Consider the following 121,896-nt stretch of genomic DNA (forward strand, 5'->3'; position numbering starts at 1 on the left):
CAAGCATATTACAGAAAATTGCTAGATCTGTCACAGCCACTACTTGCATTCAGTAAGATATCTGTCACTAATAGAATTATAGATCATCTGACCGCACATGCCAGAACTGTAGAAAATCTTATTGCAGTGGCAAATAAGTGACAATTAGCATGCTGGTCTAGATGTACAGTTATCTGGCCTGGTAGTCATCCATCATCCAACTGTTGGCATAAGGAAAGAAAAACAGAGTGCATATGTTACAATTATGGATCGTTTGAGAGAATGAGAAGAAAGGGGAAACTATAGTGTATAATTTCATGACAAAGGGCAGAAAAACGTTCTGTCACCTGAAAACATTTACGGGAATTATTTAAAAAATAAATCATTTAAAATGTTATTAGTAAAATCTCTGTGCTGACATTTTGATTTTTTTCTTTCTTTCTTTCGGAAAAGGTCTCCTTGTATAAACAGTGAAACTGGCCTATTATTATTCCAGACTCAAAGATACTTGTGTGTTTGAACAATGGTAAGCAGCACATGTGATTTACCTCAGAACTGACAGCTATTTTTGTCAACGTGTCAACAGCAAATATTATTGTTTGATCTTCTGAGAACCTTTGGGACATGCAGAGAGAACAGAGAAAAGCTAGTGGATATGAAAAGTTGGTTGTAACTCCAGCATGAGCATTTGGTGCACTAGCATTGGTCTCATTGAAAAGGACTTTATACAGGCAGATCCTGACTATTAAAGTAGTAGGGCCAATTTATATCAGTAGAGTTAGTTCCAATGGTGTAAATCAGGAGATGGCCGTGGCTCTAAAGTAAATAAAACATATATATGCATAAATGTCTCAACCAGTAATTAGAAAAACATTCTCATAAAGCATGTGTGATGGGCCTCACAGAAATATATTAAAACTAACTTCTGATTAAGTACAATTCAGGTAATTGAAATCTGACAAAGAAATTCCTAGATCCAAGCATGCCTAACACATGATAATAGGAAAAAATCACTTTCTTCCAATGCTAAACAAAGGACTTTATCAGTACACAATTGTATCCCTAAAGCTGCTCCAAATGTCTCTGTCTGCTTCACTGAGGAACTTCTGCCTCCCTTGTGCCATCCAGGGTTTCTGCAAGAAAATTAAAGAAACTATACTCACATCCTCATTCTCTCCAGTCTTGGAGGTAAATTCTAAACCGATGAGAACTCTTCAGTTGAAGCTTTTTTTCCCCCCTGTGGAAAAAATACTATGTTGCAATTAACTAGTGCAATATTTATTTGAATCAGCTGCTTTGTGGATGATGTAACCAGAATCTCAGCAAGGGAAAAAAAACCAAATATGGCAACGTTTTAGTGAAAATATGTCCTAAAATGGGTTTTTGAATTGTGATTAATGAGGGCGATAGATACGACAATGGTGAGAATGCAAAAACCCTTACACTTATTAACTATATTAAATTTCTAACAAAACCAAACTAGAATTTGGAAAGAAAAAAAAATAGCTTTATTCAGGGATGTTTTCTCCTCAAAAATGAGCTGTGTCAGTAGGTCAGTATGTGAAGAATTTCAGGGCTAAATGTATGGATAGATCAATGCACTAGAGAGTTTCTTCTATGGAGATATTGTTTTCCGCAGAGGCTCTTTGATATATTTTTAGTTATCCTACTTGCAGTAATGAATTTGCTCCAGCAGATAGAAGGAAAATGATTTAAAAGGGGGGGAGCAGGAGAAGCAAAAACATGTGGAGTCATATTTATGGGGAGGGAAGAATGGGGGAAATGAAATTTCTTTTCATCAGACCCAGACGGAGCCAGTCCTTGCTCACCCAATGTCTACCAGAGAAAGGGACATGAATAAACATCATCAGGATTTAAGATGAGTCTGGATTAGATGGTGATGATGCTGATTGGTTCAGGGAAACATTTTGAGTAACTAGTCACAACCTCGTTTGAACACATCTGTCTGTCATCAAAGGGAGTCATAATCTGCATGCTTTACTACACTCATCCCCTTTCATGGGTTCCCAGATTGCAACAGTTGCCAAAACCACACTCTCTTCAGCTTCTGGTGGATGCCCAAGTGTGTTCTTTTATCTCAAATGCAGACCTTGCCATAGCTGACCATGCTTTTATTATCTTTCCCAGGCTACATCTAGACTACAATGATCTATCAGAAAGAAGAACATAAAATGCGCTCCACAATTTGTGTACCTTTTTCCGATAGTTTTGTCAGAAAAGGCTCTCTTCCTCTTTTGGAAGCACCCTTCTTCCTTGTGGAAGGAGGAAGACAAGACTTCTGAAAGAGCGCGTCTTTTCAGCCAAAAAAAAAAAAAAAAAAAGCGGAAGAGCAGATGTGTTCTCTGGATGCAGCAGAGGTTTTAAGGTATCCTGGGAAAACCCCATAGTCTAGACATAGCCCCACTCACTTATTGTCAAGCAAGCTCTCCAGCTAGAGCTGAATGTGTGCCTTTTCTGTGCTAAGAAGGTGCATATGACAAGAGCAGTTTGAACCCAGGCTGTGTATTGGCTGTCAGTCATCAACCTGGGAAATTTTCAATAATGTTTTACAAGGGCCGATCTTCCCAGCTATGCAGAGACTCCATTTATCTCTTTCTGTCTCCAACCATGCTTCATTCAAACATATGAAGGTAGAGAGTAAAGAGGAGAGCATTCCAATATCACCCCCTTGGTACTGGAATTCACTCCCTATACACATTTTGCCCACATTGTTCACCAACTGCAAGCTCTGGTACTCCTCCATGGGATTTCCCTCTCTGTGTTCTGCCGAATTGGACTATTGGAGGTTGTGTGTCACAGTGAAGGTGGTGGTGGTGATGGTTGTTTTTCCTGTTGTAGGGGAATGTTGTTGCTTTTTAACTGAACTTGAATGAAGTGTGCCAGAACCTAGTCCATCGGGTGGGATATAAATATTGGAATATATACATTAAGTTGTATATTTCAAACACCCTGCTACTTCACTATTCACAAACTTTCCCAGGCCATCACTAGTACTAGTATGAACCCGATTCCTAGTCTCTCCAATTTTACAGAACCATTTGTTAACCTTTGCTGATGTTGAAGATCAGCCAGTTAGTCCTACTCTTCTTACTGTCTCTGTCACAGTTTCTAACCCACAATAAAACATCATCTCTCTCTCTCCAGGACTGTTCCATTTCCTCAAAAGTATCTCATAAAGGACACTGTCAGGGGCTTTTTGAAAGACAATGTACTTCAACACTATTAAAAAATAGTGGAAAAAGCTGCATAAGTATTATATATTTTAATAGACTATGCTCCATTTTTGCTTTCCAGAAACTACACTGGCCTATCCCTATGATGTTTACCTGGGAGAAGATTAAAAAAACAAAACATGATCACGTGGGTCAGCATCTCCCCACATCAGTCCTAAAGGATGGCACAGCAACAGGTTTAAAACAAACAAAAGGAAGTTTTTCTTCCTGCAACATGCACTCAACCAGTGGAACTCCTTGCCAAAGGATGATGTGAAGACCAGGACTTCTACAGAGTTAAAAAAAGAACTAGATAAATTCATAGAGGATAGGTCCATCTATACTCAGAGGCTAGAGACCCCATTCCTACCCATCCTAGCTACTGTTTGTCTGAGGCTGGAAATGTATGACAGGAGAGAGATCACTTGATGATTACCTGTTCTGTTCCCTCCCTCTAGGGCATCTGGCATTGGCCGCTGTTGGAAGACAGGATAATGGGCTAGCTGGACCTTTCCTCTGACTCAGTATGACCTTTCTTATATTAACCCAGAGGTACTAGCCATCCATGATTCATAACTCCTCTACAATTTCTCCTGAAGGGTTAGCTGCTACCTGCTTGGAGGACAGCTAAGTATTACAGGCTAACTCTATGGTACAGCTTTGCCTAAAAGTGTGTGTGTTTGTCTGTGTGTGAATTTTTAAGCACAGTAAATGTACTATACTAACAGAGAGAGCCCCACACAGTATGCACTCTGCAACAGTCTAAGACACAAACAAGGTAATTATATTCTGGGAGAAATATTACCTGCATAATCACCTATGTGACAAAATGAAACAGATCTAACCTGTCTGGAAATCTCAGCCTCTAAGAAGTATTTCCTTGGGCTTTCAACAACATTTTGCTGAAAGAGCTGAGACACACAAATGGGAGAGCCGACAACAGAAGTCTAAGCAAAATAATCTAAGAGAATTTACATTCTTCCTGTCTCTTTCAGTTTTGCACTGTTCTTTCACCAAGAGCTGAAGGATATTCAATGAGTAAATATGATAAATTAGTTGCTGTGGCTGATCTTTCAATGAACTCCTAGTTAGGAGGCATTTTATTAAAAGACTACACTTTTTTATATATATAAAACTGCAGATACCCAAGGGGGAAATCAATAGCCTACAGAATATATGTTTTTCAGTACTTCCAAAATTAAAAGTTTTATTAATGGACTTGCAGGGCAGAGCTTGCTTCTTTCATTGTAAACAACATAAAAATAGAATAATCATTAAATTACATGCTGGAGTGACTGAGACATAAGCTTTTATTAACATTTAATGAAACTCTACAATTCAGGCAGAGCTACAATCTGAAATTTAAATTGTTTTTTTAAATAGAGGGTTTTTAAAACTTGAAAAGATTTCAGCTCTATTATTGTGCAGACAAATAAAGCCATTTGTGCCCTAATTTAATGGCCCTGTGATTTTTCATTTTCACTCAACTCCTGCTATTATATATCATGTTTTACTATCCAAGGGAAATTGACCAGGAGTATTACACCAGGGCCAGGATCACCTCAGCTGGTGTGATCAAGCATAACTCTATTAAAGTCCATGAATAAGTGGTTCCTATTACATCAGTGTCTTAAAAATATTTCAGTTTCCATTATTTTATCCCTAAGAAGTGGTAAGTAAACAGGCTAAATATAAAGAAAACAGATTCTTTCACTTTGGATATCCTGGACAGAAGACAACTAAAAATGCCTGGCTTGGAGAAGGGGAATATTTTATGTCCAACTTGGTGCATAAAAGTTGGGTTTTAAGGAGATGCTTCCTATAATCTGCTCATCTGACTGAAAGGTTACTTTGTCTTAACAGTGATAGAAATGTAGCCGTGTTAGTCTGGGATAGCTGAAGCAAAATGTCTTAACAAGATGCCTTGCTCTGCTGTTACAGACAGCATTATTAATATGTGTTGATGTGATGCCATCTATGGGCACAGCATGGAACAACAACAAAGGGAATGTGCAGGTCATTGTCCTACAGCATTGATATTCTAAAGCCGTGGTCACCAACCAGTAGATCGCAATCTACCGGTAGATCTCAGGGGCTCTTGAGCCCTCTCTGACCTGCATGCCTGCGCAGTACATTTACATTAGATTTCCTCATTTGAGGAGCAGGTACTCACTGAGCAATAACACAGGTGAGTAGCTGCGAAGAATGGTGGGAGCTGAGAGGTCAGGAGGGCTGAAACACCCCAGCAAGCTGACTGTGGCTTTTAGCTGAACGTGGCTGCCCTGTGCTCCAGCTGATCTACGGCTTCTCCTCTGCGCCTGCTCACGTGGAGCTTGTGCACCCTGGCTGAGCGCCATGGCCAGCTGGCCGGGCAGCCACTTCTCTTCCCTCCAGCCCGGCTGCCCTGCGCTCAGCCCAGGGAGGCTGCATCGAGCTCCAGCTGTGCTGGAACAAGCTTCCCAGGCTGAGCGCAGGATCACAGATGCCCATCTGATGGACTATATACGACTAGCAATCTCAGACTACAATCCAGACTTCAAGACACTGGCAGATACTGTTCAGTCACAGGTGTCACACTGAGACTTTGTTATTGGAAGAAAAATATATAATTATCAATACTTGATTTTAGATTTACAAAATAGCAGAGAACAAAATGTATAATTGTAAATGCTTCATTTGACATTTAAATAGCATGAATTAAAAACAGACCATTTATTTCATAACTATAAATGTGATTTTAATTTTATATATTGCATAATTTTAAAAAACTGTTTAACAGTGTATAAGGGCTGGGGATAGCAAGTGATGGACAGGAGAATAGAGAGGGCGGGGCTTCAAGGAAGGGGCGGAGCGGTAGATCTTTGCCTGTTCTGAGACTTAAAAAGTGATCTTGGGTGTAAAAAGTTTGGAGACCACTGTTCTAAAGCCACACTAGATGTACTAAGGTGACAGGTCTAATTCATGAAGAAATGTGCATACCAGATGAAAGCTTGTTCTCACTCACTGATTTGGCTAGGTGGGCACAATACATTTTTAAGGTGGGGTGATTGCTTGCAAACTGACAGATTATAAAATCTGCAAAGCAAAATAAAGAACTAATTAGGAGAACACACATACGTTGGTTGTAGACCAAGAGCAGTTGTAAGCTCACATCAAATGAAGTTTTGTACAGTAAATTTCCTGTAATCAGACAGTTTTACAGGCTTCTTTGGGAAGTTGGCAGGCTTCTTTGGGAAGAAGCTTTTTTCGGAAGAGATCTTCTGAAAAAACGTCTTCCCAAAGAGAGCATCCACACACACGAGCGCATTGAAAAAGCGATCTGCTTTTTCGAAAGAGAACGTCCAGACCGATTGGACATTCTCTCGCATAAAAGGCATCCCAGAACCACTCCATCCAGGGCGTTAGGTCACCGGTTGCTTCTGAGTGCTGGTGCTGGAGCCTTGCAGAAACACGCACTTAAAGGGACCCTCCTGGACAGCCGTTTCTTTGCTTCTGCTGCGTGCTTGCTACCTCTCCGAGGGACAGCAAAGCTCTCGCACTGCCTGCTGTGGTTACCCTCTTCTTTTTTGGATGCCACAGCTTTGTTCTTTGTGTCATGGAGCCAGAGCTGCCCCATGGCATGCGATGGCCCCACATGGCCATGCTGCAGTTTTGGCAGCACTTTGTGCCAGTTGCTTTCCTGGTCCTGCATGACCTGGACCCCAAGCTCATTCTGGGGATCGTCTCTGTGGCTGCGGCTGCTCCACTCTGGCAACTGCACCCCACAATGGAGAGGCATTTCTGGAGGCTCGACACCAGTTCAGACTGGTGTGACCGGCTGGTCATGGAGGTGTGGGACAACCAGCAGTGGCTCCAAAACTTCCGCATGCGGATGGCCACCTTTTTGGAGCTGTGTGCCTGGCTCGCCCCTGCCCCTCAGAGACACGACACCCGCCTGCGACCCGCCATACCCCTGGAGAAGCGGGTCACAATAACTCTCTGGAAGTTCACCTCCCCTGACAGCTACTGGTCGGTGGGCAATCAGTTTGGTGTGGGGAAGTCCACCGTTGGGGCCCTCTTCATGGAGATAAGGCATTCTTGGGCTGCAGTCCCTGCAAGGGAGGGGGGCAGGGGAAGAATCCTGGATAAGGGGGACCCTTGGGAAAGGGGGTTTGGGAGCTGTGGGGGGGTGGAATGGCGGTGGGGAGAAGCACCCAGGGGGTTATGCCATTCCGCCCTCATGCAGCCCTGCTGCCGGGAGGGGGCAGTCTCATAGGGAGTGGCTCCTGGGGTGGGGGGAGGAGATAATAGGAGGACAGATACTTCAAGGGCTCAGGCCCTCCCTCTCTCATTCTCTTTTCTGTGTGTTTCTTTGTCTCCTTTTGCAGGTTGTTAGGGCCATCAACTCCATCCTGTTGTGGAGGGTCATCTGCCTGGGAGACCTGGACTCGATCATGGCCAGATTTGCTGCCCTGGGGCTCCCAAACTGTGGCAGAGTGATTGATGGGACCCACATCCTGATCCACGCATCCGACTATCGAGCGGGCCAGTGCATTGATCGGAAGAGCTAATTTTCTATGGTGCTGCAGGCCCTGGTCGACCACCATGGACACTTCACAGACATTTCTGTTGGGTGGTCGGGCAGGGCACGTAAATGCCAAGTCTTTAGAAACTCCAGCCTATACCACAAGCGGGCACATTTTCCCCCCACCAGGACTTTGCAGTTGGGGATGTGCAGATGCCACTGTGCATCATGGGGGGCCACAATGCCGTGGCTGATGAAGCCCCCTCATACTGCAGCCGATGAAGCCATATACCAGCCACCTGAACCCCATCAGGGACCTATTTAATACCTGCCTGAACCGGGCCAGGAGTCAGGTGGAGTTTGCCTTTGGCTGCCTCAAGGCCCAGTTCCGGTGCCTGCTGACCTGCCTCGACGTTGGAGAGCACAACATGCGAGGTGGTCGCGACATGTAGTGTCCTCCACAACATTGTGAAGAGGAAGGGGGAGGCCTTCCTCCTGGGGTGGGAGGGAGACACTGGTGGCAAGAGGTGGGCATTTGAGCAGCCAAGGACAGCTGCCATCTGCCAGGCCCATCAGGTGCACATCAGGGAGGCCCTGAGGGAGAGGTACTCTGAAGGACCCCAGTAACTCTCACCAGGACCTCCCCAACAGGGGCCTCTGGCTTGTGGCCTTATTCCTTCCCCACCACACACACACACCCTTTGCCCTTTCTCTAACCTCTCACTAAACACATCTGTTTGATTTTGAAAAAAACAAAGTCTGTATTTATCTAACATTAAGAAAAGATGGGCAGGGGAAGGAGGGACTCATAACTTGGAGGGGAGGGGGTCTCAGGGCTGGGAGGGGAATGGGGGCAGATAGATGTCTCACTTCAAGTGTGGGGACCTCATCAGAGTTGGGGTCGGGTGGGTCCAGGGACCACAGAAGAGTGGGTAGGAAGGGGCCCTGGAGCAGGAGCAGAGATGGTGGGGGGGCAGGAAGAGGGGGCATGGGCATCACCTGAGGGGGAGCAGAGGCATCGCATGGGGAGTAGGTCGAAGGGGTATGGCATAGCAGGAGGGTGGAAGCCAGGAGCAGCAGCATCAGGCGACTGTGCCATCATGCACAACATGATGGCAAACATTGTCACACCGCTGCATGAGCAGGTCCCATGCATGATTCCACCACTCAGCGTCATTGTGGATCTTCTATGCCAGGGTCTGACATGCTGCCGCATGAGGTCTTCCTGGACCCTGGCATGCCTTTGGGTCCCCCAGGTTCTGGCAGCTGGCTGCAGTGGTGTGGCTCACCCCTCAGCCCCAGCTGATCCGGCTGTGAAGAACACACTGAGGGAGAGGCAGTCCATTGAGACACTATCCTTGAGGCTGTGCCCTTTTCCGTGAGCAGAGACCAACAGTCCTTGGCCCAGAGAAGAGGGATGTCTCAGGAGCAGGGCCGTGTGTTGCCTGCACACCAGGCCATGCCTCTCAGGTGCCCAGAGGTTCCCAGGGGACCGTGCTGCCTGCTTCCCATCCACCCCCAGCCCAAAGACAAGTAGGAAAGGGACATGTCCAGCCACAGTGGGATCCCCTCATGGGCAGCAGAGGAGCCAAGCCGGGAGCAGCCTGTCCCTCCCTGGGGGCCACACACACACCTGCAGCTTTCAGCACTGCCCGCGGGAGATGGTGCTGCCTCACACGTGCAGCCATGCCCGTGTGCAGCACTCCTCGGCCTGTGTGGGGTCATGCCTGTGCCCTTGTGGCTAGCCTGCTTCCAGCTGTGTGGCCTTCCCTGAGGTGGAAGCAGGATACCACCCATGTTCAGGGGCTGCCTGCTGGATCCACGGGCCGCACACTAATGCTGCACGTCGTTCCATGAGCACAGACCAAATCATGATGTCCAGCCTGAACAGTCCAAGTGACCCTAGCACTCTGCCCCCTGTGCACCCGCCTCCCCCAGCCTGTGTGTGAGAAAGTGAGACCACTCACCTGACAATCCCTCCCAGGCTTCCAAGGAGGCCTGGAGACCTCCTGGCTCACAAGCACATGCTCAAGGGACTGGGTGATAGTCTCTGTCTCCTCCTACTGCTCCCGCTGGCCTTGGTCCTCCTCCTCCTCCTCCTCCTTCAAGACCTCTGGCCGGGTGATGACAGGGGTCTCCAGGCCAGAGTCCATGAGGACAGGTAAAGAAGACATTTCCCCAGCCCCCAGGATCTAGTGGAGCTCCTGGTAATAGGGGCAGGTGGGGGTTCTGCTCCTGAGTGCGAGTTGCACTCTCTGGCCTGGACATGTCCCTAGCATGTGCCTTAAGCTTACTCCAGACCTGTTCCAAGGTCCATGGTGGGTGTCCGTGCTCCACCATGGGCTCGGCCATGTGCTCATATATGTCGGCATTGCAGCACTTGGCCCGGAGATCCTTCAAGGTGTCATCCTAGCCCCACAGCTCGATGAGGGACAGGATTTCCGGTCCGGACTAGGAGGGTGTGCACCTCTTGGTCCCCTTGGGTGGGTCCTGGGACCCCTCCCTGTGAAGGTCAGGGAGGTCATGGGGGACTTGTGGCTCAGATATAGTTCCAAATTCTGTGGCAGGGAGAGCCGTGAAGTCAGGGTGCTGTTCCAAGGCCTGCTTCCTGCCACAAGGCTTGTCCAGGGTGCCTGAAGCTTTAAGAGAGGCCAGGAGACAGGAACTATAGAGTTGTGATTACTTTGGACAGATTGTCCACCAGGGCACCTGTGTTACTTCCTGGAGGCCTCTTCTTCTGAAAGAAAACCCTCCTTCCCATCTACACACGCCTTTTTCCAAAAGAGCTCTTTTGGAATAAGTCTTCTTCCTCATAAAAAAGGAGTACTAACATCGGAAAAAGCCCTCTGTTCTTTCGATTTACTTTTGAAAGAATGCAATTGCAGTGTGGACGTTCCACAAGTTTTGGCAAAAAACAGCCATTTTTCTGACAAAACTCTGTAGTGTAGACGTATCCTAAGTTACAGATACAGGAATATCTATATGACTAGGTCACTTCATCCATCTCCCTTCACCATTCCCTAAAGCACATTTTCTAGTGCTTTGCCCAGTCATGTTTTATATATATCCAGCTACGTCTACACTGGCATGATTTTCCGAAAATGCTTTTAAAGGAAAACTTTTCCATTAAAAGCATTTTCGGAAAAGCACATCTAGAGTGGCAGGATGCTTTTCCGTAAAAGCACTTTTCCTTTAAAAGCATTTTCGGAAAATCATGCCAGTGTAGACGTAGCCGGGATACGTGTACACTTAGAAATAACCCCCTTAGGCCAAATTTAACAGGGAAACGTCCATACTACCAAGCCCATTATTTCAAAATAACAGACTGCTTATTTCAAAATCTGTACTCATGTCTGCCTCGGGGGAATAACGCTAATCTTGAAATAGTTCAATTTACTCTGCGGAGTAGTTATTTTGGAATAGCGGCATCTGAGTGTCCACACTAATGCTATTTCAAAATAACTAATTACTCCCCACTGCTTCCTGAGGCTCTAAGTCAATTAACGGAGTCTGCCTTGGACTAATACCGAGGCTTCCCCGTGATGGGGACACACATTTCAATTTTGTGAAATCAGGAGTTAAGTTGAATTTAGTTATTTTGAAATAAGTTCCTAGTGGAGACATGCCTTGAAATAAGTGGGAGAGTTCTCACCAGCCAAATAGGAAAGGAGCTATTGGGTAGTACCAATAACCCAAAGGACTCTGGTGAGGGGCAGTTCCTCTCTGCTTTTAAGAGAGAAGGGGGAGTTGTGGTCTAGACTGCTTTCCCACTCTCCATTATCTCTTGATTCTAGACTGTTTTTTTGCTCTCCCTGCATCAGTGCAACTGAGGGGAAAATTAGGCCCTATGTAGCTATTGGATTTCAGCACAATGACATTCAGAGCTCTGGCTCTGGATGAAACAAGCTTTCATGGCTTGCTGAAGGAAGTGGTGCAGAAAAAGAGCTGGTAATCCAATTAGTTTACACTCAAATGTGGCTAGTGTATGGTCCAATTTAAGAAGACGTGTTTTACCAAGACCGATCAAAACTACACACCTGTCTCCTATAATGCAGAAGGCCAAGCAGTCCCACAAATCCACTGGTAGTGGCCCCGTCTTCAATGAAACCGTCTGATATAACGTGAAATAGGGATGAGGACATTTGAATACTACAGTGTGAGGCAACCGCAGTGCCCAGGGGCACCACAGTGGCAGTAGGGTCAAAAGAGGATATCATTTACATGACACTGTGACGGGAACAAGAGTTTCCCTCAGACTTTTAGAGAGCTGCATATAAGCCCATTTGTAAAGGGTCCCCAGTCAGCAGGTGGAGCACCACTGACTTCCTAGAGTGCCCCCAAATCCGTGAGGCGTGCCTCGGCCTAGCCATTGGCCAAGTAACAGTTTATGAGGCCCAGCCCTGGGTCAGGGTGACAAGAGTCTATAACCAGTTGTTCAGCAGTTTAAAGCTCTGGCTAGGTCCCAGCTGGGTCACCTCACTCCAGGAAAGCCGACAAGTGCAGGGGGGTTTTGCCCACAGGGGGAACCTGCCATCCAAAGGTAGGAGTGGCGAGGGGGATGTAGGCCCAGCCACTCCACTGCGTCCTGGCCCAGGGCCCTGATAGTGGCAGCCTTGCAGCCAATAGATTGGCAGGGATCCAAGCCGTTACACGCCAACAAGGTCGAGGGTCAGTGGGGGTCCAGGCCACAGTGCGCTGCCCACCCAACCTCCATGTTCTCAGCCGCCCCGAGGTTGGCTATCCCTGGGCCGCTTTCCAACCCCCATTACGGGCCTACCCAATTTTGGTGATGCTCCAGTGGGTCCTCGGGCAATAGAGGGGCTGACAGGGTGTCCATGGGCTCCAGTTCAGGCAGGTCTCCAGGTGGGCCAGCCAAGTCATCAGTGCCTGGCAAAGGTCCCGGTGGGGTTGGTGTGGGTTCAGGCCAAGGCTCCAGGGCTGGCAGGGGTCCAGGCAGCTCAACCCAGTCCTCTGGCTGGGGGCAGCACAGCTGCAGCCTTCACTACAAGGGCCAGGGATCTGCTCAGCTTGGCTGTCTGGCTGTGACTGAGCCCGTGGCTCTTATAGTCCTAGACCCGCCCTCTTGGCTTCCTGTGGGTGGGGCTAGGTGTGGCTGGACCCGCCCACCAAGGGATCATAGAGGATGCTTCCTCTTCCAGGTCAGCCATGTTGCTGTTCCAGGCTCACTACACCATTCCATGAATATTTTGTTGGCCCTTCTCATCCAGACCTAGAACCTTCTGATCCTCCAAGCTTTCTAAATGCTTACCGTCTAGTCTAAGAGAGATGAGGGACAGTGTAATGCAGTGGTAGGGCACTTAGCTTGTTGGAACATTGGTACAATGACCATCCATGAGCTTTTCCAAGCGATTGTGAAAGCAATCCTAAATGAACAAAACATTGTAAGGGGAAAAACCAGATGTTCAATCCTGCCCCTGAAAAATCAGTTTATATTATAGTATCATGTTGTACTCCTTTCAAACTGCAGGCTGCGTGTCAGCTGCCGCTGTATATATTATGGCTCATCTGCTTCATTTCCTCTTGGGACAAAGGAAACAAGCTTGCTTTCAAGTTGGATGTATTTTGTTCTAGCCTAAACAGTCCAATCAGATTATTAACACTATTCCAGTTAACACGTTAAATGTGTATGCTGCTCTATGTCTCCAGCAGTGCTGCCATAACATTAAACTCCAACAACTGCAGATAAGCCTTGCTATCTAAAGCAGCATGAGTCAATGCTTCCTTGAAATGGCTAAACATGATGGCATAACTTCCATACCACTTGTTGTTTTAGACCAAGTCTTTCCAGCTTAGAGAGCTGTAATTGTGCAACATCTGGGATCTTTTCTTTCTTTTTTCTTTTAACAATTTATTGTCTGTATGTGCACCAAAAAACATCACAACTTCAGAAGATATACCATAAACCAATTAATTATTCTTTGCACCTTTGTGAATGTTTATTTTCTTTTTTTTAACCTTTTCAAAATAGCTGGTCCTCTAATATGCTTCACAGAATGCATGCAAGGCAATTAAAGGAGGAAGCGTATTGTTGTCCCTTTGTAAAAAACACAGTAACCAAAACGAGGGCTTCTATACATAGTAATATTATATAGGGTCTATTTTATAAGGGATTTCAGCCCTGTCCCATATGTATGTGTGCACAATTTTTCTCCCCATAGCTTTTTCCCTGCAATCCATGTGTAACAGAAGTGGTGCCATTCAGATATTGCAAAATTGGTCCACTTGCTTCATGTGCAAATGTTAAAAATGGTGGCAAAGAGAAGGAGAGGAGCTTTGCTGAAACACTGATCACTGCTGCGCAGGGATATCTTGGATCAATTAAACTGTATTCTTGATGGCTTAATGATAGGGATGGGGCTATGTCTGGGCTGTACCAGAAGGGAAAAGTTGGCCACAAAGGATAGAGGTTATGGAAGGTCTCTGACTCTGAAGAAATCATAGTGACATGGGACCTGCATGCAAGGGGCATTAAAAACAGTGGTTTTGAAAATTACACAGTGAGAGGGGTAGGATGCAACATGTGCTAGTGCCGACAGAAGTGTGTTTGATATAATTGTTAGGCTGCAAGACACCCTGAAGATTAGAAGCAAAACAGGAAACATTCATTCTATTGCAACAATCCTATGCTGGCAGAAAGCTAGACTAGGTGACATAATGGATCTGTCCCATCTTCTATTTCTATGAGTCTATGGCTTAATAAAAAAAGAGATCTTCAGCTGTATTCCACCTGGGAGCAAGTGACTATTTATGATTCCATTTATGAGTAAAAATGAGTTTGCTCTGACCTGGTGACATTTCTTTTCATTCTTGTAAATTTCCTCCCAATGCAATTTACATGTTGCTAGGCAGAACTCTTGGATCTTTGGTTTCTATGCAGGTACATTTTATGCTGCCAAAACTCTATGCAAAGATTCTATAGAGATAGAATGTGGGAGGGAAAACATTAAGTAACTTGTTTATCTTCATTTAAACACTCAGGCTGACTCTGGCAACAATGTAAATAATTTCTCAAGGAACAAGTGACTTCTGAATAGCACTAAACTTTTCTCATGTTTATGTTGTTTAACATCTAAAACTTTAATAGGTCAATGGTTGTGTTTCCAGTTGGCTTAGCTCTCAACCTGGAACTTAAGGTTAAGCAATTTTGAATGTGGAATTGGCATTCGTTCTAGCTTGTGAACCGTTCTGTTAGATTTTCTATATGTGGTACATGGGTTAAATACAGCATGCTAGAAGTCTCTGAGGGTACGTCTAGACTACAGGCTTTTGTTGACAGAGGCTTTGTCGAAAAAGAGCGTCTAGATTGCATTACACGGATCGAAAAAGCGATCTATTTTGTCGACAAACAGCGTCCAGACTGCCGGACCGCTCTGTCAACAAAAGAAGGCACCCGGAAGTGCTTCTGGTAGGTAACAGGGGCAGCCTTAAAGTCCAGGAACTGCTGCCTGCTCTTTGCAGAGACACGTGCTTAAAGAGATCCTCCTGGACAGCTGTTGCTCTGCTCCTGCTTCTGGCTTGCCTACCTTCTAGAGGGAAAGCAAAGCTGCTACAGTTTTCGTTCTGATTTCCCTGCTTCCTCAGACACCACAGCAGTTTATTTTCAGGTTTGGTTTTGTGCTTTGCACTGTGTTTTTGGCCATGGAGCCTGAGCTGCCCCTGGGCAGGCGATGGCCCCACACTGTGATGATGGAAATTCTGCTGCATCTTCATGAGACCGTCATGACATTTGCAGAAGAGCTGGATTCAGAGCCCAGCTTTGAGCCCCTCACTCAGGCTGCAGCCCTACTGCCCTTGCCCCCGAACTTATTCCTGGAGAGGCAAGTTTAGAGGCTGGTCACCAGTTCTGACTGGTGGGATCGGCTTGTTATGCAGCAGTGGGATGACAACCAGTGGCTCTGAAACTTCCAGATGCGGAAAACCACTTTCCAGGAGCTCTGAGCCTGGCTTGCCCCTGCCCTGCAATGCCAGGACACCCGCTTGTGGGCCACCATCCCCCTGGAGAAGTGGGTCGCTATTGCTCTGTGGAAGCTGGCCGCCCCCGACAGCTACTGCTCTGTGGGACATCAGTTTGGCGTGGGGAAGTCTACTATCGGGGACATTGACTATGAGGAGGCCTCAATTGAAGGATTTGGACAATGAGGTTTTATGTAGCACTGGTTGCGAATTTTCCATCAGAATGACGTTCCAATGGAAAATATGGTTTCTGCTAACCTAAAAATTTCCATAAGGAAATTTCCGTTGTTCCAGAATATTTCATTTTGTTGGACTGGCCTGAAATGATTCATTTCAAATCAGTTCAACCAAATTTTAAATTGAATTTCCTTATCAACACATTGCCTCATGAGCCTTGCAATTTCAGCTTACATTCTCTCCTGTGGGTGAGGATCCTTGGTAGACTAGCTGTCCCTTAATGCAACTCAAATTCCCCACTCACCAAGCTGTGTGGTGCATCCTGGAAGTCACATGACTCTGGATGCGTTAAGGGCCATGTCACCCTGTGGGAACACAATGTTTGCTTCTGAGAATTTCATAAGGGTGAGTCTCCATACTGTCCTCCTGTTAAAGCTTGCTCAGTGGGTTCACACTCCACAAATTCTATGCATGGGACAAAACACAAGATGGAGCACAGGATGACTCCTCTTATGCTGCAGTAGCTGCCTGCAGGCTGACTACTAGGGCACAGATGCCCTTAAGCACTTGCCTGAGCTAAGGAGCTCTTTCCTGGTTTGTGAGTATTAGTATTCTCAACTAGAGGGAACTGAACTCGCTTTTAGTGTATTAATAATGGAATTTAAAATAATTGATAGCTCTGGTACTGCTATAGTTCTTTGTACATTGTAAATGAACACAAGATTTGGCTTGATGTATTTCAGACAAGACCTACCACTGGGATAGAATGTGTATCAGAGCTACTGAGTGCGAAAGACATGAGATAGGGAGGGGAATAAGTTGCTTCAAACTGTGCTTTTTAAAGGCATCTGTGAAGTGGGAGAAGAAACTTAGAGGGCGCTTCAAAACCAGCCCTTTGAAATTCTCTTCCTTCCTTCCTTGGAAAAGCAGTTTGTTTTATTTTACGTTATCATATCTGATGCCAGGGAAGTGAAGAGAGCAACTGTGGTGAGGCAAACAAAAGTCAAGTCTTATTTTTAAGTGTATTCTTCTTAGCAGCTATTCAGTAATTTTTATGCATGTGACGGTATCAAAGCCTTGCCACAAATATGAGGGTTTCACAATCTAATTCCAAGTGCTGTAGCTCAGACCAATAAAAAAGACCACCCAAAGCAATATGGATTTAAGCCACAATGCCACAATCTATGAGTACATCTACACTGAACAGCTATTTCGGGATACTGGAGGTATCCCAAAATAGCTACCCCGCATCTTAACAAGTTGCCTGTTATTTTGAAATATTTTTTGAAATAACAACTGCACTATTTTGCCATCCTGATAAATCTTGTAGCACAAGGGTTATGGGATGGCTCGAAATAGCACATTATTTTGAAATTTGGCACTGTGTAGACACACCAAATTTCAAAATAAGCTATTTTGAAAGATATTTGAAATAAGATGTGCAATTTGCATAGCACAAATTGCATATCTTATTTTGAGTTTAGGGTGCTGTGTAGACGCACCCATATATGGCTGTGTCTAGACTGGCAAGTTTTTCCGCAAAATCATCTGATTTTCCGGGAAAACTTGCCAGCTGTCTACACTGGCCGCTTGAATTTCCGGAAAAGCACTGACGATCTCCTGTAAAATCATCAGTCCTTTTCCGGAAATACTATTTTTTCCGAAAGACTTTTGCGCGAAAGGGCCAGTGTAGACAGCATAGTATTGTTTTCCGCAAAAAAGCCCCAATTGCGAAAATGGCGATCGGGGATTTTTTGCAGAAAACCGCGTCTAGATTGGCCACGGACGCTTTTCCGCAAAAAGTGCTTTTGCGAAAAAGCATCCTGCCAATCTAGACGTTCTTTTCTGAAAATGCTTTTAACGGAAAAGTTTTCCGTTAAAAGCATTTTCGGAAATTCATGCCAGTGTAGACATAACCTATGTGACTAAGTGCAGCATACTCAGTCTAAGAGACTAATAATTTGACTTAAAATCAAGTACAAGAGCTAAATTCCACTAAGTAAAAGTGTTAGCAGAAGTCCTGGAAACTACAGTTTGTAATCTGTGCAAGGAAAGTTGATGAATAATGGTCTGCCATATAAAACTACATTTCTGTTTGCATTTGCCTCCCTCTGGTGGGCAAAACTGCTAAGGTGTGTATCTCTCCCAGCTCTCATCCTCAGCCTGTTACAGTAGATTACCAATGGGAATGCTTCTTGCTCTCTTAGAAGTAATATTAGACAGCCCTCCTCTACAACTAATTCTTCTACTGTAACATTACTTCAAAGGCAGTGGATTCTGCTAAATGTAGAGCTCTGAAAATAATTTTGGAAAATGGTCTGTCAACCCAAATATTCATCAGGGGATTTTTTAATTTTATTTTTTAATATAACAGGATTCAAGCTATGCATCATGCCTAATCTGTTTCCACCTGACATTGTGATGTCGAAAGGTGTGCAAACTGAAGGCATCAAGGACTGATTTTTCCCCGCCTTTCTCCTTGTGTGGTCATTTACCTTACACAATATAAAAAGCTACTATGCTTACTAAATGGGTTATTTACACCTACATTGCAGAACTGTAAATAAGCATGCCAGGCACAGGGCAAGGAAGAATCAGACCCAGTTTATGGATCATAACTTACAAAACCCACAAACATTTCTACACTGCACTTGATGAATTACCTGTCTAAACCAGACGCAGAAGGAGCACTGAAGAATAATCAGAGGCACAAACTACATTGCTCCATACTTGGGTCTATCTGTTATTGCCACCCAGCAATGTACTCCATACTGCCAATCCCAACTATGTGAAAACCATGAGTGGGCTCCAAAATTATGAGATTGCCTTAAAACTCACCAGAGAGAACTTGTTACCTGGGCCAATGTCTGTTGGTGAAATAAAACTTAAAAAACAACAGATAGTCCTGTTGGTGAAAGACAATCTTGTGAGCTACATAGCTCTTCTCCAACTCTGCAGAAGGCATTGAGTGTCACAGCTAAATACAAGATGGAACACGTTATGTTGAGCATAAGCAGTTAACATATATTCTAAGTGATCATTCAAGGGGAAGTGGCTGGTTAACATCTCTGCAGATATAGGACAAAAAGAGTGGGTGACAGATTGGTGTAAGAAGCCATAAATCCTAGGCTTATGTTTTGAAGGTGTTGTGCAGGTTTGCTTGGAGGATGAGGACTGACAGGTCACTTATGGAATGATTGTTTTGTGCTGGCCCGTGGGTGACACGGTGTTTTTCTTTTTATCATGTTTCTGTGAGAGTTCATTCGTCAATGTAGAGCTTGTCTGGGTTCACGCACATGAGATTTCTTTAAATAAAAATGTGGGCTTCTTTTTATTGGCTTTCTGGTTTCTGAGCCTTTAGAACAGGCGTGGGCAATCATTTTTTATGGGGGGGCCACGCCAAAAATTTGGAAAGTGGTCAAGGGCTGGGTTTTCCATATTAATGGAGGAGGTACAGGATCTGGGATGGAGGTTGGATACAGAGGGGAACTTGCAGTAAGGGATTGTGGTGCAGGAGAAGGTATGGGGGTCTAGGAGGGAGTTTGGGTGAAGGAGGCAGTTGCGACCTGGGTTATGGGACTAGGGTGCAGGGGTTTGCATTGTGACTTTGGGCAAGAGGGCATTGTGACCTGGGGATGGAGACTAGGTTGCAGGAGGAGGGGTTTGTGCTGTGCCATGGGCAGGTTATGCCTTGGGGCAGAGAATTGGGATGCAGGAGGGGGTGCAGGGGTTTGGAATTGTGACCTGGGGCAGAGGATTGGGGTGCAGAATCTGGGAGGGTGCAGAAGGGGACAGAGGGTTTGGGTTCTGTGGGGCAGGAAGGCAAAGGATTGGGATGCCAGAGGCAGGCTCTGGCTGGGAGACTTAGCTGCTTGACTCTGGCTAACAGCCTTCTCAAGCAGACTCCCTGCCTGTCCTGCCCCCCCTCACTGGCTACAAAGTCCATGTGGTTTTTGAATAGCTACGAGCTCGAGGGGATGGGAGAAGGTTAACAGGCAGCTCCCATTGTCCGGAAACTGGCCAATGGGATTGTGCCGGGGGTGGAAGCAGTGTTTGAATCCTCTCCTCCCTCCCTCAGGCTCACAGCTGTTTAAACAGAGTCCTGCAATGGCCACTTTTCTTAGCAGAATGTCGGGGGCAGGCAGGGAGTCTTTCTAAGGCTCCCCACTGTGTCCATGGGCTGGATCTGACAGCTTTGCGGGATCACAGAGGGCATTTTGCCCAGCCCTGCTTTAGAGGGTGCTCACTTCACCATTTAAACTTTGCCACCATTACAGCTAAAATAAAGGTTTTTATGAGAATTAGGATTCTCAGGTGGCCTCTTGCAATAGCTGGGACTAAAACCAAACACTGCAAGATTGGTGATAAGACACTAAGAGCTGACAATACTGCAGGAGTGATCCAGCGCACACTGAGGTTAGTGACAAGATTCCCATTTAGCTTCAGTATGTCCTGGATTAGGTCCCAGCACTTCCTAGATGAAGTATTGTCAGCCAGAGGGCAGCAAGCACTGTCTTGGAACCAGACAATGGCAACAATAAATTACAGTTCTTCACTTCTAGCATTACAGCAACATTTTCACATGGCTTGTTGAAGTATTCCACCTTCGCCTCAATACAGGCAGCATGAGGGCTACTTAAGTTCAGGATACACAAAACTGTAAGGATCCTTTTAAAAAAAATTGACCATCCTGCATAGTCTTCCGCACTTTTCCAAGGCTCCAGGACCTTCCTCAATATGATCCTCTTTAGCTCAGCTTGACAGACTCCTCAGTCTTTGTCTGTCAGCACTTCTGACTTCCCATAGATACAGAGCTCCAGTGAACACCCATCCTAGAAAACTTGAATCTGAAAGTCCAGTGTTAAGGAGGGAGTGGGGAATCAACCAAAACCGCGGTGAAGTTGGTGAAGGTGACTCCTCATTCTAAACCCTCACATGAGTACAGAAACTGCATCACGATTTGAGTAACATGTTTTTTCTGCTACTTATGGGAGCATGTGCTTCGCCCTATAAATACACACAATTAACTAAACATTCCACTTTGACCTGCCCATGAGTCCTGTGTTCTTCATCCCCTCTCCAGCTGCCAAGAAAATCACACACATTGTACAGGAAGCCTGAAAAATGCTATTTATTCTTATCTGATACCTTCCATATAAGTATTGCCATGTATCAGGCAAACTCTACTTGGTATTTTAGATTTAATAATTTAATAGATATAGAAAAATGTTATCTGTTTCTATGGGTTATATGTAGTAGCTCAGGGAATCCTAAGAAAGGAAAAGTGAAGAGAATGCAACTATTGTAATAGGATAACTTTGAATGTTAAAAAAAAAGCTTAAAAATGGAACATATGGTAAATCATTACAGTAAAAAACAAACAAAAAACCCAAAACATACTCTGGTGGAAATACTTTTCTGACGGCCTGATCTATTGCCCATTGAAATCAATGGGAGTCTTTCCATTAGCTCTAATGAGGATGAATCAGGCTGTCGTGTGTGCGTGCATGCGTGCGTGCGTATGTGCATAGAGGGGGAGGGGTTCTTTCTTTCACTGGGTTCATCTACACTGACAGTTTTAGGGTCCATGCATTTCCATGTGCGGTAACACTTCAGAGTAAAAACCATACAGAAGCTCTGTCTTCCAACTGCACCCTGAGTGGAGCCAGATGATACTCAGCTTCTCCCATGAAGCTTCTTCCTCCGGTGCTGACCCCGCTGGTGATGCATCCACGGGAAATTAAAGATTTTCGTATTGCCATTGTCAGGGCAGCCATTGCTTGTTCTCACTGCAGGACTTTGGAAGCCATCATATGATAGTGCAGCCACAGCAGTACCTCTCTGGGTAGTCCAGTGCATACACCCTGTTCTCCAGTCCATAGACGTAGTACAGGTATGTCTTCCCTGCATACTGATAATGAACTTCTGTGATGGGGATCAGCTCAATAGTCTGACGCTGGGAAAAGAAGAAAAAAAAGCAAGTGAAAAGCTTTAATTATGTAGGGCTGACTCCTCACCTTTTGCCTCATCTTGAGAGGAAGAAAGAAAAGCCTGACAATAGAGAGAAGTGCCTTCAGCTGCTATATATCAGTTGTCACTCACTCTCCGCCTTCTTCAACAAACTATCTTGTGTGCTTGGTGGGTTCGGCATTGTGCACACTAGAAGTGAGTTTATAACCACTTTGTGACATGCTTATTTGTTCCCAAACAAGGCATGGTTACTACTCAGTAAGCCTAATAGCACAGGGCGCTAACTGTGTGCCTAGGCCAGGCCAGCATGTAGTTACCTTCCTATAATCATGTCACATCCGTGTTCTTTTGCTGTGTAACTGTGACCCTTTCACTGTATATTGTCACTGCTCTGAGTGTGGTAGCACAGCCCAGAAAACATTGCCTCATATATGGCTGGTACATGTTCTGTAGATACAGTTCTCCCTCCCTGCCCCCAGGAGGCACTATGGGCTAGCTACATGGTACAACAGCTTTGTGGGAGTAGCTGTGTGAACAATGGGCATATGGTTTTGTGGTTAAAAAACACGAATGTGGGTCTGAGTCATCAATACTTGCTGTAACCAGGGCAGATAAGCAGGCCAATCATGACCTTGTTACAAAAATATATGAGTACTTGTAGATGGACGAGACCTTAAAGCAGTGTTCCCCAATCTTTAGGGGCTGCCGGGCGCCTGGGGATGGGGCCGCTCACGTGCCACGCGTCCAGGGGTGGGGCCGCACATGGCTGGGCGTCCGGGGCGGGGCCGCTCATGTGCTGGGCACCCGGGGGCGGGACCACGCATGTGCCACGCATGTGGGGCCGCACATGGCTGGGCGTCCGGGGCGGGGCCGCCCATGTGCCACGCACCCAGGGCCAGCACCGCCCCAGATCATGTGGCGGGCGCACATAAATGCCCCGGTGGGTGCCATGGTGCCCACAGGCACCGCGTTGGGGACCACTGTCTGAAAGTAAACTAAAAACACATGTATTGCTTCAGAAACTACATCTGTATGAATGTCAACAGTCACAGAGTTAGTGACTATGGGAGTCCCACACCTTGAGTACCTTGAAGGGTACTGACAAAGATAATTAGAATTCTTCATTGGTCAATCAGGGCCCAGGTATGAGTCCCTTATTAACCTATCAATCAGATCTATCTATATTTTTTTAGAAATGTGCATCTGTCTGTCTGTCTAAGAACTTCTCCTAAATTATAAGAGCTCAGACCACCAAATTTGGTATGCACTTCCTCTTAACTTAAAGCAAGGTCAGGGTTTGGTTGTCCCAGGACAATGGGATGCGCCTGGAATTAAATTGTTTCCCATAAAATGGAAAGGGAGGGGTGCGGTAAGAGAGAGTTATACTGTGGAATGACCACGGGGGGACAGCAAGCCCTTCCCCCAAGGGCTTGTGGGCAGCCTCCGTTGACCCACCCCACCCCCAGGCTGGCCCTGGGGCGAAGTTTACTGCCTTTTCTGCTGGCACTATCACTCTCCCCTTCACACCCCAGTAGGGGTGAAAAAGCAGGCACAGAACCACCACTGGCAGATGTGCCACTCTGGTCACTGCTGACTTGTCACTGCTGATCCCAGCGAGCCACATGGCCTTGGGCAGTTCACTTAACAAGTGTGTGCATCCGTTCACACAGCTGTGAAACGGGAATAGCAAGCCCACCCCGCTCACAGCGTGTAAAACATTTTGCTGAAAGCTGCAAGCGGGGGGGGGGGGGGGGGGGAGGAGAGGCAATAGGATTGCCAGGCCCATGGGCAAGATGGAGGGGAGCAGCTTCATGCTCCCAGAAGGGACGGGCCCTCAAGCAGAATGGGTGGGGCTGAGGAAGCAGCCAGCCCTCAGTGCGATCCAGAGCACGCTGCACTTAGACCTCCTGCCCCAGGAAGTCTTCAGTGCCACCCGGCACTCTGGCCTTCATTTAAAAGATCTGGGGCAAGGTTTCCTCTGAGGGTTCATCTAAACTACACTAGAGTGTCAAAAGCAGAGCTTTCGGAAGTGAAAGTAGTTTAGATATGGCTTTTTCAGCAAACCCCTCCCCCCTTGTCAAAAAGCCGCTCTTCCTCAAAAAATGAGGTTTACGTGGCTTTTCGACAAAGGGGGGTTTGCACATACACACACACACACACACACACACACTCCTGCTTGCAGCTTTCAGCAAAATGTTTTACACGCTGTGAGCAGGGTAGGCTTGCTATTCCCATTTCACAGCTGTGTGAACGGACACCCAAGGCCATGCAGCTTTCGAAAGTGAGATCGGAAAAGATATGCACATTCCCGTGGAATCTGCATATCCTCTTTCGACACTCTAGCGTTGTCTAGATGAGCCCAGAGCTGCAGCAGCACAGCCACACAGCTGCTTAATGAGGCCCACTCAGCTAAGGAATCAGGTCTATGCACATGGAGCTGCCTGGTTGGGACAGAGGCACATCTCCCAACAGCAGCTCCCTGCTGAGGGCAGAGCAGTGACTTTTAGGGTTGCCGGGTGTTCAGTTTTGAACCGGACAGTCCAGTATCTGAGCTTTCTGTTCGGGAAACAAAGTGAGAAAATACAAATGTCCGGTATTTTCTAACTAAGATGTAATGTAGATTGTGATGTAATGTCAAGTGTGTCCGGTATTTTTGTTGAAACCATCTGGCAACCCTAGTGAGTTTCCCCCAGCTCGGAGAGACACGTCCTCTTCCTACTGGCTGGGAGAGACTCGCTGTTCTACCCTCAGCAGGGAGCTTCTGCTGTCGCTGAGGGAAATGTGCCCCTCCCCCAGCCAAGCAGCTCCATGCATGAGCCCTGAGTCCCTGGCTGGGCAGCGCTCATTAAGCAGCTGCGGGATCATGCTACCACCCAACTTAGGGAGAACCTTGGTCTGGGACTCTGACCACTGCCACTGCTGAAGTAGTGGTGTTGGCAGCTGGGAGCCCCGGGCCCTTTTGAGTCACTGGGCCCAAGAGCAATTACCTTCTTTCCTCCTCCCCCATTGGCAGGCCTGGCTGCAAATAAATTACACATGCCAATTAGGAAGTTATCTAGGACAAATCTTCTGGGGAGACATTTTAGCAAATGTTTCAACAGCTAGAAATAACTGTTCAAGTCCAAATATTTCAATGAGGGGCCATGCCAGAAAAAAGTCTGCACAGGAAGCTAACACCTCTGGTTAAATGCCTGTTCACTCCTTCTGAAGTGTGTTGAAAGCGCGCATAAGTCAAACCATTTGATTACAGACTTCTCTTTCTTTAGTTCCATTCAGCCATGCAACAGTGTACAGCTCCACTAGTAGCATTTGTTATGAGAAGACACTGCCATCCAGTGCTGAAGCAAAGCTAATGCAATTGTAAACTAAAAAAAGCAGAGAAGAACGCAATAGCCCTGGTAGATTATTAAGTAAAAATCTCCTTCTCTCATTAAGTAATGATCCTCAGTTGTCCGCCCTGATATGTTACAATTACACCCAAAGTCAGTATTCTAAACATAGCTAAATGAAGCAAGCAAAAGCTGCCAGACTGTAGTCAAGCTGAGCCCTTGGAATGTTTATGGGCACAATATTTACCCTCATCAGATGGACAACTTTATAAAAAAGCTGGAATGCCAGCAGCCAAGCAAATAAGCAGTAAGAGGTGTTTCTCCTCTTCTCATCCAAAAGACGTTGATTATTAAGTGGTAGAACTTCAGCCAAGAGCAAGTGGAGGGTGCAAAGAATTAAGTAGTGAGGAAAAAGCCAGCAGGAAGCTGCCCAGACCTAAGCAAACAACACATGGTCTGGGAGATTTGGCACTCGAAGAGCTTCTTAACACCTGCTTTCCCATGCAGCCAAGAGGAGGCATTTGGATGGTATGTCCCAATCTAGTGAACAAACTGCTTTTGATAGGGAGAAGTGGAGATTATCGGCTGGAATTAATTTGGAAAGCACAAGCATGCCAAAGAGCAGATTTTAGATTGATAGACCATATGGAAAATCGAACCAGTGCTTCTTTGGCTTTTTTTTCTTAATTTACTTTTCTTTTTTAAGGTGGTGCTTTTTCTCTTTCCTGAGGGAAAAGGCAGTATGTACCAGCCATAATTCAGCATTTGCAACCTAATGAAAGCAAGAGATGTGATTTGATAGAACATAGTGGTCATGCAAAATTAGTTGCCAGGGTATTAATGAAGGTGAATAAAGAATCCATTTGCAGGGACTTTGTTTGGAAAGGGGAATAGAATTTCTCTTATCTTTAGAACTATGGCTATGTCTAGACTGCAAGCCTCTTTCGAAAAAGAGCGTCTAGACTGCAAGCGGAACTTTCGAAAAAGCAAGCCGCTTTTTCGAAAGAAAGCAGCGAGTGAGTCTGGATGCTCTCTTTCTAAAAAGCCCTGTTGGCATTCAAGAACACCTTTTTTTGAAAGAGCACTTTCAAAAAAAGGCGTTCTTCCTCGTGAAATGAGGTTTACTGCCGTCGAAAGAAAAGCCGCGTTCTTTCGATTTAATTTCGAAAGAACGTGGCTGCAGTCTAGACGCAGGTGAAGTTTTTTCGAAAAAAGGCTACTTTTTTCGAAAAAAAAAACCCTGAGTCTGGACACAGCCTAAGAGCCATTATTTCCCTTGGGATTTAATTCCCATTTTTAAGGATGTTGTCATGCTTTACAACTGTTCAAAAATAATATTGCTCTTAAATGACTAATCTAGTAATTAACATCTAAGGGCCTCTTCCAGCATCACTGTATTTAGTCAATTCCACTAATAAACCTAATGAAATAAACAGAATCCAAAATGATCAAGTGTGACCAGTGGTTTTGGCTACCCAATTTATGATGCCTTTTAAGTCTAGGTTGACCCTGATTCTAACTCTGAGTGGGGAGGGACATAAAAATCCTTTCCCCGTCTTCCACTCAGGGGCTGAGAGTAATTGTGCAGCCCCTGGCCTCAGGAGAGAACAGGGCCTTCTCCCCCTACGTAGACCCTGCAGTTTAAATTGCTGCAAATAGGACAGAAACTTGGCATCACCTATTCTGTCTCCCTTCTTTTTCCACCTTCCCATCCATCCATCCATGCACTCAAAGGTCTGTAGATCTAGCTGGCCACAAAGAGTGAAGACAGGAGATGGTGCAGTGCGCCCCTCCCTTTTGCTGCCAGGAACTCAGGACAAGGACTATATCTTAGCAGCCTACCTAGAATAGCCTTTTTTCTGCCACCTGGCAATACATTTAAGATATTTTAAGGCTAGTAGATACCATTATGATCATCTAGTCAGATCATCTTGCATAACACAGGTCCTAGTCCCTCACCCATCAAACCCATAGCTTGTCTGGCTATCACATGTCTCTTCGAAAGAGCTCCAGTCTTGATTTAAAGGCTTCAGGTGCTGGAGACTTCACCCCTAGGTAAATTGCTCCATTGTTTATTTTTTTTCTAGATAGTAAAGATGCAATGGTCAAGTAGCCTCATGAAATTTTATCGGTTAGTCTATAGTCCCCTGGGGCAGGGCCAGCAGCCACTGCACCAGAGGCAGCAGCGCGGGGTGCCAGGTGGGAGCTGGTCCGCGAGGGGAGCCAGTTTAAAAACTGGCCTGTCACCCTGTGCTGTCACCCTGTGCTGTTGCTTCTGAGAAAGAGGCAGCAGTGCGAGGTGGCAGCAGTCCCTGTCTAGGGCAGGTCTGAGCTCATGGACCCAGCACGAGCCAGAACTGAGCTTGGGTGCCTGCCCACCTGGCTTTTAATACCCGAGAAATGCAGAACTGAAACAGGGATAGGTCCTGGACCCAGCGTGAGCCAGGACTGGGCCAGGCGAACTAGCGGGGTAGTGTAGACATACCCTAAGATCCTGATCCTTTCACTCCCTGTGCAGTCAATGCATGTTGGATCACACATTAAATTCCAAATCTTGCCTCACATGAGTAAGAATCAGATGTTCATATGTTTAACCTTGATCCTACTGTCTGGCTTCCCTGCTTACCTGCTGCAGAATGCGGGATGACGTGGTGAATGCAGCATTATGCTCTGTGATAGCTCTCTGTGAAGCTAGGGAGATCTCTGATTCAGGGAAGTCAATGATAGGGTAGACCTGGAATTTTAAATAAAAAAGGAATAAAAACCCAACTTGCAAGGCACAAACTATCTGGTTTGCCATTCTGTCGACACATGCAATGAGTCAACCACTACACAATGAAAACGTAGTGTATGCCCTTAAATAGTGAAATCATGCCATAGAAAGGGTGCCCATTGTGGAATTCACTCCTGTCTTGTTCCAATAAGTGTCCCACTGGTTTTGTGGATTTTGAAGGCTTTTTGCAAAACCTCTTTCTCTCACCCAGGCTTTGTCTCAGTGTGTCGATGATTTATGGAAGAAATACTGGTTCCGTGCCTGGGGCAGGACCATGGACCTGATCAATGGACCAAATGAAAATATGACCAGTTTTTTTCCCAGAATGATTTGTCCATGTCTCCCCTTACAGAGACACACTTTTAAAAATCAATATAAAAAAATCATGAAAATAACTGTCCCCGAACGTCTGTCAGTGATATGCACTTAGGACTTCAGAGGCAACACAGCTCTGGGATAGTGAACTGGATTCTATTCTACCACATACCTGAAGGAACTGTCAACTAAATTCTGACTGCAGGATCCTTACTACTGACATGATAGAGATATTTAAACTATAAGTATTTGGGGGCAGGCACTCTCTTCTGTTATGAGTTTCCACTGCGCCTTAGCCAAATGGGGACCGGGGCATGGCTGACAACACAAAGAAATAAACATAGAAGCACAGAATACTAGAACTGGAAGGAACCTTGAGAGGCCATCAAGTCCAGTCCTCTGCACTCATGGCAGGACCAAGCATCATCGAGATAATCCCCAATAAATGTTTATCCAACCTGCTTTTAAATATCTCCAATTAAGAAGATTCCACAGCCTCTCTAGGTAATTTATTCCAGTGTTTAAAACACTCTGACAGTCAGGAAGTTTTTCCTTATGTCCAACCTAAACCTCCCTTGCTACAATTTAAGGCTTTTGCTCTTGTCCTATCATCAGAGGTTAAGGAGAACAATTTTTCTCCCTCCTTGTAACATCCTGTTAGGACATGATACTTGAAGGTATCATGTCCCCTCACAGTCTTCTCTTTTCCAAACTAAACAAACCCATTTATTTCAGTCTTCCCTCATAGGTCACGTTTTCTAGACCTTTAATCATGCTCTTCTCTGGAGCCTCTCCAGTTTTTCCACATTTTTCTTGAAATGTGGTATCCAGAACTGGACACAATACACAATACTTGAGGCTTAATTAGTGCAAAGAACTCAGCCAATTCACAGCTGGTTAGTGGTTTGCAGGAGTGGTAGTTATTTAAACTCAAGTCCACTGTGCACTAGAGCTGACTTGTGGTAAAGTGGAGGAAAGTCCAGAAATGGATGTGAGAGAGGAAAAATCATTAATTTCCTCCAGCCCCAAGTTTTACTCACCAGCACATTTTCATCTTTAAATACATTCTCTCCATTGACTTTAGTAAGCAGCTCTCCTGGAAAGTTCAGCTGGTGCTCAGAAACAAATTCAAACACTTTGTTCTTCCTGAGATAGAAATAACATCAAAAGTTATTTATAGTACACTGAACTATTTTAAATGCTTCAGGAAGGATCTTATGCTTGTCTTATGAGGACAATATTTGCTCTTCTGCAACAGTCGCTTTTCTTAAGAAGCTCAAACGCTTTTATGGCATGGGTAGCTCCTATTAAAAGATCCTGAAACTAGACATTCATGGTTAACAGCTACCTTACAATCTTCAGGATAACTTATAAATCTATTATTTTACTATTGCAGGTTCAGCCAAATATCCTCTTTCAAAAGTCATGGTTTCTATTATAGTTAATTTTACCCTATGGTTACTAAAGAAGGATGACTTAAAAAAGAAGTGGTCAGATAAACTGTGTTTGGATCTCTCAATAGTTGAAGCTAGGGATGTAATTTTCTGCTTGCATAGACCTACTTGTGCTCACTGTCATCAAACTAGCACATGAAAAATAGTCTAATAGCACCTTAAAGACTAACAAAACATGTAGATATTATCATGAGCTTTCGTGATACCATCTACATGTTTTGTTAGTCTTTAAGATGCTATAAGACTATTTGTTCTTTAAGTTTTTCCTGCTACAGACTAACTCGGCTACCCCTCTGAAGCTTTTAAACATGAAAAATAGTGTAGCTAAGTAGCACAGGCAACAGAAAACAGCCAAACAGGCTAGCTGTGCTGAGTACAAACCTACCCTGAACCCCTTGGGTATATGAACACAGTCAGCACAAGCTGCCACTCGCTGTTGCCCACGCTACCCTCAGGTACACTATTATTTTTGGCTCATTAGCTCAGGTAAATATGATTTGCAGCTCAGATATACGTACATATATCTCATGTGTATGTAATACTGTAATATGCCCGACTGTCACTCAATTGTCTGACAGACTACATGTGTGGAGGATTTAGTAATGGGAAAATAGAACTTCCCATCTCAGGGTGGCTGCCCAGAATAGTAGTGTGATCCTAATTTGGTTCCATCTGTTGGTTTTGCTGCATCCTGGGCCAAACAAATGAGTGGTGCCAGTCCATTTCCTTAGCAGTTGGGTGTAAAAGTTGGTCGAAGGATGAACTCTGTAAAGTAAAGTTCTTAAAACAGTGTAGTTTGGGCATCCATAAGCACAAGTGCTGGAACTACCGGTACAGGAGTGCTGCAGCACACGCCAGCTTGAAGTGGTTTCCATTATATACAGGGTTTATAGTTTGGCTCAGTGGCTCTCAGCATCCCCGCTGTAAATGTTCCAGCACCCCTGTCCATTAGAAAGTACTTTGGGATGTGGATCAACAGGCAACGAGTGGCTTTCAACCAAAGCTCACAACCTGAGATGCTGTTAGACCCTTCTGTTACCTCTGGCTCCACAACTCCCAAATTAGAAGTGTTAATATTATCGCCACAACAGAAGGAAACAGGCTTTTTCTGGTACGCAGAGTTGAGCTGAGAGTCAGATGTCACAACTGGCACTGAATTACTCAAATAGCAAGCATTAATACCAGAGCACTAATGTCATCCGCTCTGGCTGCCAACCTAACATTAACTCAGACTCGATAATTTATTTCAGTCCCTGCACAAAAGAGATGCTGTGAGATGTCTCTGATTACAGGCAGGGAAGCTGGTCTGTTGTTTCAGCTGCCGGACTGGAACTCCAGAGACCCGGGTTTCATGCCTGACTCAGCTACAGACTTCCTTTGTGATCTTGGGTAAGTCACTTATCTTTCCAGATCCATCCCACCTCCCACAAACATCAATGCAAAGGTTCCCACTGACTTCAACTGGAGTTGCATCTCCACCTCTGCACCTCAGCTCCTTATCTATAAAATGGTCATAAATACATCTTTTTATCTGTGTCTATCTCTTATTACCTACCTTGTAGAATGGGGTCCTAGTCTTATATGTAGCACAGCAATGCATTGCGGTTCCAACTAATAACTACAAAGTTCTACCCACGTTACTTACCAGGTTATTATCAGCTGTATGAAATGCAAGAGCTTTTTCTCTCCCTGGCACGTCATACAGATTTTATTACCCCGCCCAGAACAGGTGCTGCACCTTTTGAGGCAAAAATAAAGGTGTCAGTAGCAGTTTCATTGTTCAAGTTAAAGAGTTGTGGGACTGGCAGGTCAGCCCCTACAATGCTTCCAGTGTTGTTTAGTTTGTTTCTTTTTTTTTAGCCCATCTCTGTAAGTCATTATAGAGGTTAACATGACTATATGTAGTGGGTGTACTGCTTTCATTACTCTGGAATGCAAGGGATGCCACATATTTCTTGGATAAACTGAATGACTAATACTGCCACACAGACTGTTTGTAAATGTGGAATTACTCAAACAAATTGTTTGTGCACCTAAATAAACATAATAATGGCTTCCCTACACAACCGTGGAAGCTGAGTGTCCCTTTCCAGACACTGATATTTCTGCCTCTAATGATGCAAGAGGCATATGTTTATGCATGGTGCATTTTGATTGCCTCAACACAACTCAGATTAACAGCAGTTAAGTGATTCATTGAAGCTCTTCAAACCATCGTTAGCCTCAGCGGATTCCTGCTTGACAATTATCGCCATGATTAGTCACAATACCATGTATGTTATTTTAAATCTAATTGAGCCAAACAAGCAAAACAGTTTACAACAGCGGCTCTTTCTGTGTGTCAATTTGGTGCTTATGTAATCCACACACCTAGGCTGTGTCTACATTGGCACCCCTTTCCGGAAAAGGGATGCTAATGTAGACTTTGGAATAGGCAAATCCGCGGGGGATTTAAATATCCCCCGCGGCATTTGCATTAACATGGCTGCCGCTTTTGTCCGGCTTGGGGATAAGCCGGAGAAAAGCACCAGTCTAGACGTTATTCTCCGGAAAATAAAGCCTTTTCCAGAGGATTTCTTATTCCTACTTTTCCGGAAGGGATGCCAGTGTAGACAAAGCCCTAGTGTGTGCGGTTCATTGTCCCATGTGGTGGCACTTAGGCCACTTACAGAGAGCAAGAATGCGTTTCCTATACGGCAGGGATGGGCAAAAGGACCTCCTCGGGCCAGATACGGCCCACCAAGTGGGTGGATCCAGTCCACGGAGGTCCTGCCACTCCTCTGCTGCCAGGCTAATTAGTGCCTGAGGGAAGGGGAGCATGTGAAGCTTCCTCCCACTCTGCCAGGAGCACGTGGAGCTTTTAAGTGCCGTGCGCTGCTTGCAGGCTGGGGACAGAGTGGAGGAGACTTTGCATGCTCCCATGCTCCCAGGCCTCAATTGGCCTGGGGACAGGGGAGCGTGGGAAGCCTCCTCCCTCGTCAGGGACATGGGCACCTAGGAGGGACATGTAGGGGGCAAAGGCGCTCCCTCATCTCCAGACCAATCATTTCTGATGGTAGGGAACCTGGAAGTATCTTGGCTTCCGTCCCTTCTCCTTGATGCTCCACCCCTTCCAGTGTGGCCCAGGGCCACTTCAAAAATTTCCGAAGTGGCCCCCGACAAAGGCTCATGATATTTGGTGTCTCCTTGTCCTGGAGTGAGAATTTTAGCTTTCTTCTTTCTGGTTTGTTTTATTTTTTTAAAGTAACTTTCTTTGCAGAGAAAAGCTGGAAAATATGACACCGTGTAAACTAAAGACTCAAAAATCTGAAGATGACAAAAAAGCCCAGGAAACTCATGATTTTTGAGTCAGCTTTATGATTTGTGGGGTGTGACTCCTGATCTCTGAACATTTGAGGTTGGCAGTGTTGTATAGGTATAAATGTACAGGCAGTCCCCGTACAAGATAGGGACTGTAGGTTTGTTCTTAAGTTGAATTTGTATGTAAGTCGGAACTGGTACATATTGTAGGGGAAACTCTAGCCAAACATTTCTCCAGCGCTCAGTTTTATTCTCCCACACCTCACTTCCCTCAGTCCTTTATTCTCAAGCTGAGGTGTCTGCTGAGAAAAGCTGTTCTGGTCTGTTCTCCCTCGTCTGCTGGCGGGGGCGCTAACTTCGCGTCTCCCTGGTCTGCTGGGGGGAAGCAGCTAGTGCGGGGTTGCCTCACCCCATTTGTAAGTAGGGATCTGATGTAAGTCGGATCCATGTAACCCGGGGACTGCCTGTATTGTCATAAATCATCGTCTTAAAATTGAGGGGAGGGCAAAAAGGGTTTTCTAACAAATTTTAAAAGGAAAAAAAAATCAGTTTACATTGTATTTAGTATTTTATAAAGTGACTGTCATGATGGTGAAATAGAAGACTGTCAAGCATGGAAAATGAAATCATTTAGACACTGATCCTACACTGAGATGTGCACATGGAGTTCTACTGGCTTCAGTGAAACTGGTCATGCAGATTACTGTGTGGGACTGAACCTCACATAAGTTTCCTGACTTTGCCCCTCTAATGTACCTCAACCATAATCAAAAATATCCTGAACTGGTTCCTCAGCTGGCGAAAATTATCTCAGCTAAGGCTCTGCCTGCTTGTGAACAAGGAATATATTTTTTTTCTTCATAATCAAAGCAGAACTGTGGAGAAGCAGGGCTCAGTGGACCAGAAGAGGATGGTGCTGCAGGGCAGAGCAAGCTGCCCGGCTGCTCTAGCTCCCGCTGCCCACTGCATGAGTGGGGGGGGGGGGGGGGTGCAATCCCTGCTGCCACTGACCCAAGCCCCCATAGTCAGGGGAGGGGTCAAGGAAATGGGGATGGCACGGGGCAGAGTTAAGGGGCAGGGGTGGGGTGAGGAGGAGCCTGGGTGGGGGGGATGTCCCTGCACCCTCCTCAGCACAGCCCCGAATCAAAGTATTCTAGAAAATAATCCAAATGGAGCCATGGGGGCAAAAGGCTGATGATCTCATCTTACCTTCTTCGTCCAGTACCTGAGCACATTTGGCACCGCTTTTGCTGCTTTGCCCTGCGTCTGGCTCCGCTGCACGTAACACATCTCATCTGTAAATACACCAGAGAAATTAAATATACCCTCTCATACTGGAAACAGCAACATTTCCTATTTGTCAAAGCCAGATTTGTTTTGCATGCAATCATGATGCTTTCTAACCACAACCCTGCTCATGCAGGTGTTAGCAAAAGAGGTCATGTTAGGCATGTGCTTTGCACAATAATGTGGAAAATAGAGGGTGGATTAAAACTTAGTAACTATGAAAGCTGGCTAACTAGGTGTCTATTGGTCCAATTTACCACTGGTATAAGTGGGCGCAGTTGCAATGAAATGAAATATACTGTATATTATATACACATTTTTGCACCTATCTTTGTTTATGTAATTACTAGCAAACTGCTTAGCAGACACATTTATGTTTCCTCAGACTAGATTTAACTAAATGATAATGTTTTCAGTGCTGTACAACAAGGATACACTTTTTGTTGCTGGGAACTTTTATGCAGGAGGAGCACATCAAAAAGAGAAGGCCAAATGCATAGGCTTGTAAGAACTCAGTGAGATTCCTCTTGCACTTAAAGTTAAGCTTATGGTTTGCTGGGTCAGGAGCTCCCACTGAGAAATTTCAAAACTATCATTAGAGCAGGTTAGAAATGTGTTGACTGATTTGCTGTATTGTATCTTTAGGAGTCACGCTTACGTGCAGGGTCAAATCTACTCTCAGTGCAATCCATAGACTATATAGGGGTAACAAATTATAACTACTGACATTGTCTATCTCCTGGGTGGATTTCCACATAGGATTCTTTTCATCCATAAAGTTCACAATCCAAATCCTGTATATGTGGCTCCCTTGGTGTCAATAGGAATTTTGGGTGTATAAAAATGCAGGATCAGATCAGGCCTTTACTAGGCAAAGTTTAGAAGTAAACAAAACAACCCTGCCCACTTATCACCCCTATACTCTTCCTGAAACCTCTCCATTTATAAGTATAGTAGCACTGTATTATGTGCCACATATCTGTGAATGAAGCACCCAAATGAAAAGTAGAGAATTGGGGACTATCTTAAAGATATCGTAACTGCTACTCACCCTGCCTGCACCATGGCAAGCACTGCATTTATACCGGCCACGACCCTGGCATTTGTGGCATTCCTGAAATCAGAAATGTTGCTCATGTATAAATCTATCAAGATATTGCAGGAGTATTCACATAGAATTACACAATCATTTTACATAAAAAATATATTATTTTGGTATCTTAGTCCTACTTAGACAGCATCACATAAAGTAAAATCTGTTTTAAAAGATTATGAAAGGAACTATCAATAGCCTACTATTGAACAGAGGAGAGTTTCTAATTAGACCTACCAGGAAATCTGAAAAAATATTCTGTGCACGCTTTTGCTGAGTTTTTTTAATTTTAATTAAAAAATTAAACTAATCAAAAAAGAGGAGAGATTTTGTGAATAAAAATATTGAAAACTTTCTCCCAAGTTTTTTCAATATAAAAAAGAGGAAAAAAGTCACCCCACACCACCTCTTAGAAAGGCTAGAGCAAAATTTGTACTCAAGCTGCTAAAGAAAAAAGAGCAATTACAGTAAATTACACCTGTTTGCCCAAATATTATATAGATTTTGTGTGTGTGTGCACTCGTGCAAACACTATTTTCGTATTATGATCCATAAGATAATGTTACAAAACTAAAATGTATTGAGAACTTTGCACTCCACAACTATAAATAATTTATGAGCTCTTTTGGAAGATTTGGCTAAACAAACGTGTCCTAATTAATAACACACTTCGTCCTTGATTTTAACTGATCCATAGACTGAATTACCTTGACTAATGAAGAGTGAGGGACTCGGAACTTCTTTATGTCATCCTGAAACATTGGCGGAGCCTGGACCTTAATATCCCATAGCTGGGGAGAAGTGCCATTTTGTGGTCCATCTACCAAATTATCTGCAACAGCAAGAAAACCTTGTATAAATCTTGGTCTGACTTTGTCCTGCTGCATATGTTATTGGAAATGAGTCTAGTGTTCTCCAGTCACTTCCCAATGGAGCACCAACAACCCCCACAAATGGCGGTGCATTATATGGTGCTCTTGCTGGCATTCCCAGTGAAAGATAAAGTCTGAACTGCCTGATCTTTCTCTGGTGTAGACTTTCTTATTGACTTCCTCAAGCATCTCTCTCAGATCCCCAAGGCCCATCTTAGTCAGGGTTCAGTGACATTGTTCAGGAGTGTAAGGGAGTGATATCTCTGCTGTACCTTTCTTCTGGATAAATAAAAGAACTCCACTCTCAAGGGCTGTCAATCTGAAACCTTTCATAAGCACTAAGGTATCTCACATTTTGCAGGAAGTTATTACTATAGAGGCAATCTGCTTTTTCTAATGGAAATAATGTCATCTGCCTCCAAGACCCTTCACAAAAACCTCACAAAATGGGAATAAAATGAACCTAGGTCTGTAAAGGAAAGTCTTCCATCCACAATACTCTCTTCAAAGTCCCTCGGCTGCTTCATATAATAGGTCGTGCCAATCACTTCAGCCAGAGTGTATTACTTCTCTTAGAAACGATCACTCCTCACCTTTGCAATATAGCCCTCATTGTGTCCTTGACTTCTCACAAGCAGGTCTCTTTTTAATCATTTTTTTTTTAATCACACATGCTGTAATCTGAGAAAAACACTTTAAGGTAGTCAAGTAAAACTGACTTTCTTGGTTTAAAGTCCCTAGTCTTAAAGGACTGTAGACAGGTGATTAAGAGAACACATGCAAATAATGAATTAAATCTGCCTTTAAATTGAAATAAAATAGTTTAAAATGTTAAAATTAATGTAATGATATAAGCAATAAAAAGGAGAGCTTAGACAACTTCTTTTCCTCCTGCTATAATATTCAGGCATTGCCTCAGGTCTTTGAACAGAGCAATTTTCACTGTGTACAATAGGTGCCCTATTATAAATGGGTGCAAAACAAAACCCCAGATCTGATTCTCTTTCCCTAAACCTAAAGATCAGATCCATTTCCTCATCCAAATTTTTCATCTTAAATCCTTATCTTGTACGTACTAGTAGAGGATGATCCTGTTCAAATTGGTCTAATGCAAGAGGAAAAAATGTTTCAGTCATCAGGGCACCATAAACTTTATCTGTGAAAGCTGGGAAATGCACCTCTAGCTCCAAGTATACACGCAGCCTCAGTAATTCAAGCATTTCCTGTTTGTGTCATTCTAAATTGGTTATGTGGCCGTTACTCACTAGTGAAAGGTTGAAAAGTCCATTCACTTAGCCTCGATTCATGAAAGGACTCCAGTCGATACTAGAAAAGAGAAAGAATCATGCAGTAAATTACCATTAAGAGAAGTTGTATTAAGCCCCCATAATGGAGAACTTTTCTGTTTCAAGTTCTCACAACAAATTGATAGAAAAAAGTCAGCTGAATCATTTGACTTTAAGATAGAGCTTCATCAACTCTTTTATTTATTTTTTAAAGAATTGGACTGGGAAATACAAACAAAGTCTGGGTTTCTTTCATTCGTGGGATTCTGTTGCTTGTTTTCTCATGGAAAGTTCAGATAAGTGTGTGTGAATCCTGAAAGTTGAACAACCTAGTATAAATGTTTTAGAGGTGTAGCTGAATTAGTCTGAAACAGGTTCATCCCTGTGTATATGCATTAGAAAGTTGAGTGATCCAGTTTGCTGTTCTGAAACTCATTAATGCTAAGTTCTAAGGCAAACTGGCATTTGTGTAGCAAACACAAAGTATTTTTAAAAAAACACAAACAAACATATACAAAATAACTTTGCTACATAATGGAGGAAGCAGAGAAGGAGTTGTTCTTGAGCCCACTTTAATACATTTTTGATGGTGGTGATATAAAGAATCTAGATCAGTCAGGTTTCAGCTGAATTATCTATCACAGTGAATAACTTTGGGAGAGCACATTCAGGATTACAATGTTCTCCCTCTGTTTGTCTGGGTAAACCAGGTACTGGTTTAAAGCATATACCTCCAGTTTTGACTGGGAAAGCAGCAATTTGAAGGATCTCATGCCAGAGACAAATTCCAGGGTTTAGAAGGGAGGTGATAATCCTTTGGATATTTTTTAGCATTTAGGTGTTGCAGAGGCCATGTACTAAAGAGAAGAATGGACGTTTTACTTATAGAAGATTGAAATTAGTGAAATGTTGATTTTCCTTGGAAAATATTTATTTGAGCACTAGAATTCCATTGTTAGACAAATTAAATTAACTAATTAATTAATTGATTGATGAATCTTCATGAACTAGTGTCACTGGAAAATTATCAAAACAACTTGGCCAAACATGGCCCATGATGCACAGGTTTTTCCCATTTTAGATCAGGATATACTCACTCTATATACAGTCACCTGTCTCAAATCCTGAATGACAAGTTCTCCAGCGGCTTTATTTCCATAGCAGCATTTGGAACTGACGAAGCTGAGGAGGGCATTCCTGGCCAGGTCTTCTGTCATTGTGGGAATCCTGGGGATTAGCATTAAAATGATAAACTCAATTTTTTACCTTGTAAAGAAACAGCCATATTTGTGTAACATGTTTCACTCATTGCAGGAGAGAAGCCCAGACTTCGACACTAATCACTGCTGGCCTTTGCATCTTTTTAATTATAAAATAAAAGGCAGATGTATTTTTAAAATTATCTAACAGCCTTATGCAAAACTAAAAGCATCTCACTTTGGTCATTGTTAGAAAAATGGTTGTAAAGCAAAAGTTTGAACCACCACCTTGAACTCTAGTGACTGAGGGTATGTCTGCACTAGCCCCCTAGTTCGATCTAGGGAGGCTAATGAGGGTGACCGAAATTGCAAATGAAGCACGGGATTTAAATATCCCACGCTTCATTAGCATGTTCCCGGCCAGTCGCCATTTTAGAAATTGACTAGCCCGAAGTAACTGCCCGTGTCTACACGCGGCAGTGAAACGGGATTCTGAATTAAAGCCCTAAATTGAATTAGCTGTTAAACCTCATTCCAGGAAGAATTACAGCTAATTTGATTTAGGGCTTTAATTCAGAATCCCGTTTCACTGCCACATGTAGATGCGGGCAGTTACTACGGGCTAGTCAATTTCTAAAAATAGCAACCGGCTGGGAATATGCTAATGAAGCGTGGGATATTTAAATCCCGCACTTCATTTGCAATTTCAGTCACCCTCATTAGCCTCCCTAGATCGAATTAGGGGGCTAGTGTAGACATGACCTGAGATAAGAAAGATGCTGGATCTAAAACACCACTATGGCTTTTGCAAAATCAAAACCCAACCTGTGATTGCTCTAAACCCTGACCAAAATAAAAACATTGTTCCTGACCACACATAGAACCTATATATTTCTTTGCACAACCTTATTTTGAGTATGGATAATTTTTTTTTATTTTAAGTTAAGAGAAATAGCAACAACAAAAAGACTAAAGTGCACATGAAGGCGAACAGCAATTTGCATACCTTTTTCCGCTTTTTTTTCAGAAAAGGCTTTTCCGTCATTTGGCCCATCCACACGGGGCCAAATGTGGGAAAAACCTCCTCTTTCGGAAGAGTCCTTATTCCTCAAATGAGGAATACAGGGCTTCCAAAAGAACGTGCCTGCTTTTTCGAAAACTGTTCCAAAAAAGCGGACACGTTCCCTGGACGTGGCAGAGTTTTTCCAGGATACCTCCAGTACCCTGGAAAAACTCTCTAGTGTAGACATAGCTGAAGAGAGCAAGTATGTGTCCTCTGAAACATGTTGCAATAGCTTTGCTAAAAGTGGCGACTGCCTCTGAAGACAGCAGCCTCCTAATAATGTAAGGCTGCAGTATACATTAGAGTCAACATGCCTACAGACACAACTGAATATGAATGATATGCTAATAGCCTCAATAGTAATAACTGATCCTTAAAAACTGGCTCCTACTGCTTTGGAAGGGAATGGTAAACTCTTACGGTCAAAAGGTGCCCATTTAATATTGGGCATTCTCCTTTTGTATTTTTGGTAAATTTCTCTAATGTAAAAATGCTCTTGCAAAGTTGTATTGAAATATTCTAGAGTGGATTGCTGTTTGAGGGGGATCATCTCAGGGCTTGCTGTTTGGGGAATACTTAAGTAAGCAACTCCTTTCTTGAGGTAATCATGACGGAATCCTTCCTGGTAAAGTAAGCTTTGCTAAGGATTTGTTATGACTCTAGACAATATCCTTTAAGAATCTTTGCTGTCAGTTTTGTGACAGCTTCAATTAAGAAGCCCCTTTTCAATAAAAAGGAAGAGCTAATATCACAAATCCCACAAATAATATGATGCTACCGGCAGTTATTAGAGAGCGCAAATGACCATTTTGTGGGCTATTAGCCAGATATTTCTTGACAGGATAAATCACCCCTGCAGGTTTTCTGATCAATAACATGGATGTCTGAAATGTCCATGACACGCTGATGAGATATTGGGGAGTAATAAATCAACCCTGGGCTCATGCTATCCTGAGGAAATGTAAAACACATCTGCTCTTAGCCAATATTCCTGAGCTTTGACTCAGATGTTTGATTTAATGAGATGTTAGCAGATAACTATCAACTCGGTGCTCCTATTTTTCTTTATTACCATTTCTGTCATTTCCAGTTTGTGTTTTAAAAGGCTTCCCTGCAGGTCCTAATGCCCTTCCCTCTCAAAAAGGCTGAGAAACTTAGTTCCACTCTACACCCCATCTCAATCTTTTTTGAGGCTCCCTCCAATCGTTACACTGAACTACACTTCATTAAAATGCCACTTTATCGTGCGTGCTTTGCTTTTCTGTGTCAGTGACAAACTGAAGGTTGTTTTGAAAGGGTGAGGGCAAAGCAGGCCCACTGATGGGGAGGGCAAAAGAGGCAACTGCCCCAAGGCCCGGCGATCCGCTGCTGCTACTACAGCAATTGCAGTGCCCAGAGCCCTGATCCCTTTTATACAGGGCTATTCAACATGCAGCCCATGGGCCGCATGCGGCCCACAGGCCGTTTGTTTGCAGCCCACAGTGCGGTTTGGGTTTACGCAGGGCTCAACACGCGGCCCGTAGGTGGGATCCTTTGAACATGGCCTCCACTGGGAACACGCTCTACAATGGTGAGTCAATATAATAGTCTTCTGTTGATAAGCATTTTAGTAGTTAAATTCCTGGGCTGTCATTGCTCCTTAAAAGTGCTGTCATATGGGTGGAAATCGGGTAAATATAGCATTTTATTAGTGTCAACAGAACTGATTTAAATGGGGCCCGCACAACACTGTTGTGTAGTCTTGCCTTAATCTTTGTATTCATGTCCGTCAGTGTGAAAGACTCTATTTGCATATATTTGCATATATATTTGCATGTATATGCAACCACTCTTAAGTTTCAGCTCTCGGCATATGCAGTGAGTATCATTGTGCTTCCAAAGTTGCGTAGCCCTGCTTTAAACACTGACGGAGCCCCACACAGCACACTCTGGGTGTATCTTAGGGCTGGGGGTGGGGCATGCCATGGTCGGGTGGCACTGAGAGCTGGCTGCTTCTGGCCTCACCCATTCTGCCTGAGTCCCAGGCCCTTCCAGGACCATGGAGCTGCCTGGAAGTTGCCCAGAGGCCCCATGAGGCTGTCAGCTCCCCTAGGGCAGAGCCCAAGATGGAAGATGCTACAGTCAGTACCTTTGGCTGTGCATGAAAGGTGAAATTCACCTCAAAGCAGAAGGTTAGTAGATGGCCCATTGCACCATTTAAGAAGCACAGCAAATGTGCATTCCCCACTCACCTGAATTGGTCCATTCACACAAGTAGTCCCAATTAAGTTAATACACCTAGGCTGCGTCTAGACTGGCATGATTTTGCGCAAATATGTTTAACAGAAAAGTTTTTCCGTTAAAAGTATTTGCACAAGAGAGCGTCTATACTGGCATGTGCCTTTGTGCAAAAGATTTGCTTTTGCGCAAAAGCATCCGTGCCAGTGTAGATGCTCTCTTGTGCAAGAAAGCTCCAATGGCCATTTTAGCCATCGGGCTTTCTTGAACAAGAAATTAACTTGGCTGTCTACACTGGCCCTCTTGCGCAAGAATACTTGCGCAAGAGGGCTTATCCCTGAGTGGGAGCGTCGGAGTGTTTGCACAAGAACCACTGATTTTGTACAGTACAAAGTCAGTGTTCTTGCGCAAATACTCGCAGCCAGTGTAGAAAGGCGGCAAGATTTTGCGCAAAAGCTACTGCTTTTGCACAAAATCTTACCAATCTAGACGCACCCCTACTAAACAGGAAGGATGGCCTTGTATCTCAAGCACTGGTGGGGATTCAAGTCACTGTTGGGCTCTGTTACAGACTTCCTGTCTGACTTAGGCAAATCATTTCATTTTTCTGTACAATGAGAAGAATTCTTCCTTCTTTCTCCCACCCTTTGTCTGACTTATCTAGGGATAGAGACTGTCTCTCACTATCTCTTTGTACACCTCCTAACACTGAGGGGCCTTGATATTGGTTGGCTCTGATAATCAACAAAATCATAGTCCTCGGGAGCAGGCTTTAAGTCATATTAAGCAAATGTGGCTGGAAAGGCAAGGTTCTCACCTGTGGTCTAGAAGCATGGGCCTGTTTCTCTGTTCAGAGAGCATTCTCTGTAGGTCAGCAGGTGCTGGCAGGGTTTTTCCTCCTAAGTGAAACAAACAGAATATGGAATTAATCTAAAATTTTCAGTAAAATCTTTTACTTTATTGAAGTTGCCTGTTGCTATGAATTAGCAATGGTGGAACCACCAAAAAGAGAGGAAATTAGATAAGCCCTCAGGAGTCTGGGGGCTTATCCAAGTCTGCAAAGTAGGGTCGATGGACTATATCCTCAGATGATATCAATCATCAAAGCTATGGTGATTTCTATGGAATGACACTAACTTATACCAACTCAGGATCTGGCCCAGAATCTCTTGAATATACTTTCTCATGAAGTTTCTAATCCTTTCTATTTTCAGGACGGCCAGAATTTGGGAGAGCAGGGCATTTTCTTTCAGAGCTTCAGAAATTCTGGTTTTGGACTTGGCCAAAACCCAGCAGGGTAGAGGAATCAAAAATGAAAATAACTGAGGAGAATGAGGGACACTGACCACTTAAACTCAAACTCGAAACTTTTTTATCTTTTTATCTGTGACTTTTGAGAGTTAGCCCACAAATTCCCTTCAATCCAGTGGAATGCCAGTAACCTAATAATACAGAAATATTAGATATATTGTAATAGCTTCACTAGTTCATTAATAGGCATTGTTAGCCCCATTTCAACATCCCGCAGAGGGCTCCATAACCTAGGAAACCAGGAGCAAGATGGAAGCTGTGTGTCAGTAGTAGCAGCAGCAACAGGCCAAAGAGAACTGGCAGCGTATGGAGGCAGCCTGGGAGGTGGAACTAGAGGGCCTGATCACTGGCCAGAGAGATGCATTTTGTTGTAGACACAGGACCAGCAAGTGGCTACAGAGCCGTTGCTTGCAGGGAAGGCAGAGTACAAGGTTTTGTGGGGTCCTTATTACCTTTTACCTACCTGGGCTGGACTGCCTCCAAGGGTGGGAACGGCTGGGGTTTTTCTCTTTGTTGTAATAGTGAAAGCCATTGTGCCTAGGGTGTTTGCACCTCTTTCTGCTGATAGGTCTAGTAAATCAATCTTCTGTAACTCAAAGTATTCAAGTATGCTGAGGAACCCACTCAGCCATAAGCACCTAACCTCTGAAGCCTTGGAGATCTCAGCTTGGCACACCCGTTATGCTATCAAATGTCTGCGGGACTGGTGCTTCCCTCACAGCAACATCTTGCAATGGAACCAGTTACAATATTTAACCACAATCCAGAAATACCTAGCACTGTGGCATAGACAAGCTGCAAAGAGTGTTCTTGCACCTTTCTCTAGAGATTTCCAATCCTCATTAGGCCCTAAGTGAGCATTAGTGCCCTGATCTCATCCAAGTTCCACTCAAATACTCGGCAAACCTATGTCACATAGGAGCATGATCCGCTGCCTCTCCTCAAGAGTGGCCTGGGACCACAGTAGCGAGAGCTTCACTCCAGGACACAGACTTATAGGTGAGAGTCACATGGAAGTTTGCATGGCTCTTGCTTGGGTGAAGAGGGGTGCAATTAACCCTTCACTTTCACAGAACCAAATTCACACACAGATTGTAATAAAGCGAAACTGTCAGTGCTGCAGATATACCTCCATCTTGCAAAGTCCATTCATATCAATCCAGTTGTTCCAAGAGATCTGCAGGGGGAGCTATTGGACTTTCAGCCTCAGATTCCAAATCCAGAATAGCTATTGCAGAAAGAAGGAACACCAAGTGACAAATGAAATGGATAATCACTTAGGCTATGTCTACACTGTAGCTTTTTTGTGGAAAAGCATATGCAAATGAAGCTTGGCGTGGAAAAAATGAAGAACGGCTCTTGCGCAAGAGGGGGTTTTTGCACAAAAAGGAGCCATCTACACTGCTCGTTTTTGCACAAAAGCCTCTTGTGCAAAAGCGGCTGCTCTTTACTTATGCAAATGAAGCACGGCGATATTCCACACTGCCCTTCATTTGCATATGCTTTTCCACAAGAAGCCTACAGTATAGATGTAGACTTTCTATGCTACAGTTTTATGGGTGTCTGTACAGCAACAATTGGGGGAACAGGAGAGATAGGGCTTGCTGTGATTTCTCCCTTTTTCCTTTCATTATCTTCCTTTCCCTGACTTCTGAGAGTTCAGCCTCCAGGCTGGGGATGGAACAGCTCTCATTACACATCAGCAATCTGTTACTGATGTTGCCAAATCATTAGAGCTGGGGCTGACATCCTGGGTTTTATTCCTGTCTGTTCCAATGAATCTTTGGACCTTAATTCCCTCACTTGTAAATGGGGTACAACAATACTTGCCTTCTCAGGATTGTAGGTATCTTAGGGTATGTCTACACTACCCCCCTAGTTCGAACTAGGGGGGTAATGTATGCATACCGAACTTGCTAATGAAGCCCAGGATTTGAATTTCCCGGGCTTCATTAGCATAAAGCCGGCGCCGCCATTTTTAAAAGCCGGCTAGTGCGAACCCCGTGCCGTGCGCCTACACGCGGCACGGGCTAGATAGTTCGGACTACGTAGCCATCCCGATCTATCTGTACACCTCGTTCCACGAGGCGTACAGATAGTTCGGAATAACTACGTAGTTCGAACTATCTAGCCCGTGCCGCGTGTAGGCGCACGGCACGGGGTTCGCACTAGCCGGCTTTTAAAAATGGCGGCGCCGGCTTTATGCTAATGAAGCCCGGGAAATTCAAATCCTGGGCTTCATTAGCAAGTTCGGTATGCATACATTACCCCCCTAGTTCGAACTAGGGGGGTAGTGTAGACATACCCTTAGAGTGCATCTACACTGCACAATAAGATATGCCATTTGAGCTAGGGAAATTGCATAACTTATTTTGATTCTATTTCAAAATAACAATTTGTTATTTGGTACTGTCTAAACAACACCAAATTTTGAAATAAAGCACTATCCTAAAACGTCCCTTACTCCTCATAGAATGAGGTTTACAGGCATGTCAGAATAGCTAAGCCTAAAATAATGGGCTTACTGTAAAGACACAGAATAGCTATTTCGGGATATTCTGGTATCCCGAAGTAGTGTTGCAGTACAGACACACCCTTAAGTTTTTAAGTGCTTTTAGAACCTCAGTGGAAGGATGTTGCCTACAAGCAAAATCATTTCTACTCATAAAGTATTTGTCATGTTGGTTATAATTAAAAAAGATGGCTATAGTACTAATGTGATTTAATAATAGTAATTGATGTAATTTAAACACTTCACAAACTAAAGAGCCATGAGGATAAAGGGGCTTGCCAGAATAGCGCTTTATTTCAAAATTAGATCAAAATAAGATATGCAATTTCCATAGGTCAAATTGCATATCTTATTTTGACCTATGGATGCAGTGTAGATGCACTCTTATGGTGTGTCTACACAGCAAAATTATTTCTGAAATAATTATGTGAGCATCTACACAGCAATTCTGTTATTTTAAAATAATTTCAAAATAACGGACAGCCTATTCTGACTTCTGTAAACCTCATTCTACGAAGAATAATGCCTATTCCAAAATAGCTTTTTTGAAATAAGGCATGTGTAGACTCTACTTCAGCTACTTTGAAATAGCCCCCCACCTGGGCCATTCTAAGTTATTCCTCCTGGGGCTCTAAATTGAGATAGCACGACTATATTAGGGAAGCCTGACTCAGGCTAAATTTGAGGCTTCCTTGCAGTGTAGACATGCAGAATAGCTTATTCTGAAATAACTGGGCAGCATAAACATAGCCATTGGCTGTGTCTACACTGGGCCACTTATTCCGGAAAATCAGCCGCTTTTCTGGAATAAGCTGCGAGCTGTCTACACTGGCCCTTGAATTTCCAGAAAAGCAATGATGCTCTACTGTACAAAATCAGCCGCTATTCTGGAAAAACTATTCTGCTCCCGTTCGGGCATAAGTCCTTATTCTGGAACACTGTTCCAGAAAAGGGCCAGTGTAGACAGCCCAGTAGTCTTTTCCGGAAAAGCGCGTCTACATTGGCCACAGACGCTTTTCCGGAAAAAGGGCTTTTCTGGAAAAGCAGCCTGCCAATGTAGACGCTCCTTTTCCGGAAAAACTGAAAACGGAATAGTATTCCGTTTTAAGCAGTTCCGGAAATTCATGCCAGTGTAGACACAGCCTTTCAGTCTAACATGGCTACCCCCTCTGAAACTGTACATATTTATTGCTAATGGGGTAAAGTAAAAAAAAAAAATAGCTCAGCAATTTTAAGTAAATTATTCACAACAAACTTATTCTTATTGTTAGGTAATATACAAACACAGTTAGTGCTCTACTTTAGAATAAAAATGAGGCTTAGATTCATTTTGAGCAGAGCTAGGAAATTGAAAGCGTAGACTGTTACTCATTGTTTGTGCATTGATATTTCAGTTTACAGCATGTTCTTGTATTGTATGTCAGTGATCCAATCCTGCAGTCATTGGAGTCAGTGACAAAATGCCCATGGGCTTCAGTAATGCATGGAAGCACTTGGTGAAACCAGTTTGGAATCACTCATACCCCAGAATCCCATCCACAGATCACATGTGTGAATGCACGAACATACAGAATGCAGAGCTCACCTTGGGGTAGATTCTTTCCAATGTGGCCATCCCAAATTAAAAAACAAATTAATCTTACCTGTCATCTCAATGGAAACACCATATTTTGTGATAAAACAAAGGCTACAAGAGTGTGATTTTTTTCCAGCAAACTCTAATATGGAAGGTTCAGATGGGTTTGTGTTTCTGGCTTATATTATTGCATTCTTGCACTTTCTGTGATATCTTGTCATTTGTTTTTCAGACTTTGTGAGTCTATAACAAGACTGAAAAACCAACACCCCTTCCCTTCTGCAATATGGAACTTCAGAATGATTGGGACTGCCTGGTTGAGAATCCACAATGTAGACTGATCCAATGGAAGCACTCCCATTGTTTTGAATGACTTTGGCTATATTTTTTGAAAGGGTTAATTCAATCTCACTCATTAGCAAACTATAGTATTCAAATATAATTATTTCTCACACCTCTTGGGAAATGCATCATTTAATCTCAGTTCACTCTGGATCATAACTCTTTGGCTGTTAGATCAACCTGGAGCTCAGTGCTTTAAATAGAGACAAATATCTCCTTTTTTCTCTTGATTTAACAATATTTCATGTGGCATCATTATTTCTCCATATAATAATCCTGACTTTCATCATTCATGAATTAAACATCAGAACTCAGTGACATCTCGGGAGTATACCATTGGGATCCTTTGTGAGGGGTGTCTCTTCTGACATAGTATTAAAAGCTCAGGAAAAAAAAGGTGCAGACAAAGGCAAGGCTTAAGACCAAAAATCCTTATCATGGATGTCTTAAGTACAGAGCATTATATTTGAACATATAAATGTCCCTGTTTAATTACTGCTGTGCACCTTAGTTGTAGAATTCAAAAGCCCTCAGTTTATTAAACACTAAACTGTGACGTAAAACTACCATGGAATTCAAGTTGCGAAAGATGATTTTAAGGGCCTGATCCACTGAAGGTAATCTGAGTTTTTCACTGATTTCAGTGAATTTTGGATTGGCACAAAAAACTAAATTTGCACAGAACACTTTCAGCTGTATTTAAATAATGCATTGCAGTGTCCACATTTTCACAGACAATGAGAGGAAGCACGCATGTATTTCAGTGCGGAACACATACTTTTTTTTCTTTCAGGCCACCCACTGAACAACAGTATAACTATTGTATAAAACAGTATAACTATTTTTAAGCATGCATTATAACTAACTAGGAAATCAAACTATTAGCAAAATGGTCGTCTCTACATGGCGCTTGACTATGTTTCCTTTAATTTTACTTACTGTCATCTTCATTCTGTTCATGGTCCATTTTCAAGAGTCAGGAGGCAAAGAGCATTTTCTAATCCCAATTTTTACCATGGAATGCATTGTTTTTGGAACATTCTGTGTTTGTGGTGGCTATAGCCCATCCCCTTCAGCCACTCCCACCTTACAAACAATTCAAAGGTCAGAATTGAAGTCAAAGCTGTTGCAAAAATGAGCGATGAAAACAAAAGCCAAACAAACTCATGGTCCTATGTTCCCTTCCCGGAACAAAACCCATAAGAGACGGCAGAGTGCTTATAAGAACGAAAACATAGGGTCAGATTACTCAAAGGCTCCTTCAGGCCAGCTAGCTTGACATAAAGGGGCTGTAGAGTAGGTGTTAAGACCCGCCTGCATATCATATTCACATGTCTCTCTTCTCCATCAAGTAAAGCCTTGTCTATATGTAATGGGCTCCACTCCCATGAGCGCCCCCATCTGGCAGAGTGCATGTGCCTACACTTCCTTTGTCAGAAGCCTTTTCAGCAACTCGGCCCTTGCCAAGTCATACCCTGAGTGAGTGTAGCCAGACACCCTGGCTACGTCTACACTGGCCCCTTTTCCGGAAGGGGCATGTAAATTTCACTAGTCGTCGTAGGGAAATCCGCGGGGGATTTAAATATCCCCCGCGGCATTTAAATAAAAATGTCCGCCGCTTTTTTCCGGCTTTTAAAAAAGCCGGAAAAGAGCGTCTAGACTGGCCCCGATCCTCCAGAAAAAGTGCCCTTTTCCGGAGGCTCTTATTCCTACTTCAAAGCATACTTCAAAGTAGGAATAAGAGCCTCCGGAAAAGGGCACTTTTTCCGGAGGATCGGGGCCAGTCTAGACGCTCTTTTCCGGCTTTTTTAAAAGCCGGAAAAAAGCGGCGGACATTTTTATTTAAATGCCGCGGGGGATATTTAAATCCCCCGCGGATTTCCCTACGACGACTGGTGAAATTTACATGCCCCTTCCGGAAAAGGGGCCAGTGTAGACGTAGCCCCTGACTCTACCATAAACAGAAACCAGACAGTAAATGGGCTAGCTGACGACCCGGGGCCTCCCGTCTCCCTGATGGCTAGTACCAGTAATTGACACGCCTGCACTGTCCCAGGAGAGGAATCTTCGCCCATCACATACCAGAGGTGCCCATTGTCTGCATTTTCCCAGGTGTGAATTATGCTTTGCACCCTTCGTGGGAAACTTGGCATTCAAAGCCATTTTTCCTAATTGGCCACTTGAAACCAGGAAGAAGCCTACATGACCCAAGGGATATAAAGAGGGGTTTAGTAGCCCACCCCATTTGAGCTCCAATCATCTACACCTGCTGGCAGGTATTGATTGTCTCCCGAGGTCTGTGGGACGCCCAACCTCGTCCTACTTCTTCCCGGGGGATTGAGAGAAAGACGCTGGCCACGTCAAGTCTGGAACGCAGGGGTGAGAATATATACCTGCTATGTGTCTATTTGCATGCATTTAATAAGAGCTCAGAGAACCAAAGGGGTTTCATGGTACCTATAAGTGACTTATTAGTGTAATTTCTGTCCTGTCCTTTGTAGTGGCTGTGTTATCTGTAACACAGCAGTAGCATTTAACAACTAAGTTTAGCCTGTAACAATAAAATAGTAACTGTTTAAGCTTTAACCTGACTCCTTCAGTTGCTGTAACAGAACCAAGCACAATTTAAAAGAACTTCAGCCGGTCATAAGGGACTCACTGCCCTGACCGTCGGCTGACAGTGAGTCAATCAACACAAACCCTTTCTGGGGAAATACCTTAACAGGCACCCATCTTGATTCCCTCTTGTCTAGTGTCTCTCATTCTGTTTCCCCACTTGGAGAGAATGGTGCCTCCATAGCTTTCCTTCCCTGAGACAACTTCCTTGTCCCTAGCTCAGGCTTTTATCACAGTTCATCTGTCTCAAACTCACCACATGGAGGTGGTTTTATCTCAGTTTGTTCCCCACTCAGAGAAGGTGGTGCCTCCAGGGTTTCTCTCCCTGGAGACAGCTTCCTCAGCCAGTCTCATGGTCAGCACTGTTTGAGTTCTGACATGCACCACTGAACTGTCTCTGGTCCTGCAGCTCCTTTTATAGGCCTTGCTGACCCCTAACTGGCTGCTTCCTCTGCTGCCACTCTTGCCAACTGAAAGGACTTCTCTATGGTTTCTCTGGGGCTGGGTGTGGTGGGATCACAATGTCTCCAGTAGGGGGCCTCAGGGCCTGGTCCACCCCTTCACACTACACTACAGAGTTTTGTCAACAAAAGTCACATTGACACCCAAAAAATAAAAATCAGTTTTGCATTTCACACTTTTTTCCTCTGCCGGCAGATTATATCTACACTGGGGGGCACTATTGTTGAGAATGTGAGCAATGTACTGTGGGAACCCATCCCACAGTCCAGCTTGACATCTTCTGCCTCTAGGTCTTATAGGAAGGCTGAGCAGATTGTGGCACATCTTGGGACCAGGCGTGGGATGATGAGCAGTGGCTACCGTATTTTTGCATGAAAAAAGCCACCATCCTGGAACTGTGTGAAGAGCTTGCCCCGGCATTACATTGCAAGGATACCAGAAGGAGAGTGTTGAGACTATGTCAATAGAGAAGTGCATGACAATCACTTTGTGGTGACGCCAGACTACTACTGGTCAGTCACTTTGAAATTGGAGAGGCATCCATTGGGGATGAGTTAATGCAGTTGTGCAGGACAATTATGGTGGATAGCTTTGTAGAAGTGGAGGGATGATAGATGGCACACATATTCCAATTTTGGCACCAGACCACCTTGCGACAGAGTACATCAACAGAAAGGGATACTTCTCCATGATGTTGCAGGTGCTTATGGACCACCACGAGCATGTCACTGATATCAAAACGGGGTGATCTGAGAAGGTGTATGACACACATCTTCAGGAACAGTGGTCTGTATAGAAAGCTACAAGTGGGAAGTTTCTTTCCAGACCTGACGATTACAATGGGGGATGTTGAAAAGCCCAAAGTGATCCTGAGAGACCTGGAGTTCCCCTTACAGCCATGGCTCATGAAACCTTACACAAGAAACCTGGACAGCAGGAAGGAGCAGTTCAGCAACAGGCTGCATGAGTGCTGGATGACAGTAGAATGTGCCTTTGTCAGATTAAAGGTGTACTGACGATGCCTTTATAGCAGGTAAGACCTCAATGAGGATAATATTTCCATGGCCATAGCCACATATTCTACGTTGCGTAATTTTTGTGAAGCAAAGGGTGAAAGGTTTGCTCAGAGGTGAAGTGTTCAGGCAGACCATTTAGCTGCTCCAATCCCACAGTCAGAGACAGGACACCTACAGGATCTCTCTCAGGCATTCTCAAAACTTAAATACCCAGCCGGAGAAGTGAAAAAACAGATTGACAGAGCCAGACAAGTACCCAGGCATCACCTTCACCTACAGCCCCCAACTTAAACCCCTCCAGCGCATTATTAACAATCTACAACCTATCCTAGAAAATGACCCCTCATTCTCACAGGCCTTAGGGGACAGGCCAATCCTTGCCTACAGACAACCCCTAACCTGAAACAAATTCTTCCCAGCAGCCCTACAGCACACCTCCATCATACTCATCCAGGAGCCCACCCCCTGCAATCAACCCCGGTACCATCTCTGTCCACACAAGCGACATCACCACAGGACCTAACCACATCAGCCACCACATCAGAGGCTCATATAACTGCACATCCACTAATGTGATCTACACTGTCAAGTGCCAGCCATGGATATTGGCCAAACTGGACAGTCTCTACGACAAAGGATTAATAGACACAAATCAGATATTTGAAATGGTGACACACTGCTGGGGGACATTTCAACTTGCCTGGACACTCACTAATGGATAAAGATGTCTGTATTATTTCAAAGCAATTTCAAAAGTCCCCTGGAAAGAGAAACTACAGAACTGGATTTCATTTACAAGTTTGACACCTTGAATAGAGGTTTAAATAAAGATCTGACCTGGATATAACACTACTTTCCACAGCCTAATGACATAAAATGCTAAGCACTAGGTACTTAGGATACTTATAGCCTACTCTATTAGTCTCATTTAGCATGGACACTCTAATTGACAACATTTTTTTCTCCATTTTTCCCTTCTCTTTCCCTCCCCATCCCCTCTCTTTTTCTGCTATTTATTTGCAACCTGGACTCCTTTACTCCATTCGTCTGAAGAAGTGGGTTGTGCCCACAAAAGCTCATGATACCATCTACATTTTTGTTAGTCTCTAAGGTGATGCGGGACCATTTCTGTTTTTTAAGTTTTTTCACTTGGCTGTTGATTTTCAGCAGCCAAAAACTAGGATTATCAGAGGGTCCCTGGGGGAATAATGGGAAATTTGAATCAGGGAAGCTTTGAGATTGAGAATCAGTAATGTGTATCTCTGTGTTTGGTGCTGCAATGTTACATTACATGTAGTTTTCTTCCTTTCCTGGAGGTGAAATTTGAGGCATTATGTTCCAGTACGCAAATGATTAAACTGCCTGTGTATGTATTGGTAGTGCAGGCAATCGCATTTTGTCAGAAAATAATAAAGATGAGTTACTGTTCAAAAACATTGCTTTTATTGCACAAGAAACAACACACACACATACACACACACACACACACACACACACACACACACACACGATGCTTACTGGAAAAGCAGGTACCAGGAAAGGGCAGACTTTCAGAGCCGTGTGTAGATCCAGCTATCATTCTGAAAGTTGTCCAACTGGGTGGAGTGAAGGGGAAATCAAGAAGTCCTGGAAAGGGGAAAGACTGTGCTGGGCAGGCAGTTTGGAGTGGGGCCACAGAAAAGAATTCTGAATGTGCTGTAGAGGAGGGCAAACATAAATCTGCAGCATCATTAAGAACATCAGCATTTGACTTTGCTCCCCCTTGACTTTAATCATCTGCACAGAAGCATCCTTAACAATTCCTGATTTTCTTTTCTGTCCTGCCTTTCATCTTCCCTTCACAGCTTGCATTCCTTTTTCTCTGCATTGGAGATGTATGTGCAGTACCTCCTGGAAAGTGTCATCTTTGGTACTTTCTTATCTAGCATTTTTGCAGCTGCACTGACATTGATCATGGACAATGACTATGCCCTGGGTCCTCTCTCTACTGCCTCTAGGCCTACTGAAGTATTCACAGAGCTCTTGGTGGTGAAGGTGAGGTTGCCACCAAAGATAGCATCCTGCTCCTTATAAAACAAGCAGGTCTCAGGTGAAGCACCAAAGCAGCAGTTTACTTCCCTCAATTATGGTATTCCTACCTCAGTTCTTTTATCTTCACTCTGCACTGCAGCATGTTCCAGTCATAGCCCTTTTTGCACAAGCTTGAAAAATCTGCTCATAGTATCAAAATTCCTACAGTTCAAGCACAGCTGCACAGTCTCCTCTGCCCATATACTGAGCAGATTCAGCAGCTACACAATGGTCCAAGCAAGAGAGCATTTCCTGTCATAAGCTGCCATAGTCACCTGGGAAGATGCAATGAGACCTCTACATGCTACGCCAACAAAAAGTGGAATTTCAAAAATTCCCGGGACTTCTGAGGTGAAGGTTTTCCTGGCTGCAGGACTGCTGAGCAGAACAGTCAGGTGGGCATTGTGGGACACCTCTTGGAGACCAATTAAAGTGATAAAATCAAGCCTGGTATCTATACTGGCCCTTTATTGTCAACAATTTCACGCAAGAAGTCTTAAAGCTCATGTCAGGGTGATTTTATTTTGTTGCCAAAACAGGACATTTTGGCTGCCAAAATTTGCATTCCAGTGTGTACTCATTCAGCGTTTTGTCAACAAAAGATGCCTTTTGTTGACAAAACTCTGTTGTATAGACAAAAGTATTAAAAACCTTATGTTATGGGACTCTGTCTTTTCCCCCTTTTCCCCTATTTTGCTTTCACTAGAAGTCTTTGTTCAGTAAAACTCCAATAGTCCGGCATCCAATAGTCCGGCACTCCTGGTAGTCTGGCATCAAAATGGCAAGAGCCTAGTGAGTGAGCTTCGGCAAAAAATGAGTCACAAGGTAACAGCGGCAGCAGCTGAACTGAGCAAAAAGGCTTAAAAAACCCTAAAATATTACAGTATACTGTATACAGTATGTATAATAAAAAGGGTTAAGAACACTTTATATACAGTATATAATGTATACAGTATATATATAAGCATCTTATAGTACCTCCTGATAGTCCGGCATATCTGATAATCCGGCACCACCTAGGTCCCATAGGTTCTGGATTATCGGAAGTCTACTGTATCTGGTGTTAGGTATTATTTGCTGTTTTGTATGATTATGACTGTAATTACATTCCAGCTAGAGACCAGAGATTAGGGCAGACTTAAGCAATGATCAAAATCCTCCATTCCTTGCTCTTCATTTAGCCAGCCTTGTATGTATGTTAATCCTGTACAATACTACAACTCAAATTAGGATCCTTGTGGTCTCCAGTGAATACTGTAGCTACACCAAACAAGCTAATTAATAGCATGTGCCAAGCTATGCTAAATTCTCCCAACTTCATCTTATGTACTTTACATCCCTTCTTTAATTCTCTGATTCTAGAAACATACTTCCTTTTTGAACTTCAACTTTCATCCAGAAAAAACCTAAGTGTACTGTACTGTATGCAGACATTATGGTAATGTATGGTAATGTACTGTGGTAATATGTGTGCTTCTCTAATATTATCCATAATTTCTATGAGCTGAAATATTAGGAACAGATTGATAGGGTATGGAAAATAAGCTGTTGGCTAATGTCTGGGAAAACAGTTAACAAGCTACTTTGGCCAGATAGCTGATGATTATCATAAATTAAGAAACAGATCTGTGCTTGAATTTTGAATTTATATGCTATTTCCAACTTGTACGTGTATTTATATATGTTTTGTTACATTACTGTTTGTTTTTTATAGAAAAACAAAAAAATAAAGTTTTTTTAAATAATTAAATGGAGGATATGTTGTAACTAGCCAGTGCTTTACTTGTTAGTTCATGTGGCCAAAAGATTAATATTCCATGATATACAAATATTTGATTAATTAGGGGCCTGGTCCTATATCTTTCTTTTGCAACATTTGTGTGAGAGAGGCTGTAGGAGCCTTTTTCTGGAACTGATCAAATTTTGGATTTTTTTTTAACTTTTACCCGTCAAAATATCATATTTTGACAAAAAATAAGATTCTTTGGGCAAAAAATTAATCCCATCACATTTTTCAGCCACTATGGACCTGGTCAAAATTTTCCAAATGGCAACATTTCACTGAATTTTTGACAGGGAAAAAAATGTTTTTAGGAAAATATCCCTTTGCATGGACTGTATAACGGACAAGCAAAACTGCAAGCATGATGCTAACGGAGACTGGACGCTCTGTGGGGTAGGGATAATCTTTTTTTTTTTTTTTTTTTTTTTTTGTCAGTGTTTGTACAGTCTGTAGCACAATTCGGCCCTTGTCCATGATTGGGGTCCTAGGTGTTGCTGCAAAATAAATACATTGTCATCATCATGAACAACTGGGAATCAGTAAAGACCCAGTATGCTCTGAGAAGTGGAGAATGCCTGAAGTATAGTGTTCCCTGGCCACACCATTACCGTGTCCTGTTCCATGTCCTATGCCAGGCCTGGGGGCACGGCAGGTGTAATCCTTACTCCAAAACTTCACAGGCCAAAAAGACTCCCTGCATAAGAGGCATTTGGGGGAGCTGTGTACGCACTTCAAGGCCTGTTTGTGCTGTCAGAATGGTATAAGATGACCATAATGTAAATCATAACGAGGTCCTAATACAGCTCCAAAACCTTTACATTTCAGTCCATACTGACACTTCTCACAGGTCACCAAGAAGAGACTTTAACTTCTACTGCCAGCTGCAGTCAACAGGTCAAGTAGGGTTGCCAGCTCTCCCAACCAGTCAGATTGATGCCATTCGCAGCAATGGCATCCAGTCCATCTGGTCAGGAAAGTTGAGACCCCGAAGAGCAAATGAGCTAAATCCTCCTCTTTCCAACAGGGAAGGGGTCTAACAGGGCATTCTGAGTGAGGGCACCAGGACTCTGGGACATTCTCCCCTGATTAGTCCAAAAGAGTCTGAATTTGGTAACAAATCATCTCTCTTTGATAGAGCTTTTGAAGAGGACTGAGAGTGTGGGTCCTTCAACAAATGAGTGATGGAAAGAAGTGTCTGGCTGGCTGAGGTCCATTTAGTGCTGTTAAGATTTAACTGTGTTGTTAATGGAGTTTTAGAGCACTTACGGCCTTGGCTAGGAATCTTTTCACCTATTATTTAAATCATATTTTTTTAAAAAATTCTAAAAATACCAACCACCATGGGACAGTGCTGATAAACACGGAGATAGATTGTGGCATACAGCCACACCTCTGAGAGGGCTAAATTAATAATGTGTATTAATAGCAATGAATATGCCCACTCGCTCCAATGCTAACCCGAATGACTGCCAGCAACAGTTGTTGGTGTTTATTAAACGCTGCCAGTGTATGCTGGGTGTAGCTGAATTTCAACTTTAGTAGCTATGATTCATTAAATACCTTTACAATTAAAATAAGTGTCTCCTGAAGATTAAGCTAGTCTTTGTGTGGCTGGTAATTTTTACTCTTTAACTAAAATCTTCAAGCATCCCGAATAGATTCTTAAGGCCCTCGTCTTACAATAATAGCTGCATGGGTGGACATCTCCCCCATCCCTGAAATCAGTGGGGCTTTTGGGTCTGCCTGGCTAGAGCAGTTTGCATAATCGAGAGCGAAATATGCCCTTACATACCTATTTTTCCCTCCTCCCTCTGCCCCTTCTATTTTATGTGAAAAGGCCCAAAGATCTTCCTCATTTGTTGACCATAACTATTTTCATTCCATCTCACTCATGCCAGTCTTAATAAAAGTATAATTGTCTTAGTAAGAGTCTTACTAGAACTTAATTGTCATATCTTTTCTGGGGTCTTGGATCTGTCTCACCTTTGTGTCTCTACTATAATCATATTGAGGCATAATCCAAGCACAGTGCTTTGCTTACAGGTTGCCAGAGGGTATGAGAACTTCTCTGGTGAACTTCACCTTTTAAAACAATGAATAGTTCAATATAAAAGGGACAAAGCAAGGAGGCACGTAGTCTTCCTGAAGGTTATTATAATTTGTGACTATCCACAAAAAAGAAAGGTTTTTATACCAACAATTATACATTGCAGAACCTTTCACCACATATTGTAGTGTGTACAGCTTCAGATGGAGAAGGCTGTTTGTAAGGTTTGGATATATGGTTAATACAGATAGGCCCCATCTAAACTGCAACCCAAACTGTGTTGTTTAATTGAGTTGATATCACCAGTTTGTAAATGGCGCCTACAGCACTGTTATTTTTGTAGTGTACATGGGACTAAAGACCAAGAGAGGTATTAAAATTCCATCCAACTCAATGAGATGTTCATGCTGAATTCTAAAAAGAGTGTTTAAATGTCACCATTAATTATTTTACTGCTGGTCCCTTTCAAAAACTTGGAATTATTGGCAGAAATTAAGTTTTGGGTGGGACTTAAGTAGAATCCCAGTACACTATATTAGTTCCCAAACACCTAGGGATTTGGTAGAAAAGATAGCACAAGTGAGTGAAGAGAAACCAGAATGAATGAACCAAAGTGTTTGGAGACATTCATTGAGTTTGGCCAATTTTGCTAAATTCACTGCCATTACAACTCTCACTTCCCTTTACTAATTAATAGAACAGACTGAGTTTTTTTCAAATTTTATAACTGAAATTTAAAAAAAGCAAAAAATATAAAAATTAAAAATTGGATTAAAATTAAAATTGTTGTTTTTTCTGTTTTTTTTATCTAAAAAATGGTTAGAATGATTCCAATTTTGAAATTTCAAAACTAAAAAGAAAAGTCACAGCATTTTTTGTAATGCAGATTTTTTTTTAAACCAGCCATGGTAGAAATAGCAAATGAGCTAGTTGCATATTCTCATTTCAGGCTAACAGGATATATGTGTAAAGTTACCTTCCTTGACTGTTAAGATGATTTTACAATTACATGTATTAGTGGTATCACTAAAATTATTGTCTATACCTGGCTGAACATATATATTGTAATGGAATTTCCATCCCAATAATGGAACTCTTAAACTAGCGTCTTATTTCTCTTTGTCAGGGTTGCATCTAAAATCGACACCTATATAGATACACTTGGTATTGCCAGCTGATATTATTTTCTGTTTGCTATTCATATTTTTAGAGGCATTGTAAACTTGGATATTTTCTGATGTTGGAATTGTGGGTGGGGAATGAATGCACTTTTATAACGGCCCTTTTTATTTTAAGACATTGTTGACTAAACTCTGGTTTGGGCCACGTGGGTTTTGCCAGTGGTAGAATTAGGGCTCATAGAATAACGGCCCATCCAAAAACCCGACTATTGAGAAATGCTCACACCCTTCATTGCATGTGAGCTGTATGATGTAAATAAAACAAAAAACCCAGCCTGTTAAATTGTGATAACATTGTTATTGACTTATCAACTCCCCCCCAGAGAACAACAAATTACAGAGTAAATATTAGCAAGGGAAACCCCTAGATCCCTTTTAGCAGGATAATCTGGTGTAAATAAAAAACAATCTGTGAAATACAAAGATTCTGGGAAGTAGCACATACAATTCCTTATGGAAAGTGCTTGTAAGTTGGAACAAGTTGATGTCTCTCCCTGAACTCTTGAAGTGGAAAAACTCTTCCTGGATTTCTATTTAAATTAATACTTTTAAATAAATGCTTCATGTGGGGATCTCATAGTCCAACACCTTTGCGAGGCAGATTAATACTATTATCTCCAAATACTGAAGTACAGTATAAGGTACAAAAAGATAAAATAACTTGTTCAAGCTCACTCAGACCTGGTCTACACTGGAGAAGAAGGTGTACCTAAGACATGCATGCAACTCCAGCTATGTTAACTGCGTAGCTGGAGTCGATGTATCTTAAATCACCATCCATACAGTGGGAGGTCGATGGGAGCAAACTCCCGTTGACTTCACTTACTAGTCATGAGGAGTAGGAGTACCAGCACGGATAGGGGCACTCTCAGAGTTTGATTTAGTGCATCTTCACTAAATCCCACTAAATCGAACCCTGGAAGATCAACTGCAGCAGTGTCGATCTTCCCTGTAGTGTAGACGGGCCCTCAGCAAATCAGTGACAAAGCTAGGAAAGGCAGTGCCCTGGCTTTAAGTGCTATGCTCTACCAAATGAACACACTCCCTGCTATTTTGAAGGCATTGTCCAGAATGTAAGTCAGTAAAATCAATGGGAGACATATAGCTATAAAACCTCTGTGTGCTGTTTTGAAAATGTACCCTCAATTGTTAACAACCATTTGGAATTTTCTTTATAAGACGACATACATGTTTGTTTGGCCAGAAGAAAGTTTGGCTAAGGCAGAAAATGAAACACACTGATGGTGGCAGAGTTCTATTCGACTCCATGAGGAACATTGGCATTCTATGCTGTACCCAAAAGATAAGTGTGTCAGGTTTTGGATGCCTGCTGAACAATGATTAAAGGAGACTAATCATACAAACTTCAGACAGGAACAAATAAATGTATCTTGGATGCTAGGAGTCATCTGTTTTTCTAGTTCAATAGGCCTTGTTTAACTTTGACAGTTCTGAGCTGGGAGCTGTTCATCTTTCCAGCTGCCACGGATTAACAAGAGAAACCTCAGTGTCCTAAAACTGCTGCTTTAAGAATTTCCTAAATGCAAATATGGTGCAGAGATGATTGAATGAGACACACAGCAATTACAGCATTATATTTGACCTTTTTACGTAAAGCCCCAAGTCCTGGAAATATGGATTTAGGTGCAATTCTCACCTTTTTTCTTCCTTAGTAATTTAATGAAAATTTCCATCTCTGATGGTTGCAGAAAGTAGCTTGGAAACATGATCGAAGTGCCCCCTAAAGGTTAAAAACCCTGAAGGCAAATTAAAAAAACCCTACACATTTAATTTATTTATTTATTAACATCTCTTTATTTTGGGGGAGGAAGGTGACTCCTGAACTCTGAACGTTTGGGATTGGCAGTAACAGGGATGGATATGGTACAAATGCTTCAATAAATAATTCACATTGGAAAGGAAAGAACTGCTGCCAGATCTCACACATGTGCTTTATTCCTTACAGAGTTCGGGTGTTCAGCAATTTAAAATTTAGCATGTAGTTTTTCCAATGCTAAACAAAACACTTCATCAGTAAGATTCTGACATTGCTTACATTAGGGCTGCGAGGCAGAGGTGAACTGAAATTTCTCTTGCCCCTGAAATTTTTAAATGAATCAAATTGCTATTTCCATCTACATTTTCCATGAGATAGTTAAGTTTTGGCTGAAAATGGGAGTTGGACTTGCAGTTTGCTTTTTGTTTCCCCATTCCCTCCACCCCCCACGTACCAGACTCTGTAGCTGGACACCATATCCCAGAATGCACTGTTGCCAGGGATTCCAAGTTAACCAGGTGTCACCTTATTGTCAGGGGAGACTATGATGTATTATGGGAGATGTAGTCCTGCAGGGAATCACAACACATAAAATGAGGACAGGAGATGCAAATTATCACTTTTATGAAGCATAACAGTGCCCATTCTGGGCCCAAACTTTTGGGTTTTGACCAAAATATTTTGAGAAAAACCAAAAATTTCCATGGAAAGCAGGCACTTTCTACAAAATCCTTAGTCAAAAACCCAATTTTCTGTCAAAAACAGTTGGAAAAATTTTGACCAGCTTATTATGAGGGCCAGAGTATGTAGGGCTTCATATTACCCTCTAAAAGGTACCCAGTTTTCAAAACCATGTCCTATCCAGTGGTGGCCCTAGAAGAGCCTGCCAAACCAGACTTGACTGGGGCAATGAGGGTTAATTTCAAGCCAGGTTTCAAGTGCTCGGGGTACATCTACACAGCACCATAGACTCAAAATAAGATTCACAATTTGTGCTATGCAAATTGCATATCTTATTTCGACTGAATTTCTAAAAAGCGTATTTCAAAATTTGGCACATCTACACAGCACCAGATTTCAAAATAAGGAGCTATTTTGAGACATCCCTTACCCGTAACTCTTGGAACAAGGGTTATAGGGATGCCAAAATAGCACAAAATAGCAAGATCTATCTTGAAACAGCAAGCATGTTCAAAAGGCATGGGGTAGCTATTTTGGGATACTTCTGGTATCCCAAAATAGCTCCGCTGGGGAGACAGACCCTAACAGTTGGATTCATTTAGATAGGGTTGAGCCTGTTTTGGCTCAAGACCTTAAAAGAAGGGAGCTACTGTCAATTGAGGCAATGGAGGGAGACATGAGAAGCTTATGCTGACCAGAGAAAAGAACTCTGCTGTATGATTTATACTCCAGTTTTATTTTAATTTTACTGCATGGACGGAATGTGCAGTATGAGCCTTTTGCCAAGTTGGTGTCAGTTTAGGTTAAATTTGAACCCTCTGCAACAATACCCCAAAAGAGAGAGAAAAATCTGTGGTCAAACCCAACCTTGCATCTGTTCCACACTTGTTCTGATACAAGGGCTATAATCGCTTGGCTAAATGTTTGGCCCTTGTTTTGACTGTAATTGTTTGTAGAGACAAGATGGGTGAGGTCATACCATTCATTAGCCCAGTTTCTGTGGGTGAAAAATGTGCTTTCAAGCTCACACAGATATGACCTCACCCACCTTGTCCTATAATATCCTGGGATCAACACACTTACAACACTGTATACTATAATTGCTCATGTCATTTAGCTTGCACTAGTAACTACCCAGTTACACAACACCACAGACTACAATGGCTTTGGAGTGTTATCATACCTACTAATCTATTGGTTTTAGTGTTGGCATTTATCCATGCTACGCTTTTCCTACTCCCAGCCCTTCTCCCTCTTTCTCTCTATTTATGCTAATATAGTCTAAGTCAGGGGTTCTTAGCCAGTGAGGAGTGCCTCCCCAGGGGAGGTGTGAAGCGGATACAGGGGAGGTGTGAGGTGCCTCCCAGAAAATTTATCACCTCGGCAGCCCAGGCAGGGAAGATTTCACTGGCCTGAGGGAAGGCGGCTGTGGGAGGGCTGGGCCAGGTCTCAGCCTCGTCAGCCAGGAGCTCTGGACAGGCCTTTGTCTCCCTCAGAGGCTGGGCCCTGACTGAGCTCCCTGGCAGAGTTCTTATAGTCCTAGCCACGCCCCTTAGCTTCCTGTCAGGTGAGGGGGCGGGGCTAGGTGTGCACAAAATGGCTCCCAGGGGGGTGTAAACATGAAGTTCACTTTCAGGGGGAGGTGTGAAGGTAAAAAAGTTAAGAACCTCTGGTCTAAGTCAAAACCCTTGGGTCTGAAAAGTTTAACATACGTGAATTGGTTTCAAACCCAAATCATTTCTACTGCTCAGGGCCAAATTAGCTCCTTGGGGGCATAGGCCTATTAGATTTTATGAGACTCCCTCCCCCAGGATCCTGGGTTCAGAGAGTGGGAGCAGGCTATGGGTTGAAGCAGGAGGGTGCACAGGCTCAAAATTGAGACCAAGGGGTTTTGAGTGCAGGTGGCGGCTCAGGACACGAGGTTGGGGTGTTGGGTCTAGGAGGAAATTACGGACTTAGTGTGCAGAAGAAGTCTCAGCCAGGATAGAGGTGTGTGTTGCAGGGTCTCAGAGGGAGTTATGGTATAGGAGGGCAATCAGGTTGGGCCGCAATGTTGGGGGATGGGACACTTATTTGGAACAGCTCTCTTTTGGTGGTGGTGGGGAGTCAGGTGGCTCAGCAAAGGCCATACTGCCCTGAGTTCACCTACAGGCACAGACCCTTGCAGCTCCCATTGGCTGAGATTCCAGCCCAATGGACGCTGCAGGGGCGGAGCCTGCAAGTGAAGGCAGTGCGGAGATGGCACTTCCACTTGCGCATACAGTGATGCAACTCCCATCCAGCAGTGGGGATGGCAATGCATGCAGCCCCGTCCCTCCCACCCCTACCAAGCAGGGCCGGATAATGCACTGGGATTTTAGAGCTTGCAGCCTAATCACTGGGCGAAAGGGGCCTCACAAAAATATCTGGATGTTTGGCAGCCCAGGGATCTTTCTGGAGGGTCCCCCCTTAACCCAGCACTGCAGAATCTAAATCTTTTTTAATCTGGCCATGATGCTGCTGTAGGGCTTGATTCTGATGTCACTTCCCAAAAGGTGCTGCCGTTCCAGGGACTAAAGTTCTTGCGAGACAGGTAGGCCAATGATAGCAATGCAGGCAGTGACAACAGTGCATTGCAGTGTGATGTAACTATGCGAGTTGCACCTCCTCAGGAGATAGCCAGCAGCCTGCTGAGAACACCATTCCTGTACTCATTGGCTGTTGGAGGTTACATCTAATATACAATATGCAGGCCAGAGAGAAAGGTGTGATCATAACCAGTCTGTGAAATGCTTGAAGAGAGTGCTGCCATTCCACCATTCATTCACAACAGCTCTGGTGTCAGGGAGCCAACATCCTCGACCTAGGTAGCTCATCTCCAGTGTTTATTTTATGAATAGTCTATTGCATGCTTGGTGCTATCCAATACACAGAGCAGTCCATGTTCCTGGTTGCAAGGAGCTCCCACATCTGACAGAGCTAAAAATATGAGATGAGTTGCTATCAGATGAGCGAGAGGAGTAACTCCTCCCAATTAAAGTAGATTGGTGGCTATTGCGTGGCTCACTTGTGACAGGGGAGACAAAAACCCACATTCCTCTTGCATAGGTTACACATGGACATGTGCTAACATCACTACCTAACCCGCTCCTAACCAATCTCATCCCCCACTTTCTTGTGAACACACACCTGTTCCCCTGACTCTGAGAGCTGTTACAGAATAATAGGCTGCATCTAGATCGGCATGATTTTCCGGAAATGCTATTAATGGAAAAGTTTTCCGTTAAAAGCATTTTCGGAACAGAGCGTCTAGATTGGCACGGATACTTTTCCACAAAAGCACTTTTTGCGGAAAAGCGCGTCTAGATTGGCATGGACGCTTTTCCGCAAAAAAGCCCCGATCACCATTTTCGCGATCAGAGCTTTTTTGCGGAAAACAAATCTGAGCTGTCTACACTGGCCCTTTTGCACAAAAGCTTTGTTCAAAAGGGACTTTTGCCTGAATGGGAGCAGAATAGTATTTCCGCAAGAAGCACTGATTTCTTACAGTAGGAAGTCAGTACTTTTGTGGAAATTCAAGTGGCCAGTGTAGACAGCTGGCAAGTTTTTCCAGAAAAGCGGCTGATTTTCCAGAAAAACTGGCCAGTCTAGACACAGCCATAGTGTATTTGGAAAATTACATGCCTTCATTTTAAACCCTGTAAGTAAGTTACCTGAAGCTGTTTATATTTCCATCCTTTAGACTATGCATTTCACGCAGAGGAACTTAAAGGAGACATTTAGCAAGCCAAATGTATCAATGCAAAACTATGGAAAAGAAAACCAAAAGCTCCAATTCAAATCTCCATCATACAATATACTAGCACTGTCTCACTCTTCATTGTCACAATGCGTTCATCTTTATAAACACAGAGCCATTAAAGAAGTGTTCTGCTGTTTAATTGAAACACTGTAATCTCCTGCATAAATTGCAATTGCACCGAGACACACCCATCACTGTCCGTGATAATGCTGTGGGTGAAGAGCTTTAAATCTGATGTCCAGTGAAAGCTGGAAAGGAAGGAGTTGCTCCATCTGTTAAGGAGAATAAATAATTCCAGATCTGCTCTGCTGCCTGATGGGCTGTTTCTTTCTTAGCAGAACTTAGGACTTATCTGTGAATCACATGACTGAACAACAGCACTTTCCTGGGTAGTCCTCTGTATACACTTTATTTTCCTTTCCAAAGACATAGAAGGAATAGATTTTTCCTCTCCAGTCATAGTCCACCTTGGTGAGTGGAATCAGCTCGATAGTTTGTTTCTGGAAAAGACAAAGGAAATATATGGCTCTATCTGACAATAACCCTAAAAGCTGAGTTTGGGAGTCACTTTACAGTAAAATGCTACTCATCCTGAGCAAGTGAATCACAACCTGACTCATTAGTTTTAAGGAGCCGGATCCAAAACCAATAGATCTCAGGACTGGCCCACTGCTAGTCCCAGGATCAGTGAGGCCTGTTCTCCACTAGGGCCTTAGCCCGAAATAACCCTTCCCCCAACATCGAATTTGTAAGTGGTGCGTCCACACTACCGAGCCCATTATTCCGGAGTATCATAGAATCATAGAATCATAGGACTGGAAGGGACCTCAAGAGGTCATCGAGTCCAGCCCCCCGCCCTCAAGGCAGGACCAAGCTCCGTCTACACCATCCCTGACAGATGTCTATCTAACCTGTTCTTAAATATCTCCAGAGAGGGAGATTCCACCACCTCCCTTGGCAATTTATTCCAATATTTGAGTAAGGGGTCATGGAATTCAAACTCTGTATTCCTGCTTTTTATAAGGAATAATGCTATTCCTGAGCTTGTAAGTATGAAATAACATTAGTGTGGATGCTCCTATGCCACTAATTTGAACTGATTGGCCATTAGGACGACTACTGCAGCTCCTCAGAGTGCTTCCTGGGGCTCTGAGTCTGTGGTAGTGTGTCCGCATTAATGGATCCTGCCTCGGATTAATTTGATGATTCCCGTAATGAGGGAAAGTGAAGTTCAAATTTGTAAAATCTGGTGCCCAAAAGTAAAATTTAGTAAATTTGAAATAATCTCCTAGGCTATGTCTACACTACAAGGTTATTGCGCAAAAACATCTGTGGAGCATCCATACCTCAAATGAGCTCTTGGGCAGTTGAATGGCAGAACAGAGGGCTTTTGCCGGTGTAGGTAAACCTCCTTTTCTGAGGCATAACTGCTTTTAGCGCTACAGCTATTGCACAATTCTGTGAATAGCCATCAGAGCTTTCTTGCGCAAGAGCGTCCATGCAGTGTGGATGCTCTCTTGCGCAAAAGCACATCGCTTTTGCGATGCGTTTTGAGGCGTGGACATGCACTTGCGCATGAAGTTTTCGTGCAAAAACTCTTGTGCAAAAGGCTTCTTGTCCAAGAAGCATGTAGTGTAGATGTAGCCCTAGTGCATACATGGCTTGGTTGAGAAACATTGGTATACCTATCTGTGCATGGTGTTTCACACATCTCAGAATTCCTACAGCAATGATGAATTGTTGGCATGGTTTCAATTCCTTTCCCATGTATCCTTTGTCCATAATGTATTTATACCTTGGTTGCACACCATGGATATGTCTACACAGCAATGTTATTTCAGAATTACTGACGTTATTCTGAAATAATATGGTGCATGTCCACACAGCAAGCCATTATTTTGAAATAATGGCGAGCTGGAGGACTTCTTACTCCAACTCCCGTAACCTCATTTCACGAGGAGAAAGGGAAGTCAAAGAAAGAGTATTCTTCCTTTGACTTCCTGCTGTGTAGACTGCGCCAAAAGCTGAATTAAGTTATTTTGACTTCAGCTGTGCAACTGACATGGCTCAAGTTGCATAGCTTAATTCAACTTTTGCCCTGCTGTGTAGACATGCCCCATGTTATTTAAAGAGAGTGGATGTCACTGGATAGACTTATACCATTTAAATTACTCCATCCCCAAGTGGCTGTGAGGCAAGCTTTTCAAACTTACTGAATCTTCTTTTATAAAAAAAAAATATTGGGGACTGAATACACTTACATTGATTTTACATGAGTGGATGTTCACTGATTTTTATAGATTTACTCCCAGTGAAAGTCAGATGAGATTGTGCAACAGAGATTTGGCAAACATATGACAAGATGCAACCTCTCTGGCAGAGGATAGGTCTACACTACAGAGGTTTTTTTCATAAAAATGGCCATTTTTCTGAAAAAAAAACTACATTTACGTCCACACTGAAATTGCGTTCTTTCGGGGGAAAAAAAAGATTGAAAGAACAGAGGGGTTTTTCCAACATTGGTAAACCTCTTTCTATGAGGAAGAAGCCTTTTTCCGAAAGAGCCCTTTCGGAAAAAGGCATGTGTGGACAGGGAAGAGGGAGTTCTTGTGAAAGAAGAGGAAAGAGGAAAAAGCACAGGTGTCCTGGTGGCCATTCCATCCATAGTAATCACACCTTAAATTAGAGATAGTGTCCATTCAGTGTGGATGCTATTTTTTGGAAAAGAAGATCACTTTTGTGATGCACTTTGGCAGAGTGGACACTCTTTCAGAAGAAGTTTTTTCGGAAGATCTCTTCTGGAAAAGCTTCTTCCGAAAGAAGCCTGAAGTCTAGATGAAGCCAGACCGTAAGTTACAAGCAACTTGGGCTCACAAAGATACTGCAGGGAGGTGCTGCAAAAAAGCTGCTGTGCCTACAGGAACAGAACGGGAGAGAGGCAGGTTGAATGTTGGTCTACACAGCGAAGTTAGGGAGTAAGAGTAAGGGATAGCTCAAAATAGTGTTTTATTTCAGAATTTGGTACTGTGTAGACAGCGCCAAATGACAAAATAAGCTATTTCGAAATAACTTATTTCGAGTTTCGGGTGCTGTGTAGATGCACCCTTAATGTGGTCCTGTCAGTCTAAGTTAAGATTCCTTAAACTGGGAGGAATATTCTGTATGTTGATGTTTTTGGGAAGGCTTTTGTTTGTTGTGATGATAACACACAGTTCTTCTTGAGTAAAGGGGACTGACTGGATGACCTTGTGTGATTTTTATTGGGTTGTTTCACAGTTTGCAACTGCAAATTACATATGCTGGAGATTAGCCATCCACAGATAATATTCTCCCCAGTTGCCCTTTATTGGGGTAATAAGCTCACGTCTGTTTGGTGCATCTCACCCACCTGTCTCAATATACGACTACTGGAGGCAAACTGCATTTGGTGTTGCGCAATGCATGATTTTGAACCCTGATCGATGGCTGGCTCAGGGAAATTCACTATAGGATACACCTGTGAAAATAAAGACAGAATTATGAAGGGCATACACAAATACCCTCCAAAATGCAATATTATCATGTTATGGGTAATTGGTAAAAAAAAACTTTAGTTCCTTGGGTATATTTTCATTTTAGCCCACTGCAGATGCATGTACAATGTCTGTGCCCTCCTAAGCATGTGTTTGACTGGCACTTGGCAAAATGGGAGAGCTCCAAGGGATAAATCCGTTTTAAACTCATTTTAAATATAGCTGCCCAGATCCTGAACTATGCTGCAACACCAACATCCCCAGCACAGAGCAGACTTGCAGCTAAGTCAGCACAGCGGGATGATTGTAGGATAATGAAATTCTTAGATGGCACAAAGCCATCATCCTGACTCCTGGACATCTCCCTGTAGCTGTCGAAGGGCGCACCAATTACCTTTCTGGGAAATTCCTCTCTCCATCTCGTGCTGTAACAAAAAATGCTCCCAAGCTGCAAAGTTCCTCTATGGATGCCAACTTTTCCCAAATTCCAAGTAGTTCACATCCAGTGCTCTGGTTCCATCCTGTCTCTCTTATAATGCCCATCCTCAAGGATTGATAGCTATCACCAATATATCAATTTATTATAAAATGTTGCCCATAATGATATGGCGATAGCTGTTAACCACTCTATTGTACAATCATTGGAAAATTGCTGTCACATTTTTACTAATGTGCAGTGAAATCCTCCTACAGAAATTATACATTTAGCATAAAATATACAGCCATTTATTTTATATATTTGTCCCTTTAAAATGACGTGGTGCATAGAGAGCTAGTTCAGAAACATGACAGTGTGCTCTCCAGTTTCAGTGGACCCAAGATAAAATAATTTTAACACAATCGTGTCATTATTTACCACTTGATTTTCATCACTAAATATTTCCTTCCCAGTGACTTCCTGCAGGTGATAAATAGGAAACCCAGAATTCTTGTCAACAACATATTCAGCAATGCTGTTCTTCCTGTTGGAAAATGAGGAAGGGGAGATTAGTTTCTATTTCTCGCCCTTAAAATGTTAGCATTGGTATCATTTGTTTTATACAATGCAACCTCCTACTGTGCAACACATTTCACAAGCCCTGGGCCAAAATCATGCCTTTGGATATACACAAGATTATGGTGGAAAAGCCACAGTTGGCCTTGAGGGGCAACTTTTGTGCCATACTCTTATCTCCCCCCCAGATCAACATGGAAAATATCATCATGGATCATCATGGAAAATATCAACATGGAAAATGCTGTCACTATGACTAGGCATAAAGATCTCACATTTGAACCATAAACCTTAATATGTTGGGCCACATTGAAGGTAGGTGTCAATCAGCATGGCTCCATTGAAGTCAGTACTCCTAGCCATGGCATAGCATTTAACAGGAGTGACCTCAGCAGATCAATCCTCATTTACACCAGTTGAGGATCTGGCTCAGCGTTATAGCTCAGTAACTGCAGCATGCTTGAGAATGGCCAATAATTGTAGATACCCCAACTGTAGAAACTTGTGTTCAATTGATTTCAACTTACCAAGTGATTGTAAGTTCAGAATGATACAGCAAGAGGCCTTTTCCATAGCACCGGATGCATTTCCTCCACCCACAACCATGACAATTTGAGCAACTACAGGAGAAATACAACATTTATGCACTCTCTTTACACACACAAATGCCTGCCCTAGATGAAGTGAGGTCATGATTCCTGACTCTTTATATCACTCTCGTTTTCTTCCAGAAAAATGGATAGGAGCAGTCTGCTGCCTGATTTCAGTGGGTTCGTTAGTCAGACATCGCCAGTCAGCATGTGTGTATTTTCACCAGACACCAAGGAGAGGGAAGAATTGTTGTCTGACTTGTCTATTTAAACTATAAACTCTTCATGCCAAGTACCCTCTCTTACTCTGCATTTGTACAGTGTAAGAGAGGCACAGTGGGTCTTCAGACCTTACTTGGGTCCCTTGGGTGCTAAAATGATCTAATAAATTAATAACAACATGCATAAAGTAGGTGTAGAGTATCATTTTATACACATTTTGTAGTTGTTTTCAACTAGTTTAAATGATTCAAGGTGGTTAAAGACCAGGCCCACTGTTTCTCTGTGTCTAAGGCCAAGTCTACACAGGTGGAGAAAATCAATGCAAGATATGCAACTCCAGCTACATGAATTGCATAGCTGGAGTCTACATACTTTACATCAATTTTCTGGGATGGTCACACGGGGGTGTTTATTAGGAGAAACACTCCCATCGACTTCCCTTATTCCTCATAACTGCAAGGAGAACTGGTGCCAATAGAGGTGCCCTCACCGTTTGATTTAGCGAGTCTTTACTAGACCCACTAAATCGAACCCTGGAAGATTGATCGCCAGAGCATCCATCCTCCAGTAAATTGAGACGTGGCCTTAGCCTCTCCAGCATAAAACAAGGTTAATAATGCCCACAGTACCTCATAAGAGTATGGTGAGGCTTAGTAAATGTTTGCAAAGTGCTTTGTAAGCTTTGAATATAAGGTACCAATGTTCGTTATAAATGGAAAGAGTCCTATTGACTCCAATGGGCACTGAATTAGATCTGTTCTTATTCATCTGGCATCATTTCACCTACATCCATTTTCAAATAGCATGGAGGAAATGATGGTCTACTAAAGAGATATTTGGTAAACTAAACCTGTGAAAGAAATACTAATTGCCATCTGGTGTTTTAGCTTGTTTCTTACCGTCTCTTTCCTGAACCTGAGCAAAACAAACAACTCTGATTGGATGCGTCTTGCCAGCCAGTCCCACTACAAGCCGTACACCTTCTCTACATTTAAAAAATAAAGAAAAATATATTTTTGCTCTGAAAAGAATGTGAGCATTTCACTTTTCATTTTGTCAGATCCACTTTCTCAACAACAAAAGTACATGCAAGTATATGGAACTCAGAACAGTGACACCTCAGTGGACCTATTTCACCCTGTGCACAGAAGGGTGAATTAGAAATGCAAAAAATGAGGAGTAATGTTAGTTCGAACCAAGGGGTTTGATTCGAACTAACACGTCCCGGAGCGGACTTCCTGGTTCGAATCAGCTGTTGAGCGGAATAACGCAGGTCAAGATTATACTAATGAAACGCGGGATATTTAAATCCCTGCTTCATTAGCAATTTTGGTCGGCTACATTTGCATCCCTAGCTCGAACTAGGGAGCCAATGTAGACATACCCTCCTTTTTATTAACTGCTATCAAAATCTTAGCATCAAAGTACTGTACAGGCTTAAGGGCATCTTCTAATATCATCTTGTTCTCCTCTCTAGTCATTCACCAACTATGATATTTGCATTTCTGTTTCCTCCATTTATTATATCTAGGCAGACAATACACAATGCAACTAGTATAAAAAGCCACTCTTGGCAGTTAAACGTCTGTCTTAAAACCTTCCCAAATGCTCTGGTTACAAATCTGCTCTAACTTGATTAGGATGTCATTTCTGTTAAGCCTCCCGATTTCTGTCATTTTCTTCAGTTTTCAAACAGGTTGCACTGTAGTTAGATTAAATCACTCCTTTATTAATGGAAACCCTTAGAGTCATAGAAAGGTCAAGCTCATTTGTCAATATAAATTGGGATCAAGTTTTTATCAAATAACAAAGGACCATGGTCAACTCCCACTGAAAGAAAGATTCACAGTGATGTGAACAGTCTTTGGATCAATTCCATAGCCTTCAATTCTTTAGTTGTTACACAACTATTTACATCTCCTTCCTGACTTTTCCATTTCTTTGAGAGATTTGTCAAAGACTGGGAACAGCTGTCCCTTTTTTAAAAGCTCAAGACATATGGTCCGTCAATACTTATTAAAGTCCTAACTTTATCTGTTCCAACAATCTGGAAGACAGAATGTGAATTGAATGTCCAACAGACCTATAGGTGGGACCAGTTCCTACTAGACTATTGTTCTCAGATGACTTGATGTTATTTGCTTGTCAAGACCTCAGAAAGAGAGAAGTTTGAGCCAAGTGTTTTTTATATACTTTTCAGGTTATTTTTTAAAAAGAAATTGAAGTGTTTTCCTCCTTCCTTATAGAATTTTACTGCATAGGAAATAGTGACACATGAAGGAGAATTTCTATAGTTTCACTATAACATACCTTTCCACATCCATTACATGAGTGGCACCGATTTTTACCACGGCCTTGACAACTAGGACAATCCTGAAAGCAAAAAAAAAGGGGGGGGGGCAGTACGTCACAGAGTGGTTGTTTGAAAGAGAAATATTGTAGCTTGTGGCTTTTTGAGTCCATAGGTGGTTATTTTTTAATCCCCAAAAAGTCATAAATCTCACCTAAACCTCACCCCGTCTCTGTATTAGGTACCTCTTTAGGTAAGGGGAGTCTTGCTTGAAACCCAGTAGCAAAAAAAATAAAATAAAATAAAATAAAACACCCCAGACAAGGATTCCATCATGAAATTAAATGATCATATTACAGAAAGCATAAGATGACCATCATCCCTACATTGAAATACAGGCTCAAAGATCTTCTGTCCCCTTGTTAGCGGGAACATCAGGAAGCAGGACATATATTTTTATGCCTAATTTACAGAGTTCACACGCAAAACCAGTTGGGTTGGCTTTTCTGTCTGGTTTCGTTTGTTTTACTCCAGAAATAGTCTTGCTTTGTTTTGTTGGGTGGATACAAATCCTTTTGCATGGCAGACTGCCCACATGAAATGCACACTTCAGACTATCTGGAGCAGTAAAAACAACTCCTTGCCAAAAACAAAAGCTAATCCTTTATCTGAAGCTATTAAAAATAATCTATCATTATTTAAAGCAACAAAAACAATGCTACCTGCCAGAAAAACCTGGGTTTTCTTTTATCCTAAATCAGGCCATGAAGAAGCAATAAATATAATTACAGAATCACAGAATCATAGAACTAAAAGAAACCTCAAGAAGTCAAGGCCAGTCCCCTGAACTCATGACAGAACCAAGCATCATTAAGATCATCCCTGACAGGTGTCTGTCTAATCTGCTCTTAAAAATCTCCAGTGATGGAGATTCCACAACCCCCCTAGGCAACTTGTTCCAGTGGTTACCCACCGTGACAGGAAGTTTTTCCTAATGCCCAACCTAAACCTCCCTTGCTGCAATTTAAGCCCATTGATTCTTGTCCTATCATCAGACATTAAGAAGAATAATTTTTCTCCCTCTTCCCTATAATAACATTTAGGTATTTGAAAGCTATGTCATGTCCCCTCTCAGCCAGAACAGCTATTATAAAACATAACGGTGTCAGAATAGGCATAAGTGCTAGATATATAACCAAAACCATAGAACTGGAATATGGTGACACAGTGCTTTTAAAATCAGAATATAATCAAGCTTTCTGTATTTGGGATACCACTATGCCCTGGGGCCAAGATGCTGCTCAACTAAACTAATGGGAGTTCTGCCATTGATTTCAATTAGCATAGGCACCAGCCCTTAAAGAAGAGCAGACTGAGTTACATGCTGCTGGATTTAGGGTTAGAAATATTTTCTGTCAGCATAGGTATTAAGGCACAAAAGTGGAACTGAACCTGGGCTCAGTCTTGGCTCTGCCACTGACTTCTTGTGGGATCTTAGGCAAATTGCTTGACCTCTTTTTGTGTCTCAGCTGCCCATCCGTACAATGGGATAATGTTATTTCCCTTCTCCCATTTTCTGTTGGTCTTGCCTTGTTAGCTTATCAGTTCTTTGGGGACAGGACAGGCACTTAATTTGTGTATGTACAATACCCAGCAGAATGAATAGGGGCCTGATTTCAAATGGGACACTCCTGTCACACAATTCATGATCCTATACAAGTGTGAATGGCTGTGGGGTTTTTACCTGTACTGAATATGTGTGAGGCACTGGAATGTGCATTTCACAATCCATAAACAGAGGTGGTGCATCCACTGCTAGTGCCCAGGGGGCAGGTGCTGGTGCAACATCAGAAGAGTCCACAAATCCACCTGGAGCAAAGGACTAAAGATGAGTCAGAAAAGACAGTTGTGCATTTTGGAGGATTACAGGTTTACATGGAATGGACCAAAACGTCACCAGGCACCTCCTCTCACACGTGCGTTAGGTGCCAGGTTGACAGCAATGGAGGAAGCTGAGGGAAGATGTATAGCCACAAAACCAATGCCACTGAGATAGTGGCAGGTGAAATCTTATCCATTACAGCCCCAGGGATCCTTCCTAAGGGTGAGAAGTGGCAAGCAGTACCGACTGCTCTCATGGTTCCTCTGATGATAGCCTGGTTACTGGGCTGAGAGCCACCAACTCCAGAAAGACTATGGAATCCCTCCACTAGGAAGGACATTAGTCCATGCCAATCTGTGCTAGATTCATGCCCAAAATACCCCAGAGTCACTGCACCCCAGAGAGAAGCACAGGAAGAGTTGTGCCTTAGGAGACACGAACCCGCCCTCACATCTCCAGTGCTCAGAAGGAACATGGAGGCTGTGCTTTCTGTAAACACTTGGATGCCAGTGACCTGTTTTCGAAGGCTGGGGCGGTGCCTTGCTTTGTCCCGTTTGGAATCCTTTTTCTGCAATTGTCTCTTGCTCTTTCATGGGGAGCTCCTTGAATTTTCCCCTTCTGAGCCAGCCCTTACAGAGGCCAATCTGTTTTATTTAGATGAGAAAATAACCCCCATAAATCTAATGTGGGTAACCATATGCAGTCATATAACCTTACTACATTCATTTCTCTTCTCTTTCCCTTTGGAAACTGCACCCAAACCCCTCTTTAGATTCCCCCCCCCCCTTTTGTCTGAAAAGGCAGGAAGATGTTACAATCCATTTTACTGTGAGGTCAAAATAAACTCCTTGAACTACTGAGGAAGTTAATTGTATATCAGGAACTATGATGCCTGTGAGCAACTTCTGTGAGCAAATCTGCATCTGTTCGTGGAAACTGAAACATAGGAACATGCTGTTTCCTGAACTGGACTTTTCTTTTTTGAATTATAAAAGACAATTGCAGGAGATGATGAGAGAGGATTTAAATTAATCTATTGCCCCAGCTTAAATTTAGCTTGTGTTTATGACCCCAGGGCCTGATCCATAACACACTGAAGTCAATGTAAATACACCTGGTTATATACTTGTCTTTGGACCAGGCACAGAGGCAAACCAGATTAGAAAAATGAAAAATATTGATAACCACATACAATGGACTGCCAGGAAGTTAGCTTTCACTTAGCTAGCACCCTTCAAATATTCACTTTCCACTTCCAATTTTCCTTCATTTTTCTCCAACTCGCTTTTTTCCACTCTTGTCTCCCTTCATTTCTTCTCTTACCTCTCTCTCTTGCCCACTTTTTCTCCCTTCTGTACTTTTCCTTCGCCTATCTTACCACTGGCATGTTTATCTGTTCTTCCTTCCCCATTGCCTACCCCTTTCCTTGTCTCTTATAAACCATTACATGAGGATAAATATTTTCGAATGGTTTTTAAATCAGGGAGAACAGGATGAAGGTGGGGATTAGACTACAATGCCAGAATGGGATTGCCAGTGAGCTACTGCAAGAGTACCTATCCAAAAGGCTCAGGTTGTTTCACTGTCCACAATCCAAAGAGTAAACAAATGTCACAAAAGGTGACAGGCAAAGAAAGTTTGAAATATAAATTACAATTGTTAAACCTTTCAGTCGCCACCAAAGTGGGCTGGATTTGAACTAACCTCCTGAACAGGTGAAAGGCTTCATTATCAAATCAGGCCCTTGGAGATCTCAATTTGGATTCCAAATTTGTGGCATTTCGAATCAGTCGCCATTTTTCAAAATATTGCCCATTGCAGTTCTGCTGGTCTGCGAGCAGTCAAAGAGCACGTGGTCATTTGTTAAGTCCATCAGTCCACTCAGCGTCACTCCCTTCCACAGGGGATATTGTTCGATATTGTTCACTCTCTGCTAGGTAAGAGGGCTGATTTGCTTACCATCATAAGGCTCGCTGATCGGGAATGTTTCTCTGGCTTCAGTGAAGGTTTGCAGACGATACTGGTAATTAAGACCAAACAGCAGTCACCTTTCAATGTAAAGCTGCTTCTCATTCTCGGCTAGGGGGCGATGCAATCTTGGGCTTAATTCTGCGCCCATTACAACTAATGGCACAACCTCTACTGGGGAGCAGAATTGAGTCCTGTGTTAGGGTGGTAAAAGCTGTCCTGATTTCAAGAGCAAGAGCTAGACAGAGCAATAAAATAGGGGAAATGATAAATGATTGTATTGTGGGGTAATAGCATGGAGAGTGCCGTGTCTGGCTGAGGCATAAGCAGTGTTGACATCACAAAGACATGCTAGCAAAAGGGCAGGTGGGGTAGAGCTGTGCTACAATACTAAAAGTGAAGAGTTTGAAACTTGGGGAAGATGCACATTGGGAGTCACTGCACTAGCATAAGTCACTTCCATGGCTGCTGACAGTCCCTGGGCAAGGTGGGGGGCCACAGCTCTGGGCCCACCAGTGGGGACAGGGTCCTGGGGAGAAGGGGAGAGACTAGAGGTTAGATTCCTCCAGACAGTCCTTCAGTGCTTCCTGGCTCACACTGCCCAGGGCTCTGGAAATGACTTAAAGGCAACAATTAAATTGCTGGGCCCCAGAGCACTGCTACTTTTACCTACCCATCAGCAGCCCTAACCATCTCAGTACAGATTAAACCTCTCAAGTACAGCCCTCTTAGGTCTTGACCGGTGCCAAACCAGAGAATTTACTGCACTATGGGAGATCAGTATTGTCAGCAGCATCACCAATACTTCTACTGCTTACTGGGCTCTTAGAAGACATTTAGGGGTAAATTAGAGCTAAATAACAGCACAGAACACTGAGAACCAGGACTGGGGGCTGTAAACAAACTTCATGGGATGGTAGGAAACTTGGCCACACCCAGGCAAATGAACATCCAGTTATCTAAAATCATGCCAGATCACAGATGTTGCCGGACCAGAGAGATTCAACCTATATTGGGCTTTGTCTTGTTCTGGCTGATGCCTAACCACAATACAGTGGGTAAAACTCACACTTCTCAGTCCACAATGGCAAAGTCTATGATATCAAGAACTTCTCTGAACAATTTTAAATGTAGGGAAAAATTCTCTGCTATGGGATATACTTCAAATTCTCTCTCTCTCTGTCTCTCACATACACACGCAGATGCGCATACATGCCCAGAGTCTCCATAGTATGACTAGAGAAAGGACCACATTTTGGAGCAAAGAAAAATGTAACAGGCCTATCTTACCTGCAAATGGCTAAGGGGGAGGGAGGAGGGATTATGAAATGCAACCATTTTTAATATGATAACATGAAAAAAGTTAAATTTTTGACCATTTCAGATTTAGTTGAGAATATTTTGCCCACTGTTACTTATGTCTGAAAGCACAGACCTATTCGCTAAACCAGCCATGATATTCTAAATTTGGTCAGCTCTTTGCAATACTACATATACTCACTCTGAATGTGTTGAGCGGAGTCAAGTTCTGGATCACCATACGCTTTGCAGGGGCAATTCTGTAGCAGCACTTATGGGCTGTGTATTGTACCAAGGCTTCTCTGGCTATGTGCTCAGATATAGACAGAATGCTGGAAAAGGAAAGAAAAAGAAATGTTTGGGTCCAAACTGGACAATTCACTTCATGTCTTGAGATTGAAAATGTAAACCCATCAGCCACCATTTTCTTAAGTGGAATGCAATAGGGCATGTTCCGCCTTTCAGTGCCCTGCTCAAGATGTATTCAAAAATGTTTGATTTCTGAGGGTGCCGAGCCCCTCTGAAAAATTAAGCTGCTCAAAATATCTTATTGAGCACCCTAAGTTTGGGGTGCTCTAATTCACCAGTTACTTTTGAAAATCGTGGCCATCGTTCAGGCCCGCCAAAGGGGTAGTTGCCCCAGGGCCTGGCGATTCAAACGGGCCCACGGCCTGCAGCAGCAGCCGGAGCCCTGGCCTCCTTGAATCGCTGTTGGAGTGACACACGGAATGTTCCAGGCAGCACTAAGAACTGGCTAGGGAATGGAGAGGGCAGCGTAGCATGCTTCCAGTGGTGCTGAGATCTGGCTGTTCCAAGCCCAGCCCCTTCTGCCCACGGCACTACCCCTTCTAGGAGTACTGAGCTGTCCTCCCCACCCCAGACATTGCCCACGGGCCTGGTAAGTCTGTTAACACCCCTGCCATCACTGTAGATTACAGTTGTTTGTGAAGTCTGGACTAATTTGACATCCACTGGGGAGGAGCCGGTGGTCGTGGTACATGTAGGTACCAATGACGTAGGGAAGGGTAGGAGAGATGTCCTGGAGGCCAAATTTAGGTTGGTAGGAAAAAGACTGAAATCCAGGACTTCTATGGTGGCATTCTCGGAAATGCTTCCAGTTCCAAGCACAGGGCCAGGTAGGCAGGCAGAGCGTCAGCGTCTCAATGCGTGGATGAGACGATGGTGTAGCGAAGAGGGGTTTGGCTTTATTAGGAACTGGGGACACTTTTGGGAGAGGGGGAGCCTATACAGGAAGGATGGGATCCACCTAAACCAGGGTGGAACCAGACTGCTGGCACTAAACATTAAAAAGGCCATAGAGCAGTTTTTAAACTAAGAGATGGGGGAAAGCCGATTGGTGCGGAGATGCACATAAATCAGATGGAGAATTCTCTTAGAGGAGAATCCATTGATAGAGATTCTCTAAGCTGTAGTCAGAAAGAGAGAAGGGGAGAGGACAAACCATGGGCCAGAGCAGACAAAGAACCGCGTATACAAGAATCCAATGCATCAGGGAAGGGCAGACAAATAAGCAGTGGCAAATTTTAAAAGTGCTTCTACACAAATGCTAGGAGTCTGACTAATAAGATAGGTGAACTAGAGTACCTCGTATTAAAGGAGGAGATTGGCATAATAGGCATCACTGAAACCTGGTGGAATGAGGAAAATCTGTGGGACACAATCATACCGGGATATAAAATATATTGGAAGGATAGAGCAGGCCGGGTGGGTGACGGAGTGGCACTGTATGTGAAAGATAATGTAGAATCAAATGAAATAAAAATATTTAATGAATCAACATGTTCAATAGAATCGCTATGGATAGTAATTCCATGCTCCAATAATAAGAAATTAGCAGTAGGGATATATTACCGACCACCTGACCAGGACAGCGATACTGACATTGAAATGCTGAGGGAGATTAGAGAGGCTACCAAAATAAAGAACTCTATAATAATGGGGGATTTTAATTATCCCCATATTGACTGGATACATGTCACCTCAGGAAGAGAAGCAGAGATAAAATTTCTCAATGGCTTAAATGACTGCTTCTTGGAGCAGCTGGTACAGGAACCCACAAGGGGAGAGGAAATTCTCGATTTAGTCCTGAGTGGAGTGCAGGATCAGGTCCAGGAGATAACTGTTACAGGACCGCTTGGGAATAGTAACCATAATATAATAACATTTAACATTCCTGTGGTGGGAAAAACACCTCAGCAGTCTAGCACTCTGGCATTTAATTTCAAAAAGGGGAATTACACAAAAATGAGGAGGTTAGTTAAATGGAAATTAAAAGGCACAATGACTAGAGCCAAATCTCTGCAAGCTTCATGGAAACTTTTTAAAGACACCATAATGGAGGCCCAACTTAAATGTATACCCCAAATTAAAAAACATAGCAAGAGACCTAAAAAAGAGTCACCGTGGCTTAACCACCATGTAAAAGAAGCAGTGAGGGACAAAAAGGCATCTTTTAAGAAATGGAAGTCCAATCCTAGTGCGATAAATAGAAAGGAATATAAACACTGTCAAATCAAGTGTAAAAATGTAATAAGAAAAGCAAAAAAAAATTTTGAGGAACAGCTAGCCAAAAACTCAAAAAGAAATAACAAAATGTTTTTTAAGTACATTAGAAGCAGGAAGCCTGTTAAAAAACCTGTGGGTCCCCTAGACGATCGAGATATAAAAGGAGCAATCAAGGACAATAAAGCCATTGTGGATTAACTAAATGATTTCTTTGCTTCAGTCTTCACAGCTGACGACGTTAGGGAGATTCCCAAATCTGCACCGTCTTTTGTGGGTGATGAATCTGAGGAACTGTCCCGGATTGAAGTGTCATTAGAGGAGGTTTTGGAACAAATAGAAAAACTTAATGTTAACAAATCTCTGAGATCGGATGGCATTCATCCAAGGGTTCTAAAAGAACTCAAATGGGAAATTGCTGAGCTATTATCTGTGGTTTGTATCCTATCCTTTAAATCGGCTTCCGTACCTAATGACTGGAAGGCAGCCAACGTGACACCAATATTTTAAAAGGGCTCTAGAGGCAATCCTGGCAATTACAGACCAGTAAGTCTAACTTCAGTACCTGACAAATTAGTCGAAACAATAGTAAAGAATAAAATTGTGAGGCATGTAGAAGAACATAATTTGTTGGACAAAAGTCAGCATGGTTTCTGTAAAGAGAAATCATGTCTTACTAATTTATTAGAGTTCTTTGAAGGGGTTAACAAACATGCAGATGAGGGGGATCCAGTAGATATAGTATACTTAGATTTTCAGAAAACCTTTGACAAGGTCCCTTTCTTGGATTGAGAACTGGTTAAAAGACAGGAAACAAAGGGTAGGAATAAATGGTAAATTTTCAGAATGGAGAGGGGTAACTAGTGGTGTCCCACAAGGGTCAGTCCTGGGACCAATCCTTTTCAACTTATTCATAAATGATCTGGAGAAAGGGGTAAGCAGTGAGGTGGAAAAGTTTATGGATGATACCAAACTGTTTAGGATAGTCAAGACAGAAGCAGACTGTGAGGGACTCCAAAAAGATCTCACCAAACTGAGTGATTGGGCAACAAAATGGCAACTGAAATTTAATGTGGATAAGTGTAAAGTAATGCACATTGGGAAAAATAACCCCAACTATACGTACAGTATGATGGGGGCTAATTTGGCTATGACAAATCAGGAAAGAGATCTTGGAGTTATCGTGGATAGCTCTCTGAAAACTTCCACACAATGTGCAGCGGTGGTCAAAAAGGCAAATAGGATGCTAGGAAGTATTAAGAAAGGGATAGAAAATAAGACACAGAATATCTTACTGCCCCTGTATAAAACTATGGTACGCCCACATCTTGAATACTGTGTACAGATGTGGTTTCCTCACCTCAAAAAAGATATTTTGGCCTTGGAAAGGGTTCAGAAAAGGGCAACTAAAATGATTAGGGGTTTGGAACGGGTCCCATATGAAGAGAGGTTAAAGCGACTGGGACTTCTCAGTTTAGAAAAGAGGAGACTGAGGGGGGATATGACAGAGGTCTATAAAATCATGAGTGGTGTGGAGAGAGCAGATAAAGAAAAGTTATTTATTAGTTCCCATAATGGAAGAAGTAGAGGACACCAAATGAAATTAATGGGTAGCAGGTTTAAAACTAATAAAAGAAAGTTCTTCTTCACACAGCATGTAGTCAACCTGTGGAACTCCTTACCAGAGGAGGCTGTGAAGGCTAGGACTATAACAGAGTTTAAAGAGAAGCTAGATAATTTCATGGAGGTTAGGTCCATAAAAGGCTATTAGCCAGGGGATATAAATGGTGTCCCTGGCCTCTGTTTGCCAGAGGCTGGAGAAGGATGGCAGAAGACAAATCGCTTGATCATTGTCTTCAGTCCACCCTCTCTGGGGCACCTGGTGCTGGCCACTGTTGGCAGACAGGATACTGGGTTAGATGGACCTTTGGTCTGACCCAGTATGGCCGTTTTTATGTTCTTATGTTCTTTATGTTGATATTTCTGATGGCAAATATGATCTTTACTTTAAAAGTACGCCACAAACCAAATATCTTCAGTAAAGGTTTGTATCAAATCCCTCCATCCAAAAACTCCTGAGCACTGGGGCTGTAAAAAAATTCAGAGCTGATCAGTCTCAGAGCCAAATTCTCAAATGTTCAGAGTCAGTATTTGAATTCAGTGAGCACAGAGAGTTTGAGCTGTTACTCTGATGCAAGGTTTGGATCCAGGATGCTGGTTCATTGTCAGCTTTTTCCTCTATGCTCTTTTTCATTTTCTTTTCCAAGCTGAGGTGAAAATGCCTCGTTCTGGTTTAGAAGAGGCTTCTCTTCCTAATGCTGCCATTTTAAAGCAATGTACTTTAGGCTGTAGGAAAAGACAGGCAAAGGGCAATTCTACTAGCCACTAGTCAAAGGTTTTTAAGGGGATACGCTCCCATAGACTTCAATGGTATTAGTATCAGATCCAAACTCAGAACAGCAATCAATAGCCAAGCAACCTACTTCAAGTCTGCGTGAGGTGGAATGGAATCATTGTGCTCTCCGAGGAAACGCTCATTAGCCGGGGGAGATAAACCTTTGTTTCCTACAGAGAAATAACAGCAAAAAGAGTTACTTGCATTTAGTAACTTGCATTGCCACCATCCAGTTTATTTCCTGGCTTCACGGTCATCTTATCCTCCTGTGTCTTTTATGAGCCTCATTCACTGTAAGTATTGTATCATAACCTAGATTTCAGCTATCTTTTTTACTGTATATCTCTTTAGGGCCTAGCACACTAAAAGCCTGTTTTTTTTATTACACTAACACTATCTGCAACAGGTGGTTATTCAAAAGAGACACATTGCCCTGGACAAAAACCCTAATGTACATGTGGGAGATTGTACCAACCACGATCTCCTGCCTCTTCCACTTCATCTTCAGGGGCCCTGTCCATCAGCTCCATGGGGGGTAAAGAGGGTCCTTCATGGGGCAAGGAGTGAGGAGCAGAGGCATCTGCAACACATGAGTTTAAGAGAAATGAATTCTGGTAGGGATCTAAAAGCATATGCACTAGTTCATGAAAGTGCTTTTTAAGGAAACGACCATTAACAAACATCAAGAGAAGAAAACACAGGAAGCAATGAAGGGAAACTTTCAGCAGAGTTCTAAGAAATATACTGTATTGATTCGACCTGGATAGGAAGTGATCTCTTCACAACCATGGCGTGATATTTGAAAATCAATATGCAGCACTTTCCCATTCAGTTTGTCCTATTACTTTGGTACTTGTGGCTCACCAAGAATCACGTATTTCCACAAAACAGTCCATCTCTGAATCAGCTGCCATTCCAGAATTAAATCCCAACCATGGATTCCATGAACTGTGATACCAATGTGAATTGTCTAAGCAATGACAGATGCAGATAGCTGTGGTACTGTATTATGATGATGATGAAGAAGATGTGGGTTTACGGGCAGTCTCAAAACTCCTGAATTTTAGGTTAATAGCGATGAGACATATTGTAAAAATAGGTTTGGACTTTTAATTATAAGATCTCCCCTTTCTGGACCATATCCATATACTTCAAGTATTCCCTTCCAGTCAGTCTATGAAGTGTTAGATAGTAGCCACAGGTATGAATGTCCATTCTGGCAGTATCGACGACTCAAGTGTGGGAATCTCAAAGCAGTGAATTGGGTCAAGCAAAATGAAGCAAGAGGCACTGCTGGAGTTGTTTAGCTATCTAATCTCTCTTTCTAGTAGCCATGGGAGAAAGGCAATGATCTTTCTTAGGAATCCACTCTGGCAGATCTGTCTAGCCAAAAGTGCTTAACAATCCAGAGAGTGTATAAAGGCAATTGATAAACTAACCTATTTTAGTAGCAAACAAACTGGTTCATTGCATTCAGTAAATTGACTCAGAGAAAAGTGCGAAGAGAATAAAAAACAATCACTGTTAAATTGTTTCAGAAACATCTCTGCCAAGTTTCGGAGTACAAGAAGTTTGTTCTTCGAGCTCAGGAGGGAGTGGCAATGAGCAACACAGAATGCCATGGGCCTCTTCCTCCTCTAATGGGAGCTTTCGTGTTACTGCAGGTCAGAAATACATGGCAATATTTTTCTCATTAATATGCAGGTAATGTGCTGTATATTCTAACATTTATAGGAAGCATTTAGTTTGTACAGTATCTGCGCACATGCCAGGCATATTACTGGTTTTGTTAACCCTTTACTATTGGTCAGCTTTAAGCTACATGGTTAGCCACAATACTAGAAAAGAAAAGGCCATTTTGTCTTTAAGGAACATAACTGTGAACATCCAGATTTCATTTTTTGTAACATGGTATTTTTCCAGGTGCCCTGGGGAAAACCCCTTAACTCCTTTATGCCTCCATGTCATTAGTAAAAGCGAACAGAGTGGTGTTTACCTGCCCTCATCCACATTTGTAAGACCATCACAAAATCACCACACTATGCACAGTTGAGCAGCGTCTGATCAAGATAGTTTTCAGGGCCAGACTAGAAGGAATACTGCAGGATAAGAACATAGGTACACTGGCAAAACTGTAGTTTCAGACATCTTCCTTGTAACATGACTGCCTCAGTCTGGTGCTATTGCTCCTTTCAGAAGCATTCAATTTACTCCCAAACTAAGGTAAGACAACTAAGGGCCACATTTAAACTGATTATACCCCCATAAAACCTTCCTGCAGTCACTGGAGTTCTGCAGTGTGTAATTCAGTGCAGAATTTGGCCCTGAATAAATAACTAAAATAAGAGAATGGTGCACATAAATTTTTGCTTGTCTCACTTACCTGATGTGCTGCTTATGTGACAGTGGTCTCTGTCTTGCATCCTCTGCTGTACAGTGAAGACTCCTACCCTATTTTGAGTTGTTTGACCATGGTCACACAGATAGTATAGCTAGCTCTGTTGTTTCTGTTGTTAGCATAAGTGGATCTGTGTGTTGCTGTTGCAAAACTGATTTTCATGTTGCCAAAGAATGGGTAAATATTTGAATATGACTCCACCTTCTTTGAAAGTGCAGTTCATGCACGGTAAAGGCCAAGGGACTTTTTAGAGGGGGAATGTCAGTGTGAGCTGCTATTGTGAAAATCATTGTGCCCGAGGAAAAGAAAAGCATGTACAGTCACATGCTTTATGCTTCTCAGAGGAGAACCTCAAACCTTCCTTCAGGTACACAGCATTTATCATTCAGGGGAGACTCAACGCCTTAAGTATTTGCACCATGCTAGTGTCTTCATGTAGCGTGAACTTGGATTATTCTTTTCTGAAATACCTGGTGTCATGAAGAAGGCTTCCCAAGACAAACACAAAAATCAAAACATGGTCTATTTTAATTGTTACAGGTATTAATAAGTCAGTTATGTGAAGCCTCATGTGGGTTTTTTTTTATTGAAATCAGCAGAGTGGGACAATGGCCTTTTATTTTTTCTTCCTCATATTTTAGATAGTCTAAAAAACAAAACTAAGGATTGTGGGTTGTTTAGCTCCTGGCCAATCTTGCTTGAAAACAACCCACTCAGTAGTTTAGATCTTATCTCAGACAGACAACTGCTGATTTACAAGTACCATTGTCCATACCTTGGGCGACAGAGGGAGAAAGGAGACGTTCACTTCCATAATTCACATGGCTTTCATTTCTGCTTGGAACAATGCAAACAAAGAATATAATTAAACAAGCCCACCGCTAGGAGAAAGAGATAATGATTCATTCTGACATAGGATTAGTGGTAATTATTACCCTCTCGCCCTGAGCAATGGCCCCACCAGAACTACGGTTGAGGCAATTTAGGAGAAACTCATCCTGCCATTGCCTGTGCTGTGCTTGTAGGGTGTTGCTTTGGGCTATGAGAATGGGGCAAATTAAAATTCCCTGTAAGAACATAAGAATAGCCATACTGGGTCAGACCAATGGTCCATCCAGCCCAGCTTCCTGTCTGTCGACAGTGGCCAATACCAGATGCCCCAAAGGGAGAGAACATAACAGGTAATCCTCACGTGATCCCTCCTGTCACCTACCTCCAGAAAAACAGAGACTATGGACACCATTCCTACCCATCCTGGCTAATAGCCATTGATGGACCTAACCTCCATGAATCTATCTAGCCCTTTTTTGAACCCTGTTAAAGTCCTAGTCTTCACTACATTCTGTGGCAAGGAGTTCCTTGATTATGAAGAGTCAATAGCATTTTTAAGCCAATGTGAATGTGTGTTTGCACCACTTTTGCAAATACCTCAGTGACTTAGAGTAGTGGTGGGCTGAAATGGTCATGAAAACAGAGGATTTTTTTTTCTTAACATGTAAGAAAAAACACCAGTGTCACCTCCTTTGAATGTTTAACTACAGCTCCCATTGCAAGTTCCTGCCTCATGTTGAAATCTTTTTCTCCTGTTACCAGTCATCAGATGCTAGTTCTATTTTCAGGCCCTTAATCAATGGAATTTCCATACTCATTTATCTGGTTGAACAAGATGCTGTACAATGAGCGTATGGCTAGAGTACACTCTTCAGCTTACACCTACCTATCCCTGGCATGCTCCCCATGCAGTTGGGCAGTAGGGCACAATGACAAAGATGACTCTACAGTGACAGCACAAACCAGACAGTCCCCATTCCATTGTAATCCCCAGTTGCCTCATAGATCACTTTTACACTCTCCTTGCCCTGGCAAAGTGGTATAGAGACTATACTGTGGCCAAAAGTCTACCCTAACATGAATGAAAAATACGTGTGGCAATCAGGTCTTCAACCTTCAATTTAGCCCCTTTATAATTGGTCTGCTTTGTCCAGATACGAAAAGAGACAGATTTCCACCCTATTTGTGGGGCTTAAGCCCCTCCTCCCTGTATGTTGTGCAGATATGAGAACATGATTCCTAAATAAAAATGGTTCTCTGATATTTTCTTTGGTGTCCTGGTGCTCTCTTGGGCTGAATCTTTTGTAGCACTAGAGGACAACTATCTAAGTCTCTGCTTTGCATAGTTGAATTAGGAAAGTTTTCTAAAACAGAGAATGAGGGATAGGAGGATGTTGTGAATGTTGTATGTGAAGACCAGGTCAAAACAAGCTGCTAGCATTTGATGGATGAAAAATGAGTGATGGGGACATGGATAGCAAAGGAGGGTTTTAATGAGCTATGGGCATTTCACCAGCAATTCAATCTAGAACTCAAGTGACAGACGTCAATTTGATGGATGATGACTGGTGTTTAGTAAAGATGATTTTGGTGTCTCAGTGCAGTTCCAAGGAGGTTAGGTGTCCACATCACAAAGTCATCACAATCAATGTGCTCACTAGCGACGGTGCCTGAATGGTAATGAAGAATGAACAATTTCCATATACCTAGAGGTTGTTCCTCTAGGACAGGACTTAGGGGCACAAGGTGGACATTTGCAGTGCCAGTGTTTGAAACTGTATCCGATCAGATGATAAATAAATGACTTTAGTGCCATCAGTCTAGAATTTCAAATCAGGATGAGACACAAAATATAGAGGTAGGTCATGAATTTTTCATTGTTTCAAATATCCAAAGTTTTGGTTTGGCTATACTTCAGCCAAGAACCTTCAAACTGTATTGAGCTACAGTTCAAAAGGCAAAATGTACAGAGAAGGGCAGGGTACCCTAACGCAACCTTTCAAATATACTGAGCTTTTCAGATTTCCTGTTTTAATGTGAACTGCCCACTCTACCACTGATGAGCTGATATTTTTAAATTTTGATTCCAAGGGAATAGAAACCTTTATCACTAATCATCTATTTTTCCCTTTACTGTTTGTATTTAATGATGCAAGAATAATACACTGCATTAAACATATATTTGAATCTATGTTATAAATTACAGAGAAATTTTGCTTCATGCTTGAAGTGGAACATTACAGACACCTTGTAAACCAAAATCTGTAACGTTATCATGAATAGCTTAGCCTTAATAATTCTTCTTTACTTCATTTATTAAGCATTTCTCTAACAATCTAACACCCAGGGAAATAACACATCTTAAAATACCATAAAAATACTGATTTGAACATATCTGAGGTTTTTTTTTTTAATAGACATTAGATAATTTGCTCTTGGTATGTCTTCAGAATCATTCCAGACTTCTGATTTTAAAAAGGAAATCCAAATAAGGTTAAAAATAAAAGGAGGAAGATTCCAAATTGGGCTGTAAAGGTAATACCATTGCTATGACTAACAGACCTAGCAGGCCAAATTTTTATCTTACTTATATCCGTTTCGTCTCTGAGTCACAGCCCAGAAGCCAGCGGCGTTAGATAGAACTGTGTGTTTTTAAACAAATGATGTGTGAATCTTAGAATGTTTATCCAAATCTCTGAAAATGCCATGCAGGAATTTTCTTAGCATTTCTGGTACTTCCTGCTCCCAGCTGAACGAGAAACACGGCAAAAATAGCTTCTCATCACATCACAGGCAGAAGGATGTAATGCAGAGGGCTGTAGGGAAGGGGCGAGTTTAAGCTAATTGGGAAAATTAGTTAACTGAAATTTAATTTCAATTACCTGGAAAAGAACTGACACACAATTTAACCTGTAATGAAAACAGACCCTCCAAAAAGTACATCATAATCAAGGTTAACACTTGCAATGTTAGCCTATATTATCAACTGGTGTAAATCAACATAGAATTGGAGATTAGTAGCTTTAAATAAGTGAAGAACTGTTCCACTGTGCTTCAAAGAATAAATATACACCTCCTGTTACTACTACTACTACTACTGGAAGTTAAACATCCTAGCTAACATCCCAAACACCATTAAAAAGATGGAAGGGGAACAAACATAGCCCTACTTTAAGAAGGATTAAAAGGTACTCTGTTGTCTAGTTTCAAGCAGAGTTGTGCCAAAATAATTAGAAGTGTTCACATTATGCTTTTGAAGGAAAAATGCTACGTCAGTCTATAATAAACACTGTAGTAACATCAAACCAGGGAAGATATTTTCTGGAAATATGGCTATTTACTTTAGCTGAAAACACTGTATTTTCCCTTAAGCTTAGAAAAAGTTTCCATCAGGCCTCACTTAGAAATGATTTTATTTATCCTGAGCAGCAAAAACTAAGAGTTTATGATGGAAACACACTGTAACAGAGTCATGTATATAGCATAGGATGAATTATGTAACAGAAAAGGCAACATCCAGAATACTGATATTCATTAGAACTTCTCAGTGTTGGGTGAAAACCTCCCTCTGACTTAGCAATAGCATAAACCAAAAGGAAATTGTTTCATTTTATAAACATTGCAATTAACTTTTAAAGCCCAACTGAGACATTGTTACAAATTCTCCCCCAATTTTTACTTCTATTTGGATTTTTAAAAACTCATTTCATAGCTCTCTTAATCAGCAACCATCCTCTCTCTGCATTACTGTATTGAAATCACATGCACTGACTGTATGATTCCATTATTATTCCCACTGCAGAATGTTTGTGCCTTTCCTCCCAAAAATTAATTCACATTTCTTGAGCTCACCCGATCAGCAGCTCTTGCTCCATTGTTGTCGAAAGTCACAAACTGCTGTTTGCTCAAGAAATGACACTTCCTGTGCTAGTGTTTAGCTCCCAAAAGGCCTCGCAGTTGGAGGAAGTTGCAGTGTCTGTACCAAATCTACAAGTACAGGATCACACAAACCCCAACAGGATTTCAACATGCTGCCCTACTGAGTTTGTAATCAGCAAAGGCCAGTTCTATTTAAAAAGTTGCCCATTAAGGGTAGGTCTTCACAGCAGGGCTAAAGTTGGAATAAGCTTTGCAACTTCAGCTACATCAATTGCATAGCTTAAATCGAAACAGCTTAATTTAGCTTTTGGTCCTGTCTACACAGCAGGAAATTGAAGGAAATACACTCTTCCTTCCACTTCCCTTACTCCTCATGAAATGAGAGTTACAGGAGTCGGAATAAGAAGTCCTCCAGCATGACATTATTTTGAAATAAAGGCTTATAGTGTAGACATGCACTATGTTATTTTGGAATAACGCGTTATTCTGAAATAATGCTACTGTGTAGATGTACCCTACGGGCTCACAGTAAAGGCCCACCACGGATTTCAACAAGACAGGATACGGGTCTGGATCTCTTGGTCACTGAGGGTGTGTCTAAACTACATGGCTCCATTGATGGAGCCATGTAGATTAGGCTGATCGGCAGAGGGAAATGAAGCCACAATTTAAATAATTACAGCTTCATTTAAATTTAAATGGCTGCTGTGCTGAGCTGACAAACAGCTGATCAGCTGTTTGTCGGCTCAGCGCACTAGTCTGGATGCCCCGCACCCACCTGAAAACCCTTTATCGACCTCCCCATTATGCCTCGTAGGATGAGGTTTACCGGGGAGGTCGATAAAGGGCTTTCATGTCGACAGGGGAGCATCCAGACTGCCCTGATCTGCCAACAAACAGCTGATCGGCAGAGTGGGGCAGCCATTTAAATTTAAATGAAGCCGCAATTATTTAAATCGCGGCTTCATTTCCCTTTGCTGAACAAACAAGTCTATATGGCTCCGTCGATGGAGCCATGTAGTCTAGACATACCCTGACTGCTTCAGCTGACTGGGCTTGTCCAGACTGTGATAAAAATGTACATTTCTAAAAGCATGGTCCAAACAAGTCCTTTTCTCCTTTTTCCTATTTGGGCCCCTGAGTTGTTTACCTTGGAAACTCCTAGCTCTGACCTGCCAGGGCTATATTGGTGGGTTGGGACATGCGACTGCTTTAGAGCATCTTCCTAGCAACAGAAAGGAATCCAGCAGATTGACGAGGGGACAGCTTCTCTACTAGTCCTATCCACACAAAGCAGGCTTAATCCTCATCCCTTAGCCAGCATCAGGGTGCTGTTCAGTATTGTGTCCCTTGGGCCAGTCTCTCTACACATGAAGTGTTTCACATTGTGGACGTAGGACACTTCCCTGGGGCACCCTCAGTTTTAAGGCACCTCCCTACTATCTGCCTTTAGCCTCTGACAACACAAGCATTACCTGTCATGCCTCTGAAGACTGCTCTCTCTAGGCAGGTTAGCGAGAGGGATACTTTAACGATGATGCTCAAACGCTTTTAATAGCGGGGGTGCTGAAAGACAGCGCTGGGGTCAGTAGTAGGATTGTGTCTTGGGGGGAGGATGTGAAAGTGAAACTGTGTACATGGTTAACCAATGACCCTGGGCTCCTCAGTTAACATGTAAAGTTAGAGGCAGCCTCCCAGCAGGCAAAGTGAGTTGGCTTAAAAGCTGGCTCCCCACACATACCGGCTCTCAGGAAGCCACCTGCCCTCTTCCCCACTGCTGCCTCTGATTGGTTTGCGTAACTGCTGACATTTTCAGTGGTTACACGATAACCTAATTAAATGCATTTTAACATCCCTATCCAGGACAAGGGTAAGGGGACTGAGGCTGGAACCAAAGCTGGAGACAAGCACAGAGCTAGGAGTAGAGCTCTGGGTGCAGGGTGGCAGCCAGAACCCCAGGTGTGGAGCCCCATATAAAACATGGAGATGCTGCAGCACCCCCTCAAACCTAATTCCCACATCTATGCACTTTAACCCTCGAGTCCTTTGGGCAACCTTCTGGGGTTCCCACTTCCGGTTGTGCTGAACGAACAAACGAACAAACGCACGTGTGTGCACACACACACACACACACACACACCCCTCTCCGATTCGCTGCTCCCAAAGGAATCGCACACACCAGTCAGTGCAATTCAGCTCAGGATAACCACTCCGCTTCCCACAGAGCATTAGCGATACTGACAGTGAAAACAAGAATGGCATTTATTATCAAAGAATGAGATGCAAACGATAGAGGAAGAGTATTGGAAACAAATGATTACATGGCAAACAACATCAAAATCAATTTTCTTGAGCCTAAGTGTCGATCACCAAATAAGCTGCTTCTCTCTCACCAACAGAAGTTGGTCAGTAAAAGATATTAACTCTCCTGCCTTGTCTCTCTAATATCCTGGACCCAACACGGCTACAACTACACTGCAGAAGACATTTCCCTGTCTCATACAAGATAGCTTAAAAAGTCATTTTCTCTAGCATTTTCAGCTAGATTGGCTGAGATCCCCTTTATGTAAAATCAAGCCCACTAGCAGCTTCTCCTGACAGACTGAAAGATGACTGGGGGTTCATCTGCTACCTACATAGAGCAGGCTAGGCCTTGATGTTCTCCTGAATATAGGCTTCCAGCTTCTTCCTGTTGTTTGCCTCATCCTGCTAATCTCCTTCTGAAGCCTCCACAAGCTCTTCTTTAGCACTTGTCTCCATTCACTAACAGACTTCTATTGTCAGCTTCACAATGGTCCACCAGGGAAATAATAGTTGCCCACCTTCTGCCTGAAGAAGTTTGTTGCAAGGCATGCTAACTTTAGCTACAAGGCCTAAAGAACAGAATTTTTCAGCGGGGACTTGACTTAACCAGAAACCTCTATGTCATCTTCCATTTAGCATCAAGAGGTTGTTGGGTTATACAGATATTTGATTCATGACATGCTTTGCAGAACACCTTGCATAACAGTTCAAACTCTAAAATGGTAAACTCCCTGGGGTAGGGATGACTTGATTAATAAGCAACCTATTGCATATACCGCCTAAAAGAAAAATTTCAAGATTATGAGTACCAGATTCTGATTTAATTTATTCCAGAATAAATCTTTTCAGCCGGATTCTTCTCTCACTAGATCTGGCTTTACACAAGTGCAATTCCAGTGACCTTCAAGGGAGTTAGACCAGAATCAGTGACAGGCATGCTCCACCCTTCACTCAAATCCCATCTTGTCAAGCTTGAGAAAGTTTGGTTAACTTTATTGTTAATTTTCTTGGGTTTCTCTACATCATGGTTCTTAAAGGGCAAAATGCCAATACAGTAGCTATCTCTAACTTTACATCCACTTCCATCAGAAACAACTGGTTCGGGTGACAAAAGTTTTGTCTAGGTTGTCTAGCCAAATCAAAGAACAAAAGAAGTCAGATAAGGTGGAGATCGGTCGTTGGAGCAGCAGAGATTTCAGTGACATTCTCTCACAGTCTTGTAAATTCAGAGTAATTACATAAGAACGGTCATGCTGGGTCAGACCAAAGGTTCATCTAGTCCAGTATCCTGTTTGCAGACAGTGGCCAATGCCAGGTGACCCCAGAAGGAATGAACAGAACAGGTATCATCCATTGGTCCCACCCCTATTGCCCATTCCCAGCTTCTGACAGAGGTCATGGGCACCATCCTTGCTAACATGCCATTAATGGATCTATCCTCCATGAATTTATCTAGCTCTTTTTGAACCCTGTTAAAGTCCTGGCCTTTACAACATCAAAGTCACACATTGAAGACACAAAATATTACATTAAAGTCAACGGATGTACAGTGTGTTACATGAGTTTAAATTTGCTGTGAATGAGAACAAAATAAAATCCAATGCAGCTGTTAAGCTATGTCTACACAGCAGAGCTATTTCAGGATACCTCCCATATCCCAAAATAACTATTCCGCATCTTAAGAGCAAGCCCGTTATATTGAAATAAAACAGGCTCGCTATTCTGACATCCCTCTAAACCTCATTGCACGAGGGATAAGGGATGTTTTAGAATAGCACCTTATTTTGAAACTGACTCAAAATAAGCTACACAATTTGCATAGCTCAAATTGTGTAGCTTATTTCAAGCTACAGGTGCAGTGTAGACACACCCTTAAAAAAAATCTTGCTGTTTGCATTCATACAATCACACACTAGATGGCACTCCTGAACTAATAAATGGTACAATACAAAAACTAGCAGAACATTGAAAAAAGTTACTATTGGAAAGAAGCCTTATACTAACATTTGTTCATAAATGTGTTATTACAATGAATAAACATTTTCCTGTCTTGTAGGCATCCCTTGAAAACTGGCAACTTGCATTACTCTTTGGTCTTCTAAGTAATCAGTTTCCATATATTGCAGTACCATGCAACATTTATGGGAAAAGTAAATCTGACTTGATGAAATGTCTTTCCAGTTCAAAAAAAGACATGATATATAGTCTGGGAACATAATGTAGTACAAAAGCTTCTGAGACACATTTTGAAGACACATTAATGACTCTGAGAACCACTGACTTTCAATGGGAGTTAGGTTCTAAGCATTTAAGTCTGTTTGGGGATTTAGGTTAAGTAGAGCTATGAAAGACATGATGCTCCATTTCAAAAAGAATTTCAACATTTGACTTAATTTCAAGTTAGGACACAAGCCAAATATTTTTAAATTCTCTGCAAAAGGAAGAATCTGAAGAATTTCCATATCTGATTAATCAAAATGTTTTAAGTTTGACTTTAAAAAATATATTATTACACAAAAATTCAAAACAAAAAGCAGTTTCAAAGCAAAATATGTAATTTTCCCCCCATTTTCTTTCAAAATTAAAATTCCAGTACAATTAAACTGATTTAGCAAAGCATGTTTATTTTGACAGGACTGTATATTTGGATGCAATGTAGTTGTGATGAAATGTCTCCAACCAGCTCTACTCCTAAATCTCTCAGGAACTTTTGAGAAAGGCCCCTTTTATCTGCTAAAGAGATCCTGATTAAGGATTTAAATTGGATTTTTTAATTAATTAATAATATAGTGATTAATAATGTGCATGATCCACCCGATCCACTGAAGCTGTGGAAAGAGTCACATTGACTTCAAAATACTTTCGGTCAGGCCCTGTACACTTAGGACAAATTGTGGATTTTTATTTGAATTATTTCCTTTTCTGCTTATCTTCATTTGGAGATTCAATTTGAAGAATTAAAACGCTGCCTGCAGACAGGATTATTGATAGCTGAACCAGCAGGCCAGGCATTACAGTGGAGCTAGACATTCTAAAAATGTCAGATGCGTCACTCCCATCCACATGCTGTTTTCTGAGCAGTTGCAAATTCTGAAGGTTCACGGAAAAATGTTTTCAACTTGTGCTGGTACCGCTTTATCATCAAACTGTCAGTTGGGATAAGAAGAAAAGAATCCACAAATAAAGGGAAATTTGTTGTCAGTGATACAGCGTAGCCATGTACTACCCACAACTCTATCTGATCCACTATTTTCTTCCGTCTAATTCTTGGTTTCACTTACATTGGTACAACTTCATGGAAGTCAGTGGATTTCCCTACTGTAAACAGAGTAGCCATAATTTTTACTATGACTAATAATAGGAGACACAGATCTAGGCCTTGTTTTCCTTGTACTTCCTTACTTATAACAAAGTAGATCTCAATGCAAGGAGACCCAGTAAGTAAAAGTATGTTGGGGCAGGCCTGTGCAGAGTGCTAAAATTAAATGAGACTGTAATCCAAAGTTGAGTTTGCATTCTATTAGTGGCAAGGCTGAGAGAGGGAGAGCCACAGAAATTCCCCAATGGCTAAAGGCTCCTGTCCTGGAACTGAATACATACAGGCTCCATACATACAGACAGACATAAGAGTTGCAATCAAGAAGCTGAATAATCAACTTAATAAACCTTTCACTCCCCCATTTTCTTCCAGTTGTAGCCTGCCCCATACATGCACATCCAAGAACATCTATTGACCAAAACAAAAATAGTACAACATGAATCCATTCCTTGTTTGAGCCATTGTTCTTGGCATTCGGAGAAGCGATCAGTCACATAATGGAGCAGCAACACTTTTTGGGGTAATTCTCTGTATACACTCTATTTTCATCTCCATACACATAATAGGAATACAGTTTCCCTTGCCACTCATATTCCACTTTAGTAAGAGGAATCAGCTCAATAGTTTGCCTCTGGAAGAAAGAGAGAAAACACAAGGATAATGAAGCTAAATCTATATAGTTGTACACACTTGGTGGCATTTTCAAACGCACTTTATGTAGACTTTGCATGTTTGAAGTAGGGATGTGAAAGGTTAACTAGTAAGCACCACCCTTAACGGAAATCAGTAAGCTTCACTTAACTGGAGGGGGCTGGAGCAGCTCCCCACCTGTCGTGGACAGGGGGCTGCTCCAGCCCTGCGGGACCCACCATGGACAGGGGCAGTCCAGCCCAGCTGAAGCAGCTCCTGTCCATGGTGGGTGCTGGGGGGCACACAGGCAGGGGTTGCTCCCACTCGTCCTCCCTTTAATCAGTTAACTGGTTAAACACTATGTTTAACTGATCAACCAATTAAATGGGATTTTATATCCCGAGTTGTGATGAGATGTAAAGACCTGTGCGATCCGCACCGTGCTCCTGATTAAGAAAGCAAGGCAAGTCCCATTTTAGAAGATGTGGGAGCTGAGGCACACAGAAAAGAGATTTGACACACCCATGGGCAATCAGTGGCAGAGCTGAGTTTCTAACCCGAGGTGTTCCTGTTTCCCAGGACCATGGTCTATTTTCTCATATGCGTACTTCTCATACTATTGCATTTTTCTTTATTACACTCTCCCCTCCCCATTATACATCAAATTGAAAATGTTTTAAAGGTTTTGGTACGCTGGCACTTAAGAAAATCCAATCCCTTTAATGTTAAGAGTCATAATCCACCTATTGAGCAGCCCTTCCTCTAATGTTTGAAGAATTATTCCAAATGGTCCAATAAACAAAGGTGCAGTGAGGCTTACACAGAGGCTAAGATGTCACAGTCTGATTGCCACACACTAGTTGCTTCTTTGTCTCCTTTTAGACTTGGGCTACAGCACACTCACCTGTCTCAGTAATCGAGAAACGGATGCAAACTGAGTGTGATGTTGCACAACAGCGTTTTGGGAAGCCTGACTTATGGAAGGTTCAGGAAAATTCACCACAGGATAAACCTGAAGAAATGGAAAATATTTAAGACCCACAAATAGGAAGGAGATCACAATTACTTCCATCACAGTCCTGAGATCTTTCAGGGCTTGTATTCACAGACACACCCAGAAAAAATAATTTGAATTAATTAAAAGTAGAAATTTTAAGTAGATAATATTGAACTGCATTAAACCTCCGTACGGACACTCTCATTCAGTATTAAAGAGATTATAATTCTCTTTAGTTTTATTCATTTCCAATGAGAAGTAAGGCCATCTCAATTCTAAACTGAGGTGTGTCCAAATGGCTTTAATGCAATTTAACTAATCCATTTAAAATTCATATCTGTAGTTAATGCAGATTAATTTTTCTCAGCATTGCAGTGGAGACAAACCCTCACTTACATGAGTAATCTTAATTCACAGCTGTGGACTAGGTCAATGGAGTGATGCCAATTTACACCAACAAGGATCTGGCCAGTGAAGTCAATGGGATTGCTTGCACAAAGAAAAGTGACTCACATGGGTATGCTGTCATAGGACATTTCATATTAGTTGTAAAGAAAACAAAAGCATTCTACCCTAGTATCCTCTTTTGGCAGTCTTCACTGCTGCTAGGTATCAGCCAATTGTATTGCGATTGCAAAAACCTAAGGTCTTTTCTGTGCTAGGTTTCAAAAGGTTAATCACACTAGTGCAAGTCCTGTCTTACACTGGCACAGCATATCCATACGGGGACAAAAAGTATAAGCAAACTCTGTGGGTACAGCCTTACAGATCTGCTGATATCCGCTTTATAGCCACAGGTATCCACATTCGTAGAGTGAATGTGGATATCCATGGCTCATTTTTCTGGAGACAGATGCAAATACAAATTTTTCTATCCATGCAGGGCTCTATCTATGGGCTAAATTTTGGATTTCCAGGACAATAGCCTCACTGCATGGGATGCAGATACCCTTGCAGGCCCTTAAAAAAAAAATCACTGCAATCAATTCCAAATTTACACTGTAGAAAAATTAGTATATAGCTCCTTCCAAAGTGGGCTGTTAAGAAAGACCTGAAGCATGTTATGGAAACAACTGAAATACCAAGCCACCATAAAGGAGTGCTGCTATGATTATTATTTGCATTATTATTTGTCCCAGTCATGGGCTCAAACAGAAAACCAGTCTGAGATTAACAGAGTACAACAGGTGCTGAGCAAGGGTGCCTGTCTGGTCCCTTGAAATCCACTGCAGGGTTAGCCAGCAGGGAAATCAGAAGAAATTGGATTTCTATTTGCTATTTAAAAGGTCCTGCAAATATGTAAACTGCAGAGGAACAAAGCTTCAAAATTTAGATCTGGATTTCCAACATCACAAAGCCTGAGGCCATTTTCATCTGGGGTTTTCTGTTGGGACCATCTCTAATGTAAACCTCTTTTATCTTCATATATTTGATTTTTGTTTGTTTTGCATATGAGCAGTGGGAATTTATATGAGCCCAGCAAATATAAACCCATACGCAGCTAGCTCAATACAGGCAGTCCCCGGGTTACATGGATCCGACTTACATCGGATCCCTACTTACAAACGGGGTGAGGCAACCCCGCACTAGCTGTTTCCCCCCAGCAGACCAGAGAGACGCGAAGCTAGCGCCCCCCCAGCAGACCAGGGAGACGCGAAGCTAGCGCCCCCCCAGCAGACCAGGGAGACGTGGAACGGCTTTTCTCAGCAGACACCTCAGCTTGACAATAAAGGACTGAGGGAAGTGAGGTGTGGGAGAATAAAACTGAGCTCTGGAGAAATGTTTGGCTAGAGTTTCCCCTACAATATGTATCACTTCCGACTTACATACAAATTCAACTTAAGAACAAACCTACAGTCCCCATCTTGTATGTAACCCGGGGACTGCCTGTAGATATATAACAGATAGGCCAAATGCAGGGAAAGTGTGGCTTTTTTCAACCCATATCTGCAGATGTGGATATGGGGCAACATAATCTGCTAGTGTCAATTAGCAACAGCTCTTCTGACTTAAATGGAACTGCACCAGTTTATGTCAAGAGAGGATTTCAGCCATTTTTTGCAAGGAACAGAGGCTGTTAACGGGATCCAAGTTGCAGGGACTTACAGGACTTTCCCCTGGTCTGAGTAGTAAAAGATGTTGAACCTCTCTCCCTCTTGCTGGGATTTGAGAGAGAGAAGTAGTTCTAGTTATCAAACCAAATAAGTGCATTAAAACACACACACACACACACACACACACACACACACACACACACAATTCCAAACCAGCATTAGCCCCGAGTCCTTTCAATAACCCTTTTACTAAAAAAGGAAAACGTAGATGGTATCTGAGAACTACCTAATTTAGGGTATGTCTACACTGCAGCGCTAATTCGAACTAACTTAGTTAATTCGAACTAAGCTAATTCGAACTAACGCATCCAGACTAAAAAATTAGTTTGAATTAGCGTTTTGCTAATTCGAACTAGCATGTCCACATTAAGTGGACCCTGAACCAGGGTTAAGAATGACCGGAAGCAGTGCCGGCAGGGCATCAGAGGAGGACTTAGAGCGTGGATCTGCTGCCTCAGGCTAGCCGAGGGCTGTGCTTAAAGGGACCCGACCCCCACCCTGGACAGACAGTTCTCAGGGGTGCCCCGCTTGCAAAGCAGTCCTGGCTTGGAGTGCCCTGAGTGCCCACACTGGGCACATCACAGCACTCGGCCATCAGACCGGCTGCACTTGCCGCAGGCTGCCATCTGGGGAGAAGGGGCAATTGGGGGGGCTGCAGGAGAGCTTCCACCCCCAGAAGCCCGCAGAGCCAGCCCAGTCCTCCCCATCGGGGGCTTGTACCCCATTCCTCCCTCACCTCCTTCCACTTACCCTTCCCTAGCCCCCCTTCCTGATGTACAAAATAAAGAAAACGTGTGGTCAAAACTAGAATCTCTCTTTATTGAACAAAACTCGGGGAGACTGGGAAAAGGAGGTGGGAGAGGGGAGGGCAACTAAAATGATCAGAGGTTTGGAACAGGTCCCATATGAAGAGAGGCTAAAGAGACTTGGACTTTTCAGCTTAGAAAAGAGGAGATGGAGAGGGGATATGATAGAGGTCTATAAAAGCATGAGTGGGGTGGAGAGGGTGCATCAAGAAAAGTTCTTCATTAGCTCCCACAATAGAAGTACTAGGGGACACCAAAGGAAAGGAAGGGGTAGCAGGCTTCAAACTAGTAACAGAAAGTTGTTCTTCACAAAGCAAAGAGTCAACCTGTGGAACTCCTTGCTGCAGGAGGCTGTGAAGGCTACAACTAGAACAGAGTTTAAAGAGAAGTGAGATAAAGTCATGGAGGTTGGGTCCATGGAGTGGTATTAGCCAGGGGGTAGGAGTGGTCCCTGCCCAAAGTTTGTTGGAAGGCTGGAGAGGGATGGCACGAGACAAATGGCTTGGTCACTGTCTTCGGTCCATCCCCTCCAGGGTCCCTAGGGTTGGCCGCTGTTGGCAGACAGGCTACTGGGCTAGATGGACCTTTGGTCTGACCCAGTACGGCCATTGTAAGCTCAGGGCTCAGGGTCGGGGGTCTCAGTAGAACACCTTGATTTTCATGCACACCTGCTCCTGGGTGGCCAGGCTGGCAGCTCTCCTGCCCTAGACGGCCACTTTCCTGTGCCTAGTGCGGAGGTCATGGACGAGGTCCACGATGTCCGCACTAGACCAGTTGGGTGCCCGCCTCTTGCGGTCCCGGGCAAGCTCCCGGGAGCCGCCAGCCTGGTCCCAGGAAGAGGGGGAGGGTTGGGGGGCATCGGGTGGCTGACTCGAGCCGTGCCAGGTGCAGGGTCTGCTGGCTGGGTGCTGGCAGGCTTGCACCTGGCACGGGCATCGTAGCCTGCCCGTGCCCCTTTAAGGAGTCGGGGCCGGGAGGGGGGGCAATAGAGTTTCCCTGGTGTTGGCCAGAGTGGCCACCAGGGAAAGCTGGGGAGGGCTAGCCTCCCACTAGTTCGAATTAAGGGGCTACACAGCCCTTAATTCGAACTAGTAAGTTTGAACTAGGCTTAGCCCTCGTAGAATGAGGTTTACCTAGTTCGAACTAAGCGCTCCGCTAGTTCGAATTAAGTTTGAACTAGCGGAGCGCTAGTGTAGTGCCTATCAAAGTTAATTCGAACTAACGTCCGTTAGTTCGAATTAACTTTGTAGTGTAGACATACCCTTAGATATATCAGCAGCCAGAAAAAAAACCAGAGCACTGTGTTCTCAAATGTCCTATTCTTCTTAAGCTACACCTCAGGCTATGTGAATTGTTCTGTTTCCAGATCTGTCATTTTGTTATTTCAAGAGGTGACAAGAGTTTAGAGTTTCATTACCATAGACTGTTCATCAACAAAAATCTTCTGTCCAGTGACTTTCTTGAAGAGGTTAGCAGGAAACCCAGATCTTTGGTCTGCCACATATTCAAAAATGTTATTCTTCCTACAAGAACAAGGACATAGATACTGTCATCTATTGTGTCTCCCCTTATTCAAATGGATTTAGAGGGTCCCTTCTTTATGTGTTTCTTGGGCTACAAAAATATCCAACTCCACAAGGCAGAGTTGTTAAATAAAGTCCACAATCTATATTGAGATTCCTAGTAGCAGAGCTTCAAACATAGCACATATTGTTCTTTGTACTTTTCTAATGATAATCTGGAAACATGCTATGCTGGAATGCAAACTTGGAGACTGTCATTTAAACTCAGTTGTAATGGATCTTAACTTATGTTACCAGCCTACTGAAATGTTCAAGTGGGGGTATGTCTACACTACAAAGTTAATTCGCACTAACAGCCATTAGTTCGAATTAACTTTAATAGTGGCTACACATACAAACCGCTAGTTTGAATTTAAATCGAACTAGAGGATCACTTAATTCGAACTAGGTAAACCTCATTCTACGAGGAGTAACACCTAGTTCAAATTAAGTAGTTTGAATTAAGGTCTGTGTAGCCACTTAATTCGAACTAGTTGGAGGCTAGCCCTTCCCAGGTTGCCCTGGTGGCCACTCTGGGCCAAACCAGGGAAACTCTTCTGCTCCCCTCCCGGCCCCGAAGCCCATAAAGGGGCACGGTCTGGCTACAGTGCTTGTGCCAGCTGCAAGCCTGCCAGCACCCAGCCAGCAGACCTTGCACCTGGCACAGCATAAACCAGCCCCTGCTGCCACCCAGCCCTCCACCTCTTCCCAGGACCAGGCTGGTGGCTCACAGGAGCCTGCCCGGGGCCGCAAGAGGCAGATGTCCGCCTGGTCTAGTGCGGAGATCATGGACCTCATCCAGGTTTGGGGGGGGGAGGAGGAGGCCTCCAACGTCCACGATCTCCGCACTAGGGACAGGAATGCGGCCGTCTATGGCAGGATAGCTGCCAGCCTGGCCACCAAAGGCCACATGCGAACCCAGGAGCAGGTTTGCATGAAAATCAAGTTGGTCCAGTGAGACCCCCCGACCCTGAGCTTAGAATGTAAGAACATAAGAATGGCCGTACTGGGTCAAACCAAAGGTCCATCTAGCCCAGTAGCCTGTCTGCTGACAGCGGCCGGTACCAGGTACCCCGGACGGGATGGACCGAAGACAATAACCAAGCGATTTGTCTCGTGCCATCCATCTCCAGCCTTCCACAAACAGAAGCCAGGGACACCATTCCTACACCCTGGCTAATAGCACTCCATGGACCCAACCTCCATGAATTTATCTAACTTCTCTTTAAACTCTGTTATAGTTCTAGCCTTCACAGCCTCCTGTGGCAAGGAGTTCCACAGGTTGACTATGTGCTATGTGAAGAAGAACTTTTGCTTATTAGTTTTAAACCTGCTGCCCATTAATTTCATTTGGTGTCCTCTAGTCCTTATGTTATGGGAACTAATGAAGAATTTTTCTTTATTCACTCTCTCCACACCACTCATGATTTTATATACCTCTATCATATTCCCCCTCAGTCTCCTCTTTTCTAAGCTGAAAAGTCCCTGTCTCTTTAGCCTTAACTTCGGTTCAGGGTCCACTCAATGTGGACATGTTATTTCAAATTAGCAAAACGCTAATTCGAATTAGTTTTTAGGTCTAGATGCACTAATTCGAATTAGCTTATTTCAAATTAACTAAGTTAGTTCGTATTAGTGCTGTAGTGTAGACATACCCTGGTTTATTTATATTTCTTCTTTGTAACAAGCCTTTTACGAAGCCCATCAAGTGATATTAAAATAAAATGCCTGTAAAAATTGTAAATATTAAAATAACAACGGTTGAACACTATTAAATTGGTGACTGGGCCAATAGAGAACATCTGAAATAAACCCCAGTCAATCTGGGAACTCTAACCCAGCCCGGAGACAGGAAAGTCAAAGAAGATACTGCCCTGCACTAGATTAGCAGAGATATAGCATACAAAGCAAGAGGTGAAACTGCCATTCTGCAGGCACTTTTAGACCACCCCGTCCATGTGCTACACTGGTCATCGAATCAGAGCAAAACATTTTCTCTCCTTCATATGAAGTGCATCCTAGGACAATAAGGATCGCATGATGTTAAATGAGCAGGGGAAAACTCTCCTCTTCGCTACTGGGACTCCTCCCTAAACAGTCAACATTTATTAAACAGCCATTGATGTGATACTAAATCCAATCCTAATCGACATTTCTTTGTTGCAGGCACAACATCAGGGAGATGACCTGGTGACATAGTCCATAGCTTTGATCTGATCTTAGCAAAAGGCCACAACTAAGCTTTCAACTTCACTGTGATTACTGTAAATGCGAATGACGTTTGTCTCTTCCAACCTCTTTCTTAAGGTGCTGGCCTGGAGCTTCCTGGTAAATTTCAACTGACTTTTTGAAATGATAATGTATGTATGTGTATATGCATATAGCCTGACTTCCTGAAGCGGGTAATGTTCCTGAAAAGCTACCAGGGCCTCTTCCTGAGGGAAAGCAGTACATCACAATCTGGCCTGGCAGAACATTGCTTAAACCCTGTATGTACCACAGTGAAGCAGAAGGAGCTTTTCTGCAATTATCTATAGTTTATTAGACTTGCCATTTGACTTGCAGCTCAATGTAGTACAGCAACTGTCCTCTTCCTGCACACTTCATGCAGGTTTTGTGGCCGGAACCAGAACAACTGTTGCATCTGGAAACAAAGAATGATAATTACAGTGGATGGATAATTACAGAGAAACTACCACCCCCGTGATTTTGGATACATTCAATGTGTGTGTGTGCACATATAAACACGTGGTACACTTCATTTTACGTCACACCAGGGGGCCAGTTCAGCTGATGCTTATTATTTGCCATAATGTCTATTGCCAGACATTGTCTCATTGAAGGACAAGACTTAAATAAAATCACTGATTCGTGGACTCATTGCAGTAATTATACTTGAACCTCTTTAATTTGACAACCCTGGGAAACAGGGTATGCTGCAGGGATGTAACAAGGGCGAGGCAAGTGAAGCACTTGCCTAGGGTGCATAGCTGAGGGGGAGCAGAAAAATATTATAGAAAACTTATTATTTTAAGACAGCACTGCATCTGTTCAACTTCACTGCAATGCCTTGGATAGCCAGTGCCCCCAAAGCACTAGAGCAATGTTTTTCTCCAAGCACAGCAGTTCAGTTTCATGTACACGATGGTTTTGCCACTGAGGTACTTCCACCCTCTCAGAAAAATGGGACAGTATAATCAGTCAAAGAGACTGACCTTCCTCCCAAAGCTATACATTCTTCTCAGCTGTAATTTCAAAGAATAGATCTTCTAGGGCTAGGCTGATGCTGACGTTGATTTCTCCAACTGCCCTCTCTAGCTGACAGCTCCTTAAAGAAGCCATCAGAGGCAGTGAACCTCTACAAATGGACAAGGGGTGTCAACACAAGGCCTGCAGGCAGGAAGTGACCAGTGGAGGGAAATGCCATGCTGTACAAAGAAATGGGTGGGAGTCTCCTCGTAGGTGGGAAGGAAGCTGATGGGACTCGCCTGGTCTTAAACTCAGGGCCAGGCCAGAATGAACAATACATTTTGCTCATTCCAGCAGGAGATTCCAAAACAACAGCAATAGCAGGGCCTCACTGAATACACTAGGCAGCCACAGCCCAGTGCTCAGGGGCATTTTTGCAAACTAATCAATTCTTATCCGGCTAAGGTGGGTAGCCAAGCCCACCTAATGATCTGACCTCAAACTGTCCCTGAACGTAGCCAGATTCCACCCCTGCTGACAACGTGCCATCCATTTGTCTCAATGCTTCTTAAAATAGGGACGTGCCAGGTTGGCTTTTCCTTCAGTGTTGACTCACCCGCTTCGGCCAGATCCATTGCAGTGAGTGCACCTGTCATTCAGTCGGTTCCCAGAGCCATTACAAATCCAGCACTGAACCTGGATTAATTAGATGGAAAAGGCAGAACTATGTATACTTTGCGAGAGCCGTTTGCTAGTGTTGCAACCTTCACCACCTCACTCTGGAAACAGATTGCAAGTTTAATAAACTCATAGATTTTTAAGGCCAGAAGGGCTCATTAGATCAGCTAATCTGGCCTTCTGTATATCACAGGCCACAGCAGTTCACATAGTAACCCCCTGTATTGGGTGCTGTTGACTGCAGCATTCCTAATAAACGTTAATTAATCTTTAAGGGCCCCTACTCTGCAAATGTCCTTTGCACTCATGGCCTAACTACCCAAACAAGTCCCATAAATGAAACAACTACAGCATCCTGGGAGAATGGATCTGTAAGCTCTTTGGGATGGAAACTATCTTTTTGTTCTGTGTGTGTGTACAGTGCCTAGCACAATTGGACCCTGGTCCATGAGAGAAGCTCCTAAGCACTATGACAATACATAATCAATAACAATAAATGCTGTAAAGCAGAACACAGTGTGACTGTGAATTCTTCCCAACCAACCTCATCCCCCTTCTCCGCTCACAAAGTTATCTGATTTGAGCATCTTTGTCTGGTTCTTATTAGGAATGTAAGAAATGTATAAAAATATCAAACTATGTCAATATTAGCCACACAACCCCACGCTGGTGCGGCTGCTCTGGCCGGGCACCAATTAATCAGTTACTAGTAAGCATCACTGGTTAACTGGTTACATCCCTAGTTCTTAAGTTTTATTCTCGGGAATGGTGTCAAAATAAGTCCTAAGCAAAGGATCCCCTTTAGCGTGGCTACTCACCTTTCTTCTGCCATGACAATTTGTGCAGCAAATCGTACCTGAACTTCGACAATTATGGCAGCCCTTAAATCAAAGGAGAAATGTGAAAGGAAGTTTGACATTTCTTAATTTGCCTGCCTGCCTGCCCGCCCCTTGATACTCAAAAGAGACAACGAGAAACATGTTTTTCTTCTTTTGTGGAAATCATTGCTGTTTTAGAGAAACTCTGCGCCCAACACCCTCATTCATTACACTTTTATAAGGCCTTTTGTTTGAGGTTCTCAAAAAGCTCTACAGCTACATCAAGCCAAATTACAACCACCTTTCTGCAGCTGCAATAGGGAGAGCAGGAAGGTCCTTGATTAACAGTGTGTTTCTGTAAGCCAGGGGTTCCCAAACTGGGGAGGGGAGCACAGGATCCTTCAGGGCTCTGGCTGTAAGCTACGTGCAAGCTGACAATCTGACCCTTTCCCAGCTGGGCAGCTGCTGGCTGAGTCCCCAGCTCTGAAGTCAGTGCCATCCCCAGCGGCAGCACAGAAGCATGGGTGGCATGGAATAGGGAGGCCATCACTTTTTGAGGGAGATGGGAAGGGTCATCCCAGCTTGAAATATTTTCAAAGGGCGTCCCAGGAAAAATAGTTTGAGAACCCCTGCTGTAAGCAGTCACTGGTGCCTACACTCAAAGATCTATCCAATCAAGTGAGAGAGTGCTTTTGAATGACATGCATCCACTTCTATGATTTGTTTGAAGGGAGGCTAAAACACTGAGTCCATGTTTATACAAGGGAATTTTAGGAGGACAAACTACCACCAGGGATAACACTGATTCAAACTGATCCTGTAGTAGCACCAGTCAGACAAAAATTAGTGTGGACAAATTCAGGCTAACCCAATATTAGCCCAACGTGGGAATTTTTTCCTAAAATTCTCGGGTGAAGATAATCAAGAAGGGGTCAGTCTACGTGAGAGCTCAAATGTTCAGTGTGTATGTTGGAGCGCTCAAAGGGCAGGGCTACATCTGTGCATTACGCGCTGCTCTTCACTTACGGATTCTAATTTCCCCTCCACAAAGAAAACCCACACAAAGAAATTAAACAAGCCTACTATGTCCTGTGATTCTGTCTGTTCATTTCTTTCCCTATAAGGGGATAACTGGAGTCAGGGCAAAGTATAGGGGGCACGTGGGAGCATGCGCTCCCAACGCTGGGAAGAGGGAGGGGAAAGGTCCAGAGCCTCTGGCTCACCCGGCAGCCCAGTGCATGCAGCAGGAGTCAGCCCTGCTCCCCCCGGTCACTGGTGGAGGTGGGGAGTGGAGCAGAGCAATGAGGCCTTGACCCACTCCGCTCCCCGCAGCTGTCAGCCACTTCTCTCGGGAGAGGGACTGCTTCCGCATTGGCAGGAAGCGAGCAACACGGTTGGCAGCTGGGGGAGTGGAATGGGCTGTGACTGTGTCACTCTGCTTCCTCCCAACACTGCCAGTGAGTGGGGGGGGATGTTCTCTACTGTGGATGCCAGGCCCTTCTGCCAGTCCCCCAAGCTGCGATGCTCAGGAAGGGTTTGGAGGAGGAGGGGAAGAGCCAGGGTGGGGGTGGAGCACAGGTGGGGAGGGGGATGAGACAGAGCAGGGGCGGGGGGAGGGGTTGTCCTATCACTCCCCTGGGCTAGGGGTGATGCAAGGAGCAGTCACTGCAACTGGAGTTCAAGTATTCCTGACTACAATGAAGTACTTATTATTAACCCCTTGTAACCAATAGGTAAACTGAGGCATAGAGTGGCAATTTATCCAAAATGGATCTGTATCAGAGCTGGGACTACCACTCAGGAGTACTGATCTCCAGTTCACTTGCTTTACCTATTACAAAATAATATCTTGCTTAACAGAGCATATATTATGCGCCTATAGGGTTTGCTCTTGGACTTTTTTCACTGCTGTGTATTGCCCATTTCCCACCCTTTCACACCTTTAAGAAGTAAGTTTTAAAGGATGGAAGGTGGCAGATTTATAAAATGAGTTCACTCTCAAAATTCTTTTCTTATTACAAAAGCAAGGGAAAGAATAACATCTATTCAATCACGTTATTAAAATGTTCCAGAACTGCAGCACTAGTTTCCCAAAGAAAGAGCTATTTCTTAAAAATAAAAGATACCAGTCCCTTGTGGGCATGATTTTACAAAACACCAAAAAACAGCTAAAGAGAGGCAGAAAGCACTACTTCCATATTTGGAGAGTGATTTGAAATAGAAATAAAAGCTTAAAATAAAAATAATAATGCTCTTGTTTATAATTAAATTATTTGGGATTTTGGTAGAGTTAATTCTTCTTGATATGAAAAGGTTCCTAAATGCACCACATACTTTTAACAAGTCTTATACAGTCCTTTAAATTACATTTCTTCCTCGCTCTGAAATAAAACTTCAGATTGGTCAGGCACAACTTTCCCTTTGTGAATCCATGCTGACTATTCCTAATTACTTTCCTCTCTTCCAAGTGCCTCAAAATGGATTCCTTAAGGATCCCTTCCATGATTTTTCCAGGAACCAAGGTAAAACTGACCAGCCTATAGTTCCCTGGATTGTCCTTCTTCCCTTTTTTGAAGACGGGCACTACATTTGCCTTTTTCCAATCATCCGGGATTTCTCCCAATCTCCATGACTTTTCAAAGATAATGACATTTGCCAACTCCCTCAGTACCCTCGGATAAATTAAGTCCAGACCCATGGATTTGTGTACGTTTAGCTTTTCTAAATAGTTCCTAACCTGTTCTTTACCCACCAAGGGCTGTCTATCTTCATCCCATCTTGCATAACTTAGTGCATTAGTCCAGGAGCCCACCTTGTCCGTGAATACAGAAGCAAAGAAAGCATTGAATACTTCAGCTTTCCCCACATCATCTGGCACTAAGTTACCTCCTTCATCCAGTAGGGGCCACACACCCTCTCTGATCACCTTCTTCTTGTTAACATGCCTGTAGAAACCTTTCTTGTTATCCTTCACATCCTGAGCCAGTCGGAATTCCATTTGCGCTTTCGCCTTCCTGATAACCCCCGGTAAAGCCCAGCACTTTCCTAAAGCAGTCTTTCTGCCTGCTCCATCCCCACACAGGCTGAGGCCATGCGCTCTGTGAATAACTAAGAGCCCCAGACGGGAGGGTGTATGGTGCTTCTTGGCTGCCTGTTATTAAACCAGGCAACTCCCATTGGCTAGTTTCTGGCCAAAGACCAGCCAATGGGATTGTGCTGGGGGTGACAGCAGATCCTAAAGCCTTCCCCAATCCCCTCTGGGCTCACAGATTTTAAAGTGAAACCGCCCGGCAGCCATGTTTCTGAGCGTCGTGCAGTGGGACTAGGCAAAGCGGAGAGCTTGCCTGGGGCTCCCTGCAGTATCCACAGGCTGAATCAGGCCCGCGGGCCATATTTTGCCCAGGCCTGCTCAAGCTACTCTAAATGGTCCACGGGGTATCTCCTGGTGTGGGAGGAACCTGCAGAGGGTGCAATATTGGCTGGCTCTATGCATCTGTCTTCCCAGCTCCAACTGAAGCCCTCTATGTCAAGTGCAAGCCAGGGTATTCTTTGGGAAGTGGATGTGACTCTGGTGTTCTCCCACCTAAGCTGCCGTAACAGCCTATTGAGGAAGCAGGTTTATGCAGCTCAGTTCAAGTTAGGGCAGCACTGAGGCTGTGGATGTCCCCAGCTTGTCCAAGACATGGGAGATTCAAAAGTAACTTAAAGCCACCTTAGCCCTGCTTCAGGGCCCTGTGAATGAAATGTGAACCCACTATAATAGTGGTCTCCAAAGTAGAAGACATGTCGCCTTGGGGGAGCGGGTTTTGCAGGGCAACATTTGGGGGGTGAGGCAAGGCCCCCAGCTCCACTCTGGCCCCAGGTCCCAGGCACAGCTCCACATCAGCACTGCCCCCAGCTGCAGTCCCAGCCACGGCCCCCGATTCCCAGCCTGGCTGTGGCCCCACACCGAGTCATGGCCCCATCCTAGCCACAGACCTACCCCCAGATCTCAGCCTCTGGTTCCCCACCCAGCTGCAGCTCCCAACCACAGCATCAACCCTTGGCCCCAGCTGCGGTACCACTCCTAGTGCCAGCTCCCCAACCACAGCTGGGGCGGAGCATGGACAGGGACGAGAGAGGAGCACGAAGTAAAACATTTGAGTACCACTATGTTATAAGTTTGCTCTTACAACGACAAAATCTTCCCAATGAAGTAAGTGATGCAAGACACCGACCCAAGGGCTTGTGTGTAGATTGCAAGGGGAAATCAAAACATACTGGGTCTGATCTTCAACTCAAATCAGTCGACCGGAAGACTGGAGGTTCCGCATCTCTGCAGTCAAGGTCTGCCTTTCCAGATGGTGTTTAAATGTGTGCTCACAGTGGGATGTTTTACACACTGAATCCCAGCACTGCAGCTGGAACAAGTGTATAGCACCTTGCAAGCACCTTTCAAAATTTACACCAGATCATTAGGAAAACAAAATGCATATTAGTTCACTTTGTTTTGCTGCTGTATCTGCTGAAATGGATACCCACCAACAGCCAGCCCCAGTAAAAAAATACAAATGGCCCTGGATCAAATCATGAAATGTCTTGGTTCACAAAACATGAGTAAGCGGCTATATGTTTCTGAGTATGGGGAAAAATCCTGAATAGGGCCTTTGTGGATGGAGTTTTCAAAATCACTTAGCACTGGGCTCACTCTGCTCCCATTGAGCTCTGTTAAAAGCCCCATTGGCTTCAATGGGAGTACAGCTAGAACACGGAGTGTTTTTGAAAAGCCCACAATTCCTTTCGAGCTGATCGACTCTAACTTTCACCTGTAAAACCAGCAGCCAGGAGCTAAGAGGACTTTCTCCAAACCTCTCATCCAAAGACCGGAAAATACCTGTGGCTGGCTGCTCGTTTCTGCTGTGCATTGTTTCTTTCGATAGAAATGCAACACGTGACTGAAAAACACTGAATTGTGACGGGGCATCCACACCACACTTGCCGTGAAAGGGTTAATGAAGACTAAGAAGGTGGCTAATTAACCCAATGGGCTATGACGGAGAGGAATCAGGTGGCTAAGTAATTCCTGGCCTGACTGAAGGAGTCCAGCTGGAGAAGAACAAGCTGCATGGGGGCTATAAAGCCAGGAAGCTGGCAGCAGAAAGGGGCTGGTGGGAAAGTTTGCAGTCACTTCTCAGAAGGGAGGTGCATACGCAGAGATGGGGGACGATAGGACAGGGCTCAGGGAAAAGCGATAAGATCAAAAAGGCAACAAACTGCTGAGAAGGTCCTTAAGCCAAAATCCGGAATAGAGGGTGGTCCCAGATTTCCCGGATACACCCTGAGGGAGTGGCACAACAGGGCGGTAAATGGGAAGACTGCCTAGGACTGCTTGTGAGGAAAGACTTTCCAACTCCAGGAAGGGAAACCATTTTGTGATCTGGCCCAACGGCCAAGTCACAAAGTGGCAGCAGCAGCTTGTTGAGCAAGAGAAGATCTACAGACCCAGATAGGGAGGCATAGGAGAGCATGCAACTGCAAGGAGTGGTGGTCTCACAAGATATTCCTAGAGTGAACAGGAGGAGGCGCTGTTCTCATCCTGTTACATGGACCTTTCATTTTTAAATATATGTATTTATATAATGTAATCTCACCAAAATAAAATAAGCGGTGATTTATTGCTAGCTAAACACTGGAATATATTGCCTAGGGACACGATGAAACCTCTGTCATAGGAGACTTTTAAGAGCAGATTAGAAAGACACCTGTCAGGGGTAGTCTAGCTAATACTTTATCCTGTCTTGAGCGCAGGAGACTGGACTAAATAACCTATCAAGGTCCCTCCTAATTCTACAGTTCTATGATTATTATACCTTTAATGAAGACGTGTGAGGCACTTTGACTTTGGTTATGTTGTCTGTGAACATGGTAGGAACTTCCACTTGAATATTCCAAGGCAAAGGAGCTGGCCCAAGCAAAAAGGAGTCAACCAATTCACCTAAAGCAGACACAAAACTGTAATGAGCACAAACACTAGATACTTCCTAACACCTGCAAGTAAATCATGCCACAACTATAGCAGCTATGTTGATCCCAGTGAAAGTGATTGACTAAAATCAGTACCATTTTATGTCAGAGTTCCACTGTTTACTAACCACAATTTCTTTCCTGTCCCAAAAAGAAAAATACATTATAACGAGCATTTTGTAAGCATAAACAAATCCAACTAAAATATTCAATAAAAACAGTGTTAATGCAGCCTTCTCAAATCTCCTCTGAGAAATTAAGACTATAAAAAAACCTCACCAATATTTCCAAAATTCAGTCAACAACACTTATTGTGAACCCTAATCCTGCAAACACTTTAGTGCATGCTTATATTTATTACTGACACGAGTCCCAATTGAAATCAAGCTTAGCAAAGTTAAGAAAGTGCTTACATGTTCGTGGGATCAAGAACTTCTTAGTTACAAACAACTGTGTTAAATAATTGTTTGTTTCATGTCCCCAATTAATAGAATGGGCAGTACTTATGGGGAAAAAAAAAGAAAAAAAAAACCTATGCGAAGTGGCAGCCAAGTAAAATCTTTTTTTTCCCCTCTGCTTCCCTTAGGAGGAACAGAATTATTCCATACCCGTTTGCCGAATGCCCAAATCAAATTCCCTCCATGATTGCATGGTTCAACCAGATTCAGTCAAAAAAAGTTGCGAAATATCTTGAACATTTTAAAAAGTCATCCATTTTGCAAGTTGCAAAAAGGAATGATTATTGTTTTATTTAATTTTTTTCATGCAATCAAAAATTTTCATGGGTAGTGTCTTTCTCCATCAGCCCCCCTCCCCTTTCCCCTCTTTTCTTTCCCCTCCTTTTTTTTTTTTTTTTTTTTTTGGCCTGTCAAAAAGAGAAGGAAAAGGAAAATTTAAAAAAATGGTTGAAAAAATGAAAATGATTCATTCCCAGTTAAATCAATAAAGCAAGGATTTTTTTCAATTTATGAAAAATTGGCCATTTTTCAAATGCTTGCTTTGAAAAATTTCAACCATATCTATATATGACATTTTGCTTGAGGGCTACCAGAACCCAAATCTCTTCTGGTTTGCCAACTTCTAATAACTCTGAACTGTTGACTATCACCTAGTTTCTATAACATTTGCCTTACAATGGACTGCAGCGTCCCCCCAGTTTACATTAAAACAGTGTAAATTAGGCATGAAGACATCCGAAAGCTCCAATATGCACCAGATCATTCATGTTCTTATGGAGTTAAATGCTTCCTTCACAGATATATATTTCATCATCCAAATACCCTAACTCTCACCACTGATCTAATCTATGTGATTTCCGCTATGCAAATAGTATAGCTAAAGTCGACATACTTACCGCAGCATTTTATATGCGGTAAGGTAGGTGGAGGTTGCTTTCCCATCTACGCTGTCTACTCTTCTCATCCTGGTGGAGTAGCAGCACCAATGGGAGAGCACTCGGAGACCATCTAACAATAATTTTCCGGCCAGTAGACTGATCGCTGCAGCGTCAATCCCCAGCATAGCAGAGACAAACCCTGAATAAATCACATACCATGCTCCTAAATTATGCCTAAGGTGGGTAACGACTTACGGTATATTTATCAATGCTTGTGTTTTATTTTATTTTTAATAACTGTTGTTTTGCAGCTGAGTAGAAAAGTACCTTTTCCTTTGCACATTTTTTATTAGCTTCTAGCAGAAATGCACAACGTAACAGGAAAACCTGTATTATAGAAGAGAATGATCATAGAACATGCTTACTATACATCAGAACCTTACATACCCTTGTAAGGTGATGTCTTCCATTCAGATGACCTGGATTCAGTGAAGGTCTCAAGCCGATACTACGAAATTAATTGCAAGATTGAAACAAACAAAAACCTGTAACAACCCCAAAGTGGGAGCAATTGGGCATTCAATGTGGTCTATACAAAAGCCCAACTGGAGCTGCAATCTGTAGAGTTTAGGAAAGTAGATTCGCATTAGCCAAAATAATGACCAATCTCATTGTTGATAGGATGAGGTGATATCTTCATAGAATGTGTATTTTGGGCCTTAGCCAAAGTCCACCAACGTCAACAGGAGACTTTCAGTTGTAATCAAAGTTCTTTTGATCAGGCCCTATACTCTTAAAATTAAAAATGCCAATGAGACCAGTGCACCTGCTCTCTTCAATTCCTGTTTATTTTTGTTTTCGTCATTCCGCACCCCCGCCCCGCTTTTTTTTTTAAACCTTCTCATTGGGCTATTTTCCCTCATGTCCTCCTCCTCTTCTATTCCCACATCCTTTTGCTCTTCACTCAATTCATCTAAGCAAATTCCACCTATCTGTGAGGTTTCTAGAGTACAAGTCACTGTGGAATATTTGCTGTTTGAAATTCAGTCACTGATCCTATTAATTAACAATGGCTATATCCAAAAGTTATTTCTCTCTCTGACATTGTTTACACTGTCAGTTTTTCAGAACATCTCCCACTGTTCACTAACAATGGTGCAACTCTAATAGTTCTAGTCGTGGTCTATACTGATGGACAGCTGACCCTTTTAATCCATATCCTTAACCTATTTGGAGCAGGGATCTCAATGCAATATATATCTTAAAAGACTTGACAGTGGTGACAAGGTCCATAAAAATGGAATCAAATAATGAACCAAGCAATCACTGAACAGCGACAAAGTGGAAGCAGCTCTTTCCTGTCATTATAAAGATTACATTCCTTCATGATTTCCTCAGATGCTGAAAGCAAGCAAGTGTAACACCAGCAGACATCTGTAGGTGGAATCGAACCTGGCCCCTCTGAAGCTTAGTGTATGAGTTAAAGGTCAGTGGGCTAATAGCTAGGGTATGACGTTCATTATTCTCTCTGCAAATTCTCTCTGTGCCACTAGATGGAATAGCACACCACACCCAGAAGGTGTGTGGGTTACAGAAACACAATTCCAAACTGAAGCTAACCACACTATCCCAACTGGAATTTCTGAAAACGGGGGCTATTGCATGGAATAGGCAATTTGCAGTAGAATGCCCAGCTCTGTTGAAGTTCAATAGAGCTTCAACAAACTCCATTTACTTCAATATGAGTAAGTTGGGCTACAAAAACTGGACATACTCTGTAGGTGTTGAATGGCTGCAGATTCCGAAACACCATTTCCTTGACAGGAGCAGAGCTGTAGCAGCAATTCCTGGCTGCGTACTGCATCAGAGCTTCTTTGGCTTCATCTTCTGAAATAGAAGGAATGCTATAAAAAGAGATAAGAAAGAGCGGACTGGTTTGAAATTGGTTTTCAATTTTCAGAGTGATTTCCCCACGCACTAAACATCTACCTGTCCCCACCTCTGCCTAATTTACACAGCACGCCACTGCACTGACAGAAAAGTGCTGGATAAGATGACCTAGTCCAACGAGCATCAGGTATAGAAAAAGCTAGACTCTTCTAGGGCATGTCTACACTAGGAAATTATTTCAAAATAATAACTCCCAAAATAACTATTTTGAATTAAGCATTATTCTTCATTGAAGCAGGCGTTATTTCAAAATAACCAGACCCTTATTTCAAAACAACAAGCTTGGTAGTATAGACGTTCCACTTGTTATTTCAAAATAAGAAGAGTTAGTTCAAATCCCAACCAGGGTAACGCATGATCTCCAAAGCAGAGAGGTAGTTTAGGATGAGAGGTGTTTAGAGTGAGGTCCTGTCAGTATCCCAGGGGCACTGCTACCTGGTTTTCAACCACCAGGTCCGCTTGTATTACAGAATGCACAAATATATGCCTATTGTGCACCTCAGACATGTGCATGTTAAATCCCTGAATTTGTTCACCAATGGCTAAATGCATGCTTATCTATTCAGCAACATATGCTGATCATGGCTTTGTGCACACCTATTTTGATGTGTAGGTACTAGGGATGTAAAGAGGCAGAGAATAAGCTAACAGTGTAGTTGATGACAATTTTATCAACTACACAATTAGTCGATAAGGGAAGTTAACCCCCATTTTGGCTCTACAGTTTAAATATAGTAAGAGCCAGCCGGGCAGGCAGCCCTTCTCCTACTATATTTAAACTGCAGAGCCGCAGTGGGGGTAGGTCCCGAACCCTGCACAAGCTTGGACTAAGCCGGGCTTGCTCAGCACCGGCTCCTACTTCCCTCGGGGGAATACGAGTAGTCGACTCAACTAACCAATAAGCCTAGGCTTATCGGTTAGTCGACTATTCACTTGCATCCCTAGAAGGCACTCACATGCTAACTGGGAGAGCTGAAAATGTGGAGGCTCTAAAACTACCGTAGCAGTACTAATAAGAGCAGTATTTGACCCCGTGTCACTGGTCAAAAATTATTCCCTCTCCTATAAGCAGCATGCCAGCTGGCTGCCATACTCTCATGAGCGGTACTGATTGTGCTTAGTTTGCAAAGGATGCAAGGTAACTCTCAGCCATCATCATAACATTTGAAAACACATCTTACTTCCAATGTGTTTGGGCTGGCGGGTGCTGCCCACCTCCACGATCAGTCACCAGATTGGAGGGAGGAGGTAAATCTTTTCCTCCTGTCAGAAACAAAAAGGTTGGTTTCGTACAGGTATGGAGAGCCAGACAAACTTCTCCTTCAACTCCTGTCTGCTTTTGAAATAAGCCCACCCCTCCCAAAATCACACAGCTTTCTATCTTGATTGAAAGAACGGCATCTGACTAGCACAGGGGACAGTCAAAATATCAGAGGAAAACTGATCCTTTGGCGGGGAGCGGGGGGGCGGGAGGGAGAAAATTCATGGGTACACTTTAGAGATGTTAGGAGTTTAACCAACTAACCATTTAATTTATCAGTTAACAGTATCAGTTAAACTCCACCGGCCCCCAGGAAGACGGCTTCATTGCAGCAAGCCAGCAAAACCTCATCCCCAGGAGCCAGGCAGGCAAGGACTGCCGGCTCCACTGGAACCGGGCCGGTAGGAGCTGGCAGCCCTGCTCCTGGTGAAGCTTCACTGTATAAAGCTCATCTTACTAAACTTTATACTGCAGAGCCTGCAGTGTGGGAAACCATGTAACCACTAAGATTTTTAGCGATTACACAGTTACTGTATTAAACATTTTTTAACGACCCTAGTACTTTTACTGGGTGATTCATCAGTGTCAGAGAGGCAAATGTGTGGCACCGCGAAGATAGGGGGCTGAGGGATAGGTGCGAGTCATTTGCAACTCTTGGAAGTTGTTGATCTCAGTAAAATCTCTTCCCCACCCCCAGCACTTGGGAAAAATATTATTTTTCAGTATTATATATAATTATCTTCCTGATGTCCTGTTCAAATGCTAATGCCACAGATAAGATTAGTTTCAGGAATATGGAAAACACTGTCAATCAACTGGTACAGTAAAAAGAATAGCCTGTGGGTTTCTGTGCTCACCATCATCTCCCAGAGCTGTGCCTTCATAGCCAGAGACATCATCTATGGCATAAGCAGGGGGAGCAGATGGTTCTTCTCCACTGGGCGTGTGATCAGGAACAATAGCACCTACAGTATAAAGGATTTAGCAATAGAAAGTTGTTCTCACTCAAACTTTCAATGAGCCAATGAGGGTCCTGGGTGTCAAGTGCTTTGTATTGGGCCTTATGCTCCTCCCAGTCACATCAGATACAAGGGGCAACAAAAATAATCAGGGGTATGGAAGCTTTTCTATATGAGGAAATTAATAAGACCAGGACTTTTCAGCTTGGAAAAGCGATGATGGGCAGGGGAGCAGGATACAATGGAGATCTACAAAATCATAACTGGTGTGCAGTACGTAAATAAGAAAGGGTGATTTACTCCTTATAATACAAGAGTGAGGGCTCACCAAATGAAATTAATAGGCAGCAGGTTTAAAACAATCAAAAGGAAATATTTCTTCACACAAAGCATAGTCAACCTATGGAACTTTTTGCTAAAAGATGTTGTGAAGGCCAAGACTATAACAGGGTTTAAAAAAGAACTAGATAAATTCATAGTGGATAGGTCCATCAATGCAGTTAGGCAGGATGGGCAGTGATACAAAAGCAAGCTCTGAAGTGTCCCTAGCTTCTATTTGCCAGAAGCTGGGAAGAGGTGACAGGGGATGGACCACATGATGATTACCTGTTCTATTCATTCCCTTGAAAGCACCTGGCATTGGCCAGTGTCAGAAAACAGGATAGTGGACTAGATGGTCCACTGGTCTGACCAAGCTGTTCTTATCACAGCTACGCTATTACAAACCTGACGTGAGAAGAGAATCAGACCCCATTTTTAATCAAGTAAGTGTTTGAGATACGCCTGGAAGTTTTGCCATAAGGCCAATCTTATCTTTTATATGCAGAAAACTAGTTGTTGTGGCACAGCTGGGTCATGGAGTTTTTATACCATGTGAGGAATGGGGGGATTCAAAGGAAAAGATTGTGAACTTCTGCTTTAGGGAGTATATAAATAACAGTGACCAACTCCTCTGCTGAAATAAGCTGGTGGAGCCTCACTGACTGCAGAGGAGCGACAATGCTTTACACATGCCAGTTGAGGATCTGACTCCAATGTATATAGCGGACAGTATATAGTTTACTAGAGCACTTACTCAGCGTTGAACAGGTTCGACCCAGGGCAGAGGTGGGGTCGCACACCCTGCCTGCTGGCTTTGGGGTGGCTCAGAGTGGGAACTGCATATGCCTCCTGCTGGCGCAGTCTGGGCCTGGGGGTGGGGACTGCATAGCAGCCAGCAGCTGCTCCCCAGGGCAGACCAAGGTGTTGGCTGCTGCCGGCCAATGGCTTCTCACTGCAGCGCTTGCTGCCTCCCTGTGGTCATTCCACAGTATAGCTATTTCTCCTATCAGACCCCTCCCTCTCCATTTTATGAGAAACAATCATATTCCACACACATCTCATTGTCCTGGCACAACTAAACCCTAAGGGTAAGAGGAAGATGCAAGCCAAATTTGGTGGTTCTAGCTCTTATCGTTTTTGTGGAGCTCTTGAACCAACAGACTCACAGGCAGACACAGACATTTCTGAACTCTACAGACAGAAAACAATGGACATGTGCTATTTTTCAAACATTAGTATCATAAAAGTCATTGATTACTAGGGTTTTCATACCAAAAGATCCTTCAGGAGGGGCATAAGGCATCTGATCAACAGCTCCATAACTCTCTCTGGGACCTCTAATAAAAAAAAAGCAAAAGAAAACAGACAATTTGAGTGGTTAGGAATAAACATGTTCAAAGATGGCAAATGGGGAAGCAAAGACAGGCAGGAAAAGGAGAACTGGAGTAATGCAGAAGGGCATATGTAGAGAGAGCTCAAGAATCTTTTTGCTCGTAAGACATTTTCTGAAGTCTTTGGAACTTATAGAAGCATTCATATGCTTGAAGCTGAGCATTTTTGAAGATCAGGCCACTTATTTAGTTACCTACATCAGATTTGACTTACTAATTTAGGCATTGACTTTTGTAAATCTCAGCCACTGTGCCTAGTTGAGAGGGAAATTTTTTTCCCCTTTTAAAGAACCCTGGACGTACCAGTCTAGAATATGTTTTATAATTTGTACAGGGGAACGAACGGTGAGCTTTGCATTTCATATGCCAAGCTATAATTTTATTTAGCTGACTTTTGAACCTCAGTTACAAGACTCTCTGATTGAAAGATACTCCTATCCACATTCTGAAAGGCCATTATGATACCACTTAATATCCCATGCTTTCTAGATCAGAACTCTCATCAAAGAACTTAGCCTTGCTCAGGTAACCACTTAAGACGCTCCACATCTTGAAAGTCTTCATTGGCATTTCCATTTTAACACGGGGTTATGGAGATGTAAACTCTGAAAATTTTGATCTACACTGGAAAGTTCCACTAAATCTGTGTCTTCATAACAGTTGTTTATAGAATCACTGTGCCTCACTGTTTGAAGGATCCATTTAAAAATCGTTATACTGTATTAGAAACTTAGCACAAGGAAAACTGCCTTTAACATAAGCAAAACGAGGGGCCAAATACCATGTTATTAACACACTACAGTTTCATGGCCAACACGTGAAAAGCAACAAGTCTTAGCTCAGTGGTTACATATACTGAACACAGCCCATAGCACTGCATCACTTTCATTGAACCATCTAGTCCCTGGATGGCAGAGAAATAAGATCAGCACCTGGAATGTGTCTGTTGTTAGGTGGTTCCCATGTCCTCCTAGGACAGCCACATCCCACTAGAATGACAGAACGGTCTCAGCCTTCAGAGTGAAACACAAGTATGCAGGAGACAGAGCTATTTCTGAGACCTGCCACAGACCCAGAACTCACTCTTGGATTAGATCCACCTCCATGCATTCAAAGGAAAATTCACAGCCCAATGCTTTAATCCCACAGGGTCTATCTAACCAGTGCTGAAGCAGTAGCTTCTGTGCTGTTATAGTGAACTAGCCACATGCGGCTAGCATTTTGAACACCATGGCTTTAACCCAACCAGCTAAAACACTAGGACACACACAGCACAGACCTTGCTAACAGGGAGGGGCAGAAATACCAGAACCTGTTGCTGGTGTAAGTCATTGACTTCAATGGAGCCACACAGAGATTCACACCAGGCCTGGATCCGGCCCCACATCCGTTGGCGGGAGCTCTGCTGACCCCCCCACTCTGCAGCTACAACCCTGAGCCCCATTTCCTCCCCCACGGTGACGCCAAAGCCCGAGGGCCACACGGGGCTGGGCTACGGGCGCACGGGCCAAGGCTTTCCCAGGAGAGGGACCTGCAGGAAGCGAGCGCCCGGTCTGTGGGTCAGGCCTCCGCCCATGGGCTGTATCTGGGGGGTACCGGCGCAGAGCGCTTGGCTGGAGGGAACACAGCGGAGCATCCCGGATCGCCGCCTCCCTCGCCCCAGCCCCGCGCTGTCTCTCCCACCGCGGCCCCGCGCGAGGGCAGGCAGAGGCCCCGGGAACAGAACAGAACCGAAAGCGAAAGGCGCGCAGGCGGCTGCAGCCCCTCGAGGGTCGCCGCGCAGCCCCGAAGTGGAGAAGCCCTGACCTGATCGCCTGGCCCTCCGCTGCCATGGCTGGTGGGCGCCTGGGCTTGGCCTCGCCCCCGGCTCCCACCCACTCGTTGGCCGCTGCTGCGCCTGGGGGGAAGCCACTGCCGGTTACGCCCTCGGCCCGCTTCGTGGGCTGGGCTGGGCTGCTTGGCGGCGGGGGCTGGGGCAGCGAAGAGAAGAAAGCAGCGTGGGCAGAGCAGCCTCCTCCGCTGCTTTACCGCAGCCCGGGCCATGAACGCTGCCCGGGCTGGCTGCCGCAGCGCCTGCTCCTCGGGGCAGAGGTTCTAGGCTCCGACCTGGAGGGCAGCTGTTACTTTGCGGGTGTGTTCATTGGGGGCAACTTCGCGGTGGTCGCTGCAGTCGAGCTCTGTTGCGCCACTCAAACGCGGACACCTGTGTCTAAACGACATGGCTCCTTCCATGGAGCCATGTAGATTAGGCTGATCAAAGGGAAATGAAGCCCCGATTTAAATAATCGCGGCTTC

At 43.4% G+C, this 121,896-nt stretch overlaps 3 protein-coding genes across 8 annotated transcripts; all 3 read right to left on the reverse strand.

Annotated features, from left to right (window-relative positions):
- Nucleotides 1-20,925: 20,925 nt before the first annotated feature.
- SSUH2 (ssu-2 homolog) lies at nt 20,926-48,876 on the reverse strand. Of its 3 annotated transcripts, XM_075938710.1 has the most exons (12): nt 48,706-48,861; nt 44,466-44,564; nt 42,843-42,924; nt 38,644-38,773; nt 37,526-37,586; nt 36,096-36,220; nt 35,347-35,409; nt 34,218-34,303; nt 31,354-31,446; nt 29,295-29,400; nt 27,793-27,900; nt 20,926-21,823 (listed from the first exon to the last, which is right to left on the reverse strand). In XM_075938710.1, exons 3-12 carry the CDS (start codon nt 42,884-42,886, stop codon nt 21,677-21,679), a joined length of 963 nt encoding a protein of 320 aa, XP_075794825.1. In that variant the 5' UTR covers nt 42,887-42,924; nt 44,466-44,564; nt 48,706-48,861; the 3' UTR covers nt 20,926-21,676. The 3 variants fall into 3 exon arrangements, with proteins under 3 accessions (XP_075794825.1, XP_075794824.1, XP_075794823.1); XM_075938709.1 differs by lacking the exon at nt 44,466-44,564 and having other exon boundaries at nt 38,659-38,773; nt 48,706-48,876; XM_075938708.1 differs by lacking the exon at nt 44,466-44,564 and having other exon boundaries at nt 48,706-48,872.
- Nucleotides 48,877-64,817: 15,941 nt separating this feature from the next.
- LOC102455420 (protein SSUH2 homolog) lies at nt 64,818-90,701 on the reverse strand. Of its 3 annotated transcripts, XM_075938712.1 has the most exons (14): nt 89,937-90,532; nt 88,967-88,994; nt 86,029-86,087; nt 83,331-83,435; nt 82,944-83,025; nt 78,140-78,269; nt 76,630-76,690; nt 74,533-74,657; nt 72,809-72,871; nt 71,398-71,483; nt 70,214-70,306; nt 69,549-69,654; nt 68,569-68,676; nt 64,819-65,680 (listed from the first exon to the last, which is right to left on the reverse strand). In XM_075938712.1, exons 4-14 carry the CDS (start codon nt 83,383-83,385, stop codon nt 65,540-65,542), a joined length of 1,050 nt encoding a protein of 349 aa, XP_075794827.1. In that variant the 5' UTR covers nt 83,386-83,435; nt 86,029-86,087; nt 88,967-88,994; nt 89,937-90,532; the 3' UTR covers nt 64,819-65,539. The 3 variants fall into 3 exon arrangements, with proteins under 3 accessions (XP_006132925.3, XP_075794827.1, XP_025045356.2); XM_006132863.4 differs by lacking the exon at nt 88,967-88,994 and having other exon boundaries at nt 64,818-65,680; nt 89,937-90,701; XM_025189571.2 differs by lacking the exons at nt 86,029-86,087; nt 88,967-88,994; nt 89,937-90,532 and adding an exon at nt 85,239-86,016.
- Nucleotides 90,702-94,871: 4,170 nt separating this feature from the next.
- Nucleotides 94,872-121,659, reverse strand: LOC102443440 (protein SSUH2 homolog). Of its 2 annotated transcripts, none has more exons than XM_006132807.4 (13): nt 121,408-121,659; nt 119,483-119,547; nt 117,788-117,895; nt 116,851-116,932; nt 115,494-115,623; nt 114,167-114,227; nt 112,230-112,354; nt 106,381-106,443; nt 105,501-105,580; nt 104,247-104,339; nt 101,551-101,656; nt 97,121-97,228; nt 94,872-96,217 (listed from the first exon to the last, which is right to left on the reverse strand). In XM_006132807.4, exons 1-13 carry the CDS (start codon nt 121,431-121,433, stop codon nt 96,077-96,079), a joined length of 1,188 nt encoding a protein of 395 aa, XP_006132869.2. In that variant the 5' UTR covers nt 121,434-121,659; the 3' UTR covers nt 94,872-96,076. The 2 variants fall into 2 exon arrangements, with proteins under 2 accessions (XP_006132869.2, XP_075794826.1); XM_075938711.1 differs by lacking the exon at nt 121,408-121,659 and adding an exon at nt 120,534-121,339.
- Between the last annotated feature and the right edge of the window lie 237 nt (nt 121,660-121,896).

The sequence above is a fragment of the Pelodiscus sinensis genome, chromosome 11 (assembly GCF_049634645.1).
Source record: "Pelodiscus sinensis isolate JC-2024 chromosome 11, ASM4963464v1, whole genome shotgun sequence".
Classification (NCBI taxonomy): Eukaryota; Metazoa; Chordata; order Testudines; family Trionychidae; genus Pelodiscus; species Pelodiscus sinensis.

Bases quoted from the DNA above. Each gene is read 5' to 3' on its own strand.
- SSUH2 (XM_075938708.1), bottom strand. From the start codon at position 48,733: ATGGACCATGAACAGAATGAAGATGACA. The intron at 38,774-42,842 runs GTGAGAACCTTG...GCTAATCCCCAG, and splicing joins CCCATGCTTCTAGACCACAG to GATTCCCACAATGACAGAAG. The intron at 29,401-31,353 runs GTAAGTAACGTG...TTTCTATCTCAG, and splicing joins ATACAGCTGATAATAACCTG to GAAGAACAAAGTGTTTGAAT.
- LOC102455420 (XM_006132863.4), bottom strand. From the start codon at position 89,959: ATGGAGCAAGAGCTGCTGATCGG. The intron at 83,026-83,330 runs GTTGGTACAATC...ATTTCTCTGTAG, and splicing joins GGAAGAGGCAGGAGATCGTG to GAAACAAAGGTTTATCTCCC. The intron at 65,681-68,568 runs GTGGGTGAGATG...TGTCTTTTCCAG, and splicing joins GTAGTCGTATATTGAGACAG to AAACAAACTATCGAGCTGAT.
- LOC102443440 (XM_006132807.4), bottom strand. From the start codon at position 121,433: ATGGCAGCGGAGGGCCAGGCGATCAG. The intron at 117,896-119,482 runs GTATGAAAACCC...TTTATACTGTAG, and splicing joins CCCTCCTGAAGGATCTTTTG to GTGCTATTGTTCCTGATCAC. The intron at 101,657-104,246 runs GCAAGTCTAATA...TTGTTCTTGTAG, and splicing joins ATTGAGCTGCAAGTCAAATG to GAAGAATAACATTTTTGAAT.